At 40.8% G+C, this 144,179-nt stretch overlaps 3 protein-coding genes across 9 annotated transcripts; 1 reads left to right on the top strand and 2 right to left on the bottom strand.

The window, feature by feature from the left end:
- The first annotated feature begins 47,932 nt into the window (after positions 1-47,932).
- FAM241A (family with sequence similarity 241 member A) lies at positions 47,933-64,550 on the top strand. The gene is made up of 2 exons (XM_079307543.1): positions 47,933-48,166; positions 60,763-64,550. The coding sequence occupies exons 1-2, from the start codon at positions 48,065-48,067 to the stop codon at positions 61,006-61,008; spliced, it is 348 nt and encodes a 115-aa protein (XP_079163669.1). The 5' UTR covers positions 47,933-48,064; the 3' UTR covers positions 61,009-64,550.
- A 19,448-nt stretch (positions 64,551-83,998) lies between these two features.
- SLC20A2 (solute carrier family 20 member 2) lies at positions 83,999-140,883 on the bottom strand. Of its 7 annotated transcripts, none has more exons than XM_079305490.1 (12): positions 122,370-122,548; positions 122,203-122,287; positions 115,987-116,536; positions 111,082-111,222; positions 109,769-109,854; positions 107,647-107,743; positions 105,533-105,649; positions 104,680-104,883; positions 102,652-103,240; positions 92,084-92,269; positions 91,270-91,354; positions 83,999-85,668 (listed from the first exon to the last, which is right to left on the bottom strand). In XM_079305490.1, the coding sequence occupies exons 3-12, from the start codon at positions 116,273-116,275 to the stop codon at positions 85,510-85,512; spliced, it is 1,953 nt and encodes a 650-aa protein (XP_079161616.1). In that variant the 5' UTR covers positions 116,276-116,536; positions 122,203-122,287; positions 122,370-122,548; the 3' UTR covers positions 83,999-85,509. The 7 variants fall into 7 exon arrangements, with proteins under 7 accessions (XP_079161616.1, XP_079161618.1, XP_079161617.1 ...); XM_079305492.1 differs by having other exon boundaries at positions 122,203-122,263; XM_079305491.1 differs by lacking the exons at positions 122,203-122,287; positions 122,370-122,548 and adding an exon at positions 140,725-140,883.
- Positions 140,884-141,438: 555 nt separating this feature from the next.
- Positions 141,439-143,959, bottom strand: SMIM19 (small integral membrane protein 19). Its single transcript, XM_079305496.1, has 3 exons — positions 143,748-143,959; positions 143,529-143,653; positions 141,439-142,345 (listed from the first exon to the last, which is right to left on the bottom strand). Exons 1-3 carry the CDS (start codon positions 143,918-143,920, stop codon positions 142,275-142,277), a joined length of 369 nt encoding a protein of 122 aa, XP_079161622.1. The 5' UTR covers positions 143,921-143,959; the 3' UTR covers positions 141,439-142,274.
- Positions 143,960-144,179: the final 220 nt, after the last annotated feature.

The following is a 144,179-nucleotide window of genomic DNA, read 5'->3' as shown; positions in this document are numbered from 1 at the left end:
AGGTTTGCTCTCACTTTTTTTGATTAATATTGAGCCTCTTTAGACTGGGCTAAAAAGGCAAGGTTCTGCCTCTGGAGGACTCTTTTATTGCCTTACAGAAAACAGAGAAATGTTATTCACTTTTCACCTACTTGTTAAAAGAACAAGCATTCTATATTTTTCTTTCCCTATTGTTAGTCAGCATTCTGCATATGATATTTAGAGAAACCTTGACATCTTTTGTTTGGTGTGTTAGATAAATGGTTGGTTGTCAGAAAAATAGGGCAGCTCCAAAACTAGGTTCAGGTCGTTTACATCCTCTTTTTGGTGATGGTTTTAATTGGCTTTCTATTGCATGGTGGTCTGGGAAGACATTCCTACACCAGGGCTAGTACCTTGTTCCTGTTGGTGAGGGATGAGAGACATTTGGGGCAGTTTCGGGATCAGTACTTTCCTTAGATCCATCAGATCTCCTGTGGAAGCCCAAAGGCCATTCCCCTTCCTACTAAGCCTGATCCTGTTCTCACTATCACTGCAAGGGAGGACAGGATGGATCCTTGGCAAAGACAATGGTCTCCTCACTCCTTCCCTTGAGAGCAGTAAAAAGTATTTTAGTGGTTGGATAATCTTTGCTAGTACACATCTAGATGGCAGCTCTTCTCCTGGCAGGTGGTCATTCATCTGTAACCAGTCTTATTGTGTTTAATTCACCTCAGTGTTAGATCCTGACCAAGTTCCTGCTTCAAGACAGCTCTCAGCTCTTTGCAGGGGGGGATGCTGCATCCGTTCATCAAGATGCTGTCCTTCATCTTAGCAAAGTCTCAAAGTGACATCTAGTGGAATACCTAGTCTCTGTGGGGAAATTTAATTAAACCACAGTCCCTTTATACCAGCACAAATATTGTGAAGGAAAACAACTCAACTCCTTTGACATTTTTACAAATAGGTTCAGTGGAAACTGCTGTGTTTACTTTAACCGACATTTGTTTTTTCAGTCAATTATCCCTCAGCCTTTTTTTCTTCCATAATTTATTATATGCCGCTCAGCCATAATAATAAATACAAAGTTGTTCCCCCTTTCTGTTGTTGTCTTGCAGGCTATGCTATGAACAAATGAAATAAAAATGAGTGCCCCTAATCTCCCTTGCTTTTCCATCTCTGTGGTAGCCTCAAACTATTTATTATGGACCTTAGCAGTCTCATATGGAGCAGAGTTTAATCCCAAATGTGAACAGAAGATTAGTCTGAAACTCTGCTGTTTTTTCCCTCATGCTTATGTCCTGCTTCAAAATGCATGAAAGACACTAAGGGTTGTTTGGGTTGGTTTTTTTTTGTTTTGTTTTTTTTCATTTCAGTGGTCTTTTGAGCAAGCCCTTTAACCATGACACTTAAAAACATCTTTTAGCCAGATGACATCTTTCTTGCTTAGTTGCTTGCTCTGAACTAAGAGACAAACACTCCATCTTTATTCAGATCTTTACTTCTCACTTCTGGTTTTTTCCAAGAATTTCAGGAAATCTTCAGAACTCTCCAAATGAAATGTGCCCAAAAATCCAGTTTGTAAAAGAAAGGCCCGGGGGGAATTGGGGGGATATTGGGGGGGGAGGGGGGAGAAGGCACAGGGCGGGTGGTGGTGCTGGAATCACAGGCTGGACTTCTGCAAGTGTTACCATGGGTTTCAATGCTTGGGTAATAGCCAAAGCTGCAATAAAAAATTATTTTTCATGTTCTTCAATGAAAAACTGTCTGAATAGAGAAGAAACAGGACCTTTTTTTATTTTTAACTTGCTGGTTTAGAATGAAAATGATATGATTGCAAGGGCAGAGCATGTTCTTCACAACTCTGGCATGCAGCAGCTGTGCTTTAAGTGATTTAAGACAAAGTGGTGAAACAACAGAGTGCACTATGCACTCATTTAATCCATCAGGTACTGTCATGCTGCTAACTTTCCTTTGTGCAGAGAAATAATCTGATCTTTGGTTAAAAACTTTTATTGAAGCAAACGCAATATTTTACAACCAACATTCTTCAGCTGGTCATTTTATCTGAAAATGTTTCCATTTTCTGAACAGTTATTTTTCATAAAATCTTACCAGTTGAAAGCTATTTTTCTTCTTTTATTCTTCATAAAGAGCAAAAGGAGAACCTCAAGAGCTACATAAAGCTTTATATTCCATCTGGGAAGCTCATCAGCCATCCACAGAAATGAACCTATTTAAAGTAACAGTAAATAGAGATGTGAACATTTGGAAATTGGAAAGCTGAATCCACTGGAAATAAGTTATTTTTCAAAGTCCTTTTCAATATGGCTTTTGCCAGTACTACAGTGAGTCTGGGACATATCTAATGATTCTATAAAAATCCTTTATGTTCAGTCTACCAAATACTTACAATTATCCTTTTGAGCCATGGGTTTACTTTGATTTCTGCAGTAAGTTCCACAGGTGTCAATGAAAGGGGCTTAGGTATGGCTCCTAGAACTGAAATAAGGAAACAAACGCAAAAATGTGGTATGGACTTACTGCACTGACTTTCATGAGTCTGTTTTTCCTGATCTGATACTAAACCTTGGTTTTACCATGTATGAATGAAAAGCTTAAATTCTCTTACTTTTGACTGACTCTGGTGGGGCTTCAAATAAATCCTCTGACTTACATTAATGTAAAAGCAAAACAAAAGACTAACTGGGATGTGTATAATTAAGTTCACCACACAGAATGCATGTGGTCACACCTTTGCTAGTGTAAATTCCCCAAGGAGCTTTTTAACTGGAAAGGGAGACAAATGGTGTGAGTGCAATGCAATACGCTGGTGAAAGCTAAAGTAGGTAATCCTGCTCAGAGGAAGAGTGGAGCAGCCCAAAGGCTGAGGTTGTCATCCCAGGTAGAACATCAAAACAGCAGTTTAAAAGAGAAAGGGATCTCTAGTCTGCATTGCCATGTTTCAATTTAAACACCTCAAATCAGCTTTCTTTCTTTCTTTCTTTCTTTCTTTCTTTCTTTCTTTCTTTCTTTCTTTCTTTCTTTCTTTCTTTCTTTCTTTCTTTCTTTCTTTCTTTCTTTCTTTCTTTCTTTCTTTCTTTCTTTCTTTCTTTCTTTCTTTCTTTCTTTCTTTCTTTCTTTCTTTCTTTCTTTCTTTCTTTCTTTCTTTCTTTCTTTCTTTCTTTCTTTCTTTCTTTCTTTCTTTCTTTCTTTTTCTCTTTCTCTTTTCTTTTTCTTTTCTTTTCTTTTCTTTTCTTTTCTTTTCTTTTCTTTTCTTTTCTTTTCTTTTCTTTTCTCTTTTCTTTTCTTTTCTTTTCTTTTCTTTTCTTTTCTTTTCTTTTCTTTTCTTTTCTTTTCTTTTCTTTTCTTTTCTTTTCTTTTCTTTTCTTTTCTTTTCTTTTCTTTTCTTTTCTTTTCTTTTCTTTTCTTTTCTTTTCTTTTCTTTTCTTTTTCTTTTTCTTTTTCTTTCTTCCTGCCTTAATTAATAAAGATGCTGGCCAGCTTCTTAAGCGTTGGTTTCATTGAAATTAAGCATTTGAACAACTCTATAAAGGCAACCCAGAAAAGTCACCTCCATTGACCTTGCAAGCACAGCAAAATAGCTGAGATATCCTACTGCAACTTTGTGAAAAGATAAATCCAAACGTTGAGACTAAATAGCTAATTCTGTATCAAATTACATAAAATTATTTCAGTGTTTTTATGAGGTACTATTTGATAAGGATATTTTTATTAATTTTAAGTTCAAGGTAATTTGATTGAATGCATTCCTAGAGATAGGATTTTTAAATTGTCATTCTGTGTTTCAGGTTACCTCCTGAAAAAGTAAAGGAATGAATGATGTTTACTTCAAATATGGATGTTTATCCTAGAATAAAGGCCAGATCTTACTAGTTCAACCCAGCTTAGAGACTAATGACAGCCTTCTGAATGTGATTCTGGCTCCGATGACAAACAAAACAAAACAAACAAAAAAAAATAAACTACACCTGTGCTTGTCAATAAGCAGTTTCTTCAGAGAAGTTAGACAAGCATGTGACACAGACACTACTGCATATAATTTCTAATTTCCTGAGAACCAGTTTACTTTTGACCACCAGCAGGGTTTCTTTGTTTTTCATTAGGACATGGATAAAGCTCTCTGTGTAACCATATCCAGATTGCTAATGAAAAAATATTGTCTGAAGTCACATATGTAATCTGCAGACTGTGGGTATAATAAGGGTAGGGAGCAATGTATCAATCTGTGCATGTACTGAGTGGCTTTGTTACCACACCACTGCCTCAACTGAGCTTGTATTATGCTACTTATTTTGACAGATGTGTGGGAAAATCTGACTCTAGGTGGAGCATCCATAGACTAGTTCTTTTGCAGACTTCAGGCCCTTTCATCTTTCCTTCCTTTTCTTGTTTTTATTTTTGAGTCAGTGCCCTATCCTCATTAGTGAAAATTGAATTGAATTCTAATTAACTTCATAGAAATAGCATAGGTTCTTATATTCCAGGACATGCAATGCATTGCAATGAAATGGCTTCCATTTTTCAATTTTCATTTTTCAATTGCAAATTATGCTCATCCTGTACTGTGATATTTTTTGGTGAGGATTGACACATTTCCTGAGACAGTTCTGTGCAGTAAAAGCTGTATGATAAGGCAGGCTGGGCTGTGGATAGTAACAAATCTGTCATTGCTTGTACAGCCACTAAAGCACTAACTCCTTCACAACTACAAAACCAGTGTGGTGCAAACAAAGGACAGATGCTTCTTGAAACCAGAATAAACCTGATTCTGATGATCTGGGGCCCTCTGAACTCACTCTCCATTTTTCTATCCAATGCCAGCAAGGCTGCAATTGTTGTAAGATACACCATGTGCTTCTAGGGCGCTATCCTGTCTTCTTATTTGCCCTCTGCTCTCCCATGCATTTCAGCCAAAGTTTTATCTACAAATGCCTCCTTACAGATCAGACCTCACTTCGTTCTTATGGTGGTGTAAAGTTGATGCCCAGGGCACAGGGGGAGAAGAAGCAGAAGAGGGAAGCAATTATTCTCTCCATACGTAGGCGCTTCCTCCTTCTCTTCCACCCCTTAGAAGCACAGGAAGTTCATCCTCAAACCATATGGTACCTAGAGATATGCTGTCTTGGGGGAATGCCAAGGGCCCAGCAGCACCCTCAGGGGCCAAGGGGGTCCTTTGCCTCCCCTCCTCTCCCCAGCTTTCTATGGCGTGCTTTCTTTCACAAGTTCCCTTATCACACTTCTGCCAGTGCATCTCCTTCTGGCCTGCAACACCTGTGCTGCATTACAGTGCAGAAAACAATACCCACACTGAGACAGGCAAACTGTATTTCATTTGTCAGCCTCGCTCAGCTACAGAAAAGCCACTGGAATTAATCCACTATGCAGCCTTTGATAGCCTGTTACTGAGAGAATGGGTGAAAGTACTGGGGGCACTGCAGGAAGGGTCAAGGCCTTTGGATCAATGTTTGAGCACACCAAGTTGTGCCTGAAGTAACCAGCAGTAATTATTTCATTGCTGTGATGTGCTTGTTTCTCTGACTCTCCACTGGCAGTGATGTAATCAAAGTCACTTGGTGTGGAGTTGGCAGACACACAATGGTTTGGCATTCGTGATCCACTTTGTTAGCAGGACCTGCTTATAATTTGTAATATATTATTTCCTTCAAAGTGGCATGGTTTTGAAAAATAGCATGTGATGCAATAATAAATTATTCAGCCTTCTGAACTGGCTACATGAAAAGCACATTTTTCCATCTGCATCTGGCTAGGCATTTGCAACTGTTTCTCTTGGATCTGTACCGCAGCCCACTTAGCCATGGTTTTGTGACCTCCAGAAAGGATTAATGCAATATGTTGTGCAGGGGCCTGCTAGTGAAGGTCACTTGGAAGTGTGGGCTAGTGCGACATGTGGCTTCCCACCTGCTTGGTGCTGTTGGCCACAGGGACCATATTATCCCATGTCTCCAAACTGTGGTGAGCTCAGGCACGATACACAAAAGGCAGAGGGACCCACTCTTTTCTAACCATATTCTAGTTAAGTGCTACAGGGCTCAGTGCAGCTGGGTTTTCTGGGGCTATTTCTCATGGGACCAGTAGTAAGGGACCACCTGTTCTATCTACGGCTATAGTTAACTCAATGCCACTTTAAAAAGTCGGGACTGGAGACGAGACCCTTAACACCACTTCTTGTGGAGGAAAAGGAGAACCTGCTGTGATTGCTGCCAGTAGGGAGGTCCTTTGTCATTCCTGTTGAATTTACACAAGGGATTGGTACTATTCAGCCATTAACTAAAACTCATCCTTTGTGCTTTGATTCACTTTCAAGAAGCCAATTTGTATTAGACACTATTTTTGTTGAGTTCCGCTGCAGTACCTCAGGACTCCAGTCTAAACCCAAGATGTTCTTAGAAGAGGGACATAAAGATGGTATTAGTCCAGGGCAACTGATACCTCAGCAGCTCAAGACTCCCTTTTACTTTCTCTTCTGTCCTGGAAATAGCATTGTGTAGTCTGCTCTGAGATAGGAAGACTTATGGGGAAGATGCTTTTTTAGGATTTTATTAATTAATTGTTTGCATTATCTTACCTGCTTTCTGTACTTGGAGGTATATTTTATCAATCAACGTGAAGTATTTGTACATGAAATGAGTAGTGGAGCAGTTTGCAAAAGACTGGAGAAAGCCAAAATTATCTCTCTACCTTAAGCATACTGGTTTTCATAGGCAGTGTACTCCGTTGTTAGGCACTGACTAAACAATGATACAGACTGAAAATAGAGCTACACAAACATTTTATTTTTGTGACAAAAGCTGTTCAGTGTGCCAGAAACATAATCATGATCATATTCAGCTAAAAAATACCAGGATTTAAATGCCCTGGGCTTTAATTTTGATGAAAGACTTTTGCATACCACCAAAAAGAGAAATAATCAGTACTGCCTAGGGTCTGGCATCAATCAGGCTCAAAATCATTTCTTTGCCAAGGAAAATACATCTTCCATATCTTGGGCTAGGCTGGATGTCTGATATGTTGGTACTAGAAAAAAACAAAAATTGGGCATGTTTAGACTGAGATGAGAAGTTTGAGTCCTACATGACAAGGAAAAGGTGCACATTCTTGTTAACTCTGATAAATCTGAGAAGTCAGATTTGAATCCTCATTAAATGTAAAATAAAAATAACACTGAGAAAGAAAAATTTGCCAGATTATGCCTTCCTATTATTTTAATGTGTGATTTAGTAGAAGAAGGAATATTAAGACAGGTCATGAATGAATATATATACTGCACTTTGGCTAGACAAATCAGGCACAGAATTAAATGGAGAAAGGTGGGGGAATGAGTTATCACTTTTTCCTTACCATGTGCATCACTACAGTGGGGGAAATGCGGACAGCACAGCCAAGATCGTGCCTTTACCTCCCAGCTCAGACAGCTAGTCCTCACCACTTGCTCTCCCATGGCCCTCCCCTCCTTCTGTCCCAGCACCAGACTGTCTCTGCTTCAGCCCCACATCCACAGTATGGAAAGGCTTTGTCAATCACTGCCATAAGGGCACCCAAGCTTCAAAAACAGCTTCCAGAAAGGCATAATTACCCAGCTGCCATTAGTACTACTGTCTTTCCCTGTTACAAGATTTTCCTGAGCATGGATTGGTGCACAGGATCTCATACACAGGCAGAGAACCCCTCGAGCCACTTGGACATATGTTCTTCTGGACTCTCCTGCTACTCCTCCTGCCTTGCATCCACCCCTGCACAAAACACTCAGCATCATGAAAAGGTCTTAGCCTAGTTCACATGGGCAAAAGGAGCATACATTTCGGATAGAAGTGGCTGAATCTAGTGAGACTCAGGAGTGAAGAAAACTCATGGGATCAAGGCTGAGAAAAGGTCTTACCTCTCAGAAGCTGTTACTGCCCCAATCATTTTGGTGGTTGGGGAACACAACCTTTTGTTGTCTTCTGTTGTCTTCTGAGTGGTGAGGCTTGCATTGCCCATATTGCATAACTCAGCCCTCACGTGTGTGTCAGCAGATAGCCAAAGGATGATATTTCACAGCTCTGCAGTAGCTGGGCTAACCTTCTGCAAAGCTCTTAACCTTGAGCTAATAAGTTTTACTCCTTCAAGGGGTAAAACATTTAAGTGCAGCTGTTTACTATTTACACAAAGAGACTGACATGCAGGCCTTCCCATCATGCTGTTTGGTCCATATGAACTCTGTTCACAAAGAAAGGAGAACAAAAATTCAGATTTTATTACATTTGCAACTTACAGAGGGCAGACTGTCCTCAGCTGTGTTGCTTGTGAGATCTTTCTTGAGCTTTGCTCATTATCAGAGACATTATTAATTTTTTTCAGTCATTTTCCATTTGTTGTTCAACACCAAACCATGAAAAATGAGCACTGACGTAATGATTGATCATGGAGCTGGGGGTTGAAAGTAATCGCTAGAACTGTTGGGCTGTATTTGAAAAGGGTTTGGATTTTTTCCTTTTTTTTTTTTTTAGATTATAATATATTGTTTGTGAATGGGTTATTTATTAGAGCCATGTGTAGCCTAAAAGGTTTGTAAAGATGATTACTAAAGCATATCCATATGTGGAATGTGTGTGCATATTTGTAAACTTGGCGATTCCTCCACAATTTTTTTTTTTTATGTTTGTAGAAAAAAGGTCTCTGAAATTGTGCAGGGTCATTCTTTTTCTTAATAAGCAGCATATTTTCAAAACTATTGTGCTTTGCACAACTTATACTTTAGTTCTGACATCACATGCTTATGTATTATTATATACTTCTAAAATGATGAATTATCAAAATATTTGATAGTCTGTCATCAATCTTGGCACAAAATTTCTTCTTTTCCAGCATATTGTATTCTCTAAATACTGTATTAGATCAGATACAGACTTCTTAAGGCATCTCTGTTGGAAGGTTACAAAAAATTGGACATGACTGAACTACTGTTTAGGTGATCTGGAGTGCCTTATCACAGTGGAAATTGTCAAGGTTTTCATTAAATTTTGGAATCCTGGAGTATCAGATTTTTCTTAAAGAAACATTTGGTCGGATCACCTCCTGTGAGTTTTGTGAATAGAAACTGTGGAGGCTCAGGCAACAAACCAATATTCATGTTTACTGCTCTTAACTAATTGATCTGAAGGCAGAGCTGTACCACTACTGTAAGCAGAGAAGTTCAGCAATAGCCCTGGTGGGGCTGAGAGCAGGATTTTTTCTGTCATATGTTCCAAGACACCCCAAATGGTAACAGGAGTGGGTTCTGCTGGGTCTGACAGCATTAAATCAGGCTTTTACAAGATCTAAGCGTTGTACAAAGGAGACCGTCCTGCCGAGCGCCTCAGAAGCAGGCTGCTATCTATTAATCTCATTTTAAAGGAAATGAGGAAAGCAGCACAGACAGGTGCTCCCTAGCAAGGCATCACAAACATAAAAGGAAATCCATGAGCTGATACTTCAGAGAGGAAATGGGCTTGTAACTCAACATTGACAATACACAACCAGTGGAGAGAAACCCAGGTACTTCTGTATGCAGCTAAATTCAGGCCCAGGGCTTTTCTGAGCCTCCACAGCCTGGGGAGTTTGCCACCATCTCCAACAATTGCCCCTTATGGCTTTTTGGAGCTGTGCAAATGCACTTGGTTTCTCTCTACAAGGTGCCCAGAGCAGCACTATGCTGTCACTCTGCGGATTGCACTGTGAAATCCATGTCTTGAGCACCTTTGTGAATATTTTCCAATACCTGTGTAAATTTCTAAGTAAGAAAAGAAACAGGCAAAAGTAACTTGGGAAAACAGACCCTTTCCATGTAGTTGAGAGTTTATATTTCAGGAAATAGGGATGTGATTGAATTATGCGTTTATTTAAATGTCTTCTTTTAACAAGCCAAAAACATTGATTTACAGTGCTATTATAAATGAAGGAATGGATTATTTAAATTAATGTTCAGGTTGCCAGAAAGCCTTGCTGGTTTGGACTGGAATTAAGAAAGATCAAAAAGTCATGTCACAAATCCAGCAAATATATAGAATACAGGTTTACTAGATAAAAAGATCTAGTAAACAGAGCAGTCTGAAACTAAATGAGAAACTTAAAAGGGATTTGGGAAGTCAAGCACTGGAAGCTATGATTTGCTTCTCATGTTAAAAATAGTATCTCCTTCACATCTCTTTAGGATCAGGCTTATTTCAAACAATTCTAGTTTATGGAGACTATTCTAGGGAAAAATATTTAATATATTAATTTTCCTTTAGGCAGACATTTTAGCTGCAATAATAAACTGTACCTAAATTTCATGATTTAATTAATTTCACATCAAAGCTATGGTTTATGCCCATAAAAAGTTCTGTGTTATAGCCCAATGTGAAAAAACGTATTTAAATATCCTGGAAGCATTTAATTCCTAAAAAATGCAATAAATGTACTTGAAAAAGGTATACAGTGTGTTGTCAGTGATGCTGTAATTTATCTTCAGCTAACTATTATTTTGGGGAGCAATTTAAGTGTATAAATAATTGTAGATTTTATAAATAATTGTAGATTTTTTTAACTGCAAGTTATGAAAACATATAGCTAGCTTCTTATTCTTCAGCTTGGTCATAAATAGTCTAATTTTGAACCAGCAATTTTAGGGAGGAGGCTTGGAGGGGGGCTGCAGTAACTGTGTGTGTGATTGATGCCAGTTTAAAAGTCTTCAGAGCTGGCTTGTTTCATTTTTGTCAAAGATCAGCAATGGTTACACAGGGTTTAAACCATTATTGAGTACTTAAAAATTTCTTACCACATGTCTATATGATTGTGTTTTCTAGTCTAATATTTAGTTGGGCATCAAAGCAGACTCCAGGATTTTTTGTGTTCAGAGAAATGAAAATTAAATCCTTACTAAATTCATCAAATGAAATCCTTGATACATCCCATTGCTTGGTGTATTGCTCTCAAAGAAAATTTATCATTCTGTTTCTGTTTTAGATTCTTTCATTTACTTCCACAGCTTTTTGCTTGGTGATTGTCTAGGACTTCATTAAATTCTTTGGATTCTTTAGGATCATTAGTGTTAAATCACTGCAGGTTGTCTTCTATACACTGTGATGTAAACTTGCACAAGACATATTGGTGGCTACTGTACTGTAATACTTGATCAACTGCTCCTTCCCCTGGGCTTCTGTGCCTTCTGTCTGAACCTTTATTACAGCCTGTTAAATTATGGCAATCCCATAAGTGTGTAACAAATGTCTTTGCTCTCCTGAAATTGTCACTATATGTTGGTCATCTCCCAGCCACTGATTACGTAGTATCCAGTTTTACCAGATCATTATCTCAGATGCAGGTCTGGCTTGACTTTGGTTAAATGCAGCACCAGAAGTTGTGTCAAAGTATTTTCCTATCTCTTCTACACTGTTCATTGAGTGCCTATTTTTCCTCTTGCGTAGATAGTCTTGTACACTAGGGGAGAAGTGTAACATAGATTACTTTAGAAATGTTTTCACAAATCCTGTTAGTCATCCTTTCAGATTTACTGTTGTTACAGTATGAACTCTAATCACTATATCCATTTCTCCCTTACATACCACTCCTTCAGTATACATGTATGATTTATTTTATTAGCTTTTCTGACAGTTAAAGGTTTATGGCATTTGAGAAAGTAAGTGTTGGCATTCCCCGTCCTGTGATCACCAACTACAGATAAGTATTCCCCTGCAGATATTCAGGGAGAGTTGTGTTACTTGCTACCTGAGCTGATAGGGTTGCAAATATGAATGCAATATAAATACAGATTTTGAAAGCACCAGTAAGTGATTCCTTCCCTTTTCCATTTCAAATTATATATGAGAATGTCTGTGCCATTACCAGTAATTCTTGCACAACAAATACCAGATTTGTTTTTAGACAGAAGTGGTATAGAGTAAGAAAAATCACTGGGAAGTGTTCTAATCTAAGAATGCTTCCTAAAGCATCATATTCACACTTCTAAGAAGAATGTGACCTCATTATAAGGTGGTCTTTTGGTATCTACTGTTTTGCTGGTAGGCTGCCTATCTTCTTGCCTTGTCGCTTGGCAATCCTTTTATACAGCAGAGTAACAAACATCAAAAGCAATGAAATCAAAAATGCGCAAGATACGAAGGTTTTTCCAGTGAACTGTTTTACTTTCAGTATCTATGATCTGTACTGCATGTCTAAACCAAATTCATGTGGCCACACTTTTGCCCATATACATGACTGATGAGGACAGATCACTGCAGAAGCTAAAAAGGTTGCAATTTTTAATCCCTGGTTACTACAATGTGTTTATTTTCTCTATCTGGTTTCTAGTCAGTGTAAGTCTTGTTGGCTGAGTATTAGTAGTGTAATTTTAGGGCTACTGGAGAGGTGGGGATAAGAGGGAGTGAGAGGAAAAAGGAATCATTTGCATCATTATGGATTGACTCTTTGGCAGTTGTCATCCAAGTAAATACAGAGTGTAAACTCCTACTCAAGCTGCACCACACCTTTCTAGGCACCTGTACAGGTAACACTCATTTAATTTCATTGAATGATAAGTAAATGAATCTGATTGATAAACTGAAAATGTCACCAGCCTTCCTGAGAAGCTAAAATATTATTGACCGACTTTCATTCACATACTCCAGTGCTAGTCAAAACATCTCTCCACTTTCCTAGCAAAAATTATCAAATCCTAGATAAGAGAAAGACTGTATGAGGCCCAAGCACCGCTCATATACTTTGTGCAAATGCTGGAGGGAAAACTGGAGAATACCTGAATGACTGTTTTATTACTGAACAGAACTTTTTGTCTAGCCTGTCAGCTACATGACTGAGAATCTCTCATTTTGACACAATAACGAGAGAACCAGTTTCACAAATGAATGTTCAGATGCTGAAAAAAGCAAGTCCCAACTCATATGCTCCAAATGTCACCTTTCTGTTTAATAAGGTGTAATTTAGATGCCAGTTCAGTGGAGGTTTCACCCCTTGCTTTTTCACTTCCAGGTAAGCATGTCAGTGGGTTGAGATGTACATGCCCTGCAGCTGTGGCAGTCTTCCCTGATGACAAGCATAAAATGGATTAACAACAAACACTTTTTTTAAACATTCCTCCCCTCGGTGGTTCATTTTCCTTTTAAAATTCTCATTTTATTCATTTGACTCACTCAGAGCAAGTAAGGTTTAACAGTAAGGTTTAACATTGCAGTTAGGGATAAAATTCACTCCTCTGGGAAGTGATACGTAGCTCTCACTTTTGCAAGAACACTGTCCCAAGTTACATTTCCCCAGGCTCTGTCCCTTCATTTTTAGGAAGTCAGACAACAACTAAATTTTTTCTCCAAAGCCTGATGAGCCTTCTGCATGTGTCAGCTGTCTGTCAAGTTGCTCCATTCAAGTCTGTAGGATTTGTGGTCTTCTCCAGAAAAATTATCCCACTTGTTTTGTCTTTTTCACCCACAGTTTGAATAGGTGTGCATGTGCAATCCCTGCAATTTTAAATGTCAAAGAAGAGAGGTGTTGGATGTGGGCCCAGCTTCAGAAAAAACATCTCTTCAGTAATTTGGGATTGCAATGCTTACTAAGGTTTGGCAGCCCTGCAGCCAAAGACCAGGTTGTGGCTACTACACAGAGATGAGTGATGCAAGAACCCTCCATCACCCCTCCTGAGGCATTGAATTATGCCTCCATATAATGGCAGTGCCAAAGTACCTTGAAATCAGGCAGTAGTCCTCCCTCAAGCCTTCAGTTCTCTATCAGCAAAATGAGTGGATGTATAGAGGGACTAAGAAAAATGTGGGGAAAGCTAATGATGCTGAACATAGAGTCAGTTTCTGTGCTACCAGATGAAACAGGTCAAGAAGGAGGAGACAATAATAGCATCCTGAATCAGTGGCTGGAGTCCAAACAACAAAGAGGCACAAGGTGAAAGTGACAAGGAAGAGATAATGGCAGATACTGGGCCAAGAAAGGACCAAAAGGTCAGCATGGACAGAGGGAAGAGACACTAGCCATGTAGGATAGAGAGAAGGGTGGTTTCTTGGAGAGGAGAGGGAATCTGATCCCAGTGAGAACAACAGACTCTTGGTGACAGAAGCATTTTTCCTGAGGGATGAGTTGATCAATTAGGTAGCGTTACTGCAGCTTTTCTAGAGATGGATGGAGCACTAACCCAAGGTAAATCAATTGCTGACAGAATCTGTGCCCTTCCTTAGATGCTGGCAGATGTAGCTGTGCCTCTATAGGGAAGGGAACTTTGTCAGCATTTGAATTAAGCCAGTGGCCACCTATTTCTCTACCTGAGACCTTTTTTTTGTTCCAAATATGGCCCTTATTCAGTTTCATTACCAATTCTCAAACTTCATCAGTTGTTCTTCCATCTTCCTTCTGGTTGATCTTGAGCACTACATATATCAGTTTGTACATCTTTAAAGTAAGCTAAAATAACTTATCTAATGATGTCCTATCCACTAATAAGGAGTTGTGGGAGCTGTGAGTTTAGAAAAGGTAAAACATTTTAATTAGATTATTACCTTTATAAAAATCAAAACATCCTTGTAATACATTTCCTTTACATTTGAAATCCATTTTAATGTGTTGCATATAATTTATTAGATGTGAGCTGTAACTTATCTACCTTATTTTAGTTGTTTTGCTTTATTTGACTGTAGAACAATTTTAATAAAATCAAGAAAATACCAAACATTTGTCTGACTTGCCTCTGATATTGAACTCCTGCATTACAGGGGTTGTGCCAGCCAACCAGGAGATGTCTATAATGATGACAGGTCCTGACTTTTTGAAAAACAAGGTTAGCTTATCAGACACTATAATCTCTGGCTCTTACACCCAAAATGGAGAAGGACACTGAGTGTCTGAAAAGCATATGTTCCAAATCATCTGTCAGTGAATGGCTGAGCAAATGCATGGAACAACTTAGACATTCTTCACCCTTCACAAATGCAGACACTTCCTCTTTTTTTCAAGTTTTTCCTTTACACTTATTTTCAGATGGAAACCTCTCCAAATGCCAAATAATGTGGTGCACAATGGGAAAATAGCACTGGAAGTGATTGATTGCAAAAAATGGGAGATGTATTACATAATCATATGCTGGGAGAGGGAACAGGCAACATGACTTGGTTTCCATTTCAAATAAATAGAGAGTGGAACAATCAAGAAACTGCCAAAGTAAATTAATTCAGCATGATTGGAACACCAGCACATCACTGCCTCAGAGAAGGTTTCTGTCACAAGTTGCAGCATCAGCAGTGAAAGACACAGATCTTCTGTTTTATTTCTCACTTTCTGAGCAACACTCTGCTCTCTGTTATTCTAACTGACAACTGGAGGAATGCCGGTGAATTCACTCAAATTAGTCAGAGTTTAAATGATTTTAAAACTGATCAGATTCTTGATCACTGTGCTTGGACTCCTGAGATATGCAAAATGTATGATGGACTCTCTCATGGGGATTTATGCACTGATTTAACTGTTCCGGACAACTTCTTTACCACATTAAGAGCTTTAGGAGAGAAAGAAAAAGGTCTTTTAACTATGAAATAGTGATAGAAATAAAGAAGAATTCGTAGATCTCCATGGAAATTGCAAGAGGTCCTAAGCCCATATCAAAGCACATTATATAAATTCTTTTGGCCTTCACCCCCAGAGCCGAACTTCTTTTCCAACATGTCCAAATCTACATTTGATCTTGTAATTTGAGATATGCTGAATAAGAGGTTATCATATTCCTTTGCTTTGAAATCTGTCACAGAATTTCTTGTAAAAGACTTTGATTTTGCACAAGCTGAATATAAAATCACAACATGCACAACACTCTTGACTCGCACCAAACACTGTCTTTACAAAGTTCAACAGTGTTGTGCAGGTGTGAGCAAGGATTTACCAACACAGAACGTTATACACAGCTTGTGTCAGAAGAACAGAGCACTCAAACACTATCACAGCCAAATACCTGACACGCTTTATTGTGAAAGCAGAACACTCCTTCATTAGCTGAAGGTCACAGATTATAATAATGCTTGGTACTTACAATCCTGGAGGCGTTGTACTCCATCTAATTAAAACTGGCAGATATGTTGGCTTTTATGCATAGGGAAAAGAAAGTTGAGATTTCCCTAAAGGCAGAGATAGAAGAGGAAAGAATTCATATGCACAGAATCCTAATTCTATTTCACTTCCTTGGTACCCAGTTCTTCCTCAGATTCCTGACCAAGCTTTCTAATAATAAGGGAAACATATGAATTTCATAAAACAAAAAAAAAAAAAAAAAAAAAAAAAAAAAGGAAAAAGTGCCAATTCTATCATTTATGCTAAACCAGGGCACAGTATTTTGAATAGCAAAGAGCTTTCTCAGGAGTATGAATAGAAAAGCAAAGCATAACACCCACTAGTGTTAAAATTCTCAGGCCTATTACAAGCAAAAATTATAGCTTGTTTTTCTTGCTACTACAGATGTTCTTTCCCAGAGCAAAATCTTGGAGTATCAGCAGAAGCATTAAAGAATATTCAGTCTTCTGCATTTGCAAACATCCAACACATTCATCTTATAAAGACTTTGCAAGTTAGGGCATTTATTAAGCTGGTCACCATAGCATTATTCTTTAGCTTATATTAAGCATGGAAGTAGAAGGGAAACCTAAATCTGACCAATTTTTATATTTTCCATTCTTTTTTCTACCAAGTTTTTCTAATAGATGCATACTTCATAATGAAATATCCAGTTCTTCAGAAACCACAGTTGCATGAAGCTGACTTCAGCTGGGAGTGCAGCTGTCATCCTTTGCACTGAACTACGTGATGTGAGGGTCTCCACAAAAGTCAGCCCCCGTGGTGCTCTCTGCTCACTTGAGGTTACTGTTACTGGTCTTTGGAGCAGCAATGGTCATATCCCTGAGCTGCCTGCTGAAGGGACACTTCTCCTTTGCTTAGAAAATTCCGTGACATCTACAAAGCATTTTGGAATTTCTCTGCAAGTACAGACTCAGCTCAATCTGGGAGAGTAACACCACTGATCTTCAGCAGACCCACTTGCAGGAGTAGGACCAATGCCCAACCTTTCTCTCTCTATCTTTGGGATGCAACCTGGAAATGTTTATCCATGAAAAATTTCATGGAACTTGGTTTAAGTAACCTTGTATGTTAAGGCCTATGTATCTTATCAATCAATAAAGTGAAGTGTAGAGTACATGGAGTTGACTGGCTGTAGCTTGCAGCTTATAGAATCTGTTATTCTGTGTGGCAACAGCACTAACTAGAAATATTTAAGTAATCTCATGTATTTTAGTGTGTCGTATCCACTCTTAAAATTGAACACATGAACAAATCTTCTAAAGACTTTCTCCATCTTATTGCACACTGGCTTAGAGAATGTCTCAACACTTAATAAATATTGTGGATTTTTTAAACCATATTTTGCACTCTTAAAACATTGTGCAAGCATTGTCTAGCAACATCTGAAATATCTGGAGAGATCAAAGTTCAGTAAAGTGCATTATATATGCCTCTTACCCTTATTTAGTGGCTATAATTTCAGTTCTTCTGGAGATAAGGAACACACTGAGCAGGTTGCCACTCCCACATAGTTGTTTTGTTGCTACCAACTTGATTATTTTGTTCAAACTGGAACAATCAAGAAGGTTATTCTTAATAAAAGCAACAACTGTGGACAAGATTAATTGCATTAAACGATTAATTTTTCTAGAAAGAAGAATGTTCATTCAGAGTGTCTTGCATCTCCTTAGTTTTAGTTTTTAAAACTAGTAATACTCTGGAATAACTTTTCTTAATAAGCCACATGTGCTTTAGAAAATAGCGAAAATGATAGTGTGGAAAGTTGAAACATTTTCTTCCTCAAAGTAGTAAGTAGAAAAGATTTGATGTAAGACTGTGGGAGATATTTTTTTGAGTTGAATAAGGGCCAGTTATTTATACTTTAAAATTCCAAAGATTAAGCTTCTGCTTTTTAATGTCTCAGCCCTAAAATGTATGTGACATATGTGTTCAGTTTGTTCCTTTTCACATTTGCCCTTTAAGTGCAGCATCCATTGATAGCCATTTAGAAAGCACTTGAGTGCTGTGTTTTAGCAAAGCTAACAAGAGAGAGGTTTTAGATAAAAGGACTAGTGTTTAAAACAACCTGGTGAAATTGCTGGTTTCTATGCACTGCCAGGAACCAACCTGGGGTGGGAGGGGAGCAGGGATGCTTCAGAGGGAGTCTTAAAGAAATGAGCCATAGCCAATGCTGTCATCAATGCCAGTGAGAGTCAGACTGGCAGTTTGGTCAGGGCTTAGCTAGTGTCTGGAATTTGGACACCTCGACCACACATCCTCAATGCCAGGGAGCTTGGTAGCTGACTGGCACTTGAGCCAGACGTCCTGCTGCCAATGACATGTCCAACCTTTGGAGAAAGTAAGGGCTCAAATGGACATAGAAATGGCAACCATGTGCTTCCTTCATCCTGTCACATGGGATGGCCAGTGAATTCACAATTTTTTTTTCTCCATCTTACTCCTGCAAGGAGTTATCCTTGTTGCTGAGCAAGGCAAGAGATGTTGCAAAAGTATTCAGTACTCCAGAGACATGTTTAAAATGTAAGCCACCAGGTCTAATGAGGGGACAGGTCTTTTCCAGCAGCCACTAGGTCACTGACACTTTTTCCTTACCTTGTCTGAAGCAGTATGATTTTGCTTGGTCTTGCAAGACACCTATTATGTAAAAGATTGCATGTAACACAAGAGTTTCTGGAGACGAGTGCAGTGCCACATTTGACCCACTGTAATTGATTTGATTGTGGTGTTCATGGAGGCTGAGTATGCCTGAAATGCCTGAAAGTGTAATTAACTTCTGTGCTATTATCTGAATTGGTCTGCCAAAGTCATGAAATTCAGGTTGGGGCTCAGTGAGACTTGCAGAGCCTTTATGGGCTGCTGAGGAACAGAGTTCCAGAGGTATTGATGGGAATTGGTGAGTCTTGATGTTTTCTCAGCATCAGCTCCACATCCCTTTCAAGATCAGTATTTCACCATTATTGATACAGCTTTCAAAAATTTAGACTATATTGGCACCCTCTCTTTTTATCCTAAACGACAAGAACCTTGGCCTGAAACACTTCAATGGCATGAGAAGCTGCCAAGAAGTGGTGGCCTAGGGCACAAACTTGGACTATTAACCCATAGTTAGTAGTTGCATTAGTTCCCAAGAAATGTCCAGTGATAAGTGTTGCTTAATTAATTTGTAGCAAACTGACAGGAAGTTTCTCCCAAGTGTATTACTTTCCAGATTGTGTCTTTTAAAAACCTTATTTACATTATTCTTTAGAATTTCAACCTCCCATTCATCTTTCTCCTGCCATACAACAGAATAACTTCAATTCAGCATGAATGATTACACGTGTTCATCTAGAAGGAATCCTTATCATCATTGCTCTTAGTTGTTCTGCCTTGAAAATACCATGTTTCAATAGAAATGAGAAAAATGCCTTTATCCTCATTTCTCTGTGAAACAATTTATTTGGAGGATAAGCCTAGACCTGTTATGTTAATCATAAATCAATTAAGTTTATCCCAAACCTGGAAAGCATGAAAATACCTTCTTTCCTCATTGCAAAATCCAGTAGGATATTCACAGTAATTATGGCTGGTTTTGTACAAATCATAAGCTCATATCATAATCATTAGAGCTATAAGAGAGTATTTGTCCATTTTAGAATATTTGAAATGTCTCTTTCAATTGCAGTGGAGGTTTGGGAATTTATTTATTTTTCATAGCTAAAGTAAATCCTTTCATGAACCAGGTTTCCCCTTTTTATTCCTCATGTAGCCTTCTGAATTTAGACAGTTTTTACACGACATGAAGAAAGTGAGAAGATAACTATGAGGTTAAGCCTGTAAAATACTGTCTCTGCCCAGTACCATTGGCTATTGATTTAGCAGATAAGCACCCTGCAATATTGCTCCTTCCACCTTTAGTCTGTAAATAGATTGTGTCAGTCAAGCTGTCCCCACTGTTTGTTATTACTAACACTTGAACCATCCCATGTGTTTATCAGGTTCAGACCTCCTCAGTGTTAAGGAATGTACAAGGACAGTCAAAAAAGCTGGAAATAAAGAAGTAGTCTTAATTCTGCTATATGCATAGGTGGCTGAGAGACAAAGTAAATATACTTAATTGTCTTCATGGTCCTTATTTTTTGCAGTAGGGTTTTTTGAGGGAGTTTTTTGGTATGTTCATTGGGTAGTTTTGGTGTTAGAGGGTTTTTTAGGGAGTGAGGAGGGATTGGGGGATGGTATTTACAGTTCTGATCCCACCTGATAATCAGAGGTTTAATCTTATAGGAAAACAGGAAAAATTGATTGACATAAAATCTGTAGCTTGCCCATACTATTCCCCCATCATGTCTAAAAACTGGCTAGGTTCATCGTGGGCTTCAACACCCTGAAAGCAATTTACCCCATTTGATACTGAGGTACTGGGTTTGGCTCACATTGTGACAAGCAGTGGCAGAGAATGAATTCTCTTCATCTTTCCTCACAATTCAGCTGTCAAGTAATCAAATAATTACACTTCTACTTATGAGGGCATATTTCATTGTCAATGTCTAGAACTCAAGCACCAGAAATAACCCGTTATTCTGTGTTCATTATTAAATAAGTGTCATGGACTCATTTCTCCTGTTCATCTCGGACTCTATGGAATGTAAGCATGATCTTCTGGTCAGGCCCTGCTGCCCTTTTCACTAGGGCCCTGCTGCCCTAAGTACTAGGCTGTCAGAATGAATGGAAACAGGTGTATGCAGAGAAAGAGAGATGGCTACATCTGAAAGAGTGATTTTGATTGTTATGGCTATGGTTGAAATTAAATCTGGCTGGAAGTGCAACCAAAATTTTTCAGGCTCTTTTGTGCACCATCATGACTACTGACTGTGCCAACAAATATGCTATTAAAGGATACTTCTAAAATTCCCTCTTCATGACAATAATAATTTCAGTTGCACGTTATTTCTCTTTGAAGCCTCTGGAATATTCTGTCTTCGTTGTGTCAAAACTTCCTAATGAGTAGGTCAAAAGACTCAAATACTCCTTTTTATTTCTTTCAATTCTCTAAAGATAGCTGACTAAAATCAATCCCAGTGAGTTTATGTGTAACTGCCAGTGCTGGAAAACAGGCACCCGAAGTATCCCATCATTTTTCATGCACTGATCTGCTCTGCCTGGCTCGGGCTCTCTAGGTATAAAGTACACTTTGAGGTTACATGCTCTTCCTACAGGCTGATGCTATTATGGCATCATGCATAAATGTAGCTGCTATTTGAGTCAAAATACAGGTATGACGATTACTTTTACAGGCTATATAGTATAAAGAACAACTGAATCATTACAGATGGGTTTAAAGTGACAGTTCAAATCTTTTGTTATAATTTTGGTGGGGAAAGGGGGACATCTGGTGGGAAGTCTTTGTATAAAATTGGGCAATATAATTTTCTATTTGCAGTAGGATACAAATCCCTAGGCAAGTTTTATGTTCCGCATAACCAATAGACTTTGCATAATTTCTAACCAGAAGAGTTGATTAATTAATTTGTATCAAACCCACACAACAGGATGTTTTGTAGTGGTGCATACTGTAAAGCCCTCATTTCCCTTCATCAAGTTCACAAAGAAGTATAGCTAAGGCTGGATGAATGCCCAGTACCTACTTGTAATGAGATTTTCACAAAAGGTCTGGGAGAAAAGTGGTGGGATGAAGACTCATCCAGAAAAAGCACTTAATACTTTTTGCTCAGAGTTAGAAAATAAATATTAGGAATCCTCCAGCTTGCTGAGTACATAAAAAAGCAAGACACTGTGGCATTACTAAGCCTTGAGTAGACATCTTCTAAAGGATTATAAACTGCTTAATAAACCTTTGGATTCCCAAAGGCAACAAGGCAGGAGGAAAAATATACAGTTATACTTGTGCATGACATTTAAATTAAGTGCAGCAGATTAAAGGAAAACATAAGAATGTGGCACATCCATGTTAAAATGCCCAGTATGCTTGGGCCCATCAAGTAAATAATAACTAAAGATTGCATTTATTGGTAGAGGACAACTACAACTCTGTTGTTTCCATCTGCTCTGGTCCTTTCCCAGCAACAGTCAAGCTGGAATATGCAACTTTGCCCTTCTGCTGTCATTTCAGAGCTTCTGTCCCATTTTGTGAATGATCCCCTTCAGAAAGCATCCTATGAGGAGGTGGCTCCAGGGTCACAGCAGTCCAGGGGTGAGAGCTTCAGTCTTGCTGCAGGAGAAGCAATGCTGAAAAGTCATTCTCTGCACAGGTATTGGGGCTTTGAGGAGAAGACAGCCAGCATGGAGTGAGACCTTGCCAAAGCTGCTCACTCTTCCAGGCTTTCTTGCTTTATAGCTGAGCTATCTCACCCACTGCAAACTGGGTGAATTTAATTTCCTGGGAATTCTGACAGATACATTTCTTTTCACCAAAGTCAGCACAAGAGAGCTGTTGCGAGCTGAGAATTGAAATGAGATTAAAATGAGTATACTTCTTTTTTCCCTACTCCACTGCTGTATTTCATTTATTTGTCTAAATAATTTCATAGTCTGTGTCCCATGGCAGCACTGTTACAAATTCAGATTTTTTTCACTGCTTCTCTGTTCCCACTAAAAGATTCTCTGAGTGCATTCCAGATTTATCTGCAGCCTTTAAAGTGCAGTAAGGGACTATCAGTGCATCTAATTTATGCTTGCATTTGTATTTAAGTTATCATTAGCATAAAGTATTAAATCAGATTATTATTAACTTGCTTTTGCAAAACTAAAGCAGAGCTTTCTGGGATCAAATGTAACTTACTACTCTCCAAAAAGTTATTTCCATATAAAGTATGTTTATTAAATGTGCTGAACTGTTATGTAGTTCCTTTAAATTTATGAAAATACTCAGAAACTGCTTGGCAAGAATACTTGAAATGACAACATATATCATAAATGCTCTTCATACTATATAAAGAAGATCCTGCATAAAGAACAACTAAAAAAGTTTAGCATGTTCACTTGTGTTATGAGTATAATATAAGCCAAGCTAACCTCATTTTATATGAGACCATTTTTTACTCAAATATATCACTAAGCTTTATTTTATCTGTTGTATTTTCATTATTTTTGGCCAAATCTGAAGTGTAAGCATGCAGGCTTCTAAGCCGCCTGATAGAGAGGAATTTAAGAATGGAACAACGTTCAGAATTGATGGATACATAACTTATTTTGAAAGATGGGCTCCTGAGTTAGCACAAAGAAGCAATGCTAACGTTGTGATCCTATCTGGAAAGCACATTGTAATTGTCTGGACTTTTCTGCAAGCAAATTTTCACTTTTCTCTTTCAAAAGAGAGTGATGTCATAGTTTGTTAATTTTTTGGTAAATACTCAGGGCAATTTAGTTTTGCAACATGCTACAACTGGCAAGATAAGCCATTAGGAAAATTATTAGCTGAGTGCCCTTTTACATCAAACAATGAGGAATACAATTTATTACACTAAATCTTCAATTCCCAGTGGTTCCTGTAGGAAACCAGTGTTGCAAAGTAATTTTCAAAGGCAGGGTCTCCCAGCCAATGGTGGACAGCAAAGCAGCTCTGAAACACCATTCCTCAATAGTTACTGCACTGATGATTCTTCATCAGTGTTTTGTGACAACAATGGTTGTGCGACTAACTTGTCCATTTTGAGAGTGCTCAAACCAATATCCTGGATTTAAATGACCATTAATCAAAGAATATAGTTTTAGCACTGAATCTGAACTCACTCCCACATTTGAGAGGTGACAAAGGGTAGGTTACCTGTACCATTTTTGAGAAAACCTCAGTGAGATTGTTCTCCAGGGGAGGATACATAGGCTAAGCTGTAGAATTACATTTTCAATACTCATTCTTAGAAAGGTAGTTGAATTCCATCAGCAGCCTGGTATGTTCTTCTGTTTCTACCCCATATTAGTCTAATGGGATTGTCTACTTTTTTGTGGGACATTGTTTATTTATTATTTGCTAGTGAAAAAAAATCTGCCTTGTTGGAAAAATCATCTAGTATCTTGTGTTAGATCTGCCTTTCCAAGCTTCACATTCAGGGTAACTGCTTGCACTACCAGAGGTCATCTGGAGGGTCAGTTAATGCTTGGTGAGGTGTGCAGATGGCATCAAATGGTGGGAGTTTTCTTACAGAGTCCAAAAATTAAAAGGTTTTCATTACTCTATATTGTGTATGTAAACATACGAATTTTCAAAATACCTTCAGATTATTTTTGTGGAAATTAATCCATCTGTAAACCTGCTTTTGTCTTTGTTGTGCAGTTTTAATTGTCCCAGACTGTTCCATGAAATAACAGATGGCCAAGATGTAGTTGCATTAGGGAAAAAAATAGGTCCCTTGTGGTTGTAGATTGCAGAAATCTCCAGTACAAAAAACAAGTGACAAGTGTTTCCAATAGACAGTTTATGGTTATAAAAGAGATATGGTCAGTGATTTGGGTTAAAATGATACTAGAGTTAATGCTTACCCATTCTTTTCTTAGGAATAGGGCAATAAAGATATGGCTATTTTTAAATTAGAGACTATGTGTCAAATCCTGAAAAAACAAATTCAAATTCTGTTGAACTCTACAAGCAGAATCCATGCCAGATTGATATTTGGTATGGATGTTTATGAACATCACACACAACTGGAACTCTGGAGCAGACTGGCTGCCCAGTGTAAGGCTGTTGACAAACTACATGACCTGTGCATAACATACACAGCTGAAGGTGTGCAGTGCATGCATCCATACTTTTCTTTATAAACTCCGTGTAGGAGTCTTCCATCTTCCTGGAAAGTTAACTCTTTTTCTTTGGCTTCAGAGAGGTAAAAGATACTCTGTGAGAGAATTCCAAAAGGGAAGCATTCATTTAAATTGAAAGCACAGACAGGAAAATACGTGACATCTATAGTACAAGAGTTTATTTCTAAAGGATTAGCTGATGAGATTTTTAGGAATAAATACAATGTACATTAGGTTTAGAAAAGGCTTTTCCCTAGATTACTATAAGAACATTATGCCATTGATTTCTGACACTGGATTTGTAAACTTAAAATGTAGTGTTGAATCAGTAAGCACAGCTTTCATGGAACTTAAAAATCATCTCATACAGTAATTGTTTCAGCCGTAATTCTGACACCAGCAGAAGTGTGAAAAGTGTGATTTTTGTTCTAATTCTATGATGATTTGGCTGAATTTATTAGTTTCAATGTAATTCCACTGAATTAATGAAGGTTCACTAGAAGAAAATTCTTTTATAGTCAAATTTTCAACTGGATATTTCTTTTCATTTTTTTCACCCAAAAGCAAAGGTCAGATGGCTGTACTGGTTGCTTGTGCAATTGCTCATGCTAATTTAACACCTGTATCATATTGTACACTCCTTGTTTTTTGTAAGGACAAGGAGACCTCAAATGCAGTTGAGATAGTCCTATGGTCATTATTTGTCAGAAATTAGGATTGACATGTTAGATTGTTTCTGACAGGGCTGGCAAAAGGGTTTGTGAAAACATCACTGAACCTACTTCTTAAAGCTGGAATAATTTTTTGCAAACAAGTCTGCTTAACACTTTTTAAGCTCTCCCACTTCATAGAACAAGAACCGTCCCTGCTTGGTCTTGGTTCGATTTTTTTTTTTTCATTTTAAAGGAACGGTAATTTCCATATCTTGTGTGGAAGTAGCAATAACAATTCAATATTTTCAGTAATACTACCAGCAAAGGAGATGCAGGAGTAATGCCCAAACACTGAAAACTCTCTTAAGATGTTTCTGTTTAGATAGTACATAGTGAAAAGATAAGGTTCAAAGTATGCACCCAGCTCTTCCTGCATAGGAAAGCTAAACACTGTTCTTACTGGCTTGTTTGTCAGGCTTATCTCTATTGGAAGAATATCTAGGAAAATGTGCTGTTTATAATCTTGGAACTGGTACAATGAAACAAAAGCCTGATGTTTCCTGCTGTTGCCAAGTCTTCATTTTTAAGACAGGGTTGAATTTTGGTAAACCAGAATCTGATCTTTCATCATTTTTTTAAATACTTCTGTTTCTTTCATTATTTCTCCTTCCTATTTCTTCTCCTTTTCCTTTAGTCACTGTAGAAACAGATATCAATCTATATTTCTACATGTGTATATGAGCCAGCCAAGAAGGCCAGTGGTATTCTGGGGTGCATTTGGAAGAGCCTTGACAGCAGGTTGAGGGATGTGATCCCACCCCTCTACTCAGCCCTGGTGAGGCATGTCTGGAGTACTGTGTTCAGTTCTGGGCTTCTCCGCACAAGAGAGACATGGAGCTCCTGGAGCAGGACCAGCAGAGGGCAACAAAAATGATAAGGGGACTAGAACATCTCGTTTGTCCAGAAAGGTTAGGGTTAGGGTTAGGGTTAGGGTTAGGGTTAGGGTTAGGGTTAGGGTTAGGGTTAGGGTTAGGGTTAGGGTTAGGGTTAGGGTTAGGGTTAGGGTTAGGGTTTGGTTTAGGGTTAGGGTTAGGGTTAGGGTTAGGGTTAGGGCTAGGGTTAGGTTTAGGGTTAGGGTTAGGGTTAGGGTTTGGGTTTGGGGTTAGGGTTAGGGCTAGGCCTAGGGTTATGGTTAGGGCTAGGTTTAGGGTAGGGGCCAGGGTTAGGGTTAGGGTTAGGGTTAGGGTTAGGGTTAGGGTTAGGGTTAGGGTTAGGGTTAGGGTTAGGGTTAGGGTTAGGGTTTGGTTTAGGGTTAGGGTTAGGGTTAGGGTTAGGGTTAGGGCTAGGGTTAGGTTTAGGGTTAGGGTTAGGGTTAGGGTTAGGGTTAGGGTTAGGGTTAGGGTTTGGGGTTAGGGTTAGGGCTAGGCCTAGGGTTATGGTTAGGGCTAGGTTTAGGGTAGGGGCCAGGGTTAGGGTTAGGGTTAGGGTTAGGGTTAGGGTTAGGGTTAGGGTTAGGGTTAGGACTAGGGTTATGGTTAGGGCTCAGGTTAGGATTAGGGTTAGGGCTAAGGTTAGGGTTAGGGTTTGTAGTTAGGGTTAGGGCTAGGCCTAGGGCTTAGGGTTAGGGTAAGGGTTAGAATTAGGGTTAGGGTTAGGGTTAGAGGTTAGGGTTAGGGTTAGGGTTAGGTTTAGGGTTTGGGGTTAGGGTTAGGGCTAGGACTAGGTCTAGGGTTAGTCTTAGGTTTAGGGTTAGGTCTAGGGTTAGGGTTAGGGTTAGGGTTAGGATTAGGGTTAGGGTTAGGGTTAGCGTTAGGGTTAGGGTTAGGGTTAGGGTTAGGGTTAGGGTTAGGGTTAGGGTTAGGGTTAGGGTTAGGGTTAGGGTTAGGATTAGGATTAGGGTTAGGGTTAGCGTTAGGGTTAGGGTTAGGGTTAGGGTTAGGATTAGAGGTTAGCATTAGGGTTAGGGTTCGGGTTAGGGTTAGGGTTAGGGTTAGGGTTAGGGTTAGGTTTAGGGCTAGGGTTAGGGCTAGGGTTTGGTTGCCCTGAAGGGTTGTCGTGTCTTTCTCACTGGAGATACTCAAGAACCCTCTGGACCCAAACCTGTGCCATGTGCTCTAATATGACTCTGATTGATCAAGGTGGCTGAACAAGGTAACTACAATTGTAGTCCCTTCCATACTTAACCATTCTGTGATCCCGTGATATGTGTTCAAGTCTATGTATAAATGTGTCTATGTATAAATAATATGGTAAAATCATCTGTAACTGAAATTCACTTCTCTGAATCAACTGTGCCTAGTTAACCCATCAGGAATGCGAGACCGCAAAGCATAAGAGAACTCACAGACTCTTTGAAGGCATATCAGGCAAACTCTCTCTCAGTACTAGCTCTCAGGATGCAGACAAGAGAAGGTGCTGGAGTGCATATCCCTGCCTGAGAATGCCACCAATGCTCTGAATCATTCTGACTTGTCAGTACATAGTTAGGAAATATTTATATTTTAGTGGTGCACAGGATTACAACTCAAGATAAGGCACTATTGAGCAAGGCTCTAAGGCAAACTTAGCCATAGCGCACAGACTGCTTAGGAAAGCTCACATCAATTTAGAGAGCCCTCAGGAAAATCACTCCTGTAACAGAAATTACTCATCCTCTGAACACCAAATGCTCCATTAGGCCCTGACATGTGCAGTAACACACAGTAATCGCATTTTGCCCTGAAGTGTTTGGGAGTTAATAATTTTTGTAGAGAAAATCCACCTCATTCAATTCTTTCAAGAGCTCACTGTCCACACAGCCATCAGATCAGTCCAGTTTTCATCTAGAGATGTTGCTTCAGAGGGGCAGCAAGAATTTAATGTAGTATGCTGGAATGTTATTCTGCATCACTTGCTCACAAGAATACAATAATGAACAGTGACTTAAGTGACAAGGACTTCATTAGCGATGGAGAATATTGGCCAATACAAACTGATAAGTGTGTGTGGGGTACAGTAATGTCACTCAGTAGCTCCAGCTTTGAGGGACATACTGCTTTCCATGTACACCTGCTGGGTCCCATTTCTGACACTCTGTCCTGGTTTGGAAGACAGGTGTCTGTTAAGAAAAGCAGGAGTCTCTCTTTGAAATGGAGAATGTAACCCCCCTCCCTCCAAATTATTATAATTTTGAAATTAAGGGGCTCTCAGGCAAAGATATGGGAATTAGGAATAACAGTTCTTTACTAGGAAAATTAAATAGAAATACAGTATTACAAAGAACAAACCCAAAACACTGACAGAGTCAGAATACAACCTGACACACCGTCACATAGGGTGGGGATAGCAATCCAATTAAATGATGGCTCCAGTCCTCCTGCAGTGGCAGATGTGGTTCAGCTGAAGCAGTGGTTTTGAAGAAGAGTACAGTTTTCCTCCAAAGGTTCAGTGATGACATGGAAAGGTCTGGTTTTCCTCTGGAATCCAGTGGAAAAAGGCTGCCTTGCTGTTCAACATCTCAGTTTTTATTTAGGTAGGAAATGTTTGGCTCCTCGCCCTGGCTGGAGCATCTCACAATGGGATGATGTAATTTTATCAGTCATACAGTGGGACTCAATGGCCCATTAACAGCCAATGTCTTCCTGGAGAAAGGGTTGTGAAAAAGATAAAGATGACTGCCTCACCTGTTTTTTAACAAATGGCCCATTAGCAGATAATATCTCCTACAGAGATAAGGATCACTGCCGTACCTGGTTTCAACAGATGGTGATAGAATACATACTTTTGGTCATATCCTGTATTGCAACCTAAGACACTTCCAGCTGCCCCCCAAGAGAAGCAGAACCAGGCACAAGCTGGGGGCTACTCAAGTCTCCCACTGGTCTTGCTGTAACAGGCAGCACTTTCTCTCACATCCATTACTCTGTAATTGTGCAAGCCTACTAGAAGGGAAATGGAAATAAAGCTTTCACTGTAATTCAGTTCCTTCTCTTTCAAAATATTGTGAAGGTATATTTATTTAGTATTGTTTTAAAGTTAGCGACAGAAGTTTTTGACACAAATATTTGGAAGCTATTTTTATGCAAGCTTTTAAAACTTAACTTCTCTAGAGTACTCCAGGAGTCTAGACAGATTTATTTCCTCCACATATGCTTTCTTTCTCTCTTTCTCTGTTCATCTTCCCTTACCATGTCCTGTAAAACATATTAACTTCTTTATCCTGAAAGGTATTTACCTTCAACTTTTTCAAGAGATGGACTCTAAACTCCAAAGCTACATCATCTAGTCTCTGGAACTGCAAATGTTGGTATGATGCCTTGACTCTATAAGCAGTTACAATAAAAGATTTTTTTCCTCCTTTCCAGTGACTCAGTAAGAATTACTCTGCATTAAATATCGCCACCTACTGACTTGCATGATTTATCAATAGTTATAAATATCCTCAAACAGAACAAATCAATCAAATAAATACAGCTCTTTCCTGGCTCTTAACTGAGACTAAATGACAACCATAATTACCCACTTTAGAGCAAAAGTAAGTTTATGCAACTGACTCTTGAATTTTCTTTCTAGGATGTTTTGTAAAGAGGAGGAAATGCTTTTAACTCACACTGCCCCAGAGTTCTAATTATTGCACCACTTCTTTGGATTTTAGTGATGTTTTATGTCTCCATGTGTCTAGTTCATAAATTCTCAGACATTTTTTTCCTACTTTGGATACCTTTGCCTCCTTTTGGAATGGGAGACCTCAGTACCATGGAAGTAAAAAATAAGCTGTTGCAGAAGAGACTGAAAGATTGATGAAGAACAGGAACTAATAAATTACACAGCATGAGCATATCCTGCACTTACTTCACATAATTCTTTAAAATTATTATGATGTAATGATTTTTTTGTTCCATAAAGAGGGTTTTTGGCAAGAACTTGCCTAGTGAACACATCCTAGCATTAAACCTACACCCACTTTTTTTTTTTTTTTTTTTTTTTTCCTGGCAGGAATTGGCAGGGAAAAAAAAGCCCTAAAGCTGGGAATAGGTCTGCTGGAACTAACCACCACTGCTCCTTTAGTGAGTTCATCATCATTCAGGTCACCTTCACGCTGTCTAAAAACCCAGCTCCTGCAGAGCTGTGTTATTTGAGTTATTTTGCCCAGGTGGCTGTTTCAGAGCATTCTCCTCAATAACTTCATATCTTTCAAGCACAAAGCATCTGAACCAAAGTAAATGAAGCTGTACTTGAAAAAACCCAAAACTAACTATATAGAAATATCAGAGGTGGGTACAAAATTTGATTGTTTTCATACATGGACTAATCCATGAAAACAAGTTAAACTAGCAATTCATAATGCCATAACAGGAACTGACCTGTGCTACAAATGATAAGCAAATGGCAATGGAAATTAAGCCTGAATGGGCTTGTTATGTTCAGCTGTAATTTGTGTAACTCCATGATCATTCTCTCTGATTTTGAGAGCACTGTCAGTCATACAAACATGGGGTTTGCATTGTTTATTGCTAAAGAACCTTCACACATTGTGTCACAAATCTCATCTTTGAAGAATTTATGGGTTTAAAGACAGGCACAAAGAACCTTAGCTCCAGAGCTCCAAACAGGAGGTTTACATTGAATTAAAGGTGGAAATGGTTTGGGCTCTTCCAGAAGCACCATCTGTTTCTACGGCTGGTCATTGTTTAGATTATTTATGACCATAATCTTAAATTTATCTGGTTAACCTTTGGATAGCCTCCTAAAATAACTATTGACTCTTTGAGTTTTCAAGGTAATATATTAAGATGCAAGGGTTTAATGTTATTATTTTATGGAAAGAACCACAAGCATTTTTATGTAATATATCAATACCTACAAATCCAGGAAAATGCCACACTATCACATAGTAAAAAGAACTGCAGCATCACATATTTGTTGTTCATACTATGACCTATTCACACTGAAATTTCTTCATGAAGAAAAACAAAGGACAAACAGCTTTTTTTTGGAGGTTTTTTGTGAAACTCCCCCTCGGTACAGTATATAATCTTGATGCTATAGTTCGACTATAGAGTACATGGGATGAAGCTCCTCCAAAAATAATAGAAAAGAAAAGAAAATGGGTTTTGAGGACTCATGACTTGCATCAGATTAAAATGGATGAAAGGAGATGAAAAAAAGTCACTTATATGTTAGTGTTAATGACCTCTTCCTCAACTGTTAGAGGTGCTGGGAATCTTTCAAATTTCCTTGAGAGATCAGATCACATAATTCAAAAACATTGTGCAAAAATAAGAAATTGTCTCAGTTTGAAAGACAGGTGTTTGTTAGGGAAAGTAGGGCCCTCCTTTGAAAATGGAGAATGCAAACCCCCTCCTTTTGAATTAGTATAATTTTGAAATTAAGGGGGCTCTTAGGCATAGTTCTTTACTAGTATGTATAACAAGGCAAACAAAACAACAACGATGGAATTAATAACAAATTGAGCCAGTGACCAGTTCCGTCCTCTCGGCCGCGGGCCCTTTCCCCTTTGGTGCAGTTCCCGTCACAGCCGGCAGGGAGCGCCGGTGGCTCCCGGCGGGCAGGGCGGGTGCGATGATCCCCCGCCCCTGCAGGGGGCGCTGTGGCGCGAGCAGCGGTACTGGCGGCTGCGTCCAGACGGGAAGGGATGGAACAGAGAGGCCTTGCTGCACGAACCCGGGGCAGTGTCGGTTCCGGTGCTCCAGCAGGACTCTCGGAAACAGCAAGCTGAAACGGCAGAGCGTCCTGGCAGGCAGGTCCAGTAGTAGAAGAAGAGGCAGCTCCCAGCATTAGGACGGCAGAGGCAGCGGCGACCCTCCTCCTCCTAAGCCGAGAGTGAGTGAGAGAGCCGGCAATAGCCCCCACCTTCCTTTTACCTACCTCTAGATCTTGTAGTGTCTTTGTGCCTCCGAGAGAAACTCCCAAAAACCAGAGAGGTCTCCCCTCCCCCATCTCAAGAACTTAGCCGTCAGTGCTTCTTCCACGTCAATGGGAAAAAATTCCACAGGCAAAGAGGGAAAGAAAAAAAAATGAGAACATCTATAGAATTTATTCTTCAAAAAGGGTCAGCCCACAATCTCGTGTAGCTTTTGGCTCCTCTCTGTGTAACAGGCTAAAAACAAACCCTGAGATTAAAACACCTTACTGTTTTACTGTGAACTTCATGGCTTATTTCCAGTCTTGGTCTAAAATTGATTTTACAGTACTATGGATCCAAACAGCCTTGTACAAAATGTACATTAAAAAAGATAATGTCAACCCTTAAAACAATTAAAATTTACTGCAAGGGAAAGTTAGTCTTTTCTTAGCAAATAAGGATAAATTAAGAAAAGCTTTTTAGTCTTCCTAATAGTGCACTTCATCCCTCTTCTCACCAGAGAAAATAGTTTTAAATTATGAAAATCTACAAAAAGGCTTTTTTCCTGATTATCTCCTTGCATTCCCCCATCATTAAAAAACAAAACCAAGAGAGAGATTGCAGTACAGCCCTACAATAAACAATAGCCCCAGGTATTTTAGCAGGACCTATATTTACCTGATAGAACAAAACATTAGATGAGGATCTCAATAAAACATGAATTCATGGCTCCCAGGTGGTATTGCAGAAGATTGGATTGTTTCATTTGTGTGAAAAGCTGTCCAAAATGCTGCATTCTTTTTGTTACCCAAGTTCACTTTGGCACATCCTTTTTAGCAGTCATTGAAGGCATTCAGCCAACCACATTATCACATGAGCTGCTGAAGTCAGACACAACAGATACAGTAAACCAGGATGACTTCTTTTATTACAGCTGGTAGCTTCCCAAAATGCACTCAGTATTGTACCCTGTGGACATGGAGTCTTCCTTTTTATCGTTCTAAACTTAGGAAATTATTTTGTCATGTTAGACCCAGACTGAAATTCTTCTGAAACACTTGCAGAAATGAAATTAAGTTGTTTCAATGTATATTAACACCTAATGAGAGTGAGTAAAGAGGGAGCCAGGCTCTCTTCAGTCTTGCTTACAGAAAAAGAGGCAGCGATAGGCACAGACTTAAAAAAACACAAAATCTAAGCACAAGGAAGTTCCTTTCTACTCCAGGGTTGTCAAAAAATGGGCACACAAAATGGCACAAGTTGCCTAGAGGTGTTGAGAAGTCTCCATCCTTGCATTTTCTCAGAACAAAGTTGGACATGGTCCTGCTTGACCAGGCATGGACTAGATGACCTCCAGAGGTGTCCTTCATACTCAGCCATTCTGTGAGTCTCTGAAAAGAGATTCACAGCACAGTGTGAAAAATTTGATTATATTGTAGTTTTTTATTCTAAATAAGACTCCTCAATGACTAAACTGTATTTGATGAACCTTACTAATCACAAACTGATTAGGTGAGGGAGAAAGATGGGGGAGGTGTGGTGTGTACCCATTTTTGCCCTTGGGGTTCATCAGCTTCAAATAATGCATTTGATCCATAGTTAAGTGAATCTTGTAAGCAGTATTTTTATTCAGTGTCTTGTTTATTTGATAAAGAAACAGAGGAGTGTTTTACAGTATTTCTCATGTTGCTAGCATGTGTTTTGAAGTTTGCTGCAAAATGAAAACAAGATATTGTTGCATGACTTAATCCTATACCACCGCCTAGTGGCCAAGGTCTAAATAAGTCACAGTGAAACTCCACTACATTTTATATATGGAGGGGCACATAGTAGTTTTATGTGTTAATATTATTTTCATCCATTTTTAAAAATTATATTATATTATATTATATTATATTATATTATATTATATTATATTATATTATATTATATTATATTATATTATATTATATTATATTATATTATATTATATTATATTATATTATATATTATAATTTCCACGCAGTAACAGTGTTGCCAAATATAGTGAAGAGCAGGGAAATTCCCATGTCCAAGGGCACTAATATTCATGTCGAGCACAAGCAGGGATTGAGCAGTCTTACTGTGAAAAGGATCTCCATTTTAACATAGTTGTAGTTTGAGAAAGAATGATTTAAAAATGGACTGTAGTGAAGGACTTCAGCCATGATATTTGAGATATCTATCAGTTGTCATCATTGGGAAAAAAACATCCTTTGGGTAGATTGTATTACAGATCTCCCATGAAGAATTTCTTGCATCTTCCTGGAAAGCTCTTTTGCCCCAAACATTCATGGACTTGGCAGTGAATAGTTTATTTTGCTCAGCTGAGCAGATTCACATACATTAAACCTTCAGGCATCTATTTGCCATTCACTGCTGTAATTCCTGTACCTGGCTAAGTTTACAAAATAAAGCCCATTAGCGTATTGAGCTTGAAAAAGCAAATCCAAAAGGAGTCTCAGGTTTTTCCATCTCCTTGATACTCCATGCCACGGTTCTTAGCAGGAATGTACAACTTAGCACAAAATAATGCTCTTGCAGAAGCTTAGAGGAAAACAATAGTAAAAACTACTCTGCAGCTGACAGTGACAACAGCTAGTTGGAGGAAAGGATTCCAGGAAAATGAGTTTCCAGCTGCTTGCACTACCTGGCTTTTAATTCTTGGAATTCTGTGTGCCTGCCACAGAAGCTGCTCCTGCTACAATTGTCAGCTCTCTGCGAGGGCAGGAGTTATTAAGGGCAAGCAATTAAGAAGCAATGGATGTGCACATTGATTATGTCTGGTTTTTTTATAAGCCAACGTATCTACATGTAGTGCTAGATATATAGAGATAAATCTAAATTTAATTGCTTGATTTAGGTCTCTCCCGTAGAGACTTCTGTAACTCGGGTCTTGCTGGAAGAGGAATTTTAGCACACAAGTTTAGATAAGGACAGGAAAAAAGTCATTTTGTCCACGAGGTGGCACCTGGGCATTGGTCTTCTCTGTTTAAAAATCACTTGAAGGCAAAAATAAAGGTAATGATTATATGAGCTGTAAGGCATTATTGAGCAATGATATCTCTGTTTGTGGAAATGTAATCTACCCAGTTCGGTTCTGGGGAGGTCATTTTGATCTTAACTAAGGGAATGGAATCTTTGTCATTGATTTAAAAGGAAAATGCCCTGGCCTAGAATAACTGGAAGTATTAGGGAAACAAAATCTCTTCACAGTGTTGCAGGACAGACTGTTTTTCTTCTCTCTGTTAACAGACAAGCTACATGAGTGATGGTGAGTGATTTATATGTAATTCAACAGAGAAAGGAAATGGAAAAGGTGATAGCCACTGAGTGGCACAAACTCAGAGTTTTGAACAATGAATAAGCCAAACAAGCAGGACAGTTCATCCTGCAAGAGCTTCCTGCACTGATGTCAAACACCCAATTCATAAACGTTTATTTTCACTCTTCTTTAATCCAGGACACACATGTATTGATGTACCTTCTCCACCATACCAAATGAGAGTTAGGCTGAACAATAGAAATAATGTGAAGACATCTGTATGATGTAAATGAGGAAAAATTTATTTGTGGGGCGGGGGGGACAACACAATTGGAGTTTGGAAACTGCTCTTTTGCCAGCCATCTGTGCAACAAGTGTAGTTGAATGCTTTTCAAACATGTTTTGTTCTATTCTGTCCATGATTAATATGAGTATGTCTAGATAAATGTCAGATGTAAGTGACATGCAATATACTGATGAAAGCTGAAACTCTTATCCAGTGAAATCAATCCACCTTCTGTCAGCAGCCAGTGCACAGCAGAGCCCCCAGCCAATAAAGTCTTGGACAGACAACTTCAGATCTTACCGCAAGACTCTCTCAGTTTTCTCTCAGAAACCCTTGCTTTCCATAGCAGCTCTCTGACAGTAATGACTTTCCCAGAAGCAACACAATGAGATCCTAGAGAAGAGCTGCCAAGGCCTTTGTGCTAGGACAGGTCTGTGACACTGTTTTAGTTGCTGGTAATAAAGAAATTTTGTGTTGATGACATGGAACTAGAGAAGAGCTTTTATTTCCTGACCAGCCAATCCACTTTTTGGATTTACATTTCTGTTCATTTTCCATCAAGAGTCATTTAGAAGCATTTGTGCTTTGCTAGTCCATCTACTTTCCAGGCTTCTCAGAGACCTCAGTATACTCATTGCTGTTTGTTAAATAAGGGAACTTTCTGTCTCCTTAGTGCAATACATGTGCAACTATTGAACATTTCCTCAACCCTGTCTAGTTTCGTTCTGCTGAAAAGCTTGTAAGGGAACTGGAAAAAGGACAAATAATGATTGTAAGAGCACTTACAAGAAAACAGTACATGAGATATCTAGCTCTCCTTCTTAGAAAGAACAAAAGGCTTCATCCTGTCAATGTATGAAACTCACTTAAAAGTCACAATTGTTTATGTTAAGGAAAACTCTTTCCACGGAATTTGCCTAAATTGGTTGTTCTAGGAAGTGCAATTGTGTGCTAATCTACATCAGGAATCTGCCTGACCTGTACCATCACTGGAAGCAGACACTGAACTGGAAACAATAGATTCAAGTAGTTTGCAGTCATAGAAACAAGCAGGTCCAGTAATAAGCAATTCCCAGAAATATAACAGCATCCTGGAATCATGCTGTTGTTATTTCTGATCTGAAACATTTTGCTAGAGTTCTCACCATGAGTTGTTAAATACAAATACTGTAATGAAAATGGGCACTTGTCCTGCCCATGGAGATTGGGTACTTCTCTTAAAATCTGCTCTACCTGCAATGCCTTGGAACCTCACAATGTAGTTGTACTATTCTAATTATCCAGCCACACTGAAAGCGTTTGAGGCCTTTGCACACATCTTCATTATACGTCTCAGAGGAACTTCTTATGTCAAATCTTTCTACAAAGGAACAGTTTCTAACCTTCTCTTTGCTGTCATCTCTGCCTCTCTTTATACCTGCCTTTCTGCTAGTTCCACCCTACTTCTACTTCTCCATCAACCCAGATTTAGTATTAGGAAGTTTTACAAAAGGAATTGGGGGGAAAATTTTCTTGCCTCTACCAAATAAATTCCAAAAAGTAGTACAGGAACAGTACTCTAAAATTGAGAATAAGACTATACTTTATCATTGTTGCCATGGTAACCAAAACTAGGCCAGTAATTTCTCTTTTTTTTCCCTCATTTTTCAGCCTGTATTTCTGATACGCTAAAGAATTGGTTCCTGAACAGGGGTCTGATTAAGTGCAAAACACCAATCTATGAAAAAGAAAATAAATTAAGGAGTTGAGAGTTTTATGATTATTTCTCCAAAGAGGAAAGAAAAGGGAAAAAAAACCCCAGGGATAAGAATGTGCTCCTACTGAGAAAGGAGGAGAGGTGACAAGAGAATAAGGATGAGACTAAGACATGGGCATACAGAAACATTTTAAGGATATGAGAAGCAGGCAGTCCTCTTCATGTTTAGAGACTACTCCTAATGCTAGACTCTTGAGTCAGGATCTCAGAGGAACCACAATACTAAAGAATCGTAGGCCAATTTTCTTGACATCTATATATCTATATATATTCCTCTTTCAGACCTCCCTTCAAAGAAAATAGATCACTCAGTTCCAATTCCAGTCCTGCAGCTGCAATGACAATGTATCTGTCCATGACAAGGCACGGACCAAAAGCGGAATTTAAGCTTGCATACGTTTTTTACAAGACTAGAGGTGTATCAATATTGTGCATCTGTAAGCACAATACAACAGTAGGTTTCATAATGTCTATAATTTTGTTTGCCTTGGTCAGCAAAGGGTTTCTTATAGTGATAAGCACTATTTGAGTGGTATTTTAAAGAATTCAGTGGTTTCACAGACTCACACGTATGCTATAGCAATTACTAAACAATTGCATTAAACAATGATTACCATAGTCAAAATGCAGTGCAGCTTCTTAGCACATGAACCTCATAATTTTATACTGTTTGCAGAAGTGCCTATCTATAAAGTTCATTAAGTTAGAAAATCTCTTATATGGCATAAAAAGAAAAATAAAAGCCAAACAGACATAAAGAATAGGGAATTTTAATTGAAAATCTAATGATCATATAACTTGATAACTTGGTGAGAAACTTAAAATGAAGAAAATAAGCAGGAAAGGCATTGAATTGCAGAACTATATTAATTTGAACGGGGTTTAGTTTAATTTCACAGAACTTGCATTTCCAAATGTTAAAGATCAGAAGCTGTAGTAGATAATATACTTGGGAACAGTTCCACATAGCTTAAATTTTCTTAAAATTTCAGACATTTTCTCTCTAAAAAATAAAGGAATTTTTGCTTTACACAATCAGGCTTTGCTGCTATGGAGCAAAACAAGTTCTCACTATTCTTTTGCTTGCTCACACCCTCACTCATATGATAGTGATGAAACTGACTGGGAATTTCTGCAGCCGGTGAGTTCAGACTGAGATTCCAGGTGTGGCATTCCAGGTAAAGTAGCACACTTCAAATGATCAGTGTCAAAGGCAATGTCATGCCAGCCTTGTATGACATATGTCACTTTTAGTGCCGGTTTTCCTCTCTAACAAACACACTCCAAACATTCCCTTCAAGCCTCAAAGTGCTGTTTACTACCACCTCCAACTGCTGTTGCTGCAGCCACATGGAGCACCAGCAGCATATTTCATCCTGAGAGCTGGCTTTTGACTCATACTGAACTGTGCTTAGGCTACTGGATGCTAAATTTGTCCAAGGATGGTCATCATATACTTTAAAAAAACCTTCAGATTCAAAACAGGCATGGGTTCAACAGCTTGCTTCTTTGTTGTTAATGGGCGCCTCTCTCTTAGAATCACTGCTCTGAGTTTGTCTAAATTGAATGTCTGCTTTAGCATCTGTTAGGTGAGCAGAGCTGGTCTGACAGGCTGGTCTCCATGAGATTGGTCTGGATTAACCTGTCCTACTATGAATCTTCCAGGGTAACTGTCCAGAGTGAAAACCCCATTAAAAATAAATAAAATAGCTTTACTCCAGTACTACTATGTTCTGATATTTTTAAAAGTTATAGACTTGCAGTTATAGTAATTAAAAAGGATGGAATGGGGATACAAACAAGAACAAACAAGGACATGAAACAGCTTTTAGAAAAGCTTTTAGTAACTTTCCTTTTCCATTATTTTTCCCTTTGGAATTAGCCTTTCTTTTTTTCTTTTTTTTTAATAGTCATGCACACTGGAACAGATTTGCACTTCTTTGGGAACAATAAATTTGCTCTGTTCTGTTTGGATGCCTCCCTGAACATGAAGTACAAAAATAATCTGATAAGGAAAAAAAAATGCTAGGGTATTTTAAAAGCTAAATACTTCACTTAGGTTTTTATTAAGTACACCAGCTCTCCATAATTAGGCAATAAGTCAACTAGGCATTCACTGAAGCTGAATCACAATCCCTGAGCAGCTTTAAAGACTTAACAGCTGCTGCTTTAATGTAGGTCCATAATAATATTTTACACTCACTCTCCAACTCTGATGTGAAAGAAAAAACGAAGTTGAAAAAAATAGTAGTAATTTCAAAGCAGAACTCATTCAGTATTCTCAGTATCTTAATATATATTTAGACCAATTTGCTCTGGAGATAAGGAACAGAAAGCTTGACAGCCATGAAAAATTCGGTTATTCAGTATTTGTTTGGGGAGGGTTCCTTCATATTTCAGAGCTTCTCCTTTCCTACTTACTACGTTTGTCTTTTGTTGCCCTAAGGAGAAATTGTAATAGCAATAGTAGCTTCTTTGCATTTCTTTAATTAAGTTCTGAGAGGTGCCAGATGCTTCCATTTTGCAATCTCCCTTTCTCTTACTAAAGCACAGAGGAGTTAATCATATAGTAGTCTTTAGTTTACTCTGAACCCAAGCTGGAGCAGTGTAATTAAGTCTTGCTATTTTGTTGATGTTTAGCCTGTCATCACAGCAGGTCTCTGTTGCATTGCTTTGTGTTGTTTTTTAATCCAATAGAGAAATATTGGATTTTATTATTCTCTGTAGTTTCAATTATTAAAGACTTGATCTATAATTATTTCTTCTTGTCCAAGAACTAAGTCTCATAATTTGACCCTTAGGAAGGACCTGGTTCAGTCATAGTGAAATGTAGGTAGTTAGGACTTGGGAAAAAAAAAAAAAAAAAACAGCAGAAAAATTTCAAAGGATGATGGTTCATTTTTAAAATCATATTCAAAGGTTATTTAGGTGCCCAAAGGTACCAATAGGTGTTCCCTGGCACTTTCACTGACATCTCAGGACACCTTTAAAAAGCCTGATGTTGCATTATCTGCAACCCTAGCTGTCTAAACATTCTTTGACTCCTGCATCTTCTCTTCAAGGATATGGCAATATTAAGCAAGGCAAGTATTTTGGCAAATACCCCAGAAACAGCCAATGGGTTCAGTCTTTACCTTTCCTTACAGACATTTTATTCAGTCAGTAAAGCAGTTCATTTCCTAGCTACATCTTCAGGTTGACCAGATATGGTATTTATCACTTTAGCTTTCTCTTCACCTCATCTGGTGGTTGCACAAGTCAGAAGAGACCCCTCAAAGCACTTTGACAGGGTCCTCAGTTGAGGGACTGGATATTCAGTAAAAAGGAACCTTAGCCAGGAAAACGTATCCAGCTCTACCTTCCTGTCTCACAGGATGGCTGTGAGGTATTCACAGAGATCTAGTCATGAATTAACTGCAGATCCAGAACTTTATTTAAATAAAGGACTTTACAAATAAATTTTAATAACAAACACTTTTGAGGAAAACTTGCTCTGCTTGGGGACAATTAGAACAGAAGAGAAGTAAAATTAATCAAATAAATTATTCACTGTGAATTATTCACATAATTTTATGGAAAGCCTTAAATTAGTCCAAGATAAAAATCCTAATTTCTTACTCTCTTCCCTGAAGCACAAGAATACGTGACAGCCTCAAATAATCAGGCTTTGTTTAAAAAAATAAAAATCAAGTTTAAACTAAATCACTTAGGTCTTTCTGAATCTTTAATAACTCTCTTGAATGAACCTTGTCAGATTTGTAGCCACAATAAATTAATTACAGCAAATGAAACTGGGGCCACATAAACTCAAGCCACCACCAAGCATAGCCCTGACTCCTCAGACCCAGTTTGAGTCTTGCCCACATGCACACGCACATGGAACTTTCACACAGGCTGCTATTGTCAGAAAATAAAATACTGTCTCTATTGCCAGGCTAAAAACAAAATATTAATTGTATGGGGATTCTGCCAGTCTTTCTCCTATGTCTGTTCATCTGCCCACTCTGGGGGGCCAGAAAGCCTTCTCAGTGAAGTACTTTGAGTAAGGCCATCCCTCTTCCTTGTTATGCACATTCATTGATATTTCTTTGAGAAAATCATGCTACCACAATCACTTGTGGTTGCTTGGGTGCCTGCGATTTTAACCAGGAATTATTGTGATCTTTCCCAGTTTTAACCAAAGGGTCTCTTCTGCTGGCACATACCCCCTTGTTTCTTCCTGTAGTTAAATTTTATATGCTCAGAATTGGTCAAAACCCTAATTCATCTGTCCTCATGAGATTTAACACACGTGTACACGTGAACTCCCCCAAACAGCAGACTACTATCTGGCCTGTCCTTACTTGCCCTTGGACAAATGACAGCACATTAAGAAAAGATAAGAGTTCATTTTAGCCTAATAATTTTGCATTATGAGTCCGTACTTTTTAAAGTACCCATTGGCTGAATATCCTTGTCCTCAAACAAAAACAAAACAAAAAGAGGCACTTTTTTGTGTAAACACAAAGATATTCTCAGTGGAGGAGAGCAAGCATAATTAAATATTGGGGATGAGGTCATAGATCCAGAGTGTGGAGTGTTCAGCACCAGTGCCTTATTAAGAATTTTCCTCTCCTTTCTTCTTCTTATGCCTTGAGCTATTTGTTTCTGTTCCTATGACTCAAAGCTCTATCCTGGCTTAGAGGCAACAAAACTGTTTGTGGGACTGGGCTAGGAATGATCACAAGCTCTTTGTCATACTTTGCCAATATATTTCTCTCCCACAGCAGGGTCCTCCACACACCTGCAGCTGTGGGAGGGCAATGGGCCACAGGAAGGAGGAGGAAGGGAGAGGCAGGGGAGGGACTTGTGAAACTGGTGTAGTGGCACTGTAAAGATAAAGCATTGTATTAGTACCCTGTCAGATTTGTTCCAACTTACAGATGAACTGAGAGAAAAGGCTTATTGATATGGAACACAGCAAAAAAAAGGACTGCAAAAAGAAAAGGGCTCTATTCCTGTGGTAAACTGCTGGAAGCACACAAGCTTTGTGAGTAGCAGCAAGAAGCAAATTGGACCCATACTTCCCATGTCCTAAAGTAATAAATAAATAAATAAATACTCTGCTTGGAATTTGGACTGTCTATACATTTTCAAAATATTTTTTGCCTGCTCTAGACTTATACAGCACTGGAGTAAGTGCGTATAAAAGGCTCATGGTAAGATAAAAAAATCAAAACTCACTTCTGAGGTAGTCAAGAAAGGTAATAAATTACAAAAGATCAGAGCAATTGAAGTAAGCAAATTTGAAAATGTGTTTTGAAAGCCTACTAATTCTAATAGGGTGGAGGTAAATATTAATCATTCAATCAGGCTGTGCAGAAAATCAGGGATGATAAATTGACCTAACCTAAAAATAGAATGAAATAAAAAGGAAACTTTTAGACTTTATGTCCAGGAAAGAGCCTTTTGTCAATTTTTTATAATGTGAAATAATATCCAAGGGAAATGGCGGAATTTACTTGAAACATTTTTTAAAAATTACACTGGCAAATGCATTAGAAAAGGTACTAGAGAAAACCACCCTGCAATGCCTAAAATTGCTCCAGGTGACCTTTTGTAATAGAACTTCTCCATTACTGTTTTGCTTCTGCCTTTCTGAGCCCAGGTATATGAACCCATGTACATTTTGCTTTGACCCTTAAATGAGATTGCATGATACATATCATTGTTGAAGAAAGATATTGCTAATGTGAGGTGATCTTCAGTATCCTTTTGTCATTACACATGGGAAAAAAAAAGAACCCAATTAATAGTTTCATTTCATTTTTATTCAGTATTCTTTAATATATTTTCATGTTTTGAATTCCAATTTCTTCTAGTTCATTTTGTATCCAGGGCTGGAAAAACCCTTTCTTGTATTTCTTAATATACTTGAAAGATCTAAGGAAATTACAGAATTTAGCAGCTTTACTTCAAAAATCCATATAAAAACTGCAATGACTGTCATAAGCTGCATGGTCATACTGGACAAATTGTCTGAGAGTTTAGAGAATTTACTTATATTAACATCTGGAATATAAAGTAGATAAAACCCATCAGAGAGTTCGACAATGTTCCATTCATCAGTAAATCCATTATACTGTATAAAACCACATTGACCTTTTACCAGTTATGACAAAAGTTTCCATTAACTGAGGTTTAAAGAACTTCTGTTTTTTCCAAGCCTTTTAATATTTAGATGAACTCTAGAGATTGAAAAGATTTGGATTAAACTGTGCAGTCAGCAATCTGAGTGAATCTGAAGTCAGTTACATCTGTTGGATGCGTATAAAGAGAGGAAAAAAGTTTTGGGTTTTATGTTTTTTGGGTTTTTTTCTCAAGTTCTTAACCATATACTTATTAAAGGAAGTTAGCTGAGTTGCAGCTGATAGGAATTGGCAGGTAGCAAGCAGGTGAGAACTCTGGACATTCACTGTATCTAATTCCTGTCACTTCTCAGTCTCCTCAAGGATTAGTTTTGGGAATAACTCCAAAGGCTTGGCCTGGAGCAGATGCAGGCACACAGATGTGTGTCTGTTGAATTGGCTAGTTTATGGTGTCTGATTTTAGGCTGAGTGTGGTTGTTCATGCCAGCTTTCTACCAGGTGGGAGAGGACACACAGTGCCTGCTCTGGTATAAAACCTCTGTACACAGTGTTAGTCCATCAAAAATGTTTGACCTGTTTGAACCAGGAAGGAGCTTGTGTGCTGCATGGTAATGTCCTTTTCAATCTAGAATTAAATGGCCAAAACCTGACAGGCACTCTGACAGGCTTCAGCTTTGCCTTCATGCCCTTAGGCAGGTAGCTGGGATGAGCAAGTCCTGAGAGCAGGAGCGGCTGATGTCCCTGGAGAGGGGGCTCACTGCCCAATCTAACAAGATGACTGAATGCCAGGGGCAGGAAAATAAAAGTGCAGAGTGAATGGGATACATTTCCCTGGGCAACAAGACCAATGGAAGCACTCTGTGTGACTCAGCTGCATGCGATCCCTGTGGTAGCACGCCTTCCTCTGCTGCCTTTAAAATACTGTCCTCATTACCCAACCCTGAACCCGGGATCAGGAAGTCTCTGAACCTCAGACTACCAGAAGCTACAAGAATACTCTTCAGAAGTGTCACTGCAGCATCTGTTACTCTCTCCCCACTATCTCCTATTGGCTTTAGTCAGAGCCAAATAGAGGGAGTTTAGTCCCACTCATTCCAGCTATGTCTGTGTTTTGCATCCTAGAGCAGTGTCTCAGCAAGGCAAGAGGGCTCAGGTTGTCCTGCCTCTCAGCAAACCTGCAGCATTCAATCTTCCTCCAGCTGCAAGCACCAGTTTTTCACAAAACCCCTTTAATTACAGATTTTTAGCATGACGTTCTGACTCTCCTTAGTGATCCCCAAATAACAAAGTTGTGCAAGGTGCACTCTCTTTATTCCTTGGGGGATATTTTGTCTGTACATGTATTTATAAATCAGCTAGAAGTTGCCCCAAGCAAAACAGTTATTTTGCAGAATCTGCCCTTTAGATTGTATCTCTGCATTTTTTAATTTTTTGGCACATTGCTTTTTCACCTATCACTTAAATTACACTGAGATTTATCCTCACCTATTCTGAAAGTATTGCTATTGGAAGAAGGCACCATCAGAAGAAGGTCAGACATGTCCAGAGGGCTTTGGGAGGCAGGGAATTTCCCTCAGACAGAGATCTTGAAAGGAAAGTTGTTAAGTTGTGAGGAATCTCTTTTGGTGACAGATTCTTCAGCTTGTTCTTGTGATTACATCCTTATGAAGCTACTGGACACTTCCAGATGTCAGGGAAGAAATCCAAATTTCAGTAAGATAAAGGAGAGACAGAGCAGTTTGCAGCAGCTCAGCTTACATGGACAGATCCAGGCACCAGTGCACAGAGCACACGAATCCTCAGAAAGTTCACCATAGAAAGAGCTAAAAGGTTGCCATACGAGCATTTGCTATGAAGGGGAACGGGTTTCTTTAATGTCAGTGGAGTTGCACAGGTTGCAATGGTGAATGGATCCTAAGAGATCTCAGTGAGGGCTTCTGAGTTCTTTCCCTGAGCACTGGATCTGTTACCCAGAGGTGCTTTCACACATGGAGAGTGCCAGGGAGCCTGAGGCAGTTCTATTGCACTGAGTTGCTCAATGGGAAGAAGCAGTCAAAGGCTGCCAGCTGCAATAGGAAGGAGTGTGGCTTTCTAAGAAATACAACAAACTTTGCTTCACTGCAGAATTAATGGAAGAATCTTTGTCTACAGGGAGATAACATCAAACCAGTGGGACTGCAGATAAGTGAAGAAGAAAAAGTTGCAGCAAGCCAGCCAACACATACTTTACTACTCCTGGCAGGATGGTCATTGATCCCCAGAAGGCAATTGGTCAGAGGCTGTGTTGTGAAGAATAGTAGTGGCCTTAGCATAAACTTTTTTGTAAAAAATTCCTAATGCGGATTTTTGTGATCCACAACCCAGGAAAAAGTTTATGGATGTAAGTGTGCTAAAAAGCTCACTGAAATAGTCACCTAATCTATGCTTAAATTAAGACTTTTTTTCCAGAGGGCTTTTACAGAATGTCAGTACTTTGTGTGACACTTCATTTTTCACAAATTCACACAAATTGTGTGACACTTAATGATTCAGAAATCACCCACAGAGCGGAGAACCTCAGAGATGTTTTACTACACTGCTGCTGAGCAGTCATACTGTGCATAGAAATGTATTACCACAGCGCTTGGTGGTGAAGTCCATAGGATTTTTTCTTGTGTCCAATAATTTTGCATGCTGGCAGGACTACAATAGTTTATGGTCACTGTCTAAACAGTAATATTTCTTCAAACCTCTCCTTGTTCCTAAGAAAAAATACTAACAAGCAAATGGGTTATGGATGAGAACTCTGGTCAAGCAGTTAGTCAGGTCTTCAGGGCAAAATGCTTTTGGCCACCTCGCACCTTGGGGAGCAGATTGGGCTGCTGTTCCATCAGGATGAGCAGCCACAGCTGAGCAGAGCAGGGCGGGTGAAGCAGTGGCCCTTTACCCCAGTGCCAAATCCCAGCTGGCCCTGTGCTGGCCCTCAGCCCCTGCAGCCAAACTGAGGGGCCTGGCAAGTGCAGTGGCTTGTGTGTTGCCCACCACTTACAAAGAACACTTGCTTGTAGCCTGAAGGTGTGACTATGCCACAGTACTCTGAGTGGTTCTTTGGGATCATTTTAGGTGTGCTACAGCTACTGCTGTTTGTTGCCCAACAATGACAGGAAAAGCAAAGACCTGGTAGAATTTGATACAAATGACAGTGGTATCCACATCCAGCCTCGTAGTATCAGTAGGGATGTCTGATTTCCAATGAGTCCTACGCAACCTGTTAGCACCTACACTAATTGCTTATGGAAAGAAAACTGAGCCAAGCAGACCTGCCACCAATTGTGCATGAACTGGATGAGGAGAAAAGATGCATAAGAATGACAACAGTGGTCCCACCACAATTTGGGAATGCCACACACTGAAATCCCACTTCATTTTCAGACTCTGTCCTTCCTGTACTGGGCTAGACAGCATGGATAAGGTATGCAGGGCTGACAGGAGTAAGGTCTCTCTGCAGAGGGACAGTGGCGTGCAAAGTGAGAGCCAGGCACACCCTGTGCTGAAACATTTCATTAACACAGAATCAGAGAATCCCTTGGAAAAAACCTTTAAGACCATTGATTCTGTTAACCCAGCACTGCCAAGTTCACCACTGAACTGTGTTCCCAAGTGCCACATCTACACATCTCTTAATAGCTCCAGGGACGGTGCTTCCACCTGGGCAGCCTGTTCCAATGCTTGATCACCCTTTCACTGAAGAACTGTTTTCCTAAAATCCAGTCTATACCTTCCCCAGCGCCGTCCATACACTAAGTCTTATCTCTGGGGTCTGCTGTTGCGTTTCCTTCTTCCTGGTGTGTATTAGTTCCTTTTAAAGAACAGAAGACACGATGTAAACAGCTTCGGAAGAGCGAGGCCAATGTTTCCCCTTTCCCGAGGGAGGAATAGCAAATGCCACATCTCACACTGACCGGAGGCAGCCGTTCACTCCCCAGGGACACCCCAACGAGGAGTGGTGCTAAAATTAACGCTTTCTTAACACCTGGCACTTCCTGCATTTAACAAGAGCTGTAGAAATCGGGTGGTTTATTTTCCGCTCTAAGGAGCAGCAAGCACCCGCCGGGCCCGGGGCGGGAGAGGCAGCGGGAGGCTCCCCGCCCCGGGGCTGCTGCCAGGGGCCGCCCCCCGCTCCCGCGGCACCGCCCTCCCTCTGTTCCTCCCTCGCTCCCTCCCTCGCTCCGTGCCGCCGCTCCCCCGGACCCCGTGACGGCCCCGTCCCGCCCCGGCAGGCGGGAGCGCGGGGAGCGCTCGGTCCCGCTCGGCGCGGAGCAGCAGCCATGGGCTCGGCGGTGCAGCTCCCGCCGCCCCCGCCGCCTGGGGAATGTGAGCGGGAAGCGGGGGCGGCGGCCGCCCGGCACCGGCGGCGCCTGGAGGAGCAGGTGGGTGCCCGCCCGTGAGGGGTCTGGGAGGGCGGGCCGGGGCTGCCCCGCCGCCGGGCAGCGGCAGAAAAGAGGAGACGCCGTTTGATTCCTCTCGTGTGGCATTCCCCGTCCAGCCGCCCGTGCGAGCCGCTCCCGGGTAACGCTCCATTGCGGCGGGGCTTATGCAACCTGCGTGGGGCTGCCCACGCGTGGGGCTGGGGTGTCCCGCCAGTGGGCCCGCCCGACCCTCGCTCTTTCCGGGACGCGTAGTCTGCATGGACGAAAATGGGAGCAGATGTGCAAGGGTAGTCCCGGCACGGCATGCACATGTATCCCGCTGGAAATAACCGGGGTGCTCTTGCCATCCCCGGAATCCCCCCCAGTAGTTCAGCTCTCGTGTTCGTGCATTTGAGTATTTTATGCTTGTAGTGTCCGTATTAGTTAGGAAACGTAAGATATTGTAACTGGAGGAAAGCACCATTTTTTTTTCTTTTGTCTGTTTCAGGATTTATATTTTTATGGCATGGAAGTGGAATTTTGCTTGGGAGCCGTTTCCTTGTTGTTAGCTGTAAACTGCTTGTCCAGGCACCCTTTTGTTTTGCAGACAGCATCCTCCCGGTGTTTAGACAAAGGCCGTACTTTTAATGCACCTTTATTGATGGTTTATTGATTTATTCATTTAAAGGAAAAGAGAACACAGCCTTTTTCATGCACAGTAGTAGAATGCAATGATCTATTTTGAAATGTATTCATGATTGCAAAGCTGCGGGAGTGCATCTCTAAGTAATTTCCAGATGGTTTTGATTTCGTTAATCATTTTTGTTGAAAATTCTTACAAGATTCTCTACACTTTAACATAAATGAGCCATGTTACAGTTGAAATAATTTAATATTGGAAAGTGTCTGGTAATACTTGCCTGACATTACATCTAGAAGCGGGCCACTCTGAAAGATTCTGCTACTTGAGGATTCACTTAGCCACATTTACATAAGTCAGCGCATCTTCTTTCCCCTTTCTCTAGAAAAATGGGGCAGAGCAAAGCCTGTAGGTAAGGACAGGTGCACCAAGGGAGACTCAGAGTTCTCTCTCTGTATCCATAAGGCCTCCTGCAGGATGTCACAGGGGGCAGGTAAGGAATATAAAGAATACCTGCTGGTTCTGGTTACTGTCCTCCCTGGAAAGAGAGGCTAAAAAGTTGCATCACATCTTCTCATGTATTACAGTGCTTAAACTGGTTGTAATTCCTCACGAAGGAGCTTTTCCCTGCAGTTTACAGCTGCTTCTAAGCGATGAGTGTGTTGTGGTTTCAGGGGATGGAGAGGCTGAAGAGCTGCCTTCCAGTAGAGCCTAAACACATTTTCAAATGAAACTGGTAATAAAGATACTGCTTGGGTGGGCACAGCCACATTTGCCACACAAATTCTCTTTCCTCTCTTTTCAGGCACAGGTCCTGGCACTTTCTGACAAGTTGGGGTGTAACAATAGAATAGCATAAATTTTAAATAGGCCACAAGGAAGAAGGAGAAAATACTTCCTTTTTATTGGATCTGTTTCAGTGTCATAGCACAGAGTAGTTTTTCTGCATACTGAGGTGGAGTCAGCAGAGAAAATAGTAAACTAGGTTTGGAAATAAGGGTTATCACTTATCTTTATATAATATATAGAAAGAATTTAAGTATTGGATAAAGTAACAGTAAAAATAATAATAATTGGATAAATAAGCAGTATTACTTTGTTTTTATCTGTAGGGAAGACACAAGGAGTTGGTGATACCTAAACTTGCTGCAAACTTTGACAGAAAATCCAAGATTCTCTTGTTCAAGAGAAGAACAAACTTGTAGCTTGACTTGCAGGGGCTCCTGTGTTGCCAAGCCTTGTCAGGCTCTGCACCTTTTGTGCTTTCCTGAGTGTGTTCAGTTTTCTCTCACAATAATCAGTTTCTCCTGCTCTTTTTCCTCTCCTGGAGGAATTGTTGCTGATCTTTGCTGTTCCAACAGGCAGGGATCCTGTTTCCAGGCTAGGTCCTTATTGGAGTCTCTGGTGGAGGCCCAAGGCTGTCGCTGTGTTTGCTGAGGGTGTTTGCTCTGCTAACACAGACTCTGTTTTCCTGTTCCATGTTCTCTCCTGAACTATAAATGTGTGCGTCACTTTAGTCAGATGTGCAGTGCAAAAGAAGGCAAAATCTGCTTTGATGTTGGTATAAATTCTTATTTCTCTCATCTGGTGGGAAGGAATGCCTTCATGAGAGAAAATCCTTTGGCCTTTTTTGAGAGGGACTATTAGGTGAGGATCTGGGGCTTCAAACCTGGGTGTGATTTGGTTCTTCCCATTTCCTGCAAAATAAACGCAGTTTGTGTAAGATCATACTTGTAACATAAAACTAAAAGAATAACCTTCCTGACAAGCAGAACCTAAATAATGAGTACGCCCTTTAATTTTTAATTTTTTTTTTTTTTTTTAAGAAAGAGTATTCTGTAGGAAACGAATCTATTTAATGCCAAACCCTCTGGCTTTAATTTTTTATTGAAGCTTATTATTGTGTCAGCAGAGGCATGCTTAATGAAATTACTGACAGGTACTTTTTGAAAGAATGGAAGGATATGTAGCTAAATGTTATACATAGCCTTTGAAATTCATTATTGCAGTAAACTGTAGAATTACCTACTTCTGTGATTAGATTTGGAAGTGGAACTGGATGATAATTTGATATGTATCCTTTGTAGGTTTGCATACAAAGGTAATTACACCTGTTCTAGTCTTCAAAGCACTGCCCAGCCTGGGTAGTTTCTTCCACCTCTCCTATATTGCAGGGGTTCAGAAGTAGTAACTGAAGGCATCCAAAGATTCAGCTGCTCCTGAAACCATGGGAGTAGGTTGCTTCTTTACCCATCCAGGTCACATTTTTTTCCCTAACTGTTGACAGTTATTAGTCAGACACATAAATTGTCCTGTATTTTCAGCATCACTAGAGATAAGGACCTCAGACCTCCTTCTCTAACCCACTTGCTGAAATAGGTTAGCTACTGTCACATTACTGCATTCTAATCTCATCAACACCTATAAATTAAACTATTAAATAAGGATAGAAAAGCATGAGTGTGTAAAAAAAGTTGATGCAGAAGTCCTGCATGCACATCAGCTGCATCCTGCACATGCCCTACAGCAGGACATGAGGTGGTATTAGCAAGATGCCCAGCACCCTGCCTGTCTGTAGGGACTTTGCAGCCAAACTGTGTGTCACAGTGGAGCTCCTGACAGCCGTGGCACTGTGGCTGCCTTCTGTACTGAGAATTGTGGGTAGTTCCCTGTCTGGGCAAAGATGGGCTTTAGTTCCTTGTAATCGAAGTTGAGGGCTATAACAAAATTCCCAGTTGCTTCAGTGAGGAAGGATTTCCACACTGGTTTAGATACACAGAATCTACAGTGCTGTTCAACTGTAAAGCAAAGGCTTCTAGAAAATGTTGAAGTGCAAAGTTAATATGTGATACATGTATTTGCAAGTAGTTAGCATAGACTATCATCTTTTCATTAACCTGAGGTTTTAAGCCTTTAGAATGTTTTATTGTTATTTTGAAGAGTGTTTTATGGCTGTAAGTGGAGTATTTTATCTTCTAATAGATGGCTTCAGATTTAGAGGTGCTGTTACAAAAGGGCTTTGAGAATTGAGAATTTTGTTGAGGAGATATGGGTGTCTTAACTAATTTCAAGCCTTAAACTTTTTTAATAACTTTACAGTATCCATAGTTTCTCCAGAATGGAGAGGATAAGCAGAAGCAGAACTAGAGAATAACATCAACAGACATGTGGTAAGCCTTGTGTAAAATCTTCATTAGGCTGTTGGGTGGTTGTGAGCTGTGTTGCTCAGAGTGGTATAATTTCAGTCATAAGTCAGTAATAACTAAGAATGTTTTAAAGCACCCTTGTGTATTTGTAACTTGTAATGCCTAAGGCTGGAAACCTTTTCTAATTTATCCCATGCTGAGATAATCTGAAAATTGTAGGTTTCTCCTGCTCACAGTTGTTGAGCAGTAGTCGTACTTGACAAGGAGGACTTAATCCCAAATTTGTTCTGGCTCTACATATAAATTAACTCTATTGCAGAGGTTTTCATATCTGTAAGATAATAGATGATAATAACTTTCTTAAAACCATTATTAAGTTTTCTGGGGCTTAACAGCATTAGAAAAAAAAACCCCAACCCTTCAAAATACCCGTAGCACCTACAATAGATAGAATACTATGCTTTGTTTGAATGATGGGAAGATCACATTTTCTTAAAGAAAAAAGTATTCTGGAGATAGAAGCAAATAGAAATACCCTCTTTAAAAGGCAAAATTAACAGCTGTTGCTTTTCAGCAAGCCAGTGCATTTGATACCACGCTGAATGTACGGGGACTGCAAACCTTTTTGCAGAGTCAAGCTGACCAGTTTTAGTGGGGGACCCTGATAAATGAAATCCAGTAGAAATTAAATGTTGCAGGTGTAATGAAAAGATGGATTAGATATTGCATTAGATCTAGTGTCTGTGTAAAATTGTGTTATGGATGGAAGTTACAGGGACAGTAGCAGGAGCATAAGAAAAAGTGTGAACAGCATCTTTAAAGTGGGGGAGAGAGGTAGAGGATCTTGACATGGTGGTAGCTGTGTTTCTTCTCCCATGGACCCTCCTGTGCCAGGTTCCTTCTTTCACACTTTCCCATCTGGTGCTGCATTAGTGGGGAATTCACTCCTGAAATTATGGGACTTTTCTTGTGTTTTTCAAGGTAAGCCTCTGTTCTTTTTGAAGCTCTGTACATAACTTGAAGTATCTAGAAAAGGCTTTTCATCTCTTCAGCACTAAACTTCTCCTGGTATTTCAGAGCTTGTTCCAGCATCTGTTGATTCTAAACTTGAGTTGCTGCAAAAGCTGACTAAAGGGAATCCTGCACTGTTGCTTTTCTTATGTTGTTGCTTGTTTCTGTAGAAACATCTTGTCTCAATTTTATAAATGATTTCTAGATCCTTGCTGTAAAAGGAATGTTAACCCAATCTTTGGTTTGCAGTCTTTTGTTTAAACTTCCCCTAAGTATGTCACTTTTATTGATAGCTGCTGTAAAGTACTTTTGGTATTAAGAACTTTTCTAGTTTTCTTGAATTTGCTTCTTTTTCCCAGAGGAAGAAGTTAAACTTAGTTTTTTCTGTCATTTCTCATCTGTAATTGAGTTTGGTTTTTTTCCTCATTTCTAAATCTACTGATCTTTTCATAGTTAAATATCAGATTAAAATTAGCCTAGAGAAATGAACCTGGTTGGTCATTGTTGGGTTTTTTCCTCTCCAGACAGCTGAAATTAATTTTCTTATCTTTATAGTCTGTTGGCTGAATATCAAGATCATTTTACTGCTTGTGTTTACAAGGTTAAATACTATTTGTTAGTTTTACACAAGCAAAGGATGCAAAGTCTCTTCCTGTAGTAAAGAGGAAGAAAATCAGAAACATTTTCAATAAAATCACTTGCAAATTTCACTTTCTTTTAATTAAGCCTAAGATGTCTTTTAAGTACAAGAAAGCAGGGTGACATACTGATCAGATGTTACTAGTAACAAAATTGTTTTGCATATGTGGAGAAGTAGGGGGCAGAAAGGTGGCAGCCAGCAGGCCAGTGCATCAGCAGGGTTTGTGCTGGTGACCTGCAGTGGGGTGAGGCTGTGGTTTGCACAGAGAGGAGCCCACCAGCTGGGAACCCACTGCTGGCTGCAAATCTCCAGAGCCTGTCCATGGCCATACACTTGGTGGTCATATGGCTGAGCACCAGCAAAATTGGATCATTTATTCCCTCAGGAGTTCCATGGCTGGCTACCCAACTATTAAATATTTGTAGCTGTGTGTTGGCTGGTGTGTCCCTGTCTGTACCCAGCAGAAGTCAGTGTCTTATTCGGGAGGGGAGGGAACTTGTGGTTTCTTCATCCTGGTCTCTGTCATCTGCTCACTTCCTTCTCTTTTTTTTTTTTTTTTCTTAAGAGTTGTCCTGAAGTGTTTTCAGTTTTAGTTTGCATCTTCTAAAAAAGATAGCTCTGAGGCATTCTTTTCTGAACATTAACATCCCAACTTACTGAAAAATACTCTTGTATTTGAAAGTAAGCGTGTTCTTCAAGTCATATCTCACTGGCTTTTTGACATTTAGGTGTCTGTGGGCTTCAGATAACAGACACACCACCTGTTCCCTGGAGTAAAAATAACCACAACTAGTGTCAAATAGATCGTGAGAAGTTAAATACTGCAGGGAAAACTTCTTACTTGAAAAAAAAATGGTTTGGGCAGGTGGGAATGTAAATATGACAGGGTTGGGTCTTTTTAACATCTCATTCAGAAGTCATCCCTGCGTTCTTTCTTACAGGAATTTTTTAACATCTCATTTAGATGTCATTAGGCATGTGCTTGCTATGGAATTCAAAAGGGATTTCTTTTCTACATAGTCTGGAAATAATTTTATTAAATATGCCATTTTTTTTCTTCATAATTGTTCATATGATGGATTGTGATCTGAGGCATGTCAAACCATTTGGAGACATTGCTGCTTTTCTGTGGTGGAGGTGAATGTTGTGTATACTTCGGTGTCCTCTCTCATTACCTTCTTTGCCCAGCATCATTTTTTTGACTGTAAAATCATAAGCTTTGACATGGAGAGTAGTTGTTTTACCAATTTATTGGCCTTGTCTCCTTCATTGTTGGAATTCAATGTTTGTCTAACACTCTTTCAGGTATTTGATGCAAGAAAAGAGGCAGTTATAGACTTGTACTCAGTCTGGTGCTGTTGTTAAGTCTGTGATGAAAATTTTTCAGGTTGTCTGAGCAAGAGAAGATTTTGAGATTTCTTCTGTTAAATAGTCATGACCAAATAGAAGAATGCTACTTGGTTTGCTTTAATGGATCTTGTTCCTTCATAGTAGTTAAATGGATTTTTTTTTTTTAACAAAACATCCTTAATCTTCATGTGGAGCCAGTTCCTTATGGTCATCTATTCCCTCCTCCCACAAAGGCTCCTGAACTTTATCCAACTATTTCACTCAAGTCAGTTACTTGAGTTCTTTTTCCACACACACAAAAGTTCCAAACGAAACACACCACCTCAAGATTCTTAGGCTAAGTGTGGAAAGCTGTGGATCAAGCTGCTGCTTCAGCAAATAAAATGTCTGGAAAAACATAACTATACCTCTCCACACAGCCACATCAGGGGTGAGGTAACAGAACTGAAACTTGTGGTTACTTTAGAGCTGTTCAGTCCTCCCAGCAGAAAAAATAAGTGTTAAATCTGTGCTCACTTGCAATTTTGTATTAGCCATAGGAAAATAACTTCCTAAGTGTGTCGAATAGTTTTGTGTCCCTCTAGGATCCATTTGTGTTCTGCATCCTCCAAGGGCTTGGCAGACTTTGTGGTGTGATCTGAAAATAGGTGCAGGAACTGCTCTCAGCAATTTGAGGGGAAAAGACCATTAACTGGCTACATTGCACATGGGAGCTGCAGACAGGGATCAGTTGTAGGGCACTATGAAAAGTACAGTGCTAACTTTATCCTTCTCCTAGGGAATAGCATATGACTCACTGCAAAGATGGCTCCATTCTGGAGGGAGGATGTTGTGGTGGGATCTCATGTTTCACTGCCTGATCAAAGCACCCTTTGATAGGAAGGGGGTAAGCAAGAAGAAAATTGTCCTGTTAGACTGGTGTGGAGCAGCCTGTTTGTGACATACCATGTGTTTTCCTGAGTTTAGGAAGCAGTGTGTTTCAGTGAATGTGTGGAAGTTTGCCATAAGCAGGGGTGGTTAGTGGTCAGAACACGGGGTATCTTGTGTGCTGTGTTGATAACAAACGTAACTGGAAAAGCCACAACTGGATGTTAGTTGGGTTCAGTAGGATGACTGGGAACTTCACCTTCTTTGTTATTTTAAAGCTAGTCAAGGAAAAGATTCAATTACGTGAGGGATTTTCTTTCAGAAGCACTTCAGGGATATAGGAGCATCAGCTGTTCTGGAAGCAGATGGAACTTGTCAGTAGCTCCTCTATGACCTCCTCGTAGGGTTTCATTCTGAAAGAATACAATTTTATGGCATACTGGATCACATCTGCAAGGTCCTGTCATGCTTCTCCTTGAAGCATCAAAGCTCCTAAGCTATTTGGCCCTAACAGAGGGGGAAATTTAGTTCCAGGTTTCAGTATAAAAGTTTTTCAGAGTTTGGATGTTCAAGTTCTGACTTTCTGCCAGTGAGCAGTGAGAGACAGCAGACCATGGCTTTGCTGGTGTAAATGTGATCTTTTGAATAGGGAGGGAAATTTAGCAAACATCTGAAAAGACCAGAGGAAATTAAGTGGTTGGTAGGAACCTGCAGGTACCAATGGATTTGTGAAGGACATTGTTTGTGCATGCTGGGCAGTGGAATGGATCAAATGCTTCCCTTTCTGTTCTGTATAACTGTTTTTAACTTTGAATCATTTAAAATAAAAAATTAGAAACCAAATACAAAATTGAGTGTGGAGTACTTCAAACTCTGGAGCCCCCAGCACAGGAGAGACATGGACCTGCTGGAATGAGTGCAGAAGATGGCCATGAAGATGCTCAGAGATGCATGAAGATACACCTCTCCTGTTAAAACAGGCTGGAGAGAGTTGGGGCTGTTCAGGCTGGAGAAGAGAAGGCTCCAGGGAACCATTATAGCACTTTCCAGTGCCTAAAAGAAGAGAATTCAAGAGGGGCTTTTTACAGGGGCATGTAGGGATAGTACAAGGGGAATGGTTTCAAACTGACAGAGGATAGATTCAGACTGGGTCATCCCAGTGAGTCTAAAATAAAATTATATTGATGTAAAATTAATTTAAATTACAGTAAGAAGTAATTCATTACAGTAATTTGATAAGAAACATTAGGTTAGGAAAGAAATGCAGTCAGCATTTCTAATACATTCTGGTTTAGACTTGCGTAGGAAAGCCTTGTTCTCCTTTCTCCTTCAGGAATAATACCATATGTCTATTTGGTGAGTGTCTTTTCAGCCAGCTGGAGGAAGGGGGTAAGACAATCCTTGTCTGGGAGACAGTGCTGCTGTTCCTCTCATTTCAGGAGAGATTTTGGGCAATCTGTATCCATCTAGATCTCTGGCTGCACTGCTGTTCCCCAGTCCTTCTGAATTTCTTCATCACCCCTATGTTTCAAAGAGTGAGAAGATGCAAACAAATGAGTGCAGATTAAGTGGTTGTCTCTTACATTCTCTGCTGAACTGTAGCAGATGAGGTCTGGGAGTGCCCCCTGCCTGGCACCTCTGAGCTGTGAGGAGAAGAGCAGCTGGGCAAGGCCTGAAAGCAAGTTTTCTCTGAGGCTAGTGCAGATCACGAAATTCCCTCTGCTCCCTCCTGATATATACTTGATTCTTAAAAGTTATAAAGTGTAGGCTGAGTTGTTGATTTTTTTAAACTAGCAACTTTGAAACAGAAACTTCTGCTTTTACATGGGGAAGCTCTGGTTTTGCAGAGGCAAGGGGTGCAGCTGCTCGAAATGGGTACATTTCTCTCTGCACATTTTGTCTTATGGTAGTGTCTGTATAGTTTTAAGCTGATACAGTAAGATTAGTATGAAAATGGATCAATAAAAATTAAAGAGTCAGCTGGGAACTCTGTGTTCGCTGAAGATGGCGAATTTCTAAAATGGTTTAGAAAAGTATTTTTCAGTGGAAAAAAAAAATAAGAAATTGGTTCTGAGATTCTGATTTGAGAGCTATGGCACATATAGGCGACTGTATGCTGTTTTACTCGTGCCCTGAAAGCTAGAGAAATTCTAGCTGCATTGTTAAAGCTTTATTTATTATTCCTTAGCAGTTTGGAGTATTGTAACATTACTGGCATTTGCCCTAAAGGTTCTGTTTTAGCTACACCTCTGAAGACACGTATTTGTCCAGCATGTGAAATATCATGCAATAGTAAAGAAAAATATGCCATCAGTGTTTTCATGACTGATCATCTGTTCTCTTCACTTTCTTTTTGCTGAGTTGCCTGAAGCAAGATATGTTTAGCCTGAATTAACAGAAGCAGACTTTGAAGTCTTGAGAATTTCCATGATAATTTTGAAAGGTTTTATAATAAATTGAAAAATATTTGGAAAATTAACTTGACACCTATTATGTAATTAAACATACACTTGTCAGTCTCTGTGCCTGGCAGCTCCCTGTGTGTCTTTTAGAGTCCATAAATCTACCCTTGTTTGAGAAGGTGAGGGAAGGGTAATGAAAAAATCAAAAATACCTGGACAGCCTATGTGAGGTGGAATTTACTATGTTTACCTTGTTTAAGAGACAGTGTGCAGCTTCTTGCCGTTAACTTATCAAAGCAAGCAGGGCTGCAAGCACAGTCATGTGTCCTACAGCTGCCTCATACCAGGACAGATGATGTTGGCATGGATGTGTGTGGTAAATCCTCCTTTGCCCAGTGGGAGCTGTGGAGGAGTTTGCAGACCTGTGTCTGCTGCAGCGTCCTGGCCAGTGCTGCATTTGCTTTGTGCAGAGGCTGCCAGGGCCTTGCTGAGTACCACTGACAAGCCAGGGGCAAAGTGATGTGTATGTTTCCCCTCCTGGTTGCCCTGGCCATGGCTATAAATGCAGTGATTTCTCAGCTGTTCTCTCAGAGGTGGTCTCTGCACTACTTGAGCTGTGCTCTGAGCCCCTCCACCATCATCTGCCACGTGGTCCCTCTGGTCTCTACATGCAGGAAGCAAATAAATGTATTTTCCCTTCTCAGCAGCACATCCCTTCTCTTTTCCCCTAGTTGTGATCAGTGTACACTTCGACTAAGAGTCTGTCTCTCTGTGCTCTTTGGGAATAGAGGGATAAGAGTTCCATTGTGTTTGCAGCCCTGCCTGGTTTACAGGAGCTCACAAGAGGCTCTGCTTTTCCAGAAGACACTGATCTTGAAACATTTGGATTATTGATGAGTCAATGTTTAATTGAATTAAATAAAGCACAGTTAAAGCCAAAATGCTGAAGGAAATCCAGTAAGGGGGATAAAACAACCTGGGCCTGTGAAGTGGGCTGAAGAGAGGCAAGAGAGTGTCTGCCTGTACATAAACCTGCAGGACTGCAGTTCTCCCCTCTCAGGCTCTTCTGTAGAACCATAGAAAGAGTGAACAGAGTATTAGTTACGAGTTACTTGTGAGCACATTACTATTTAGGCTTCCTGTACCTGTCCCTTTATGGAATTCAGTAACGAAGCTTAAGCCAGACTCTTTATAAATAAGTAAATTTGGAAAAAAAAAAAATCTTGGTACTTTCAGCTGAGGGACTGTTGATGTTTGTTGGGGTTTTTTTCAGCAGCAGCTGTAGAGCTTTACCCAGAGCATTCAACCAGCAGGTTCTGCATGGTGGCCTTAAGTCTGGCCTAGAAAAACAACATTGGCTTCCTTTGGTCTTTGCTGGATGTTTTTATGTAAGAATGGTAATTCACTTCATTATTTATTAATGGAGGGCCTGGCACTGGTGTGAAAGGAGATTCCTGTTTTTCTACCAAGACCATGCCATGGAACAAGGGATGCAGAATAGCATTCATCCTTGAAGGTGGAACATGTTTGCTTTGAATCTGGAAGTAGACTAATTGCACATAGAGCTTGTGGGCAATTTGTAGGATCTATTGATTAATTGACTGAATTATTTATGAGTACCTGCTGCATGTGTTTTCATTGCTGCTAATGGAAGCATTAGAAGACTCACATTCATCATCTTGAAAGCATGTTTGTCCTGTCATACCCAAACACAAGGCAATAAGGTTTTGTGCAAAGAATCTCTGGACACTGGGAAAGAGAGATGGGATCTCAAGCTCTAATCTAGTTACAATTTACATGTTGAAACATTGATGTTTTCTGCAGTGATGTTTATATATTTACCTGTGGCATCCGCACTTGAAGACAGACCTCTGCCTCCCTGTGCATTTGCTCTGCCATTTTTTATTTCAAAAGTCTAGAACTTGTTTTTCCTTCCCTTTCCATTTTTTACACCACCACTTTGCATCTGTGCAGTCCTTGGTCTGTCTCCCTTTGCCTGACTTGCATGGCTTCCTACACCAACATCAGGATAGATGTTTGTCACTTTCCTGGTCAGATCTAGTGCCCTTATTTCAGCAGTGATTAGTAGCCCTTCAGTTCCTGAGCTTTGGTGCAAAATATTTCATAGTTCATGTTTAATAGTTTGCTATAATTCTTGTAGTTCTAGAGATGTTCTGGAAATAATTCAGCCAAATCCCCTCCCTGAGAGGCATCTCATTCCATTGTGGTTGCCTTGACAACCACGGGAGGTTGCACAGACAGGTAAGCTGTGTGACCTGCAGGAGAGCTTTACACCTCCTCTAGAGTGGCATCTGGAGGGGAGGGAGGCTGTCACATTTGCAGCACCACTTCAGATGTCCCAGGCTTGGACATATGATGCCCATAGCATTGTACCAAGGTCATAAGCTATGTAGCATTTTCAGTCTCTTGATTTTAGGTGTAGATTTATTGCATGTGTATCTTAGTTTTATGTATTCAGATAGAAACAGATGAGAGACTTGCTCAGAATCACTGTAATAAAACTGTACAACGTATTTCCTCTTTTTGTCTTCCATCTGCAGGTCCACCAAGAACAAAGGACCCACACCACGGAACCTGTGATAGATGACTATAAAAAGATGGGGACTCTCTTTGGAGAGCTAAACAAAAGCCTTATCAGAATAGGCTTCACAAGGATGTACTTTGGAGAACGGATAGTAGAACCTGTAATAATTATATTCTTCTGGGTTATGCTCTGGTTTCTTGGCCTACAGGCTCTTGGACTGGTGGCTGTTCTGTGCCTTGTCATTATTTATGTACAACAGTAAAATTTTATAGATATTATTTGTATTATGTATTTCAGCACTGTCACTGTGTCAGTGGATTTATGCATTTAAGTAAATGGATGGTATGTCAAAAGCTGCGATGCTTCAAATTGCTAAACTTCTGATGAAGGGGACTAAAATTACCTTTTAAGCCAAATCAGCAGTGGCCTACTACATCTTTTAGGGAGAAGAAAGGAGATGTTTATAATATAATTGTGTGAAGGGTACTGTTTTCTGGGCTCTTGGGGCCTTTGCGGAAGGACTGGCTTTTCATTTTCCCCTCCCTTCTCCCCATGTTCATGCTTTCTATAGCGAAAATTTCATGTCTGGTTTTAAGAGGACACTTGATGTGAGTGCTCTGTTTCACTGCTGGGGGAGGGGCTTGTGTGCTGTTTGTTCCCTGAATCTGCATAATTTATTAGTGTTTTGCTGGAAAGCTAAGTCTGTACAAGGGAGACCTGCAATGACAAACATTTTTAAGATGAATACAATTTCCAGACACAAAAGCAACTTTGGTTAGTGTAGTTTATAGTAAGCTCTCCCCCAGGAAACAAGCTATACCAGCAAAATGCCCTTATAATGATGTTAGTGACTTCAAGACTTCAGCTGTTGTTTAGGAGGAATTGCAGTCCTGCATTGCCCAGGTGGTCTAATGCTGCACTGCCTTGTTTTTTGGAAATGTACGCAGCTCCTGCTGCTATTTTTCTTTCTTTATTCTTTGTACTTGCTCTTTCCCCCAGCCCTCCTTCTTAAGATAAATATTTGGATAATTCATGGAGTTTGTAGGTAGTTCCAGCTGCAGTGTTGGACACTTGCCATTCCAGACAGCAGTGCTCGAATGTTGTCTTCTTCTTCTGGGTGATGTGAGAAGTGGCTGAACAACCAGATATCAGAGCAGATTTATCAATGCTTCCCAAATTTGCTGCAGTGTGGGTCCACACAGACTAAAGCATTGTGCACCTAAGCAAACTGCACCTGTTTCCTTCATGCAAGACAAGAATGGAGTTGAAACCAGGTGGTCATTTTACTTCATAGTTTTAACTGGCTCCTTGCCACACTAGGCAGCAAAAATGCCTACCTATAAGTGTAGGTCATGGCCACACAACCTAGAGAATAGGTTATATAGATTCAGGAGTGGATGCAAAATTCACTCAGCTCCCAGTAGCCACCTCAGGGGTATGCTGGGTATTTCAAAGTTCTCTTCTCATGAACAGAAACAGAAAAATGGGCCAGAATCTTTACTACTTCTACTTTATTACTACTGCTAAATAGGCTACCAATTTAATATTTGTTTTACATTACTTTTAGCAAGAAACTTAATTGCAGAATTAGCTTCATCTGTGGTAGAGTGAAATTGTCTATTTGCTTAGAGGTGTGTAATAGGAGATGTGAAATTTACAGAAATTTACTTAACCTCTTGCAGTGACTTTTTACCTAAATGTTTTTACAACAATAAATTAGTTGAAGATGCTGTCTTATTCAAAGACTTTTAAAGTTAAAGATTCTCTATATAGTCCCAGTCCTGCTACTGGATTCTCAAGTCCAGCTTTATGCATGAGTCATTTTGTCTGTTAGGCTCTGTTTCCAGGACTCCTGGCTCCAGTTCTTACAGACTTTCCTGTTAGGTAAATAATTGTTATTTATGGCAGTGAACATGAAAGCCCAGCTCCTCTAGAGTCTTCTGTACTGAAATGCCATCTCTGGACATGTCTCTGTGTTTTTCTAATGACCAAGTAGTATCCTTCTGGGGAGACAGGTCACCTCTCTGGATCTTCAGATGACCCTGCATGTGGATTCAAGAGGCTCTGCTGAACCAGCAGGACTACAGGGCACTGGAACTGAGGCCCAGCTGTGTAGTTAGATGGCAACGTGTGTTGATTGGCACCTGGTTAAATAGTTATGCTGGTGGGGGGAAACATTGGTGTTTATGGGTACAGGGGGTTTTGTTGTTCAAAACTTGGAGTCTCAAAGCAAACAGCAAGTACAGGCTGAACTCAGAGCCAGGATCTCTGTGCTCAGAAGTGCCTAGGGGTAAGCTTTGGGATTTTTTTCAAGTCCCCTAGAAGGAGCACATCTGTTTACATCTTTGTGTATTTGTATAGATAAAATGATGGGGTTATGTGTATTCTCCTCTTGTATAAGGGCTGTGTTACAAAAGCACCTTGTTGTTAAAAGTTAAAATAAAAAAGAAATCCTTTCTTTCTTCCCACAATCCAGTTACTGTACAAAGGATTTAATCTAATTCCTTTCATCCCAAAGGAAAAAGTGTGTCTGTGATACCCTTGTTGCAGTAGTTCTCTTGAGTAAAGATGCTGTGCTGTGAGATGGCATGTGGTATTTCCTTGAAGTGTCATTTTGCTCCTTTTGTACATAAGGAAGGGGGAACAGTGAGCCATGGGTGTGACCAGCATCTTAAGTGAGGGTGTTGTTTATATGTTCATATGCATGTGACCTTTCAATATGAGCAGAACTGTGACTGTTGCACTCATTAATTCAGTTCAATTGTTTGTTTGATGTTCATGTTTGTTCACATGTACTCTGGGGAAAGGTAGGGTAGTTTTGGGACTGAGATTGTGTTTAGTAAATGTCCTAGGTGGTTTCTCTTAAGGGTAACTGTATCTTGTCCTTTATAGAAGTTTTGTATTTTTAAAAAACTGAAAGAATAGTGCTAGTGGTAAAAGGTTGGCTGAAAATGGAAAAAGAAGAATGCATTGCATGGACAATCCCACTCTCCTGTTTGGTTTCATACATTCCCTTGTATGTAACAATTTGTACTGAAGTGTCTGTCCTAATTTTGTGCAATTACTATACTATCTGCCTCTCATTTGCAGGGAAAGCAGGAGGAGGAAAAAGGGGAATGGGTAGAATCAGACATAAAGAGTGGAAAGTGGAACGCGGTGAAACGATGCATAGGTATCCAGAGAAATCTGATCATAAATGTGTGCCAAAAGTAGGAGGAAGTGTGTGAATAGTCCTTGCTTGTGTTCTTTATTCCATCCAGACATAGTAGGAAAGCAAAGAAATCACCAAATGTTCAAAGGATGTCCCTGGCTAAAAAAGCAGGAGGTTAATTTTTAAAATAATAAAAAAAAGACAATTTCACTGTTGTCTATATATAGTAAAAACTGATAATGTTGTTTATGCTGTTATATATCCTTATTGATAGAACTGAAAGCACTTTTATGCATCTGTGTGTAGAACTGTATGAAAGAGTTATGTCCCTTAAATCTGTGTTAAACAACAACAAACAATATAATTCCTGTTGGTCAGAGTGACATTGCAAGTGTTTTACATAATCTCCATTTTTAAAGGGATGGACTCTTCAGTACTGTTTCACACCTGCCAAATGCCTAAACGGTTGAAATAGTGTGTACAGAGAAACTCTGCAGGAGAACCTTGGAGAACCCTGTTTGCACTGAAACATCATCACATCAAAACAGTCCATATAAAAAGGAAAAAACACATTTCTTAAAAACTCTGTATTGAATTAATCCTATGGGAAGCACTTTGTTACTCTTTCTAATAAAAAATATTGCCATCAATTACATCTGTGAATTCTTTGTGGTGCTTTGTTCAAAGTTACTTAGATACTTTCAAAATGTCGTGGTAGGCCCAGATGAAATGGGGCAGTGTTCAGATATCCACTGAAATAGTTTACTTGCAGCTGGTGGAGAAAAAACTGCAGTACAAGAGCTAAATAAACTGCATCATATCTCTATGGTTGTATGCAGCTAAACTACAAGAGAATAAATAGTAGAGCTAGATGTTAACAAATAATGGCAATGTTATGGTTGTAAAGTAGCTTTTGTTTCACAGCATATTTGTTTTGCATCAAGAGCAGCCTCTGAAGGGAACCAGATGTAGTCAGGGGTGTGAAAAATTCTTTGAAGTGACAATTGCTGTACCACAGAAAGGTTTGGGTGTTTTCAGGGCTTTTTTTTTAGATATGCATAGAACATTATGTGGTTTAAAACAAACCTACTTCAAACTGCTGTTTTGATTTGCTTCTGCAGGTCAGAAAGGTGTTCATTCTGCCCATCCAGCAGACTCTTAAATGTATCCATGTTGCTCAGGATGCCCAGTAAGTTCAGCAGTTTGCGTTTTTATAAAGTAGCAAAGCTGAATTTTGGTCCTTTAAACTCTTGTTGGTGAATGTGCACAAAAAAATAAGGCTCATTCCTGAATAAATTCAAGTATTCAGGTTTTATTTCAGTTGAAGTATCTTTGTCAGGCCTTTTGTAGGATGCATGCAAATTCAGAACAGGCTGACTAATTCTTCCCATCCTCAGCTTTACTCTAGGGTTTGGGAACTTGTTAGCCTCTCCCCTCTGCCAGAACTGACAGTTTTATCTGTTTTGTTCATTCCTCCTTTCATTCTGGTGTTTCCTTCTCTAGGGGTGTTCATTTTGAACAGTCTTTCTCTGTGCCAAGGGTTCAGGCTTTTTCATCATTCGGTCTTTAAACCCACCTAGACAGATAATCTATTTGCAGATTGGTGTTTTGTTTGATTTACTGTGTGCCTCCTTAACACCAGAGGGGAAAAAAACAGAGGATTTTTAAAAAAGATGTGTATGCTGGTCAGTCACTTCTTTTTTACTGTGCTTATTTGCTGTTTTAGATAATGGTTGCCAAACTGATTTGCAATCACTAAAGAGAGTATTTCAAATGTAGAGGGTAAGGGGCTGTTGGGAGGTTGGCACAAGGATTTTGAGAAGAGATGGGTCAAGCAGCATGTGGCTTAAGAGTTGTTTCTAGCTTAAAACAGGCAGGTGGACTTGTAACTTCCCAGCTTGTAACTTCTGACAATGACTTGGTTGCTTCCAGGAATATCTCTGAATGCATAGAAAATCATCAATATTCCTTCAACACTCAATCTGAAGAAAACTGAGCTCTGTTTTATGCAGAGGAACCAATGGGGATGAGAATGGGAAAGGGGAATTGGACTAATAACAGTGAGTTTCATCTTGCATGGAAGCTTCTGGTCATTTCAAACTCTGGTCTTGTACTATCCAGGTAATATTTTTTTATTTTCTTGTGTGCAATTGTCACGAGTCTTTATCCCCCCCAGCCTATATATATATTTTCTAATCAGTATGAAAGTGAACCTGCTGTGATAATATTCCCAATTCATTGAGAATATGCACCTTCTTTTTCCCCTCAAGTGGCAGAAGGGCTGTGACTGGATTAAAGCCCTTCTGGTGACTGGAGCAGCCTCAGGTACAGGCTGTCCTTCCCAGGGTACAGCAGCCTACCAGTGCTGTTGAAATACCTGGAGTCAAAGTGGCATGGAAGGAGGATTGTTGAACCACAGGCAGTGTTTCAGACAGAGCTGTTACCGAGTGTAGTGTATAGATTTTATGTTCATTTAATGACATTTGATCAGGCCCCATTCTTTCTTAGCTTGTTCTGGTGCCATTACCTTGTGTTCAGAATGAACGTTTTTTGTGGCAAATTGTTCTGCTTCTGGAACCCACCTGTGTGTGTCTGTCTAGGCATCTTTCAGTTGTACCATTTGCTCTTAATTGAATTTTAAAACATCACAGGGGGAAAGGGCTCATCTTCCAGTCCTCATTTGGTTGAGGGTTTAATTAATAAATGTGAGAAGGGAGCCAAATTAGTCTCTGGCACACTGCTGAGGGCTTCCTTTCAGAGGAAGAAGATGCTAACTGAATTGTGGGTGATGAATGTACAACGTACATGGATTTGCATACTGTCCAGAATGGGTGGTGGAAAGTGAGCATTCTTCTGTCCTAGTTCATAAATTACTTGTCTGTTTTTTATTGTAGCAATCTTTCATCAAGCCAGCTAGAACATCTGTCCTAGGTCTGAGAAGTCCATAGCAAGGAAATGAACTATTAATTAAGGAAAACTATTTGTCAGCCAAAATCCTGGTCTGTAGCAGGAAGTGTCTTTCTGACTTGAATAAAATTTGAGTCAGTGCTTTGGCTTATTAAGTCTTCATGTTAAATATTTTGCCTGTTCATTGTTTTAAACCATTCTTTCATCATGTCCTTTCTAAAAGATGGTTATATCAGTTCAAAAGTCTTTAAAGCTGTTTCTCTGTCAGTAGCTGTTACCAGTGGGGCTGAAGGTAGTCTGTGAATATGGAACGGCAGGTCACAGGGTGAGATTGATGTGTTTTTAATGCTACCTGGCTGATGTTGCAAAGCCTTCAAGCAGGTTTTTGGCATTTCTTTTGCTGTCACTTTCTGTATTTATGCATCTTGTTAGGTGCTGAATGAAAGCTCACATTAGCCAAGTACCTGATTTCCTCAGGCAATTCTCTGAGCTTGTTCTGCTGAACAGACTCCAGAGAGCTGGAGTCCTTTGCTTTCTGCTAAGAGTGGAAATACCGTCTGGCATCCCACAGTCATGTCCTCATCCTAATAAATTTAGGAAAAGCGTGATGATGCAGTTTTACTGAGGGAACAAACATTTCTGTGCCTCTCTGAATCTTCCTGTTGTAGAAAGAGGAAAAAAAAATTAAGAGTTTTGAGTCTACTTTTGATGCTTTGTAGATAAGAGAACTAAAGGTATGCAAGCGTTTGAGTAATTCTTTTTCATTTTACTTCCTAGTGTCTTCATTCTGTCTGTGATTAGAGAGATAAGACAGTATTTGGCTGAGCTCTGTTAGCAAATAGAGTTTAACTTAGCTCTTAGTTAACAGGGTATTCAGCCTGTACATACAAATTGCTGTATTTTTTGTCTTCAGAATATCTATCTATTTTCTTGTTCTAATGAATTAGCTTAATTTTTTTTTACTTTTTTTTTTTTCTTTTAAGAAAGAAAGAAAACCAAACATGCTCTTTTCTTTCTAAAAAGAAAGAAAAACAAGCAAGTCTCTATTGCTTGCTTTGGATATACCTCAGTGTGGTGAGACTGTTGGACATTTTAGTGTTTTGAGCCTCGTTGTTAAGACCTGCCTGTCTTGTCAGCTGGGCTTTACCAGCTGCAGGGAAGAGGGGTTAAAGTATAGTTAAAACTTGAGATTAATAGAATTTACTTGTGCACTGGTGGCTTTGCTGTAGTTTCCCAGGGGACTAAGCCATGTGTTGTAATGACAGTGTTTTGCAAAGAAATTTAGAAATTGAGCTAAAGAACCTATAAAAAGAATTGAGGTCTTCATAAGTAACTATTCTGCCTGTAATGCTCTGTTCTTCCTTTATTACTAAAAAAAAACCCCAAAATCAGTGCATTCTAATGTCTTCCACTTAAGTTCTGAGACTGGTAGCACAGATCCTTTTGATGTTACCCTTCTTCCTCCTTTTCTGAAAGCTGCTTTCTTGATTGCCACCTTTGTACAGAGATTTTTGCTCCCTAAGTGCTTCAGAGTTCTCCTGGGGAAGCTCATATTTAATTCAGAGTAATTTCTGACCCTGTATCATATGTGTTGTTTGTTTTTTTTACTTGCTTTGTTGAGTGGCATTTAAAAGCTGGTTTGTGGCTGAGCTTACTGGGGCCTGCTGCTAAAAACTCACATTCAATCTTCCCAATGATTTTGCAGAGGGGGAGTTCTGGATGAATTCTTAAAGAAGAATAAGAGGAGAAGAGCAGCTAGAGCAGGGTAAAGAGTTGTGCTGGCATGTGGGAGATGGACTTTCCATTGCAACTTGAATTTAGCCCTGGGGACTTTTTTAGAAAGCTGAAAGCTACAAAATAATTTTGAAGATTCAAAGGGAGTTTTCATCCTTCAGTAACCTTCCCTGTAACACAAAGTCATGAAGAAGTGTGTCAGAAATGTGATGTTTAACTGTCATGGGTTCTGATGCAAAGGGTTTTTTGGAGTTTCCCGTAAAAACAGTGAAGTAGTCAAATCTTTAATTACCTTAACTTTCAGCACTGTTAATGATTTATATCCTACATTCCTGGTGTTTGGGTTTTTCTGTGTTTGTAGTCAATGAATATTAGAGTTAATTTTTATCTTCTGAGCTCTAACATCCTCCATCTTGACACTTTTGCTTTGTTTTTATTCAATCCACTGTCATTCATAATAAGCTGAAAGCTTGCTAGATGCTGCTGTTGACAGAGGATTTCTAGCCCTGCCCAGAAAAATATCCCTGTGTTGCCTGGTATCAGCCTGGGGCCCAAGGTGTGTTTCCAGCAAGGCTCCTTCCATGGCAGGTTTGAAGCAAACCTGCATCCCAGCTTTTTGGCATCCTAGGAAGAAATCCATCAGGACTGTTTCATGGCAGCACTGTTCTGAAGGATAATGTGTTTTGTGACACAAGTCACCTGCATCTCCAGGGACTTTCAACAAGGCAGGTATGTGGCTGCCCCTCCTTGCATGGGCAAGGATAATTCTGCCTCTCTGGGATTGTAAAGCAGTGCCTGGATTTCTGACTGATGGTTTAGGTGGAATCCTTTGCCAAGTGCATATTTGCATGGACTAAAATAGAACAGGCTCCGAACTTTAAAAACAAACTAAGGGTAAGTTTCTGATTTTCTCCTTCAGGGCTTTTTATAAGGAATATATAGAATATTTTGCTTCTCAAATAAAGAAATGACATTTCAACTATTATTTTTGTAAAACAAAAACACAGGGAGTCTTAAAATAATGCATCCCATTTCACCTCCTAGGACATCCTGGGGTTTCCATATGTCCTAGCAGTTGCCTGAAGAGTTGTGCCAGAGCCTGTTTCCTTGTGGTGACTGTGTTTCAGCAGATACCATGTGATGCCAGCTGAATGTGTGGGTGTCCTCTGTGTGTTGCTGAATCAACATGGCTTACTTGCTGAACTCAAAAGCACTTTATTGTGAGGGAAAGAAATTGAGTTTACTGCATGAAAAATGTATACAGGCACAAGAGTCTGCGCCATCATTGCTGTAAAAGCACTGAAGCATTCCATGGAAAAATTTCACAGTTAATAGTGCCTTACATTGGGATTATTATCTTTGTTATCTCTTCCTGCTTCAATGACTTTACTAACAGCAGAAATGTGTAAAACCATTCTAGCGTTGCAGTTCAGAGATACATAATATCTGTTACCTTCCCAGCTGGACAATGAGCAATCACAGTAAAAAAATTATTAAATGTTCAATTTGTTTCTTCCAGGAGTGTCCTCTTCATATTCTGCTGCTAATAATACACACAAATAGAAACTACTGTGTTATTTAGAAAGTTGATGCTACAAACCCCATTTTAAAACATCTTCACATACTGCACACAGTACCTTAATTTACATGGAATCCCCTGTCCTGAAGCACAGGTCTTTCATCTTAAGCATCAGTGCAGGGCCTCCTTCCTTGAGACGTGCCTGGCAGTTCCATGGCTCCCATTCTGGTCCCACAGCAGGACGGGGGTTCTGCACTTTTCTCTTCAACACTCACATAATATGCTGATCTGGAAAAGTGTCTCTCAGACACAAAACTGAAGCTTGCACGAAGATGGGAAGGAACTGTCAAATTCCCTTAAGGGTCACAAAGAGGGGTGTTCAGCACTCAAAGGCATCGACATCAGAAAGCCAGGAGGTACCAGCTTACAACAAAGTCAGCAGCAGACAGCTGTACTGACTTCAGTGTTTGACAGCCTGAAGAGCTATTGGTTGTTTAATTAAACTTTGGTTTGTATTTGGTCACTCAAGAGATCTCCAGCTCTTCCCAGCAATCTACAGCTTGGACATGTGTGAGCCAAACTGCAGATATGTCCTGGTGCTGAGTGACTCTTTTGTAGCTGTTCCTTTATAGTGCCTTCTCTGGATCAGTTCAATCATCATTGTCTCCAAAAATTAACTAATGCAAAGCTTTTTTTGAATACTTCTGGACTCTAAACATACTAACGCATGTTTCTGCATTTTCTGTTCTTCAGTGGGGCTTCTTACTTCTTTGTGGGTAAGGGCAAAGCAGGAACCAAGATCTGCAGTAGCACTAACTTGTGCAGAGAGGGGAAAAAAAGAATATAAATTATTTATGTGCCTCATAGCTTACTTTTGAGCTGATCTTCAGCATGTTCAACTTCTTTTAAGCCTTTGATACTTTCATAGGTGAACCTTCTCCTTTAAAAACTTAAATAACAACAGTTTTAAGGCTTTTACTGTGTTTGGTTTTTCCAGGAAGTTTAGCACATTTGTAGCTTTTGCTTGTGCTTCCTATTTTGCCTTTTGAACAGTGTTGTTGTTGAATGGAGCACCTGAAGCCCAGACTCCTTAGAGTTAGCAGGAAACTGCTGCACTTTTCTAAAATTGCTTACTTGAGGCTGCCTATTTCCACACCAGAAAATTTACCCTTCTGTGCAAAACTACATTAAAAAAAAACAACCTGTTTCTTAGAACCACACACTTTTGATAGCTGATTTCAGAGCCAGGACCAAAGCAACAGACACAGTCAATCTCTAAAACAGTGAGGTATTTATACAATACAGGAAAAATGTCAAAGTTCAACTGAGATAAGGGAAATGAAGAAAAGCTGTCAGACTGGAAAAAGTTTTACAGGAGAACTCTTCACAGTGAGGTCTTGTACACCTACCTTGTTCATATTTGTAATAGTGACTGCAGCACAAGAATTAGGCATGTAATAAACTTACAAAAGCAGTAGGAAGCATTATGCAAAATACCTCAACATTAAGGCCTGGAGTTATAAGAAAAGGAAGAAGAAAATTTCATAGTGTAATATGCAAGATCATATAGCTCTGACTTCATGAAAAGGCTCATCTAAGAGCTCATCTCTTAAAAGTGACAGAGGATAGCTGGAGCTTCAGTTGCACACTAGATGAATAGGAGCCAAGAATAAGATGTGGCTGTCAGTAAAAAAAAAAAAAAAAAAAAAAAAAAAAAGCCTAGGATGTTTTGGACGTATTTTTACTAGACATGTAATGAGTCCTAGCATTGCACTGATATTTTTAAATCTTGTTTTAATATACTGTGGTACAAAATTTTCAGACATTTTTGTAAAAATCTCACTGGAATGTGGCTTGTTTGTAAATGTAAAATGAAATCATGGGGCAAAGCATAAGTGAAAGGGTGATGCTGGCTGCACAGTAGCTGTTTTAGCTGTTACTAAAAACTGTTAGTAACTTTAGTCCAGATACTAGGCAAAACCATCATTGAGTAAGAGTCTGAAAAATTTACATCAGTGACAACAAGAACTGGAAAGAGCTTTTAGGATCAAGCTTGGTTGTTTCCAAAAGAGACGCTATGGGATGGTTGTCTGCAAGAGTATAAGACCAGACTGGCTCTGAAGCAAATTTCTTCCAGTTCTCTGGTACAGCTACAAATAAAAGCTGAGCTATTTCACTCACCCTCTTCCAGAAGCATCAGTGCAAGGGACTGCTTTTAAATCCTCTGCAGACATTGCCTTTTTGCTCATTTCCTGTTTTGATTGTAAGCACGTTGCAGTGCTGTGTAGGACTCACAGAGATGATCTAACCTTGTCTTTGCTCCAGCTGTGTCTGGTTTAACTGAAAGATGCACGTCTGAGATAACACAGTTTATATTTGCTTCATACTATTCTGTTTCCAAGTATCTGATTTCTCCAGGTTGGATGCAGAAGTGATATTCTTTCCTATTGAACAACCCAGCTGATGTGGTCTGTGTTAGACCATTGCATGCAAGAAAGGAGTTAACTGATCAGGTTCTTCAGTTATTGCCAAATTCTGCTCGCTTGCATTTGGTTTGCTCAATGAACCATACATTGGAGCAATGTGCCCCCAAGCATCCTGGGTTGGATATTTAATGACTTGTGACCACATAAATTGGTAATCTCGTGGCCAGTGATGTGAGCAACATTTCCCTTTCCAGTTGAACAGAAATTGCTCAGCAGTTACAGCGCTTCCTGCCCTTCCACGTGCAGTTCAGCAGCACACAGATGCCTGGGCAGGCACAGCCTCCCACAGCAGCCATGGCATGAGGGAAGCCTTGTCAGCTCTGGCTCATGACTCTAAGCTAGCCAAGCCAGCAGGAAAAACACAATTGCCATCACCTCAGGGATTACTGCAGGGCTTCTGCAGCTGGACAAGGTGACTCAAACACAGCCAGTAAAGCCCTAGTCCACAAAGCAAATGCCAGAGTGGCATTGCTTGTTGTACTTCTTCATCCAGTGAGCCAAAAAATGCAGACTTACAGAAACATGGAGCTGAATTCAGCTTTTAAAAAAAGGGGTAGCCCAAAGATTACAATTTTGGTTAAATTTTTCATATAACTTGTATTAATTTCGTCTTTCCTCAGCTGAAGGTGAATATCTCCCATTTTGTAAAGTGAAAGGAAGAAGTCATAAAGAAAACAGGTCATTTAAGGGAGTATCAAAGCTAAGTGGGATGACATTGCAAGACCAGCAAGTTTATGCTGCCTCAACCTGCATATAATATCTTTCCATTACTACAATGTGCTCTTCAAAGTGCAAAGTTTGCTGGAAAACACACCACAGTAGTGCAGACCTTGTACTCCATGCCTGTTGATAGATGTGGTTAAAACACATTTGATCTCTTTAAAAGCATGTACATACCTTCTTTTGTGCCTGAAGAAAACACCGTGAAAAGATGTCATTCAAGAAATTTACATCCCAGTAACTTATCTGATACATTATCAGACACCAACATAGGATCAGCCACCGCCCATGGACAGAGCTTGCTACCACAAAGACAGCATATGGTATTATTTGTTTTCCATTAACACCTGCAAACTTCTATGCAACTGATGCTGCAAAATCCTGTTGTAAGACACAAAAAAAAGGCAGAGGGTTGAAAACAGTAATTTTCCTGGGGAGGTATGGAGTGGTTGTATTTGGAAGCCAAGACATGTCTGAGATCAGGGCAGTCTGTGGGAGAGCTCAGAACCAAGCATGGCCCTGCAGAAGTTCAGTCTCACACCTCCCCATGTTTTTTTCCCACTTCCACTTTTACCAAAGGCCTACACTCCAGGCAGCCATTTCAGAACGTGGGAAAACATCAGTGGCCAGCCTGAACTCAGCTCAGTAACGAATTATTGGTTCAGTTCCAGTAAGAAAAACATATTTTTTGACTGGTGCATATTTTCCCCAGCAATCCCACTAGAAAATTCCCACTCAGCTTGCAGAGCCTGAACTCTGCCTGCCTGGGCAGTGGCCAGCAGGATGCCAGGAGCTCTGCAGAAAGTGCTCCTAAGCATCCAACAGCAGTTACTTGCCATGATGTTAGCAGTTTCAGGTTGTCCAGTAGCAGCACCTAGAAATTATATCTAAGTGTTTTAGTGCACTAATGGATAAGTCATTATCTTTTCACGTGGGAGCCTCATTCAAAGACGTAGTTCTTGCTCAAAAAAAAAAACAAGCTTGAATTTCAAGATGCACTGTTAGGTAAAGCTACACACCCTCGAATATCAGCCTGCAGGGTGTGACTGAGATAAATTAAGAAATGGTGTCAGCAGGTATGACACTAAGTAAAACAAAGTCTGCCACAACCGACTGAAGAAACGAGTGACACTTAGAACCTGTCGAAATACAGCAGGTATAACCTTAGTGCAATGTTAAAAAGTCATCACAAATGCGGCTGCAGCACTGTGCCCTGTGCTGTTTCACCATCTCAGAGTCCAGATGCTGTGATGGAAATAGCACAGAGAGCTTTCCAGGAGCTTGAGGGCTTAACCTAAGTGGACCATTTGTTTATATAAAGGTGAAACTAATTGACAGCATCTTCGTTAATCACATCTGCCATCACTGCTGCCCCCCAGCGAATGCTACAAAAAACAACTGAGTATGGCTGGCAGGATTTCTTTTAGTATTCAAAGTGAATCAGGCACGACAAAAAACACAACAAACTCAAACTCAAATCCTCAAATTTGCATTTCTATGATTCTTTTGAAACGAGATGTTGCAAAGCCATTTCTAAGAGAATACTGATTTCTTAGTGTTTGCTGTATAGTAACTGAAAAAGATGTTGACACAAATAATGCTTGTTCCATTGAAAAATCTTTTCCTCATTTAAAATTGTTTGTAAAAGTCCTAGCCATAAAGAACAAGATATTTGTCTCGGCCCAAATTCCATAAGGGTGGGGGGGGAGGGGGGGGTTTAATTAAATACACTTTCTGGCAGGGCTCCATTGCCCAGTGACCTGCCTGTGTGGTACCCTGGTGCTGCAGGGAAGGATAACGCACAAGAATTCGCCACTACCACCACCACTGCCTCATGAACACCAGCAGGGAATCAGAGCAGTACATGGGAGACCCTGAAGCACCACATTCCAGGAAATTGTCCAGCTGATCTCCCCATCTAACTGCTCTTGCTAACAGTTTGATAACCTTCTGGGATACTTCTGGCTGATTATCCCTGCTACCACCAGGCTTCCTCCTCCTACATGGTTTGTTCTCCCTGATGCATCACCACATGGTCCAGGGTGGGGGGACAGCGATTATGACAAGAGACTTGGGGAAGATGGCAGCTGCCAGGATTCAGATCTGCTCAGGCCTGCCCCGAGCCCCCCACTCCTCCAGCCATCAGAACAGCACTGGCACTGGGCTGTGTGGAAACTTGGGAACAGCCTTTTGCCCCCAAACCCTCCCCAGGCTCAGCCAGGTAGCCTCCGGGCTGAGCTCAAACATGCGGGGTTAGGACTCTGCTGCCAGCCCGGGAACAGCAGCACAGTCCCAGTTCCAGACCCCAAAGCCGAATCACAGAACATTCTGAGTTGGGAGGGACCCACAGGGATCACGGAGTCTGACTCTTAAGCAAGTGTCCCATAAGAGGGACCAAACCCACAACCTTGGCATGGCCAGCACAGGCTCTAACCAGCTCTATGCTTCTGAGCACAGCTACACAGGACTTAGTCTCCTGTGTTCCAAGCCCCAGATTTGGCCTAATGAACCTCCTTTCAATCCCCAAAGCTGCACCAGTTAATTCACATTTCTACTGCCTCAAACCACAGGAATTAGCCTCAATTTTTTGGATTCTAAGTTGGCCAAATGAGCCTGGTTCCTAGAGCTGCCCAGGCAGCACTGCAAACTCAGGCATGAGGTGTTTATCAGCAGCAACTTTATGGGAGTAAACATAGTGGACGTATCTCATCAGGTGAGCATAAGATCCTGCAGTTTGTAAGATGCTTCAGTGCTGCAGATGTGGATACATGTCTCCCCTAGATTTTCACAACCCAGCAGAACCACAATGCTTTCAAGGGCCAGCTATCCCACTCTATTATAACACCCAACCTCATTGGGCAGGCAAGGCTGTCTCCACTCCTTGGTAATCAGTACAGCTGTAATTCATTGCGAAAGATTGCCTCCTGCACTATGCTTTCAAGCTATCTTCCCACAAATCCCCCCCTTTTTTTTTAATTTAATGTAAATTGACATTATAACACATTCACATATTTCACCTCAGACTAACAGTTACACAATTGTTTGGGCAACACATCACAATAAGGACATATACTTCAAATCTTGTTCTCAAATATTCCAAGTAGTTTGCCTAGCTTTACTTTATAATTGTTTCTTTCAGCAAGTTCTTATATAAGAGATAATTGACTACATGCTGTAGATTATTTAGATATTTACCTTTTCTCAGAGCCAATAATCTTATTTTATTAGTTTAGTTTCTCCTTACATATAACCATATTTCTGATTTCATTACTCAAAGTAAAAGTTTACAGTAGCATAACAACCACATCCAATTTATTCCAATTAATTATTCTTCACTCTTTTCTCATTGGTTGTTAACTTTCTCTTTTTGCCTGCTTTGGTTTAGTTTGGCTTTTATCAGTATAGAACATCAACCTAAGGAGTCTCTTAGCTCTGAAACACATTTGTGAATTAAGCCTGATACATTGCCCAGACTTACACAGCACATACTATTAAAGTTCAAGAACCAGAAAACTGCAATTCATAAATACAATATATATATATATTTCAACATCAAATAGACACATTGCATTGAACAATATAACTACTTTCTCTTCAGTTTCACCTGTATCTTGTTGCTTTAATTACTCCACTTGTTCCTTCTTTAGCTTAGTTGCTTTTGTAAAGTTATTTTAACTAACTGCTGTGTAGAAGTAACATATTTTGACTTGGCACTTAATTCAGCTTTTTGGGGACACAGAAGCAGCTCTAGCAGGCTCTACTTCAGGGATGAGCACATCTCAAGCTGAACTTCATTTTTCTGTTGTTCTGCATTAACTTTAATTCCTTGCTTTGGTTCTTCCACCTCCTGCTCTCTTTTCCATTCCTTTAGAGCTTCATAGACCAATCTTCAGGTGGTAGCTAGATCTGTAGCTGTCTTGACCCTTTAAATACCATGTGTCCCATAGTCTTTCCTCAACTTCTTTCCATACTCTAACACTAAATGCAGAACTTTCATCAGTCTTAATACCTTTTTTTTTTTTTAAGAGTTTTTTATATGGATAAAATAGTCTGTTCCCGGTGGCTCGCCAGGATAACCATCCCTCTAGGTGTCAAAAATCAATCTGGTCTGAACCTGGCAACATCCTCACTGCTCTCAAGCTTCACCAGGTTCCATCTCTCAAGACGGTTCCTTGCCCTACAGCCCAAGTCTCAATCTTCACATCAGTATCACCATAATGTCATAATTACGTCAAGATAGACACAACTGGCACCATCAGCAGTCCTTTATTAAAAACTTTGAATGCCTCCTTTCAGGGGACTTCTTCCCTGGGGGCAAAGGGTATTTATCACTTTTTTCTTTATCTGTTTAAATTTCTTATGCAATCACAACTACTTCAGAATCATGTTACTTTATCATTGGTGCTTCTGCTCATGACTGTGATTAGAACACTTCACCTCCCCAAAATTCATTTTATGAGTTATAGGAACAGTTTGATACATCAGTTATATTTCCTTCATAGTTTACAAGAGAATTTCAGCTTAAATCTTCTCCTCATCCCCTCCCATCTGGGACTTTTCTTTCTTGTCTGACTGTCTTTATGTTGTTTTTGTGCATGTCTTTATTTCTGTCCTTTTCTTTTACTCGAGAGAGAGAATCGATGTTTGCAGGTTTTATTTGTAATAAACAATCCCTATCTATCTTGCCTGGGCAGCAGCTGGAGTAGTTGGGGTGCGCTATTTTAGGCCGCGCTGGGGGCTGGGCAGGATAGCAGGGGCTCAGCGAGAAATCACGGTGTCTGCTCTGTCTGCACGGCTGTTTTCTGGCATTCAATTTCAGTTCTGTTTGCTGCATTCGGTTTTAGGGGTGCCGGGCCCGAGCCGGCCGCCGTGGAGCTGTTCAGAGCGGAGGGTTCCTCGGCAGCGCACCAGGCTCTGGCAGCCAGGCTGGAGCACGGCGGCAGCGTGGCGCAGGTCGGCGGCTCCTCCTGCCGCTGCCCGCTGGGTTCTGGTGAAACTCGGCAGTGTAGCAGCATTCCAGCCGAGACACTCGGGGCTGCCTGGCCGGGCTCTGGGGAGGGGACCCGGCTCGGCCAGCGCGGCATCGGAGCGGGGCCTGGGGCCCGGCCCTGCGGCAGGGCCCGCCCCGCTGGCCGGTTACTTGTCCTTAGGAGGAAGAGAGCTTTCTGGCGTTTGTTCTTGTTAAAATACATGTTCACAGAGGCGTGTTCAACTTTCTCAGTGGTTTAACAGGTTGTTAGTTCTCAAAACTAGTCACTAATTGGTTTGTGTCACGTCTAAAGGAAGCTACTAAGGTCTTTACAGGGAATTATTTCTATGACTGGTTCCTTTCTTTCCTTGCAAAAAAGAAAAAAAAAAAAGAAAAATTTATTAAATTAGCTCTTCATATGAAGAATCTTAATGGAAGAGGTAACAAGCTATATCTGAACTTCAACATCTTCAAGTGGGAGACTCTCAAGTAAATGTTGTGGGCAGCACCTGAGAGGTTTTGAGGCATTTCCTGTCCTGACTTCCTCCATTACCCACTGAATTGGCAGTGAGAATTGCAGCTTCAGGAAAAATAATGTTAAATGATAAACAATTATATCAGAAAAACCCTACAGCTATTGTCTCAATTAAATTAAGTGGGAATTTCGTCCTTGAGTACTGCTTCTGAAACTAGATGAGCAGAATAAGACCAGGCACCCTGGCAACTTGGAGAATAAGGAGAGCAGGAGAAAGACTGCTCACTTTGCTCCGTGACCATCTCTCTATGTCCCCCATTTGAAAAGCCAGTGGCCACCTTTGTCCTAGAGCTAATGCTGGCATGAGAATAAAAAAAAAAAAAAAAAAAAAAAAAAAAAAAAAAGGCAACAAACAGGTTGCCAGTTAAATCTACTCTAACAGAGGCCCTTTGAAGCTGGTGAATTCTGAGGAAGGCCATTAGAATCTCTGTAGCAATGTTTCTCTTCTGGATTTGTATCAGCAGCTTGTGTTTCTGCCATTATTTGTTTGTCTCATCCACAACCTCTTGATTTCTGAAGGCTATTTTGGTTTTGCTAGTATGTCCTTTCCACCTCATTTATTTCTATCCTTTCTGTTTATCCTGATACTTGTGTTTTTTTATCAACACCATCTGCAAACTTCTCATATCTGTTACTAGTTCTTACAAATTAGAAATTTTTGTCCCTGTGCATTCCTGTGCGAAGGGGATCTGGAGTAATTTTTAGTAGCAAAGGAAATATCCTTACACTCATTTGATGCAGACTACCCAAAATAAAAGATGAAGCAAACAAGTAAGAAATCTTTGTCATAATACATATGACAAATAATGTGAATCCAGGAGATTTTCTTCAAATGATAGCTAAAAGCATTTACTCCAGCCTTCATAAAGGAAGGGAAACTGCTTAATGAACATTATTCAGGATAGGAACAGGAAGGACACTGTTCTATGGAAGAGAACAGCCTGCAAGTTGATAAAGCCTTTTGACCTGTTTCTGCAGTGCTTAGAAACCTTAACCCAAATATATAAAAGGGTTTTTAGCAGATCTTTACATAATGTAGCCCTTGAACTGTTGTCTCAAGGATTCGGGGCACAGATTTCTGTATCCAAATTGTTCTAAGTGCTTAGAAAAAAAATACCTAAACCTTCAGAAAGCAACAAAAGCATCACATGGCTAAAAAAATCCAGGTGCATTCACCTTTGTCTACCATCAAAGCTTGTCCATAGAATTGAATTTGTGACATTCCTCCCATAAAGTGACCAAGCTCTTCATGGTGCTTAGGTCTAGCCTCAAGTTCGTTTTTCTCCCTTTCGTAATTTCTTGTGCCAGTTCCATATTGGTTTGGTGTATTTTGAGCAGCACTTGACCCCAGCACTGACAGGCACTTTATCAGTGTAACAATGCATCACTGTTCTCACAGGAAACAGAAGCAGTCATCTGTCAGAAAACAGCAAAGACTTACTGCAGGTTGTCATGCAAAGTCAGAGACTGAGAAAAGAGAAATTGTCAGCTTTACCTTGATAAGCCCATGAGTGTGAAAGACATGTCACATGCAATTTCTGTTACAGAGATCACCAAGATTCCACAAGAAGCAAGGAGTGGAAAAACCAGGCATACAGAAAATTATTCAGTCCAGAAACCCTGGGCAGTTCCAGGTGTGCCTGTTTTCTACAGGATTAAGAGGATTCTCAACACTGTCTGGAAAGATCATCCATTACAAAGTACTTCAAGAGCAAGGTTATTTTCAGAATAACCTTCCTGTATTTTTTCCAATCCAGTAAAAAGGATGATAAATCCTCTCACAGTAGGAAAACAGTTTTAGTATCATACAAAAATGCTTTAATGCTTTTCCACTTAGAACCATCTTCCTGTTTCACATAAGAGCAGTGTCCTACACCCTCCTCACCTTTCCCTGACACTGGCAACTTGATCTACATGCACAACATCTTCTCCGTTTTTGCAAAGGGAAGATATGGACTGGTGGAGTATCCCTAGTTAGTGAATGAAGTCAGCTTTCAGAGGCAGAGAATCCCAGCTGTCCTTACAAAATGAGAGACCAGAAAGAAGTTCTTTAGCAGCAACTTGAATTCTGTAAGCTGCACGAGGCTGCTCACAGCAAAGGAATTGGCATGCACCATGCCATCACATGGGAAGATCCAGCCAGGGGCTGACTGCAACTGGGCAGTTTTTCTCTTTGTGAAGCATAGTAATGAATAATGATCTACAGTAAATACTTGCAGTGCAGTAGCACATCATATCCTTGAATTTAGGGTTTATCAGATGGGAAGTCATATTCCTGAAGTTGGATGTTTAATGTAAGTTGGGACAGGTGCAAGGAGCCATGAAACGCAGACATTGTTTGTGCTTGGTTTCCAGGCACCAACTTTGTTTTGAAGATGGTTGCAGTTAAGGAAGGAAATAAGCTTTTGTTATTTGCCTTCACCTTTTCACACAAAAAATAATCGCTCTGCACCTAAAAGCTGGTAACAGTACAGAGTATTTGTACAAGTTTAAAATACTATTTCACTTTGGAAAAATAAAACCCTTCTGAAAACTGCAGTTAGTTGAATCAGTGGTGTAATATGCTTATATAATCTTTCAGACCAATGTTACCCCTGGACAAAATGTTTTCTATCAATACAGTGCTAAAATAGCATCACTGCAGAAGTTCAGCAGCTTAGTTTTAAGAACTCAAGTGACATACTGGTTACTTTTGTAAGACAAGTAGAAGAAAAGTCTTCTTGTATCAACCAATGTGAAAATGTAATTTAATTCAGTGCAACAGTAATACTTTCTTCTCCTAGAACCTAAGATATTAGAAATTAAACTGCGTGTGCAATATTTAGTTATTTGTACAATTTCACCTGGAAAGAGCACAGTTCACCTTTTCTGTTACATATAATTCCTTTCTGTTCTGCATTACTGCTTAGAAAAAGGAGACTCACAAAGCTTCGTGTTGGCAATAAAAATCTTACTCTAGTTCAGACTTCTTTTTGGTAACCAGTAGGTGGAGTCAATGCTCCATCAAACCAATCATTAACGGCACTAAAGCACGCTCCATAAAAGGAGTAACACAAAAACAAAGGTCCTTAAACTTTAAAAAAAGAAACCCAAAACCAAAATAAACTACCTGTCATCTACCTTCTCTAGAGAAGTAAAAGCTCAGGACACTATTTCAAACAGTCTTCTGCCCCGCAAAAATATGGATCTCTCCATCAACACCATCTTGCAGTCCCAGGAGCACCTGGATCCCCAGGTCTGGGACAGGGTATCTCACAAAGCAACCCCGACCATTCTATCACAAACAAGGGCCCTTGTGCCTTTGCTTTGTCCTGCCCCATGCACCTCTCCACTGCATTTCCCCTCTCACCACACATGTCACCAAAAGGAGCATTTAGTGACCAGCTCCACAACAAATCTCAGTGGCATGGGCAAGAGGTCGTGCTCATGCTCCAAGGGCTGTTCAGCCAGTCAGAGCACACAGGGCACTCACCTTGGAGTGGGAGACCAGCAGCAGGGAGCTGGCAGAACAGGGCTGCTCTGCTGGGAAGGACAGAACAGGATGCACAGGTCACCATGCCACAACAACTTCACCACCACAGGGCACCCTGCCAAGCAGCACAATCAGAGCTAGTGGCAAAAACATGTCCCAGCATCATCACAGTCACCATCAGACACACCAAGGCAAATCAACTCTCAGGGCAAACCATGAAATCTGCTAGTAGGGTGAAAGGTGGAGGCAGGAGGAGAGGTTGATGAGGGTAATTAGTCTATTTGCATTCTCAAGGTCTGCCAGCTGGCTCTCCTCAGGCTGGTTTGAGTCAAAGATTTAACACCGATCTATATGAAGCACAGTAGACACTTAGATTTCTGAAATTCAGGCTGCATTTCCTCGGCTAAAGATTTCTATTTGTAATAAATATTTCCATCAAGCTTCTGTCTCTCTTGCCTCCTGACCTGTTTCTTGTGTTCACTTTTCCTGCAGCCCCAGCAGCCTGTGCGCATCTCTCCCCAGCACATAGCAAAGTCTGCCCAGTGACAACCATGCTGTCCTGTGTCCTGCCTGGGAGGGCTGCAGCCCTGATGGCTGTGAACCACAGTGGGAAAAGCTCTGCCAGGGGATGGGGCAGCCCTGCAGGGTACAAACATCCAGTGTCTCTGTCAAGGTCTATCAGCACGTGCTTGTTAAATAAGCCTTGGCTAAACAAGCTCAGCTCTCCAGCCCCATTGAGCTCCAATGCTGCTGAAAAAAATGCAAACCCCCCACCATTTTTTTTACCTGAAAATAGACCTATTTTGATTGCTGTCTGAGCAAAGGGAGTTTTAACTGTGCCCATATTTGCACCATGTTTCACCAGTTGTGCTTCCTCTGCAGTTTCTGCTTCTCTGGGGTGTGAAGAAAATCACTTTGGATTTTCCATCTCTCTCCACATTGAAGGTTATTGTAGCTGGGGCAGGAATATCTTGGAGATGCTTCCTTGCAAGCCATTTCCCTCACAGCAGTTTTATTTATATATGTGTGTGTTGACAGACACCCAGCTATGTGTGCTGGGGGATTATCACATACCCCCAGAGCTGGCATAGCCCTCTGCATGCTGCCTGTGTCTGGCAGGGCTACAGCTGCGTCCCTGCTGCTAGAGTGAGAGAAGTCTGGTTTGTCTCTGTAGATAAAACAAGGTGGGAAGCTGCTGGGCCACTGGGCAGGCATTTGTTTCTGCAAGTGCTAAGATAAGGTGAGTTCTTGCACCCTTTTCCACAGGTCTCAAATTGTCTCTGTGCATTTACTGGCTACTCTGGTCACTCAGCTGCTGCCCACCAGTCCCACCCCTTTGCCAGCACTATTTATACCACAGCTCTAGGGTTTCAGAGGGGTTGGAAATGGAGCACCAGGGTGCCATGGCATAGAGATGCTTCCAGAGCCCCAGAAATAGAGCCAGAGTGTGTGAGGCAGTTGGAGGCAGCAAGTGCCCAGGGAATGTGTCTGAAGCAGCCCACGAGCTCCCAAACCTCAACAGAGAGATGTCTGTGAGCCAAGCTCGGGGAGAGTGAGGGCTGGGCACTGGGGCTGTCAGGATAGCAGGAAGAAAAGGGAGGTTTTGTCAGTGTCACACAGAGCATGGTTTGATCCCACTGACCACAGCAGACAAAGGACAAAAGGCATCTGATGCCAAAGAGTAGGCTTTAACTGCCTGGGGAGCCTTCCCATTACAGCTGAGTAATACTCCAAAAACGCAAGAGACAATTACAGGGGCTTTTTATCTTTTAATTATAAATTTGGTATGAATGACCAATGGAAAAATCACAATGGAGTACCAAGAACATTTTATCAAAATTTTAGCAGCATTTAAACAGTAACAGATTCCCAACCTCCTCTGGGCACCCCTTGCCCTTTGCCTCCCACCCACAAATCAGTAACCTTCACTCAAATGTGCTTTCCAAAGGCATGCAGGGGATGGAGCTGGCCATTTTCCCCTGAGCCGCTGTGAACAAAAATCTCATCCCAAACGCTGGTTACCATTCAACCTCCATCCATACAGGGCCAGGGTCCTGTCCCCTCCTGGCTGTAGGCAGCACAGCAGGAGGCTGGCTGGCTGTGGCTGGGATGGGACTTGCCGGGGGTGGGGGAGGCAGCACCTGCTCACATCCTCCCCTGCATGGATCAGCACTCCCATGGGTGCCCATTACCTCCAAACACAAATCCAGGGCTGAGCCCTTTCCTGCCCACTGCTGCCCTTTGCTTCTGTACGCGGGGGAGCCGTGTGCTCCACGGCCCCGCTCCTGTACCTGAGAGTGCTTGTGTCTGCATGGAGAGAAGCAGGGGAGGCCGATGGTCTGTCCTCCCACAGGAATCGAGAGCAGGGCAACCAGGAGCTGAGACTTGAAGGGGAAAGGTAGAAGGTGAGCAGTGACATACTCAAGTATCAACTCACAAAATGAAGTCAGTTTACTATCAGCTAACATGGAGAGCCATGGGCTGCCTACTAAGTCACGAGAACTAATTTTTGTGCGCGCTTTTTTTTTTTTTTTTAAAGTTACATTAAGACATGAACAGTACTATCCCAGCCTCAGTAGCTGGATCTTGGTGAAAACAACGTTGAATCAGAGGTGGGGAAACACAACACACGTGGAGACAACAACATAATATCGGCAAGCTATTCCCCTGCTTCTTTGGTACTTCCAAAACTTTCTTATCCAAAATATATAAGGGAAATGCACCATTTAAAAGTTACTGTTCATAAGTATTTACACAGCCATAACCATCACGCTATGATACATGAAAATCAATACGATATGAACAAAGTTATTTTATGAAAAGCACTTCTGCACATTTTCTTTTGTTCCAGTATCTTAATAGCTTTAAAAAATTCATGTATTATGCAGTCCTGACCTCGCTTCTTCTTATATCAAATGTACAAGAAACATTTCCTAATCCATACTCTTCTTCAAAAGATTAAAAAATAGCCACCAAAATGATACACTATGTACAAATTTTACTAAATATTAAGTTCTAGGCAATTATTTTCACCCCACTGATGATATAACTTAGGTATTGTTACCTACTATATGCATATATATTTCTTTAATATATAAGAAATGGCACCACATCACCATGTCACCAATATGACACATTGTTATGTACAGTAGATAAGAAGTTAGGTATGGAAGATGGATCCTCTCTGACTGCTTCTTTCATGGGAGCTCTTCTCCCATTGGTAGTAGCTCGGCCATTTCCGCTTTTCCTGGCAGAGGAAGCTCCTCAAATTTAAGGCAGGATCCCGTACATCAGCAGTGCCATCACACCAGCGCTGAACAAACCGGCCACCGGCACAGTCACAAACCACGCCAGGAAGATGTTGCGGAAGAGGCGCCAGTCGACGGCTTTCTTGGAGCGGATCCAGCCGACAGCCACCACGGAGCCAACCTTGGAGCACGGGCGAGAGGGAGACAGGTGTGAGGGGTAGCTCTGAGCGCCTGTAACATGCCCACGGCCACACCAATGCCAGTCAGCTGATACCAAGCTCTGCTCTCAGATACAGAAGCCCCTGAGAATGACAATGGTGTTGTTCTGGTGTGGTGGCAGGAGGTGACACTTCTAGCCTACTTAAACATTTGTTTTTCAATGCTCTCCTATTTTTCATGGGTCTTGGGGTCAGCCAAAGGCAATAAAATATGTTGGTGAGTTTTATTCTGCCCTGCTAACTCCTACATGAGCCTTCAGTGCAACTGAGGCAGCCCTCCTGACTCAGTCCACAGAGCAACTGTCCATTGACTCTGGCCTGACTGCAGTTTAAATCAGGAAAACACCAGGAAAGTTGTTTTTAAGGCTTTGCTGGACAGCACTGCATAGGGCAGGCCAGGATAGCTAGTATGGTTCCTGTCCCACCTGCCTGTCCTCTTGTTGGTTTGGGATGTCCTGCCTGTTCACCCAGCAGCTGCTGAGCCTCTCTGTGCAGCTCACAGCCCAGCATACAGTGCTGACCCAAAACACCACATCCATATGCCAATACTGCCAGCTACAAACAGGATGGCAGTGGCAAGGTAAAAGCAGCTGAGCCCACCCTGTGGAAGTGATGGTGGCTTTGCAGAGGGCAGACAGACATTGCAGGCTTAGACCCAGTACATCAAACCCATCAATCTGAGCCCTGTGAGGGAAACAAGCCCTTCTGGACCAGCTAGTCAAGCAAAGCATCCAGAGCTGAAATCCTGTCTTAAACAAAGACACCAGATTGACACTATGGGGCACACAAACTGTTCAGACACCAAGAGAATAGTGGGGAATGGATAAAACACCAAGATATACTTCAAAGACACTGCTACCAGGGCAGCTGGATAGGTCAGTGGTTTTGTAGACAAAACACACAGTGTTATGGGCAGAGCTGCAACCTTCTCTTTATTCAAAGGTATCTTGAGTTCATAAGCTCAGGTATAAACCCAGCGTATCAGTTTTTTAAGAAAAAAAACTGGACTGATAAAAACATTTTCAATGAAAAATTATACAAAAAACTTCAGAAAGACTACATTTTCTTTCTGCCCTGGAAGTGGTTTCCATGCTGTTAGCAAAAACAGTGTAAGTCTATTCAAAGTGCACGGTAAAGCAGCAAGAAATGTGGAAGAAATGTCCTGTTTTGAAGGTAAGGAAACTCCAAGACACAGCTGGGCATGTGCTTCCTGAAGTGCCATCCCTGCCTCTCTGTTTATTTTCTTAATGGGAGTATCAGTCCCTGCCTATAGATCAAAAGATGGGCTGCTCCCTTTGTACAGAGCCAAGAAAATGATACATGCCAGGATTATAGGGAATCAGGGAAAGATAACATGGGGATATCAAATCTGCATATTTTGCTAACACCTGTTTAGCTTCTAACTACTGCTTAATGTTTCTTTATGGAGAAGAGTTACTTGTGGAAGACCCTGTAACTCTAGGGTGCGATTGATAGAACAAGAGAAAACTAAACTTGATATTCTGTGACCAATAAGGCCTCTGTCAAAAGTTTGACCCAATAAGGAAATCTTTATTAGATTATTAAAAAATAGATAATATTTCATCTGAATACTCATGGAGTGCACAATATGCTGTTCTGTAATTAGGAGGTGTAAGTGTATTTAGGAGGTGGAGGTGTATCTAGGTGAAGGGGAACCTCACACATGTGACTACATCAAAGCATTAACTCGAGGAAACACCATTTGGGTTTCTAGCTGTCAGGCTCAGCTTTATTTTTTGTGTGTATTAGCATCTGTCTGCAGAAAGCATACTTATTGAGCAAGCCTGCAGTCTACATACACTAATGTCCGAGTCCTTCCTGAAATTTAAATGGTATCAGCAATGATGGCATTGGCAATCTGTTTTAAACATTATTAAAGTTTAGTTTATTAATAGTGATTTTTGATGGACTAGAGGTTAGGAGAGTAGCTAATCCTTGGGTGTAGGCACACTACACCTTCTATAGAATTTCAGATGATATCTACTTTGAGATTGGTTGGAAACCAGTGCAGTTTGCCTTCAGTATGCTCTGCTTAAAACATTACAGAAATGCTTTTGGCTCTCTTGTTCCTGTGCAATGGTGCATAATAAAAATCACATGTAACATGATAATTCAACCATAGCAACAGAGAATATTTTTCAAAACCGCAAAATCATAATGGTAAAACGGGGCTGACAAAATGACCTCAGCAAAGTCACTTTTGCAGAGGAAAAGCATTTAACTGCTGCTCCTATCTGTACCTGAACATACTCTGTTACAGCTAAGAAATGGTTATTTCTAAATCTCCAATCTGAGAACAAATAACAGACACGCTATGACTCAATACAATCATTTGCCCACCTGGGCAGCAGAAAGGGAAGATATGCATTCACACCACACTGGCTTTTCAGTGCTAAATCCCAGGAGAGGTGGAAACAGTGCAGCCAGACCAATGTGGCTACTGCATTCAGACCCAGAAATTCCTTTGGAGGCTCAAAAGATTAGGTCTTTCCTCAAAGCCCTCTTGAGCTGGAGGCTTTTAAGGGCTTTTCCTCTCCCCTTGGACCTGTGGCAATGATGAAGGTGACGTTCAGGCTCTCAGCAGGCACTGAGAGTGAAAAAACTGCTCGGCCATAGATGTGGGACAGGCACATCGGGCAGTGACTACCTCATGTAGACCAAAGGCTCTGATTTAGGACCAAAGGCAGGTCCTGATCTGAGAGGGCTTCACAAACCTCCCCCAGAAGCTAAATGCTTTTATTCCTGTTACCAACCTCCAGTTTGCCACCACATCTGCTACAAGATCCAAAAAGTGCTGCTCAGAGCTTTCCTTCATACTTGGTCTCCATTTTTCATTACAGTCTACTGTTTCACCTGAAAAAAGTTTCCCTCCAACTCAGCTGTTTCATGCTGCTCCTTATTTGACATCAGTTTATTCAGCTGCTGTACATTCAGTTGACTGACATGCCTTCTTAGGGCTCCCACTCAAGCAAGTGCTATTTCACAGTGGAACAAATATTGAGGAAAAGAATAATACCCAATCCCTCATGCTAGAGGCTCAAGATTCAGCTCACCTCAAACCTGTTTTCTTTTGGATTTCTAAGCCAAAATAATTTTTCTGCTGATTTTTAAGAAAGCATTTTTGACTGAATGGCTGATGGCACTTTCAGCATGGCATTTTCACATGGAGCAAATGATATTTAACAATTCTTTTATTTCTTCCCTGGGTCTCGAAGAAAACAAGGAATACAAGAATACATTTGTTACAAGTGTTTGCTTTATCTTGTGTTGCTCACTTAGGATCTCTCAACTCAGGATCTCATTTTGCTGAAACACAGAGTCCGTTATAATAATGTGACATCCCTGAAACAGTCTAATTCTATTGCAAAGTGGATCTTCCCATTAAGAATGATCCATCTAATGAGATAGAGCAAGCTACAGGGAGCAGACACAGACTAACCACATTAGCTGCTTTTATGGAAGTATTTTTAAAAAGATCTATTTTGCACTGCAGTTAGAAAAGACCAAGCTTTTAGCTGTATTGAGTGAATGAATACCGCTCTCATTAGCTTATGGCTTCCAAGACATTTTCTTTCTAAATTCAGTCTATTTGTTTGGACCAAAATGTGTTTTCTCTTTTACAATAGTTGGCTGGAAGTGTTTCAGGCATGCAAGTGGGATAATCAAAGCTGTATTATTCTCCCTGGCAAACTCTTCATCATGCGTTTTATATATCAGTCAGCTTAAAGGGAGGTGGTTTCAGGCTAGCATTTTTAGAAGTGGATAACATGGTTATTATTTTTCCCCTCCCTGCTTGTTTCAGAGGAACCAGAGTTCTGTCAATGCCAGGAAATCTGAACAGCCTTTCAGAGCAGTTCAGTCTTGGCTGCTTCTCAAAGAGCACCAGGGTAGAAGAAATAAATGATTTTGCAATAGAGGAAGGCCTTCTGAAGAAATGGTTTTCACTAGAAAAAGGCCAATTGAACCAACTTTGGGCATTTTGCAGGATGTGTGGATTTCATTGAGTCTTTTACTGGAAAGCAGGTCAATGTCACAGGCAAGGCTGACAGGCTGCCATGCCATGGAGCAGTTATCCCCAGAAACCTGCCTGCCCCAGCCCCAGCCAGGGGCTCCTAGCTCTCCAGAGTGCAGAAGTGAATCCTACAAGGACTGTCTATTTTTAAGGCTTGGTCTTGGTGGTGTGCAACGAACAGATGGACTGCCATTCTGGGGTCTCAGATTTTGGAGGCACTTCCCCACATCCTGCCAGAGGGTGAAAGAAACAAATAGCTCTGCATGTCCAAGAGCTTGACAGTCCATGGAGAAACAAAGGAAAAAAGAAGGGATATTTGACCTGAGAATTTCCCAGGGAATGGAATTCCAAATTCCCATTATGTTCTTCCAGTAGTGTAAATGTCCACATGCTCCCTTTTCTCTATAAGCTATATAAATCTTCATGACACAATTGAATTATGCCCACTAGCTAGCCTGTATCTATACTAGAAAGTGTTCTTTTTAAAATAATAAAAACAAGAAACCAAAGTACCTTGTTCGAAGGACTAATTACAAGGGCCGGATTCTGTATTACAATGCACAAAAGTGAGGACAAGTTGGTTTAAAAGAAGAGAGGCATTAAAATATTAGCTTAATGGTGTAGCAGTGTTTTTCATACAGGTGGTTTTAAAATACACGTAACTGGGTTCACACAGACTACGAATCTACGTTATTTTAATATGTCTATATTAGTTCAATACAACCATGTAGGGGTGAAAGACAGTCCAGACTTTTGTGCAATTAGTTATAATGCTGACTTTATTTGGCTGTACTGCCTTTAAAAGTGGGCCCCGTTATTTTGCGGTCACGGTCTGGAGGGCACAGCACAGTGAAGGCAATCTGCAACAGTCAGTATCTCCCAGATTTTGTTATAGTTTGTCCTAGTGATGTGATTTACTGATAGTATCACTGCAAACTCCAATACCTTGCAATGGGTGGAGCTTATTGGAATACCCACATTTGAGGCTACAAGTACCGTTAGCGCACACATTACTTCAATGCAAAATCCACTGTGAAGAAATAAAAAAAAAAAAAGACAGATGGAAAACCTGTAGTAAAAGAGTTATATGCAGGAAATCCCATGCCATGCACTTATCAAGAAAGTCAAGTATAAATGATGAATGGTGCGCAGCCTCTGAACAAGGGAGAAATGTTACCCGACCAGGTTCAAATGGCACCATCAGAGGAAACCAGGCTCTTCCCTGCAATCATTTGCTTTAAAATTGAGGTCACACTTTTGTAAGTGCTATTTTTCTCCATCAGCAACTATGGAGTTTATGCTGTGGCCAATTCCAGTGACTTTACTGTGACAACTCCAACACATTTTTCGGAAGCCTGATTACTTTCCCACTTTGCTGGCATGACCGAGATGTGCTGATGTACCCCTCCCTAACCATCCTCTGTCAGCGGCTGTTTTCCCCTCACCGTGCCATTATCCCTGGCTCGAGCAGCACAATTTTAAGATGAACAGTCCAGACTGCCTTGACTGCAGTCGCTGGGCAAAGGCATACCTTGCAGTGTGTAGTACTGACAGGAAGTCCAACATTGGAAGCTACCACAACTGTGAACGCCGAAGCCAACTCAATAGTGAATCCACTGCAGGAAGCATAAGAAAACACTTCACAATCACTCTTTGCATCAGCTCGGACTGATACCATGCAGCGTGCCAAAGTCTTACCAGTTTCTTCTTTCGACTGTTTTATCTCCAACTGATTTTTGTCATGTGAGTAAGTTAAGAGAACAAGAAAGGGCTGAATAATGAGAATGGCACAGGCTAGTTACCTGCAGTACCCCGTCTGCATGGCTCATTGTGTCAGAGACCTTCACTACTCTATGCTGTGGTGAATTGTGCCTAAGTAGCAATTTGGTTCAGCACCAGCAGAGGTCGAGTATGCATTAAAGATGAAAATTACTGTAATAAATACACATGGGTTTAGTAGTCTGAAGCACAATGGGAAAGCCACTGTAGTCTTGCCATTTCCAAATGCACCTTCTACCATGATGATTAGGTCATCAGCAGAAGACTCTGCTGTCTGTTCATGCAGACCTCTTTGCCTTAAACACATTCATTATTACAGGGTTATGTTTTTTCCTTTCTCTCTTTCTTTTCCTTTCTTTCTTTTTCTCATACTTTCTTTTTCTCCTTTTTCGCTTATTTCTTTCATTCTTTTTAGAAAGATGGAGAAGTCAAAGCCAGGTTATCATTAAAATCAAAGCACAGCAAATCCGCCAAACTGCATTACAAACAAAATAATGGAATGGCAATTTCTCAAGATTGGGTCACACACAAAGTTCGCACAACTGGAATGACACCTGTGGACCTACCTTGATGGTGTGATTGGAGTGAGGTCTTTACCCATAGTCTGGATAACTCTTCTTCCCCAGACCCAGAGACCCACACAGATCCCAACACCTCCATAGAACAGCAGCCAGATGGGAGTTGATGCTTCCTGCATTACTGCACCTTGCTCGTAGATAAGCCAGAGCGCAACAAGGGGACCTATGGCATTGCTGGAGAAATAGAAATGTGCCTGAGTTATAAAAATGCAGAGTTGCCTTGAAAGAAGTCTCTTATTTTCTGCATGACTTTTCTTCATCATAGATGCAGCACTACTTTGACTTGACACTACAGACTCACTTGGAAAGGATGCAGAAGGCAACTCTTATCATCATCTTTAAAATTCAAGTAGCAAATTAGCTCTTTTTGTCAAAGAGGGGAAAATAATGAACAAAATTACCATTACAGACAAGAATACAGATATATAATCTAGTTTTGACAGCCCATTAACATTCGGGATATGATCTGAGTGCAGCTATAAAGGTGACTCAGTCATCTTCAAATGTGTTGTAGAGTGAGTTGGACTGGATCAGAGAGGAGCCTTTGGTGACACAGAGCTGGCATAAGCCCTTTTTGCTACCCTGCTGCTGCTATCTGGAAAAACATTGGAAATCAGCAACACCAAAGTCCCCACTCTTAATGCAGGTCATCTGATACTGGTGGCCAGAGTCAGACTTCTGACTGTTTATTCTAAAACAGCATCCCATTTCTAAACAGAAACTTCTAGCTAAAAGAAAAACTTGAAAGCTGGTATCCAGTTACTTTGGACACTTAAATAGTGAAAAACAGATAAGAATTTCAACATCCCTTTTGTTTTTAGCTGTTTTATTAAACTAAGTAGCTGCTTTTCTTGCTGAACAGCATTTATTTGCCATCCAAAAAGCATAATTAGTGAAGCAGTGCTATATTTATGTCTCAATAATCATGAGAAGAGCAGAACAAACCTGACCAATGTCATTCAAAAAATCTGGAAACCATCAGGGAAGCCCCCTTCTTTGTAAACCAATAGGAAAAGAAGTCACAGTAAGCACCACAGGCAGGACTGACAGCCATGCTTGCCCTGAAGCCATGACCTGCTAAATTTAGTTCCTGGTTCCACTCCAAAGCACACAGATGGAGTAAGGGCCAGTTTTAATGTCAAATGTTGTGCAAACCAGGACACTGTATATGCCAGTTAATAATTTCCTTGAATCCCATCTTTACCAGATATGAGGTGCCAGGGGCTGAGTAGTGATTGCCAAGAGGCAAGGGTCGCCAGCAGTGCAAAGCTCTGCAAAATCTCAGCAACACAAGACCCTCCTGCTTTCATCTTGCCCTTGAGAAATTGAGCTCTGAACCCTGAGAAGTGATCCTGAAGCAAAGTAATAAGGAAAAACTTTTCCCTCGTAAACACACACAGCAACAGTCAAGCTGCAAGGGAAATGAAAATACTTTCAAATGCTCTTTGATATAAGAAAGAATGAATAATTCTTAAGGATTTCGAGAAAGATCCTGGAAATAAATTAGTAAGATAACATGAATAATAAAATCCAGTGGGTTTGAAGATGCTGGGTAGTACAATGAAGAACTAAAGACCCTTTAAAGAAAGAGTGATTTCCACTGGCTAAAACACTTTAAAATTCTCATCTGATACTGTGCCCAAGTAAGCATTCAATTTGTTCAGTTTATTAAGGATGTATGTGGAGAGTCCTTAGGACTTAAATGCAAGAAACATTGTACTTCCATGGAAGAAGAGATTCTTGATTGAAGCATTTCTAATATTTTGAAATCAACCTGAAACTGCTTTTCCAGTGTTTTCAGGTGTGGATTAAATTACTTAAATTACTTGCACGTGTATTTAAATGCTTTCTCAGGCACAGAAAAAGAAAGGTAATTCAATGTACAAAGGCACACGAATAAACTGATGGATGCTGAAGGATGGATAAAGGCAAATACTACATTGATCACATGAATAAAGGCAAAACTGATCATCCCTTTTTGTAGTGCTGTATGACACGGAAAAAAAACTTCCCTGTTAAAGTAACAGCCACATTCAGAGTGAGTTCAGGCACTGATTCCTGACTGTTCTAAAGAGATTATGCATACATATTTGTCAGTCTCAACATAAATGGAAACACAGAAAAGGCTTCAAAAACTGCAGCAGCAAACTATGTTTTTCCATATCAAAATCCAGTTTTAATTATGTGCATATACTACACCTCTGCCAATCAGCACAGTTTAATCCTTGAGGAAAAGGTTCTTATTAGTGGCAGGGGAAGACAAGGCAAAACTCTGCTGGCTCATGCTCAGCCTCAGAGAATCTGAGTGGCTGATTCTGTCCAACAGATCAGAAGAAATAACACTGCTGCCCACAGAGGCAGCATTTGTGATACCTCCCCTGTAAGGAAAGAAAGCCAAACAGCACCGGATGCATATAGGCTTGGAAAGGCAAAAAGGTAACTAACCAAATTTTCCTTTGTGGGTGTCTGCATCACTGGTTATCTATAACAGAGGGATATTTCTCTCCCAGTAAATCATATTCAATGTGACTTAAATGTTCAGCTCTTAGGGATAGTGGCATCTCCCAGCCTGAATATCTGCAAGTGACTATAAACAGTAATAACAGTAGCTTGAATCTAGCAACATCACAGCTCTCCAAGCTCTTCAGCTTCTGGATTTGTTCAGGAGGTGAGGTCCAAGGGGCTGTGGTATCAATGCTCCCTATGCCAATGGAAAACAGCTCTAGAAGAAGCTGTTAAGCCTGTCCCACCATGAAACTGCCAAAAGCTCACAGCAAGTGGGTCTGACTCAGGCACTGAAAAGACTATGATCATGGTTCTGCACAGAGGTGGAAGACAACCACTCCCATCAGCACAGTAAGAGAGGGTAAGAGAGAAACAACATGTTAAAAAAAAACCAGCAACAAAAAAGGCATTGCTAGATAAAAGAGTTTGCCTAACAGATGTCTCCTAGAGCTGAGTGACTAACCAGATCAACCACAAGGATGCTGGCTAGACTGGGATGTGGCTTTCACAGTACTTCCCACTGGTTCTAGCTCATTTGATTCAAGATGTGACTAGCAGGAAAACTAATCCTCGAATCTTCCATGCATTTTGGCTAAGACTTATTTTGCAAGTCTGTTTTCAAGAAGTTATTTTCTCTTACTCTCACAGACTCTCTACTTACCTTAACTAACTCTTGTCTGTGCTGGAGCTCCACATCTTATCCATGGTAGTTTAGAGAAGAAAAAGGCCTGAGATAGTCACACAGGGACTCTGAACCCCCATCCACATCCATATGTAAAATTGCCCTCAGATTTCTATGAAACTGAAGTGCTCTGGAGTATTTGCTGTATTATCTAGCTATTGAGTTTAAAACAGAAAATAAGCTGCTCCTGTCATGGTATTATTTTGATTTTGCACACTTAATATACACTTTCCCATTGAGCACAGGTGGGTGACCAATTTTAAGGGGTGGCTAATTTTAGGGTGAGTTTATAAAATGCAAGTGTAAGATGCCCATCTCCTGAGTCTGCCTGCTGCAAAGTGAGTTCTATACATCCAGTACTTTCCCTCACCTCTGCCAGGCTGTGCCAGCCCTATTACTCACAGGGCTCAGGGCTTTGCAGCTGGGTTGCTGCACAGGGGCTGTTTGCCTTCCCTGGAGGTGCAGTGCAGGATTTAATGCCACCCACAGCAACACTTGCACTGGCAGATGTGTTCCATGGTGGCTGACTGAAGGGCTGCTCCGTGTTGCTGAAGCCTGACCCCCGTGATGATTTTGCTGGCACTCTTGACTGATGTGAACTGGCACAACTTTGCTCTCTCTGCTTGCCTGTGCCAGTTGAGAATCTGTCACGCAGCATTTATAGAACTGTTGTGAAAGATAGCATTTGACAGTGAATCTGAACTATAAATAGAGCTGGCTTCTCCTCTCCCCTGTGAGACAGATAGTATTACCAACAAAAATAACCACCCCACATTCAGCTATCACGAGGCAGGCTTAGAAATGACAGTTTCCCATGCATACACACACACACACACACACAAGCAGAAATTTTTAGGTACCTTTGGGTCAGATGTCCAAGACCTTTTCTGGAGGAATAAGGACTAATGCTTTTTAAATTAATTTTTTTTTTAGTAAAAAATAAGGGTCTTTTTCCCAGTAATTCAGCTGCCATCAGGTGAATGCTCTATGGCCTAACCCCATCAAACTTGTCATAACATGTTATGAAACAGCAACATAGCTATTTCCTTGCTGTTGTTTGAGGGTAGTAGTGAGTTGCTCAGAAAGAAAATCTAACTCATTTTTTGAAAACTGCACTCTGAATATGCATTGTGAATAATGTATAGACTCCTTGATGACCATGCTTAGATTCTCTGCTGACTGAAAAAGGAGATTGCTTTTTAGCCACTTTTTCTAGTTGAGTGAAAGAACCTTGAAACATACATCATCACCAATTAAAGTTGAATTATGAGCAAAACAGCCATCTGAGAAATCTGTATTAGGTGTCCAGTATTACAAGTATAATTATAAAATGTCCAGTCAGTTGGCTATTTCCCAAACCAGGATTGCATAAATAAACCTACTGGGAAAATCAGTGGGATGATCTTTCTGAATAGGCTGCAGTTATGCCTTGACACATCACCCAGCTGAGCAAGAGTGAAGGAATGATACTCCTGTATGTAATAACAGGAAAAAACCATGCCCTAATCTCCAGGGATATCAGATTATCAAGAGAGTTTTATCCTAGTTCAAATAACTGGACAGCCTTGAAATAGTGCATCTATCACAGCACAATAGAAGTGTGTCAGAGCTGTGTCCTGTGAAGTGCAAGCTTTGGTGTGTTAATGAGTCAGGGTGGACATGCTTTTATTACTGCAGCTCATCTCTGTGTCCTGCAATACTGAAACCCCACCTCCCTGGATCCTGGAGGGTTGGGTCCACCCTTCCCCCTGCCCATCAGCATCAGCTTTTCCCCTGGCAAGCCCAGACAAGGGTCCTGCTCACAGAGGGATGGGGAGGGATTCCCATGCCCACTGGAGACACCGTTTTTTGCTGCTCTTCTCTGACTTGCTTGCAAGGCACAACAAAAATGTCGTGTACCTGCACAATCAAGGGCAGAAATGAACACTCACATCTACTTGGGGCACAGGTTGGACTTACAAGATGGACTATTATTAAAAAGGGAAGAAATCAGAAATCAGGCTTTCCTCACTAAATATAACAGACAGATTCGCTTCCTAAATATTCTCAGTGATCTTGACTGCAGCTCTCAGGGACAAAATAAGAAATACCTGTTTTTAATCCAGCCTTACTATAGCTCCTTTAGACTCCTTATTTAGCCAAGAGGCTGAATCCCACTAAGCTCTCCATGTGCACTGAGATACTGGCAATGTTCTGGCCCTTCCCTCCTTTAATCCCATTGCATTTACTTTAGGAAGAGGGGGGAAAGGTGAATCCTACTGCTGTTTGTGTGCTCTGACCTAAAAGTCCAGTAAAATCTGTATGAAGGTGAGAGGAGAAAGCACTTCTCTACGTATTTTGGGCAAGCACACATTTCCTAATTTCTCAAACTACTTTGCTTAAAAATGGATTCCCTATCTAGTAGCAGTCAGCTTCCCTAAAACCACAAAAAGAATTTGTAGAAACATAAAACAAGCATATATTTTTACTGCAGTTCTGAAAGAGTTTTAAATCCTGTTGTCAGTAATGTAGATTATATTGTTTGGATAATGACAGGCATCCTTTCTCAAACTTGTGCCATAAATCTATATGGCATTACCTGCAGACTCTAACTCCAATGACCCTTTATCCTAACATCTAAGCAAGAATACACAAGGGGAGACCTGAAGTCCTCCACAGGAAATGTAATTAGAGCAGACACATTCAAACAATTTATGTAGCAGGAACTCAGGAAAACTGAGATCCTGTGAAATGACCGCAGGCAGGTTTCTCCTCCCTACAGCATGTACCAGCCAACCCTCAGCACTGCCTGTGCCTTGGCATGCACAGATATGGGTGGTGGCACGGTCTGCGGTCACCCTGCTCAGCTCCTGCCACCCTCATGGCACTAAACCAACCTTCCTCCATGGCCCAAATCCATGGGCCCAGGTAGCTGCCTGTCACACAAGCCAAGGCACACAGGTCACACCTCCAGGATTTTTCCTGTAACAGCAGGAGGGATGGCCTGAGGCAGAGAAGGAGGGTAGTAAGGGACAGAAGAGGCTGCCCATTTATGGGAGAAGGAATCTGTGTGAGAAGTGACTAAACATATGCATGGACAGGTGTGTAGGAGTAAAAGGCTCAGGCTTTCCTCACAGCACAAACAGCATATTTTAATCAGCAAAACTCACACTGACCTGCAGCATCTGTCTGTGGGTCACCAGGCTTTGATTGCAAGAATTCAAGAAATAACAAGCTCCAGAGATTGCTAGTGTCAACAAAAGCATCTTCCTGTTTGCTAGGATATGGAGCAAACACACTGTTTGCTCACAGCTTTCTCATTCCCAGCCCAGTAGCAAAGCAGCCACAGCTACAGCCACCCTGCTGGGCAACATGACTCCCTATTCTTTTTAACACACAGCTGCCCCAGTCAGCATCCTTGCTGATGTCAGCCTGAGCATGAGCCCTGATGGCTACACACATCAGCTCCTACAGCAAAGATGGCTCATTTTGTTATGAAGCTAAAAACCATCATCTCAGAAGAAACTGTGGTCTAACTACCCCAAGAGTTAGTTAGGAATTAATTTTGCAGTCGAGGGCAAAATATTTATTTAACTCTTCTGGTCCACGGCTAAATCCTGGACAAAGAAGCAAGAGAGATCTCCATATGATCTTCTGTCCACTAAAGTTCAGTCCAAACTATATGGGGCATTTCTGATCCATTAAGTTTTTCTGAGCTGCATCACAGTGCAGTCTATATTGTATACCTCATGTCAATCATTTACCCTGCAATCATCTGCAGTTTTTAAGTTTCACATTAGCCTCTTAGGGTTAGCAGACCTTTCTATCCACATCCAAAACAGCCTGCCCAACTGCCTTTGTTTTTGAGAATTAGTTAATTCAGACATGCTTTCAGACTTTCAAATACAGCATAAACCCAACAGCTTCAGCAACTGTTCTGCTATTTGTTGTTACACAGGTAGGCTGCTGTGGCTACAGCACAGAAACTCTAGATCACAATCCTGATGCATCAGCCTATATCTACAGAAAAATAAGCTCAGTCCAACTCAACCATAGGTGCATTTAATCCCTGCTGGCCAACAAAGCCCAGCCCTCCTAGCCTCTCTGGAAAGCTGGCTCTGAACAAGCATTTAGAAGCTGGCAGTTCTCCTTGTGTCACGCTCCTGGCCCAGGTCTTTTTTCCATCCTGCTCTTTTTATTCTCCCACTGCCCTTGCAATGACCTGACGCGTTCTCTTTGTGCTGGGGTGCTGAGCCAGTGGGACCTGCTCACTTGGCGCCGCTAATTAAGTTCAACAACAACATTTTTTTCAGCGGTTCTGTCCCAACACATTTAGTTGGGATTTTAAATTCTTTAGATTTCATTCAGCCCATGTGCATGGTGGTGTCACAAGGCTCTTGGCCTGGCTCAGCTGGTCCCAGCCCTGGAAGGGCTCCAGCACCCTTGACACAGTGCACATAAGCTTGGTGGCAGGGGCAGGAGAGGATGGTCCGAACAAAACAGTCACCCAAATAAGGTGCTACCATCACTCCCTCTTTCTTTTAACACACAGCTGCCCCAGTCAGCATCCTTGCTGATGTCAGCCTGAACAAGAGCCCTGATGGCTACACACATCAGTTCCTAAGCAAAGATGGCTGATTTTGTTATGAAGCTAAAAACCATCATCTCAGAAGTAACTGGGATCTAACTACCCCATGAGTTAGTAAAGAATTATTTTTGCAGTTGAGGGCAAAATACTGATTTAACTCTTCCAGGTCCGTGGATAAATCCTGGACAAAGAAGCAGGAGAGATCTCCATATGATCTTTTTTTCACCAAAATGCTGTTTAGACAAACTATATGGGGCACTTCTGATCCATGAAGGTTTTCTGAGCTGATTAGCAGTTCAGTCTGTACTGTATGCCCCATGCTTAAATATGCTCTAAAACAGGTCAATCATATACCTTGCAATCACGTGCAGTTTTTAAGTTTCATATTGTTTTTTTATTTTTCTCTCTTTGCTCCTCTTATCTGCTCCTGTCCCTTCAAGGAATACCAACAAACAGCCTGATGGAAAATAAACAGAAAACATGGCACAAGAGTAAGTTCTGGGATATGGAAAGAAAATGTTGCAGTCAAGTGCAAAGAAAAAGATGTGGACAACAGAGGTGCTGTCCTAAATATATGAGTGAGGAGTGTAAAACCAAATGCAGGGGAAAGCAGGATTTTAACAATAGGATTCAAGGCTGAGGAAAAACATTAGAGAAACAACTTGATAGCAGCACCTAAAATGAGCAGAAGGAAAGTGTAAGAAGGAGGGAGATGAAAAGATAGCAGTCATCAGTGGAAAATGGACAGCCAGGGCTTACTTTCTTACATAAATGTTAACAGAAAGCTGTGCTACTCATTAGGTTCTACTACATCATTTTTTAAACAATGCACTGCCTTTCGAGCTCGGCAGATCTTCATGCAACATGGTGGAGCCAAGACATCTTTTGCTCCACTAGACGAAGACTGGCAAAACACCTCTGCTATATGATCCACAGGATAGATATCTGCATTCCCAGAGAATTTTATCTACTAAATCTTTTAGGCATATGAAGGCGTCTTTAATTTTATTGTTTAGCTGGAACTCAGTTCAATTGCAAGGATGGGTTCCTACCCAATCATAGACATATGACCATCTCACTGCTTTTCTACCAGCTTTGAGAAAATAAAGCCAACTTGCTCTCTAGTTTTGCAGTTACATGAATTCAGCCTAAGAAGAAGTTTTGGAATAAACAGCATTTAATGAAGAAGTTTCCTGGCAAATTTGATAGGATCACCAACAGAAGTGGGGATCTGAAAAACACTAAAAACATATGAATTTTTAGGAAAGGATATTGCCATGGTAACAAGCTAGTCCAAATGCAAAATTCTAAGGTAATCAGGGTGTAAGAGGCAACAACACATACAGCACAGAGTCTGAACTTTGTATTTCATCCTGACCAGCTCCTGTCAGTACCAAATCTGATTTCTGAACTAACTGCATCCTTACAGATCACTTCTAACAAAATCAACTACCTTTTCCTCCTACACAATGCTTGCATAAACATGTGAGTCCCTGAGGAGTATGCATAAGTATCACCTGCAGGGAAAAAAGGAACTGTGGCACCTGCTGAGGTAGGCTGTGAACTTTCTGCAGTGGTATTTCCCAGGGTGCATTACAAGAAATATCAGCAGTCTTTGTTCTTATCCCTGTGTTCTCTTCAGCACTTGCTGCTGATCACTTGCAGGGCTTGGTTATTGACCCCCATGTGTCCTTGCTCTTGGCCAGTATGCTTAGAGCAAAGATCTTTTACAACAGAGACCATCTGAGAGGAAAGAAAGCTACACCACTGCCCTCTGATCTAGAGGATAAGGGGACTCTGGACTCCTTCCCAGGGCCAGATCCCTGTGGATACCAAGGAAGTACAAAAGGCTCTTCAGAAAGCCCTGTTCTGAATTCCCAGGATGCTGGATGGATGGGGAGCAAAGACACATGTTTGTAAGTGTTTTCACAATGAGTTACGAGTTAAATTAGGAGGCTGACAAGAACAAGGAGCACTAAGTGTTCTCCTTGTAGAGTGGGACAGGGTTTGCCCATAAGGCTAAGGAGGACAGTGAAAATTATGAACACTGTAAAGTCCTGCTGAAAACACTGAAACAGACACCCTCAGGGCATGGCTAACAAGGAAAGGGTCAAGTAGGAAGGGGACTTGGTAAAGCCCTAGCCACAACCCAAATAAGGACAGCTGCTTCAACAAGCCACTTGAGAGAATTTCTCAGGGGACCTTATCATGATACTGGAAAAAGCATCTATTAAATATCAAATGGGTTGCTCCAGGTCTAGGGAAGAGGCAGTCCAGCCAAATCCTAAAGGAAAAATACACAGTGTTCCCAGAGGCACAGCAAACCCACCTGAACTGCTCTTCAGCCACATGCCACCGAGATGGTGAAGGGCTGTGACAAGAGATGACATTCATCTAACGGCAAAAATAGTCTAAAACCTCTTGTGTGCTGAAAGTTTCTACTTTTGCAGTTAAAATAGGCTGCAAATTCTGCAGAGCTGGGACTGTCCTGTTTGCTTTTACAGCTCCACCATGTTGGGTGGAGTCTCAATGCCTCCAAGATTGCCAAAATTAAATGCAAATTAAACTAATTAATTCACAGTTATTTAGCAGCAAATGAAAAAGATTTTGCCCTTGATAAGAAAAGAAACCATAGACTAAGCAGTGCAATTCCTGGAAAGCACAGAGGACATTGATGATAGACATCCCTGATGATCATCTACCTGCAGAAATGATTGTGCTTTTCAACCAGACAGGCTGGCAAACCTCACTCCACATACTTGAACTGTAAAATTGCTGGTTTGTGAGATTTCATCCTCTTACCTGACATCATTGCCTCCATGTGCAAAGGATCCAAAGCAGGCTGTTAAGATCTGGAGGAAGTGGAAAAGCAGATGGACCTGAGAGGTGTCTTTCTCTTCCTTATCCTCTTCCACAGGATCAGCGGGGGGCCGGTTAGGATCTGCGAGTTCAGAGGCCAACTTCATTTCCACCCCACCTTCCTCCGCCTCAATCTCTGCCTCAGCCACTGCATTGCAATAGCTGGAGTAGCTGTCATAGCGCACTCGCTTCTTGGAGTAGGAAACAGTGTCTCCCACCAACTTCTCACTGTCTTCTGGAGTAGATGTATCCGCTGCCTTAAAGGAGGAATGCACGGGCATGCCACAGATAGCAGCAGTGTAACAAGTGTAGCTGTTGTTGCGCCTTAAGAGTTTGTAGTTGTTTTCTGCAGTGGGCCTTTCATCACTGGCCCTGTCCAGGTGAATTTTGTGGAGCAAGTCTTTGTATAAACCTGAGTCCTTGTGCACAGTGTGATAAACGTGGCCATCGCTCCTCACGTGGCCATCGAAGCTGAAGGTGCCATTGGAAACAGGTGATTTCACCGAGGTGTGCGTCACTGAAAATGCCCTTCCTAAAAAGGCAGAGATTTAGAGGTTTTCTTTACACAAAATGCAATACAAAGCCCCCTTCCTCCAACACAAGACAACAACGTGGCCAGCATCTGAGAACACAGGACAAAGAAGATCAATTTGCACTACATGCAGTGAATAAGCCATTCAATTCACTGCAAAATAAAGTCTCTCATCTTCTGTCCAAAAAGAGCTTTGTTCCAGTGCTGAATCTCCTCAGATATGCTGTATGACCTGCAGCAAGTCACTTGGGATAAGCTATTCAAATGTGATACTTGATGGTTATATCCCCAGGTTCTTTGAAAACACAAATTTCCATAAAATTCCTTTCTTGAATTTTATTCCTATTGAATTCCTTGCTTATAAAGCAAGCGCTACTTTTTCTGAGGTTTTGTCTACATTGAATAGGAATAATTAGGATTTCAGAAATGTGGTTTACTGCAATTTCATACTGGGACTTGTTTAAGAGACATTTCATTCATACTCATTTATTTAGAAGACATTTACATAGCTTTTAAAAATAATTTTTAAAAAGCAATGAAAATATTGATGTTCGGCAGAAGTGTTTCCTTAGCTATTGCAACATTTTCTATATAGTAGTTCTCTGAACATGATGATCTGTATACATTTAATGTTAGCATACACTATAGGACACACATCAAAATGTATCACAGGTAATATTTCTGAAGAAACTGTCTTTTTCATTTCCTGACTTCCTGTATTTTCACTGTGCAACATTCAGAATTGGGTTTGGCTATTTTTAAACTGGAAGCACGCACTCTAAGGGCTCCATATCATGACTTATTTGATTTTGTAAGAATTGGTTGAATATATTAGGCATTCATTAACCAAATTACAGGGCTTTGTAGATGTTAGCAAAATGATATCAAAGTCAGCAGACCGCTAAGTGCAGGGGGTTTTCCCACCACGTGGCAGAGCAGAAAGAGCTTATGCACACAAGTCTACCTCTTACAAATATATGTTCAGAAAACAATGTGTAAGATTTTTCTAGTGGACACGCTCCAAATGGTCATACATTTGTCAACTAAAGTTCAAATCTTTTCATCTCCTATTGTAGTATGCTAATCATCTTTATGCTGAATTTAACCTTCATACATCAGCAATCTTTGTGGTCTGTATTTTTCCACTGCTTGATAAGATGGAAACACTGTTAAGAATACAAAGAAAACCAATGCAAAAAGGCAAATAATTTTTTTCAGCTGTTTCTAAAACTGAAATACAGCTAAAAAAAATGCAATTGATTTTACGTCCTCTCCAGAAAATGTCACTTGTAAATGAGCATCTTTCCAAAAAAGTACTGAAAAGGGATTATGGAAATTCCAACACAAATTTGCTATTTATGGCAGAGACCTCCTTGCAGTTAAGGAACCTCGCTGAAACAGGAAGAGAACAAACTCTCCAAGTTGTTTTAGTTCCTTACCATACGGTACACGTGGATGGTTTCCATTTGCAATATTATCTGATGCCCCTGCAGCTTCTGTTACTGAGCCAGTAAGGGGAATCGTGCTCTCATCAGATACTTTGGCACCAGGAAGCTCTTTAAAGACTGGTGTTTCTTCATCCTGAATTTTATCAAGACTTTCATCTGATATCCTTGACAGTGTAGCATCTTTCTTTAACCGGCCTAAGGAAAGAATAGTACTGTAATTTTAAACCAAACCTATACCTCTTGTTACTTAAATTTCCACTGTTTACATCAACAGCATGGTTTAACTTGGCTACAATAATCAAGCTTCATTTCATACACACACCATTCATTTCTAACACTTTACTATGCGTATTTGTGAAAATTCTACATCTTTGTTTCTTCTGATCAAATTCACCAAAGTAGGTAACTGAAGTAAAGCACAGAGCAGTTCATCTATTAATGAAATCTGAAACTTTTCTCTGCATTTGTTGAGAGCAGTAAAGCAACTAAAAGCTGTGATCAGCCCAACTTACTGTAAAGATAAAACAGTCACTTAAAGGTGATCATTCTGACAGGTTTTTTCTCTTTTTCTTAATAAAACAGATACCAGATTATATTCCAGGTTTTATTTTCCTGTTTCTGCTAGACTCCAGAACTGAGCACTTAAATGGTTTGCTTAACAAGGTTTGAATTTCTACCACTGCAGCTTTTTCAGAGTAAATTGCACAAACACTTGAGGAATAATTTAGGCACATCCTGCCTGTGGGTGGGGACTGGACTAGGTGACCCTCAAGGACACTCCCATCTCTGAAATGTAATATTCTGTGATTTTATATCACTCACATTTCATAAAATAACTACTTACTTTCTATTTTTCTCTTCATCCAGGGGCACACAAAAATCCAGACTAAGACAGCAAATACTAAGGACACACCAACTGATATAAGAGCAATGGCCCACATAGGCAGGATCAGTCCCAGTACTGTAAAGACAAAGAAAACCAAAGCAAGCCATAAATTAACATGACTTAATTATCCCAAGCAGTGGAAGAGCAGTCTGTTGCAGAAAAGCCAGTTCACAATTCAGAAAACCAACATGAAGGAGCTGATGACTTGTAATGTATTACCAGCTATTGCAGTATTTAAAGGTATAGTTGACATGGAAACATTTGCAGGTTTAGTCTTCCAGTTTCCTGTTGCCCCACTGGGATGTTATTTCCAAAAGAGACAAGGTTAAAACCCCCACATTAAGGTTGCTAAAGCAAGTTTGCAGTGTTTTCATAAATGAAGGCATGTTAAACTGTGTTGCCCATTAGGTTTAAGTGTTTACCTGACCTTTGCTCTGGTCCATAAAGCCTGATGCTTAGCTTGCTCTAAGCCCTGATTTGCTTATGATATAAGCTTAATGCAGCAATCCAAGGCTGAGGCTTTGTCCTGCAATGCACAGCAACACCAACAACTCTTGTTTCTGTAATTATTCCCCCAACAGAGATCCTTGCACTTGTTCAATGAAACAATCTGTCTCCCAGTAAAGAAAGAGCTTGGAATCTGATCTTTCAAACCCATATATACATTGCCTATCTTGAAATCTACATGATTAATTCATCCTTGTAAGTAAATGTTGCCAGAACAGAAGCCTTGGAGAGTAAATATGTATTTCCCCAATATCAAAAATAGAGTCCCACCTTTGTATTCACACGCTTTAGAGACTGTTAAGCTGAAACAGAGGGAACATTAAGATTCTTATTTATTTTGCTTAATGAGTCACTGCAGAGTGCCTGACCTACTTCTGCAGTACAACTAATGAGGAAAGAAATGTGAGTTATACAGCTGATTTACTGTTAAACATCTTGGATACACAGCCAATTAGACTTAAGAGGAATAGAAATGTTACCTTCAAATTGGAAATGTGTCAAGTTTTTTATTAATTCCAGTAATGCTATGCGATGGAGTAGGGTCCACCAACTGCATTTATTTACTACATCTAGTGTGTTGGATTTTAGAGAAATATTTCCATTCAAAAAAGTGTCACTTTCTAAGCCTGCTTTCTTAATTCAGGGCCATGTTCAGAAGTCTATCTTCAATTGCCCCTTCATTCATAGCTCTTGGACAATAATCTAATCTAAAGATAACATTTAATTGCCAGAGTCTTCAAAAAGGTAGTTGAGATCACTGAACATCTTTGTTCTGAACCCTTCTGCTAGAAGTGTGTGCTTAAATTTACCACTTCAGTAAACCATAAAAATATAAATGCAAATACATAAAATAAAATGTGAGAATATAGATATACAAACATAAATACAAGAATATGAAAATCCAACTAATACAAAAATAAAAATTCAGATATAAATAGATATAAATATATGTATGAATAAATACAAGCATGTCAGTGCACATATAATATAATACAGAAATATAAAAAAACTCCTTTGACTTCATTTTCTTCTACTGACTTGCAATCAAAACACAACACCAAAGAAACAAGATGCATTCAATGAAGAAACATGCTTGGGGAAACATGCTTGCTTCTAATCATTAAAGGGAAATAAAGAAGTAATTTAAATAACAGTCTTGGAGCCAGATGTGCCAGAACACTGACTCTGCTGATATCAGTGGAGTGAGAGCAGTGCACTGAGTGCAGACAGCACTTGCTCTCCCAGCCTGCTCTGAACCCTCACTCCTTGATGCACAAACCTAGAATACTTTTGAGAGCTTAACATGGGCCCAAATTTACGTGCCAAAGCTGCATCTCAGTAACTTCCTTTCCTCTAAAGGGGGATTTTTTTTTTGTAGCTGTGCTCTTCCCCAGAGCGATCAGGAGGGTGTCACAAAAACACACACACACAACTAGAAGCATGTGGGGAGGTGAATTATTTACTCTTGTCCTTGTTGGAGGGCAGGAGGAGATAACCCTGTGGTGTCTGGTGATTCTGGCAGAGCATCCTCACACGCTCCCTCCCATGCCTCCCAGCTCACTCACCTGGTGCCCCAGTGTACATGATGGAAAACACATTAATAGCTATGGTAGCAGCATAAAACACCGGGAGTGCGTGGAGACCATTGGGAACAGGGTCTTCCTGCACAGAAACCATGGAGAAAAGGAAATGTTAGTTGGATTTCACACCAGATTCACGTCAGCATGAACCTCCAAGTGGAAAACTCGTGCTCCCAAGTCAGTGCCAGGCAAGTGGTGCTTTTACACATTGAGGAAAGGATGGCAACCTGCTTGGTTACACCCAAATCCACAATGCTAGTCCTGGCGAGTACCAGCACTCTGGGGAAGCTTGACACTGTTAATGGGAACCAGGGATATTTGTTATACTTTTCAGTCAGCTGCAGACCTGCTGAATGACCTGGGGGCAGGTTTCTTTCTGCAAGCATCTTCTTATTTATTTTGTGTCCAAGATGAGGAGTCTCTTTCCTTTAACACAACTTAAGGGTGCCAAGCATGAGAGGGGTTTGATGTTTTGGACCAGTGCTACAAGCAGAAGTGCAAAGCATCCATCTCAAAACCATATCCCTAAACTCTCTGTTTTGACCAAGACAGCCTGGCACTTCCTACCAGCTAGCAGAAATCTCTGAAATCCCAAGTGTCTGGCTGTATTAAACAGGTAACACACACTAGGTGAGCTGGCAGTGTTTAGCACAGCAACATTCAGTGTATGCTGCCCACTGCATTCTCGTGCTCTCAGCACTCTCAAGGAGACGCAGCTGACAGCGCAGTGGAAATGCACCGTGTAAGCCATGGACAAAGCCTTTGTGAGGGACTGCTTTGGCCTTCTGAGGGGCTCCACGTGCTTGCAAAGAGCCTGGCAAAGCTGAGGGCTGCCTAATGTGGTTTTACTTCTTGCTGCCATGAGCTGTAAAAGGGAGCTGAGAATAGGCTGTGGCCACACTGTGCTATGCCCCGATCCCCAGCATGATGCATATGGGCTGTATTTGCAGGGCTGGCTGATATTCACAGGCACTCCCAACAAGGGCATGGGGCCCTATACAGGCCACAGACTCACAAACCAGAAAGCTGCTTTTTTTAATGCATGCACACAAGTCACTATCTGCTTAGGTCAGAAGTTCTACAGATCTTACTGCTTTGTGAATGGCACAGACAGCAGCTGGGAGACAATTTCCTTAATTTGAACTTTTTCTGCTTCTTGAATGCTTAAATAAGTGGCAAAGTTCACATTATTTTGATGGCTAATTTCTTAAGTTGCTAGGATCTAAATACAATTGTGGAACCTTTCCTTATCTTTTATGCAACTTGAGTTATTTTTTATTTAAAGCTGAATCTAATCAAATCTATCACCTGTTTTTATCACTGACACTTATTTAGAGCAGAAATAAAGAACTATGAAGCTGAGGTTACAGGTGGTGCTATTTATAGCAAAAGAATTAATCCCTCATCTATTTAAGTTCCCTGCTAATATAACTGCTATATAGTTAACTGCTAATATAGTGTCCCTTATTTTAGGTCACTGTCATGCACTGCACTTCCCCATTTTAGCAAGTTGAATGGTGTAAGAGAAATGGAAAAGGCAGATAAAAGTGTTCAGGTTTCCAGTTCATGCTGGGTGGCTGGCAAGTCATCTTTTGCATTGGAGATAGATGGACTGATGTTACCTCAAGTCACTAAAACCAATTGATTCAGGTTTCTTGAGATATAGGCAGATGCCCATCTTCTAATGTCTGATGTGCTGGAAAACCACATCTTAAAATCTCACAACTTTAAAATACTTATTAGAGTATCTCCAAGGGAGGACTGTTCTGTTTAAATTACAGTCAGAACAGCTACTGTGAGGCTAAGTCGATGTCAGCAAGTGCTAATATAGAAGCAGACTCAATGCACCATCCTCTGACCAAACAGAATATACAATATTAATTATCACATAGCACCTTCTAAGTCTCAAACACTTTGTCAAATTACTTTCTGTGAGCTTTCAGAACTGCTAAGAGCAGGCATAACTCAAATGGCTATTAAAAAATTACTAGTTACCTGTCCAAAAAGAAGGCACAAACTCTCAACTCTGGAAATGCCAGCACTCAAACTGGAGGCTAAAACACAACATTCATACTAACCACTCATTATAATAGTGAGATTTCTTTACCTTGTTTAAAATGAAGAATCTGATCAGCACAAAGAGGATTCCAGACATCAAGCCAGATAACAGTGGGGAAATAAACCAAGAGGCAACTGTGTTGAAGAAATAATTAAATTTGAAACAAACAATATTCTTGCATAATAATTAAGTACATTGTTAATGAGAAATTAATTTAAAACCATTCCTGTACAACTGGAATGAATGTTTTATATGTTTACTTACAACTGGTGTAACTCAATGTCCACCAACACTCATGAAAGTCAAAGTAATGCTAAGCACCATTAGAAACAACAGCCAAAGCATTTCCTGCTAATTTTGCAAGTTTAGCAATCAAACTCATCAGGAAAGTTTCTTCTAGTTTGAATCAGAGTAGAAAAAAGAAAGCACTGTAATTTCCTAATCACCATGACCACAAATGTTGCAAGCAAGTGGAAAGCAACTGCATCTAGCAGGATGCCATGCTGCTCCCAGGTAAACAGTCTCAAGTTCCAGAACACCACAGAAGGATGCACTGTAATATATGATGCATGTACACTTTTTGCAGGCAAGCACTCCAAGTATCCAGGACTGATTTAACTGAAGTAGGTGGCAAAGCTCCCACTGATTTCAATAAAACCGGATTAGAGCAGCACTCTGGAAATCTCATCCACAGTGATTTATTGTTTGCAGCATGGCTAACAGATTGATTCTGCTGTCACTGAAAACTCTTTTACTATTGAAAGAATTTTTAAAAATACATGCATTGCTAAAATTCTAATATATTACCATTACTTCAGCATAAAATCCTTTTAATAGAGACTTTAGGCTGCATCTTGAGTTCCAAAGGCTTCCAAAACAGTAACAAAACACTCCACCACATCTCTGCTTGGATGTGCCACTGATCTTGGCAATGGGAGGCTGTGAGTTAAATGTGCTGTATGCCCTGAAGGTGGTGGGTGGAGAAACATGACTGTGGGCATTCACATGATAGCATTCACATTGTTGAGTGCAAGTACAGGGTAGTATTAGCTGCCACAAAAAGAATTAGAAGAGGAAGAATGTCACCTTGAAGCATGTTTCTTGAGGGACAATGTGTCCCCAGCTTACCACTGGGGAAGTATAACTTTCATCTTACCCCCTTCTCCACTGGAGACACACTGCAGCCCTCAATGAACATGGCACTAGTGCATTTTCTGAATGACACAACTGGGGTGGAAAATAATGAGGGAGTGCTATCAGCACAAAGCAGATTTCTGGGAATGTTTTTCACAGGCAACACACACTATTTCACATACCCTCACACATAAAAGGAGACTTCTACACATAAAAGGAGCACTTACCAATCTTGACAAGCTGCATCCACTGGACACCCTGTGTGCCAATTGCCACCAGAGAAAATCCAATCGTAGCACCTACAATGCAATGGGTCCCTGATATTGGGAGTTTCAAGAACGATGCAATTAGCTGCCAAACAGCAGAACCTAGAAACAAATTAATCATATGGTATAAACAACAACAACAATAATGTAACACAGAAAATTCTTTGCCATGTGCCCACATTCTTTTACAAGTGCTGCCTACACTCCTCATGAATAAGAGAAATTTTCTAAAGAGAGTTTTGTTCCTATTTTGTCTCTAAAAGCAGATACTGAGACAGTTTAATAGCAGCTTTGAATGCTACATCTTACTTATGACTGCTAACGGCTAACAGCTCCTTATAACTCACAACAGTTCTGTTTTCAGTACTTACAGCCTGTCTGATGAAGTACACAAACTGCTCCCAGTGCACATCAAGCTTAGAAATCCTCATTCTTGAGAGCTGACCCTGGAAGCATCCAGGTGATCAGCGTGAGGAGGCATTCACCATTTCACTAGTGAACTATCTATACTCTTAAACTTGGATATTCCCAGAGAATGGCTCAAATTGTGAGACAGAGAGATTTTATGCTTCATCTCAGTGATACACAGCCATCCAGTCCTCTACAGGAAAAATGGACTGAGAAAGAATGACTCTCTCACTGCCTTCATCTGCAGCTCATTGCTGCACTGAAGAAATTCCAGATTGCTGGAAAGGCTTACGTTAGTCATGGAGAAGCCAAAAACACCCCTGGCATAAGGAAATAAATTCCCCTAGCTAACTAAGGGACAGTGGTTAATGGTCTGTACAGTAAATGTAACATCTGGTGTTCCTGCAAGGCATCTGGGAAGGATGCTGGCCAAGAGTGCAGGAGAAAAAAAGTATCTCAAGCACCACTTTCAGGAGTTAGATCAGACAGAGCTGGCCACCAAGCTCTTGAGCCTTCTGCTCCTTGCTCTGACTCCTTTTCACTTTGCAAAGACACATGATCCCTGCTCCTCTTGCAGTGGCACTAACCTCAGGACACCAAAATATTTTTGAGAGAGACACAAGCTTTCTGTGGACCTCCCCTAATATTAGAGAATTCTTACAAAGATCTCTTCTTTATTTTAATACTTCATGGTCATAAGACTAAATCTTCATGTATTGAATCACCAATGGCAGCAATCAGACTGCCATAAGAGATCTTGAATTTTCTGGCTCATGCCACCTATCTTAACAGATCTGCAGCAGATACGGGTAATAAAGCAAGGTCACTAAACACATGCTGGCAGATTACCCAAAGTTTCAACCTCCAACCTCAATTCCAACATGAGATGATGGTTTGAAGGTCTTGAAACAGAGCCATCTGCAAATGGTGATTTGCTGGTATCATATGTGGCTACATTTGGAAGTCAACCAGTTTGTAAAACTGATCTCTCATGGCATACTATCCCAAAACAACTGTTACTTCTCTTGCTAGTGGAAATTCTAGATCAATCAAGGAACACCTGCTCCTTAATTTTTGGCTTATTTTTCCCTGTACAAAAATAAAAATAAAAATAAAAATAAAAATAAAAATAAAAATAAAAATAAAAATAAAAATAAAAATAAAAATAAAAATAAAAATAAAAATAAAAATAAAAATAAATAATGTGAAACCTTTGGCATGAACTTAGAGACCAGCAAATGGAAGTGAGGAAAAGGAGAAATCAGATGGTTACATCTGAAAGAAGCCAAATAAAAAGATAAGCTACCATAGATATATAATTACAAAATACTCAGTATGAGAGCAGGGGAAATGCAACCAAGCCACAGCTGCACTGCAAATGTCTAGTGAGAACTAGGGATTTATTGTCAGGAGAAATAGAGGGAGTATGGAACTATTTCCTGTTTATTTAACTTCATAGAATCACAGAACAGTTTGTGTTGGAAGGGACCTTAAAACATCATCTAATTCCAAACCCTATGCCATGGGCAGGGACACCTTCCACTACACAAGACTGCTCAACTGAAAACAAATGGGAGGGAAAGAAAAAGGTGGGGGAGGACCAACAGATGGTCTGAGAAGGACAATGCATAATCCAAAGAAGTTTAGGGAAGTACATTAAGAAACAAAAAAAAAACCACAAAGGAAGCCAGAGCAGGATTTTACTCTGGGACTTGCAGTGCTTTAACTACCTACATCAAAGATTTAACTCTCCTTTAGCATAAAATGTATGCTCTCAATTTTTTCCTTTGCAAAACTAACTTAGGAATCAGGATGCTCACTAGGCTGATCCAGACCCTTCATTCCTGCTCACACCATGGCCCACACTTTTTCCTCTTGGTTAATATACCCTAAGACAGAGGGCTGGCTGCAGACTGCCCTGACCAGGAGTTGCCTGCACCAGCATTTGGCCAGGGTGCATTTGATGCTCCCCTGCTGCTGAGGGCACCATCCATTCTCCTGAGGCTCCAGTGCCCCACGCCATCTGTAAGCCCCCATCAAATACCATGTCACCTGCAGGACTAGGTAAGTACTTGGCACTGCTAATCCTGGCTGGGATGTCCTCTCTGTTAGCAGCACCTCCTCAGTGGCATCAGCTGCTGATTTCAGCTTGCACCAGACCCACTAGAAGAACACACAGGCAAGTCCTGACAATAACCTGACAATTAGTTAATGCTGGGCAAGTACTACAATTTACCCCCAAGATCAACAGTCCTTAACCTTTCATAATAAACAATGTGCTACAAATTACTACAAAATGCTGCATTTTAATCCCATTACTTCCTGCTTCTGTTCTCTTAGGAGAGAAGGTTGACCTGAAAATTACATCTACTGTTTGCTGCAAGCATCAAAAGATCTTCCACCAACATCTGGAAAGAGGATACAGTGGTCTCTCCCAGACTGTTTACTCATTTAAGCCTCATTAAAATCCAGAAGCTAAATCCATTTGCAAAAACATAATCACAGGCATGAGAGAACAGGGTGGGGGAAAATGCAGAACAAAAACAGAAAGAGGAAAAGAAAACATCCAAGAAGGCTCAGAGAAAACACATAAAAAATACCATATATCCAGAAAAAAGCTGAAAATGGATTTGAGGGGAAAAAAAATGAAATCTGCATTTTGTAACTTCTGATTAATTCAGACTTATAATGTGGAATTTCTTCTTAATGCTCCTCCTGGAAGAAGGGAATGCAACTGGTCATGAAGTTCACACAGGCTTATGTAAATACGCATGCAAATAAGTTGTTTTCTTTGAGCTTCTGGCCAGTTGCCTCTGCAGGGGGTATCTGAGACTTAAAACTTTGCCCTGCCAGGATCAGGATACCAGAAATAGATACAGAAAAGTAAACAGACCCTTCCTCAATGGGAATCAAGAGCACACAGGTCACTTATGTTTCAGACGGTGTGCAGTGCTCCCGGCTCACATCCATGGGAAAAGACAGACCCATCTCAGCAAGCACAAGGGTAAAAGATGAAAGTGGAATGGTGCTAAAAAGCCACCCTACACCTTGAGGGAAAGACCAGACACCTACAGCTGACTCTGCAAGGTATCAGGAAAGAGGAACTGATGGCGGGGGAGAGGGTGAAGGGCAAGAGCACTTGAGGTGGCTTTCAGGTGGGACCATCTGTGGACGTGGCTGCTGTCCCAGAGATTTCTTGGTAACCAAACCCTGCTTGCCCCTTGGGCAAGGAAAGGTGGCCAGTCTTCAGAAGGCTCAGAAGCAGCCAAAGAACCAAGGGAACTACCTCCATACTCTCAGGCACACAAAGTCACCTCTGACAGCTCCAGAAACTGTCACTCAATATCCATTTTGATCCATATAAATAAAAAAAAATTTTTTAAAGGCACTTCATTTTCCCTTTTCCCAAAGGAAGCAGGAAAATAACCCTGTGTAGTAAATCTCTGCACAGACTCACCTACCTCCTGTGTAGGTCTTGCATAAAAAGTGTGAGGAGGTTAGAAGGGATAGGTGGAAATAATATTTAGGTCAGGTTTAAGTAGATTTAAGGAAGCAAATCTTTAAGTGGACCATGCCTCTCAAGCAGAGGATGCTGTGATGCTTGTGTAAATCACACCACCCCGTCAGGGGATAGCACCAACCTGCCAGACTGAGGTGGGAGGGCTGGCCCCTTGCTGGGGCTGCCTCTCCCACAGATAAAGGGTTTCCTCCCTGCTGCCTCCTGCCCTTTAAAAGCAGGTTTGCTCCTTGAGGAAGCTCTCTAAACGCTCACAAAGCATTGCACATAAACAAAGAGTAAATACCGTGGCTTAATGTTACTTACCTCAGAATATGCTGTTTGCTCTGAACAGAGATTTAGTTAACTACAAACAAAGCAAGGGGCAGACTCTAAGGTACGCTGACGTGCTGTAGTTTGGGTCAGAAAACCTAAAGGTACCTTAAGTGTGGGATTATCTTTACTGCTCCCTTAGTTTTGCTGTAGGCAAGGGTAAGTGTAGGACTAATTGCAATCACTCAGCCAGGCAATCAGTTTACACAAATGTGTCTGGATTTTCTGTAACTTCTTAAAAAAAGATTCCTTCTCATACATACTTATTGCAAACTGCTGATTCTGTAGGATCTTGTGTACAGACACAAATGCTAGGCTTTTATATTTTCCATTTACCATCACAAAAATCTCCAAAATATTTTTTTTCAGTATTTTATATGTATATAGGATACATGGTGTTAAACATGTCTTTTCATCTACTAATTAAATGGCTGAACCATTCAAAAATGTAAATTATTAGAAGCATTTAAAAAAACATAGGAGACTTGAAAAGGAATACAGGCCCCTGCATTCACACAGAAACAAATGTGCAGGTCCAGAAGCTGGGAAGACTTAATTAACAGTGCTCACAATTGACACGGTGACAAATACTGAACAAACATTACTTGGAATAGGAAAGTATTACTTACCAACCATTGCACTCACTTCTCCTGCCATCAGCAGTGGGACAGTGTTGTTGTACAGGTTGACATCAATGATACCTTTCCGAATCGTTTCTCCTACTTTTGCTCCCAGTAATACTGAGCCAGTGGTTTCAAAAACTGAAGCCAAAATGCAAGCTTGGCGTAAAGTAACAACACCAGAGCCCACAGCCGTTCCAAAAGAATTTGCAACATCATTCGCACCAACCGAAAAAGCTAAAATAAAAGCAATGATAAAACCCACAATGACCATCCACAGGTACTCATCCATTGCCATCTTTCCCAAACTGTAGATTAGCTTCCCCTTTGCAAATAGTTAATAGTCAAGGCTGGAGGGCACCGCAACGGATTTGGAAAGCAGATTTCTTGTAAACAATGAGTTCTCTCTGGAAAGTGCTGGGTAGTGTTAGAATGTGAAGAAACTGCTAACTGCTGATTTTCGAACTACTATAAATACTGTTCATTTGGCTGCCTTCGGTCAGCAGTGAAACACATTCCATATTTTTCTTCCAAACTGGTAGGACTGCGATGTTCTGTCCTGCAACAGAGAAACAAAAGAAAAAGGAAAAAAAAAAAAAAAAAAAAAGAAAAAAAAAAAAAAAAATAAAATTAAGGGGGAAAAAAGGGGGAATATTCAGCAGAGCTCATAACAATGCACGTTTTCAGAAGCAAACAGATGATTTAAACCCACTAATGGGGTCCTACCTCAGCATGTGACTGCTCTAATCATAAAGCAATTCAGAAAAGATTCAAATTAGGTCACCTCCAAAGCAATATTTTTCTTGCAATATCACTGACCAAGAAAATCTTTTGAGCAATTTAAAAGGATTAGAAAGTTTGAGAATTTTGTTTGTGTTGAATTTAGAAGCAGAGCAATAAGCCCTCTTTCTAGGAGGAGGATTTCTCTTGGCATTTTGCACCCAGTGAATATAAGACATATAGAGTACAATATAGAGTACATAGACCACACTATAAAGCCTGACTCCCAGCTGATATATAACACCTAGCTCCACTGATCTCAGCAGAGCTTTCAACATTTTATCAGCTGCAGCCATGGATAGGCTCCTTTGAAAAATTATTTTATATGTATGCCTAGGAAACACCACTGAAAATACTCTGAAGAACATTAATATTCATCTGTTGTTATTATCACAGAACATGCAGAAAGAATACAATTTCCTGACAGCTTTTAAGTCACTGAAACAGCACAATAATTTCAATATTTCCATGTATCCCTTCTGGTTTAGAGAGTCTATGAAAAAGATGCAATGAAAACATTCAATTCTCTGTTTTTTCCTATAGATAGTTAACAATTACTAACAGTTACTATATTCAAACTACTGTCACAGATATCTTTGAGTATTAATTTTGAAAGCTTCAGTTTTATGACTGCCTTTTGAATTACATCTTAGTCCAATAAAGGAGTAAGCTCTTTCAAAGCAACACAGAGAAAGGGAGTTTAAAATATAAAACCTTCATCATCCAAAAGACTCTTATATAGAGCAATAAGGCCCACAGTGATGTGAAGATGGTCAAAAGCTAGAAGCAAATTTTCCCAAACCACCAGCCTCCTCCAAGGGCTAATTCTCTTCTGTTACTGGCCACCACAAAGACGTCCTGTGGTCCTGTGGCAAGGAGTTAAATGAACATTTAGCAGCAAATAATGCATTAGCCAACTTCATCTCTTTTAAGAAGCTCTTCTAGAGAGCAGGGGATGTCAGATTAAAGCTCTGAGCCCACCTCCTGCTCACCATTTCCCCACAGTCACTTCAATTCTATACAATATTCCCACATGCACAGTTTCAAGATCATGCTTAATTTCTTTCAATGACCCAAATGCAATTTGGGTTCCTGTGGTAGCAAGGAGGAAGGGTCTCTCAAACCCGTGAAATAACAGCAAAATTGAAAAATTAAAAGAGATTTTGCATACTCCTGAGGTCCTGGATTCTTGAGAACAACCAAGAGGAAAATAAAACATCTATCCATAAGTGTTAACTCTTAAACTGACGTCAAGGATTGATGCTTTCGTTGCATATACATGTTCAGCAAAAAAGATGTCCCTCTTTTTTACTGCAGGCTCCTGGCTGAACAACTGTTGCTCCAGTCTTTTCCAGATATGGAGCAGACATGAATCCTTGAATGCCTTACACTCTAAAATAACATTTCAGAAGGTCTTAATGGCTAAAAACATTTGTATAAGGATTTTTATACTATGAGATAACATGAGAAAATGAAGCATGTTTTCTGATTGAAGACTTGTTGCTTTTTTATCATTCATGAGCCCTTTATAATTCACTCAGCCCATTGACTGGAAAAGTACTTGACAGAAACAGAAAAGGTTAATGATATTTAGAAGAAACAATTATAGTTAGCACTTGTTTGCCTGTAAATGATGACAAAACCCCACTAAAAGAATTTGTTTTAAAATTTCTATTATGCATGTCAGATTTTTGCTAGGAGATGAAATACAGGACTAAGATCTTTCCTTGATCCTGGAGATTAATGATTAAGTTCTTCATCCTGCATGCATTTCCACAGTACTTTTGCCAAGTTAGCCTCAGTGCCCCAGTTTCTTCTCCTGAAAATGGGCAAAGCTGACTGAGGTCCATGCATGCATCCACAGACTGTGATTATACAAGACCCATTTCTTTGGACCAGCTAGATAAAAGCACACCCTTATTCCCAATAGAGATCTGTCTTTTCTCCACTTATCAACCAACCTACCAATTTATTGTAGTGACCCAATTCCTGGAACTGAGATAAAGAGCAGGGCAATTGTGACATACCCCCACCACAACAGAATTCATGGGACAATGTTTGCCAAATCTGGCTCCTCCAGCCACAGCAAGTTCCTGCAGTTTCCAAAATAAACCACTAAGTCACAAGGTTGCCTTTATTAGCTTCCCTGGGAGAGGGTGGGGTGAACTCCTCCAGATGGTCCCAAAGAAATTAAGACTTCAAGTGTGTGTATGTATGCTCCTAAATCGTCTGACGAAGGCCAAAGAGTCTCCAAGAGACTGTCAGCAGGGCTTTTGGCAAAGGGCTCTGAGAGGCAGCTACATAAACTCCCTCCCTGTGAAATAGGATATATGGCCTCAGGAGAAAAGGATGTCTTAAGAAGTCACCTCTCCTGTCATTTTATGCAAGGTGATGGTTCAAAATAGAGCTTCCTCCAAAACTTGAGTGGCTCAACTTGATGTCCACTGTGTTGGCACAAGCAACAGCACAGCAGCAGCCAAGCTGTGTCTTTAACAAAACAGAAATCAAATGTAAAAAAAGAGTAAACACATGTTAAAAAATTAACATGTAAAATGTCTTTGAATGGCTAGGTGTTACTACTTCTAACCTTAAAAAATGGTAAGAGATTTTAAATGCTTATAAAAAAAAGACAGAAAAAAAGGCACACCTCTGCTGAGCAAGTTTTCAGAAATGAAAAATATCCTGCAAAGCAGGCCAGTGACTAAATACAGACTAAATCTTGTAGCACACTTCTTTCTAGAGCCCAAAATACATTTGGCATGCTCAGACATGCTGAGCTATGCCCCTCATCACCTAATGTAACCCAAGAGCCTGTGGTATTTCATGTTGTTACTGGGATGAAAAAGAAACTGGAAAAAACACCATGCAATAGGGAATGGCAGGTGATCTGCTCCATGTGTGACACCTGGAAGTCACCAGCCTGTGTCCCTCCTGTTCTCACTTATATTTCATCAATGTGCCTCTATGAAACCCAAATGCAATTCAACCTGACCTGCTGGATCCTGGGAGATCCTCCCATTTACCTCTGGGAATGGTACCACCTCTGCAATCAGATGTGCTTTGCTACCACAGCAGACTCTGAAGGGAAAAAGTACATCTTCCTACTTAGGCTTTGGACATCTCTTCCTGAACCAGCCCACCCTGTTCTTCCCTGCTGCAAACTCACCCTTGGGCATTAGCAGGGCAGAGGAATTGTGTTAGGACCAGGGAGCTGTAGGACCTGAAGCTTGAGAATGCATCTCTGATTGCTGTTAGAGAAATGTGTAGAGATGACATTTCAAGCTGTAAGAAGCTAATTCTGCATTAAAGCAAGTTTTTTAGCTACAAGAGTTTTCTTATGGTCCATAGTCAGTGTACTATACCTACAAGGTTTGAGGTGAAGCCTTTTAAGTGGACTTAGAAACTTGAACCTCAATGAGAAAAATTTGATTTTTGGAAATTCTAAGCATGTTCCTCTGCTTCACTAGGAGATGATCCAGACATTCCCCTCAGACTGTATTTTGTTGTTAACTAAATGGCTTGTTATAGCTCTGTCAACACAGAGTGCTATTTCTTCCCTAAGGGAGAGATGAGAACAAAACCTAGGTAAAAAAGCACCTCTATTCATGCACAATGATAAGTGAATCCTAAGGAAAAAGTTAGGATTTCGTGGTAATCACAGGATTATTTTAGGACATATTTATATATGAACATTTACTAAGACAGGTCTCCAGGAAGCTATTCACAGTACACTACTAAGCCTAGACAAGTTTTAATGAAAAAAAATAATACTAAATTTGAAAATCAAAGAAGTCAGGGTTTGGGGATTTTTGTTTTTGCTGAACAAATTGCTGCTAAAGAGAACAGAAAAGTATCTAACAGCAGGAATGAATGGATAAATAAAAGCTCAGGACTACGTTCAAATTCTAGAGAGGCAATCAGTGCATTACCCACCAGCAATCCAACTGTGTGGCATAAAGGAACAAACAGAGCTCCCATAAATGTCCTTTAATCTTCTCTTCACTGAAAATCGGGGAAGAACCTATAGCACCTGTGAAACACTGAAAGGTATGCAGCTCATACCATATATAAATCAGGCTGTATGTAGCTCTCCTACTCTCAGAAGTTGCCCCATGCTGCAGCTGAAAATTTTCTTCTATTCTGTATGGGACAGAAATTCTGTAATGTCCCAGTTTTAACCAATTTGTTGTTGCCCAAGTGTGAACAAAATTCAAAGGACAGCAGTTAGTGTAGCATTTCCCAAAATAATTTTTATGACTACTCTGCTTTGCATTACGGCAAGGCAGACAAGGGAGGACAATTTCTTTTCCTCTGCCGTGTTGAAAACAGTAGACGTTTTGTGATTGACAGAGGCACTGAATTTGTACTGACAGGCAGGTTCACTTCTAGTTACCAGTGGTTGAAAAGTCTGTCTAAAAAGCTCACCAGACAGCAGCTTCTGGGAGGTTAGCCCATATCCTCTCTATTTCTGTATGTTGCTTTTTATATAAAACCGATCTGTCAGATTCCCACCTATGTGTATAAGCTCAGGCCAGATCTGGCATTCCAGTCTATGGGTACTAAACACAGCACTGCATAGAAACCAAGCCTGATTTATAACCAGAGCTACTCATATCATTCATATCAATAGTCCTTATCATTTCCAGTTCATGCCCAGGCCACAAGGCTCAGAAATTATTTACTTTAAATTATTAATGCTACATTCATTATATGAAAGGTAGTATTGAATAAAGTGGTTAAGGCTGAGAACATCCCTATATGGCTCTAAATTACATGCACAGGACTTGTCACAAGGCCAAACATTATGCAAGTTTAATGTTCCAGTACACTAAAAGCACTCCCGACTTATTATAAAAAAAATCAATTACCACATCAGCAGAAGCAGGTTTTGTATCAATCAGTTCCTATTTTAACACATTCACAATGTGTTTAAGCATAATTCATGCTACTACTTGATATGGAAACAAGACTGAAGTTGATAGCTTTCCAAGGATTCCCATCCAGTTTAACATTGCAGAGAGGGACTGTCACTGTTAGCTTCCAAAATTTCCAGAGGATGCTTCCTTTTCTTAGTCCCTATCAACCTTTTGTTCCCATCACTGAAAGGTCAAAAGTGGATATAAAATATCTAGCATGATATTCTGTTGCGGAAAACATTCACTAAAAACACAGACAGAAGTCAGCCACTTTAAGCAATTCTACAGACAAGTAAGAAAGGTGAAGTATCAACAAGTTCTCATGCATTTGCTGATAATATATTTTTCTCTAACTAAAGGACAATTTTATCCTTCAGTGACTGAACAAAGTCTTTTTAACACACAAGTAGTTTTTATGACTCAACACTAAAGATTTTCAAGATCCATTCAGAGAAAACAAGTGTTCATGGTTACAGAAAACAAAAAGAAAAAAAAAAGAAAACCATGCAGAGAAGTCTTTAAAACTCACCCAGTATTTAAAAGTTGTTTCAAGAGAAAAAAGAGCTAAGTTCTTCTACCAACCTTCCCTCCTGATTGGAAATACAGGTTGAAGTCTAAAATAGACATCCTATCATTCAGCACAGTCACATCTGAACATGCAAACTTTCAGAGGGTAGAAAGAGGGCTATAACTTACACCAGGCAGTCCGGGGATAAAATTCACTCCGGCACAGGAGAGCACACAAGACAACACTGAGAAGCATCAATTCGAGTCCTGATTCTTATTCAGTAGGTGAAAATCTGCCTCCTCTTAAGCAAAGAATTCTGCTGGGGGTGGGCACTGATAAAACACAACACTGCGTCACAACTGCACCAGAGACACAAACCAATCCAATGAAGCTCGCATTAAAAGCAACAAAATGTTCCCTCCCCCTCACCCCCCAGGCACAGGCATAGACAAGAAAGGAAATCTCATTTTTGACTGTCAGCTGGGTGTTTTGGTGAGATCAGGTAATCCCTGAGGAACCCCAGATCTATTTGCAAGCACACTTAAATGCACTTTTAATTCAAGTGCTCGTGACAGTAGGGTACGTACATCCAATTTGGGAATGAAGTTGAATGCTTGCTACTTTATCCATGTCAGTAGAGGTCCCACAGGCTACACAGACTGCAGAAAGTTAAAGATGTGCACAAGTTTTGACTGGATCAATGCCTAAGCAAATAACTTTACTTTCAACAGTTCAGCCTAAATTACCCAATCCAGATTCCTTCAACTGCTTTCCTTTAAGTGGGAAACATTTTTGCACAAAAGTCAAGGCAAAACTAATGTTTGCCTAAAAGTACCCAGTTCAGCTTTATATAAAATATTTGCTTTAAGACTATATAATGCAATTAAGCCATCATATTCAGCAAAAATAAATTAAAATCAAAACTGCATTGTCACAGTTAAAAAGCTGACAGACAAAAATTTATTTGGACACATTTATAAATTTATCTGCTAGGTTTTACTCCATTCTGAGTCACTAAAACACGTGTAATGACATTCCAACTTAATAAAATTAAATCTGTAAATTTCCTGCATCCTGAACATTTGAAAAAAACCAAATCAATTCAGATTTGTAAACACAGTCTTGGCGCATAACAATTTACTCATCTATTTTTTCAAGTTTGAATAAAGGATATTTCTTAACGAGAAGTCAAAATTTTCTGAATTGGTTAAATTCAGCTGCACATCTGCAGGGGTTATTTCGTAAAACTGAAAAGTGATTTGCATTTCTTAAGAAAACTTACATGGATTAGCAAGCTTATATCACCTCCTAAAAAGAAGTAGGGCAAAACTCCAACTAGAAATCTGCAATGAAGAAATTATATTAAAATTTTCACCTCCCCCAAAAAAATGTATCTATTGGGCCATTATTATTTTTAAGAAATGCTGATTCTTTATTTAAGGTTGACACCCAACTATAAGTCTGTAATATAGCTGCTACCTTTATGAAAAGCTACATCTCTTAAGTCTGGTTGTGATGCCTTTCATTTGCTTCTGTAATAGCTGGCAAACAGGCTTCTAGTTTTTAGAAAACTGAGAGGCTAAAACTTTCAAAGTGGCTTTCCCTTATGGACAAAAGCAACATATTTTAACAACAAGTACATTAATCTCTTCCTGCAGATTATATATCTTAATACTTTTTTTGGCTTTATTTTTTTAACAAGTAGGATCAATCAATTCAAGTGAGAGTAACCATAATTTTGTAAACATTAAGTCAGCCTGTATTTATAGATCTGGATTCCAAAGTTTTAAGAGAATGAATAAACAAGCCCAGAAACTTCTTCTAGCACTTATTTAACTTTATAAATTTAAAAACCCCCTGTATATATATATAATTTCATGTTCTCTTTATAGCTGATGTCTGCCTCCAACCCGAAGGGCCTCAGTAAGCATCCCAATTACTGCATCCCAGTAAATCCATCCTAATTCTCCTTAAAGGACCATTCTCCCAGCCTAGAGTAACCACCACGAGTGTGCAGGTAAAAACACTGCTGAGGGGAGGTGTTATTTGAGAGGTATCTATTTCAATTTCAAACCCCAGAAGTTGCCAGCCTGACCTGTGGGAAGCATTTCAGACCCAGGAGAGCTACAAACTGGAACCATTCTAGTGCTGCTTCCCACGGGCCAGCCTGGCCACAACGGTGGTTTCTTGTTGACCTAAGCTTCAGAGCTTGGTCTACACGCAAAGCAAAGGATATAATAAACAGCACAGAGAAAAGGAAATATCTTCAAAGTTTTTGTTCTGCTAAATCAGCATTGTGGACTTCAGGCATGGGAAAATTCGAGCCAAGATAGGTTGACCATTAAAAAGAGTTATAATTTGGGACACCACTAAAGAAGCAAGCAAAGGAAAATTTATAAGACCACAGAATAAATTACGAGGATTGGTTTTTGGAAATGGAAGAACCAGTTTGGTTCCCATCAAATCAAATATTTGTAGAAATGATAAACTACAAACTGGATCAGATATCATAATTTGGTTTTAATTGTAATTTATTTTGCTAAATCCACAATTGATAGATATTTGTTTGATTCAACAAACTCATGCTAGGCAGGTTTATATTCAGGCTTAAATAATGTAATAGGAAAAGCCAATTTAAATATTTAATTTTAAACCCCCTATGTTTTATATTTCTGCATGAGCTATTTTCTGAAAGACACCCAGGTTCTCATTTCCCAGTGACCACTAAAAACAAAATTAATTTTGCAACTTAGTGTAACTTTTATATCAAATGTAACTGGCTTTTTTTGTCATACAGGTTGGAAGGCTACGTATGTAAATGATTATTCATATTTTAAAACACATACATTTTGAATAGAAAATAATGGGGAATGAGTATAATTTTCTAACAATAAAACCCCATAAGAATTGGAACCTGGGTGCCTATAAAATGCATTTAGTCAGGAACAGAAATACAATAAAAACATCCAAAAGTTGCAAGATGTTGTTCCAGTTATATTGTACCAGCTTAAACAAGGTTACTGACCAACCTCAGGAGCTTCTGGGCTTCCACATACCTGTTGGTACTCTAAAACTGAGAGCCATAAGCACCTGGAACTGGGGACCTCGACCCTGCCTAGGAACCCTTATTCCCCCCAATCTATAAACAAAGCAAATAAAATTAATGAGGAGGAATAGAAATGGGTGGCATATGGCAGCCCATCGTACCTCAAGAAATTCAACTCTTGTAATACCCTCTTCTTTCTGGTACTGAAGACCCCCATGACCATCTCCACCATGGGTGCCTTGAAGCAGGACACCACAGGCTAATCATTACCTGAGATCCTTGAGGCTAACAGAGATCTAACACTCCTCTACCAAACACAGCACTGCTTCTTGGTGCTCTGGTGGTTCTATTACGCTCAATGAATACCAACCAAACTCTGAGCATCTGCTCTGCAGAGCCTGCAAACACAGTTTAAGTTAAAAAGAGCCAATAAAAGCACATCTGCTTTTGCATGTTGGATAGTGAGCTCCAAAACATTTTGCTATCAGGATAATCTCCAAAAGAGATGCATCTGTGTTTCACTGCAAGGAAAACCATCTCAGGGACTCTCTGGAAAGTTTAACACAGTAGACATAAAAATTACGAAGTCATTTAGCATTCAGGGATGGAGCAATTGCTCTGCTCTAAGGACTCAAACCCCTTAGATGGGCTTTCCTGATGGTTCTGAACTCTTGTCACCCAACTTTTTTTTTCCAGCAAGCTTGCGGGCTCTCAAAGAGGACATCTCACCCCAGCTAGGGGACTTCCAGTGGTTGAGGTGAATTAGCTGTGCTTGCACAGGCATACATGGAGAGCTGCCATGTTACAGCATGTGACTCTGCTTGAGATCACACTTGTCTACTGAGTGAGCCAGCCCTGGGAAATGAAAGGGAGGAACCCACAAGTGGAATTGCTGGAGGCCAAGGCTGGCGCAGAGGATGACACAGGCTCCGGGTGCTGTGTGGCCTGGGAGAGCCATGCTGACTCCAACCCCTACCACAGCATAAGTCCATGTCAAGCCAGGAGGAGTTCAAAGGCAGCAAAGCAATTCTGAAGAGCAAGGCTTTGGCCAGCACTGATTCGAGCACTGCCTCAGTTAATGCAGAGAACGGGACTTGGATTGCCTGTGATTCCTGCTGCTTGACCAGAGACTAGAGTGTACATGTCCATACTAAGACCAAGGAAAAGGATGAGCTGCTGTTCTGAGCCACCCTGAGCTTAATCTTCCCCTCCCCAGACCCATATCCAAGTAAATCAGCATGGGCACAGTACTGTAAAAGCCCTGGCTACTGCTGACAACTCAAGGAGCATTAACCTGAAATACCAATGGACCTGTACTGACTTTACACAGAACATAAAAACTGCCCATGAAACACTCCTGTGGCAACCCAAAAATATGCATTTTGCAAATTCAGAGGCTTATGCAAAGATGCCCTTGGTGAAAAGCCAGAGTGTGGTTGCCAAAAGACAACAGTGCACATTTTTCAGATAAAGGAAACCTGACACGTTCAGCCCCACATTGTCTGCCATTTCCATTTCAGTTTGGGTTTCAGAGAACAATCACCGTGGAGCCTTCTGTTTGAGCCAGAAGAGATGGCTGGAGCACCCTGGAGTCCAGAAACCCCTTCTCTTCAAACAGAGCTGGAGTGAGTGAGTAGTTTTCAACATGCCAAACCACACCGGTTCGCTCTCACTGCCAACCTCAAAAATCGGTGTGGCCCACAGGACAGATGACCAAGCACTGCTGAAATGAGCCAGCTGAATGTTCAAAGCAGGAAAGGACCAAGGGTATAACCAAACAGAGGAGGGACAACGACTCTCACAGAGGTGCCAGAGGTTATGGGGGTAAATGGAAGTAGATGAGGCCAGTACACTCTGGCAATGTAAATTCTGCTGGATTTTTTTGCCCTATGAGCATTGCAGTAATAGAGATATAAAGGGGGAAAGAGCAATGCAAGCTGTGACCTTGGCTTCATTTCACAGGAATAGGAGCCAAGTATTACACCAGGAGGCTGGTGATCATGCTTATGCTGCCTGGTAACCATGCAAAGCATGGCATCTGCCAAATAATAGGCCTGTTTCCCCCTCAAAGTCAAATAGCTGCTGATCTCTCTTCTTGAGTCCATGCAATAATCTACATCTGTCTCCTGCAGCCTTTGCTGCTAGAGGCATGAGGAGCATGGCAGTGAAGCAAATACCTTAAGTTCCACCTACCAGGCAGCATTAACATCCTGGTAGCTTCACTATAGGTTGACAATACTACTGAAGCAAAGAAGTGGCCAATGGACTAGTCACATGGGCTATACTGCCAATGCAATGTGCCAGAGAGTGTCCCACAGCTGGGTTCTTGGATTAGCAAACACCTCCAAGAGGACTTCGAGTGTGCGGTCATATTAAGCAAGTTGAGAAAAGTTAGGCTTTATCTCTCATGGAAGGCTGGGGAACAAACCCAGTGGATCCAGTGCCAATGTCCAGGTGGAGTACAAAAAGTCCTGCTAAAGGTTTGGGCAAGGTAACAGGACACATGGACTGATGAGCACACTCATCTTCCAAAAGAGCTCAAACAAATAAAATTTCTCTGCTTGACACACAGGCTGCAAGGAAGAGGAAGCTATTAGGCAGCAGAATGTATTTGAGTACTTGGCACCAGCAAACAGTAATGGCTACTGGCTCATCCTCAGGAAAAGGTGCTCCTAACTAAGTCACAATGATGACAGTGACACATTTCAGCAGCCCAATGGCTGCCCAGAGGAGAAAAGATAGAATGGATGCTGCTGAGAGGTCAGGAATAGCAAAGGGGAGTCCGTGAAGAACGCTCCCCTCTTCCCTGCTTTGTGGTGTGAGAATCAGAGCTTGTCATGCAGGATCCTACTATGCCACCACGGCTCAAGCTGGGACTGCTCTGCGCTATGCACCTCCCTCGCAGAAAATGACCAACAATGGGAGTGGCACAGCACTGACACACACCTCTCCACTCCACACAAGCACTGTGAGAAGAGCCACACTACTTCAAGGAAGGATGCAAATTCCAGAATTAGCTGAAAAAATCAAGCAGAAAAGGACAAAATAACCCCCAAAATAAATACAATTGAATCCATGGCAGCCACGCATGACAATCACATTGTGTCAAGAGTCCTCTGAAATATGGAAGAACATATGCAGAGCACATTTCTTCCAAGACCTGGAAGGGACCAAGGATTTACCTCTGTCATACTGATAAGGAAAATTTACCCACTGTTATCCAAAAAAACAAATGAGCAAATAGATAATCATATAAATAAAGAATACTGATTGCACAGGCAAAAAGAATATAAAGTACTTTTTTCCTTCATGGAAGGAATCAAGGAATCTATAATTAATTTTAAAATGGTTTCTAGTCACCAAGACCTTCAGAAATAATTTAATTTCCTTTTCCATCTCTTCTACACATAAATTAAAAAGGGGGAAATTAATTATGCCATTTCTTCAACTATCAATCAGTTTCTCCAATTTGAGTTAAGTAGATATTTAATTCAACCAAATTAATAAAATTATGTGAGGAAAAGAGTGGAACACATTACTCCCAAAATGGGCTTAATATTTCAATCAACATTGCCTTGAAGCTTTTAACCAGATATCTTTCACAATTCAATTTTTCCTTTAAATCTTCAGCAGACACAAAGATATCTTAATAATTTAATTTAATACTGATAACTAAATATATGACAAAAAAAATTGGCTATATTAAAAGTTTATTTCTTTCAAATCCAATTTATTATGGTTTTACAAGAAAAATAAACCTTTAAAGTTTTAAAAAATTTCTCAATTAAGCAAAAAGTATTTTCCATTCTCTAAAGTAATCCAGAACCTGGACTGTATTGTTCACTATTCCATCTGGGATACACTGATGCACTAATCAAATATGAAATTTAGGAGTGCAGAAGATCATTCTCTATCTACTTTAAAACACTATTATCAATTACTGAAAAATCAATTTAAAATTTGTAAAAAATTACAAACTGATCCACTGACTACTCTAATCCTGGGATTCTATTTTGACTTGAGATGCTCTAAGGTATATTCAGAAAACAGAGTAATTGCACAAACTTGAATGCACAGCTCTCCATCAAGAAAGTCTTCCACAAGAACATGCAGGAGCCCAAGCTGAGTGTGCCTCATGGGCAAACACCATGAAAGGAGTAATGCTGGGAGAAACACTAGATGAACACAGAGGTACAGGTAACACGAAGAAAACAAATGTGCAGATTTACTTGTTCCAGTCAACAACAGCAGCTAAAGTTTATTGATTTCAGTTTCAGCAGCTAAAAATCCATGAAAACATTCTTATACGATACAGAAAATACTATCCCATATTCAAATTTCTATCAAAGTGATAAAATAGGCTAGGATTTCCTCACAGTCATTGCAATTTACTTATCAATTAGTACAATAAAACCTATTTTTAAATGTAAATATTATAAAGTGCAAATAGTTTTTGTATCCCATGTAGCAGTTCAATTATATGGAAATATCTAAGTAAAGAGACTGACAAAATGTAACTGTTAGCTACAATAATAGCTGGACACATTCTCAGCCACTGTTTCTCAACTGTTCCCTTTATATCCACTGTAGAACTATTTCCAACACACTAATCACATCTATTTGGAAGAAACTAAAATTATATGATTTCAAACTATTTTCATTAAAAAAACCAGTCCTTTAACAACTGCTTTTACTCTTCCATCTAATTATATACTCTTAAAGGCCAAATAGTCAGTATACAAAAATAACCATAGCCTTTTATTAAGGATAAGACACCAGACAGGAGTTCATAAGAAAAATAAAGATGCTATTTGCCTGCCTCTACCAGCAATACTTTTCAATAGAAGAAAATACATTTACTTTTAAAATTTTAAATACATATATGTCAAAGTCTTAATAACTTTGTATCAGAGACTTACTACAATCAAGTCTGTTCACAGCATCGTTAAGTTGTTGGACTGCATGGCTAGCATTTCTTTCAATATACTTCACAGAACAGCCAAGATGTTCATAAAACTCTCTCTCCAAAAAGCTCTCTTCTAACTCAATACTAAGTAATCTGCACTTATAACCCCACAACCCTGGAAAGAAATCTTATCTAGAATATTTTTCTGACCAACAGTCAGATAAAAAAGATAAAATTGATTAATATTTGATTCTGACATCTGTCTAAGGTCACCATGAGAGCAATACATTATAAAGTTACTCAAATTAGAGGTCTAGTGCTATTATTTTTTTTTTACCTATGCCCCAGTCATCATACTTTCTCATGCAAAGGCTATTTATTAAATGTAAGCAAAATCTCTAACTTCCTATTTGTAATGGTCTGGGCTTTTCCATATTCAATGTATGTTTTACCAAAAAAGATCCCAAATTGATTTCAAGTACAAAGCAACAGCTGTCTCATCCACAAACAAAAACTACAGTGATGTTCTGCTCTTCCTAAAACAAGCTTGAAGCCATGATTATATTAAAGACACAGACGTGAGGGTTTTTCTCAGCTTCCAAACAGACATGCAAACAAAGTGTTACAGTTCAGGGGTGCAGGTAAATGAATAAGCAAGAAAACTACGTGACATTTGTGCAGCGTCCTCTCAAATCCTGCAATCCCTTCTAGAAAGTCTGGGTCTACATCTCCCTCTTCTTTACTCATGTTCTTCTTGCATGGCTTGGTCTCAGAAACTTTCCATGCCTGTAACGGAAACTTGAGCCAACTTCTTAAATGTATGATTTCTTCATCTCCACTCATCATCCACTTCTGTTTCTGAGAAGCTCCTCATCATGACACCTGTATCTCAAGAAGCAAAACAGGAAACATCACAGGGATGAAGCAATGAAAGATGAATAATAATATGCCTCTGTGTCTTTAATAAAATCCCAACTTTCATTCAAGTTCCTTTTAGGAAATCAGAGTTCCTTTCACGAGTGCAAAGCTTACAAATCTAGTCTGGCAAAACATGGCGTGCCTTAGATGAGGTAACTAATGCAATCTCCCAATCTGCACCTCTGATCCTGACATGAGAAGCAGGAGAAATCCTGTATGAGCTAGCTGTACATACTGTGGAAAATATTATTGGGTGCCAAGCCTGCAGAACTGGTCTGTGGCAGCCAGCTCAACTAAAAGAAACTGCTGACCCATCTGCTGACTTACCCGCTACTGAAAACAATGCCAGTTATCTTTACCCAGGACTCATTTGTCCCAGTAGAGCTCCAGCCCACAAGTTAGATGAAAAACAAAAATGCAAGTAAGCCTCTCCTTTACTTCTCCCATTGCTCCCTAATCTACACAACTCCCACAGCATACAGTTTGTGTTTTTATACACTTATCAGGTACAAGAGAAGACAAAGCTTTCTCTGCAGTACAGCAGCTTAACTACAAGGTGACAAAGGCCTAAGGTATTTTCAACCTGTCACAAGATTTGGCATTGGGGTGGAGGTCACTGGCCTATCTGTTTCTGCCATCCACAATGGGATCAAGGAGGCCCAAAGCCAAGAGCAGAACTGTTTAAAAACAGCAAAGGGATGACTCATCTGCAAAATGGAGACACAGCCGTCTTGGGTCCAAAGCTGAAGTTTAAAGCATCTGCCTGCCTTACTGTTTTGCCTGAAAGCTGAATGAGGCGGGTACAGGAGAATTATTTCTGCAGCCTCCCCAGCCATGAAGCCTTCAGGACAGATAAGCAGGCACCAAAACCATTCTGCCAGCCAGCTTTTAGTGAAATAGAAGCATGAAAGCAATTTTATCTCTCCCTTTTCGGGTTAAGGCCACCTTTAAATAAACATTGGCATCAAAACCTCTTTGTACCAGATGCAGAGCAGATCCTACATCTTATCAGATACCACCTAAACTTCTTAGAATTCCACATCCCATCTAAAATCCTTCTTTATCCTGCAAAAACATTTGACAGCACCATGCTCCATATGCATGAATCAGAAAGACAGCGCAGTCCTTCCCCAACTCCTCCCTGTGAAACAGGGCTCATTTTGGCTTTCATTTTGGCAGGAATGAGGGACAGCTGTAAGGATAGAGTCCCAGTAGAGCACAAAGTTCTGGCTTTGCTCCTTGCTCATCACAATCAAGAAGATAACTGAGCCTCAGACAGTCAAAGCAAGAAGGCCTCTGAGAGTGCTCTGGCTATTACAGAAAAACCTGCTTTTGAGCAACTGGACACAAATACATTTGCTGTGCTGGGATTACATGTCAAAGAAAAAGACATATTCTCCCAATTTTGAACTCTTGATTAAGTCCTTAACCTCAAAAGGGCTTAGGAGGCAGCAAACAGCCCTGAAAACTCATGCCTCAGTGATCATGCCTGCTACTGAGACATGCTACTGCCTACTCAAGAAAGGTAACGATCACAGATTTTAAGAACTTAAAAGCCTTCAAAAGCACTAAAGTTGAGGAAGCCACAGATGTCCAGCTGTCAGGACATCCAGAATTATTTTATAATATATATACCATCCAATTATTTTACACCACAGTGATTCTTAATCTTTTATCATGATGGTCACTGTATACAAGAAACAGAAACCGTAATTTTACTGTTCCATAGTCACCATAACTTCACATTCTCTCCAAGCAGCAGAAATTAACTGAGGACAAGTAATTCAACTTATTATTGACATCCTCACTTCTAAAACAAATGTCTACAGTCAGTATATACACTAGACTACAAGACATCCAGGCTGCTCACTGCTCTCAAGAGAACTGCAGAAAAAGGTTAATAATTGTCAAAAAGATCTGATGCTGGCTGCCACCTGAAACAACCAAGGAATTTTCAGTTTTCTTTTGAAGAGACAATTTACTGGCAGGCTGGTACTTCTAACTTTGATCTTCCTTCCTTCCAACACCAGCAGAAGCTCAATAACATAAGTTCTGAAGCTTTGTAGCTCAGTAACAAAACACAGAAACTTCCCAGAATGTTAACTCAATTACAGTATTTTGGCAAGGAAGCCTTCCCTTTATACCTTGGGGAACATCTTAAAATATTAAACAGTGCATGTTTTAAAAGTACACATGCCTCAATTATTTGGTGTAACTCTTCATGCACCTAGCTGCTTTGAGAGAAAAAAAAATTCTACAGTGACTTGCTTGCAAGACTGAAAGTGTTTCCTTGTTTCCCAAAGAAACAAGTTATACAATCACACTGAATCTCCCATGCACAGAAATGTAAACTACAAGGCAAATTTCAACCTAATCTCATGCAAAAGCACAGAGATTTCAGAGGTGATCAACTCCTACAGCAGACTTGCAAAGTAAGCAACTAAAGCAGTCCTCTGAGCAACAAGTTTGGTTCTCAAACATCAGGGAGACAACATGTTTTAATTAAATATACCCAAGAACTAACTACAAGGCAGTGAGAAGCACAGAAGTCCTATCTTCACCAATTCAGCTGCTCACAGAGCTACCTTTGCATCTATGGAGCAACACAGAGCCTTATGAGTCTATCACATCTTCCATCTCTATGTGGGCTGCTGCTAATGTCAATAGGCAACTCTCAGGATTCCTTAAAGACACCTGGACAACAGCTATCCTGTTTCACCAATGAGAATCTGGAAAAGTAGACATACAGGTGCCCTCTAAAAACTCTAAAAACCTTAAAAGAATATATGTTTCTCAAACCCTGTCAACAAGATCATACCCAGGTAGGGTAAGCTAAACACTGGCATGACAGGTCAGATTACTGGTCCATTTGTTTGAGAATCCTGCCTCCTGTGATCAGGACCAGATGTTTCAGAAGGTGGAATAGCTCAGGTAGTGAACAATGATGTAATTCCCCCAAAAGGGAAATTCCTTCCTGACCTCATCAATTAGCATGAAGGTTTATGCGCTTAATTTATTTTTAATCCTATTTACAGCAGCTCTGGACATTGTCATTATATATATAAATGCCCAAGTCTGCTTGGAATCCGTCTAAACTTTTGCCCTTGGTAATATTGTGTGGTGTATTTATGCCTAATGTCATTTAAATATCCCTTTGTTCTTGCACTATGGGAACTAGCATAGCCATTCACCACCTCTGTTCCCCTTCCAAGAGCTTCAGCCTGCCTTGCACCATAAATTTGCATGCCACACTATGCCATGTGACAGGACAGGAGCACAATCTGAGGATCTTCAAGGCAACAACTGCGCAACTTCTATCACATATCTAGCAATATTTCTTTAAGCTCCATTTGAGATCTGGGATATGTAGGAAAGTTGGCAGTTCCACCAAGATTTCAGCAGGCTCTACCCTCTTCTAGATCTTGCAAACTCACTTTTATGATGTTTTCCACTCCAGAGTTGCCACTTTTATAAGCAAGATGTTTTGCTCTATGTTGTGCACTTTGAACCACAGCTTCAAGATTCTGATAAATTGACTCAGAACAGACAACAAGCATACTATGCTCAGCTTTTTAAGGGCTGTACAGGAACCTCTCAGCAAAGAACTGCCCTCTCATCTCCATGCCTGAATAAAGAGCAACAGGGCCCAACCGTGCAACACCAATCCCATCTTCCTCTTGGCTGATGCTCTTGTGGGCTGCAGGTTACCCTCTGCAATAACTTAAGCCTATGTTGCTTACTTTTGTTCATTATGGATGAGCTCATGGCACATTAATCATGATTACTATGTCAAGTACTTATTAAAGCTCCAGTGCTCTCTGCTGTTTCTGCTCATACAACGTGTGCAACATGCATCAAGGTATAAAGCCACACCTTCATCAACAAAAGCTTGGTGGGCAAAAAAAATATACATATGCAAGCAGCAGACAAGAAAGGGAGGCTCTTAAAGCACACTTGATGTTCTAGATCGTCCTGTCTCCCCAAAACACAGTCCTGCTTTCAGTCATTACTTGGGCTGCATCTTCTTCTCCAAGCCTTTGAACATGAAACTCTGGAACTCCAGGCTACAGGTTCTCAGTCCAAAAGTCTTCAGGAAACGAAGAGAGAAAGGCTGGTATCTCATGGGAAGATGGCCTCCCAAGGAGATGACAGAGTTTTTACAGCGTTTGTGAGAAATACCACACAGTCATCACTGTTTTACCACAAATGTTGTGATTATAGGCTTGGAACTGGTGAGTTATGGTAAGAGAATACTTCTTTGCCTCAACCAAAATAAAAATTACACCATTTCATCTCTCTTTGGAACAACCTTCAGGCAAGCAAGAGGGTGAGAGAAAAAGCCTGTTAAAGCTTATGGTCCAGAAAAAAATGGAGATCTTTAATAATCAAAATAGCACTAACAGAACTGGTAACAGGCACCACTTTGACAATAGTTACCTCATTAAATAATCCAAACACATGCAACTTTTTTCTCTATTTGAGTATTAGACACTGATTAGTCAAAAAAGTGACAGGTCTCATAATGGCAGCAAAATTGTCCTTTTGCATACTTCGCAAGGACCCCTCCATGCTTTTTAATAGTTACAGTGCAAGGATCTTGACACTTTCTTTCCAAGAGGCCATAAACGCCTTCCTGTTCTTTGATCTCACTTGTCTAAAGAGAATATACTGAGCTGGGTACTTGTACAATGCTCTTAGGCAATGTTCAAGGAGTGGTCCAAGCCACAAGGTTCAGAGCACTGCCATACCAGCATTGACAGAACCTCTGATCAGCCAGCAAGTGGTTTGCCTTTGGCATCCAGAATGTGCTGAGGTTGAAAGGAAAGACAATAATGATACAGAACAATTCTCCCATCAGCAGTGGCAAAAGTAAACTCAAGAGGCACAGAGTGCAATGCTTTCACCACTTTGGGGTCATTACTAGCTATGAAGTCAAAAAGAAGTGGTATTTTCTGTTTGTCACACACAGAAACAGATTATGAGTAAGGAGACTTTTAATGGATTCAACTAAGGTATTTTTGGTAGATAGAATTCTCAATCCGTCGGGATAAAATTAGCTTTAAATAAATGTACAATACAAGCAGCACATACTTTGCCTAAGAAAAAACCCGCTGGCCACTTACAGATCATGTGAACTCAGTTATTTAGTTGAGCTAAAAACATCAATTATTCCGAGCCTTATCTGACTGTAGATTTGGATCTGTTTAACAACAGCACTGCCACATATCAAAACGCGTGACAACCCACAGCTCTTTACTAAAGCAAAGAAAAGTTCCTGCAAACAATGATTGCTGCCACTTAATAACACAGTCATGAAGAAAAGAGGTAAGAGTGAAAAACTTGCACTTCTGCAGGTTCTGACCTTTCCCTGAAAAGAAAAAGCAACTCTTCTGTCAGTCCACCCTTCCTTCCATATTACAGCAGAAACTGCCACTCCCTGATGTCCACCAGCCAAAGCTATGGTTTTTTTTTCTCCCTGAAAGGTTTCCATCAATCAGAAAAAGTCCTGATCTGTTCTTTCAACCAGTGTCCCAAAACCTGGCTCTGTACTGCTTATCACCATGATCCAAGCAACAGCAAAATAGTCATTTAAACATACCCAGAGCTCGGTGCTGGGTAAAGTTCACAGCAGCTGTTGGAGTCCCAGAAAGACATCTGAGAGAAGCGCCATAAATAACGACATCACATGGAGTCTCCCATTGCACAACCCACATACATCTTTCCTGCTCAGGAATTTACACCTCACACCCTATCCTGTCAGTCAAGAGCATATTACAAACCATGTTTCCAAGATGATCCACAGGATATTTTGGAAAGTAATACAGCCCTCCTGTTGGCTGATTCTTTTCAAAATACCTGTTCTACTCCATTACAAAAATGACAAATGTTGCTTTTAGTTTATCAAAACTATGGTCTTTCTCAGGAGCAAGCTGTAGATCCACATGTGCATTTTATACATCATGGATGTCCAAAACCAGTTCCAGCCAAGTCTGACAGCCTGGCAGAAATGGGAGTACTCCTTCTCAGACTCAGGATCTAAGTTCTTCTTCAGCCATGCAAATGTAAAGTATTTTCTCAGAGTACCGTTTCAGTAAATCCCAAATTTGAACAACCTCTTTTCAAGATTAATTCATTTTACTGCTAGATTAAAATTAAACCAAATTCTCTTAAAATACTTAATTCCTAGGCATCTGGAAGGAGAGAATCACTTTTCAAAGCAGTGCCTAGATATAATTGAGAAACAAGATGTACAGCTATTTTATAAAAATGAGGGTTTTTTTCCTGGAGTTTTGCCACAAATTGCCTTTGAGGGCTTGGTTCAGAAATTCCAAAGTTAGTTTATTGTTTTTCATATTGAGAACTAATTCCTTTTAGCAATTCTGTTAATCTTGGAGTTTGAAGTTATTTTTATTAAAGTAACGCCCAGCGTTCAGATATTCCATAAAAAGATCAGGAATTATTTTTATTAAAGTAACACCCAAAGCTTAGACATTCCTTGCAAAAATAAGGCAAAGCACCTTCATTCAAAAAGGTTCTTAGTCTTTTCAATGCAAACAAAAACTTCAGAGACAGCTGAGCACTGTGAAGTTTTATCAGCCATTTTTTATCAGAGACTTGGGGAAAAAGTAATCAAGGCAAGATTTTCCTGCCTAAGAAAATCATGAGCATTTTGCTCCTAACAGTACGTGTGTCTTTCTTTTTTCCTCTCTTCTTGCCTTCTGTTACAGAAAGTAGCACCAATTTCCACTCCCTGATGTCACATTCATCATGAGACATTTGTGCTGGTTCTGGGCTGTTCTGCCAGCAGTCAGTACCTCTGGTCATCCTCCATATCTCTCCCTCAGCCAGCAGGGAGTCCCCTCAACAATTCCTGGTGCAGCTTGTTAGACTACAAACAACTGGATCACAGCCCTTAACTCTTATGCCACAACAGATGTGGGGCTGCAAAGTGAAGGATCTTACCTCCATTCTTGAGGGTCTGAGGCACTGAAACCTTCTGCTCTTCAGCAGCAGCTCCATCGAGTGCTGCCTTTTGTTTGAGTGACTTCATTAATAAACAACCCCCAGGTTCCTTACCATGACTAAAACACAGTTTAAGTGTTTAGAGGGGAAAGGGAATGCCTATTGATCACTACTTCTGATCTAGAGCATAAGCAACCACGACTGAAGACTCCACTGTGTCAGCAAGCCACCGCCAACTGCTGTTGCTCTTTAGGCATAACAGGCCAAAGACATCATGGATTTAATAACACGTTTTTTAACAACGTGCTGCTTCCCTATTGAAGAAGGGACACAATGACAATTTTCAATCTCTTTAATGCAGAAATTGGGGATGGGGCAAAATCTTCTCAATTCCTCTGAAACAGATGTTAAATTGCAACATCCCCACCTTTCTCCCTGCAGCGTGTATAATTTTAGCTTGCTCAATAGCAGTGGCACTCCTGAGTTCAGGAGGACTTTAAAAGGAGCGATTAAGCTCACGGAAGTAAGCTAGCATGAATAAACTGCCCAGGCAACAGGGAAACATTCCAGAGCCCTGTGCTGTCACCAGGCTTTTGGCCAATGCTGTTTAATCATATATGCAAAACACAAATTACAGAAAGATTCATCACTGGTTAGAATATTCTCAATTAATAATATTGCATTGCACTGAAGAAGCTTCCCTGCAAACTGTCCTCACACAAAAGCACTGGGATCTTCTCCCCATTTTCAGAGCTTCTACTGGCATCATGCACCTAGTAGTACAGCAAAGGCTTCTTCTTGGGTCTTTTCACTGGATCAGGCAAACTTGGAAGAGAAGTTTGAGAGCAAGTTTAGGACCACTTGAGCATCACTCTGCTGAAATTCCTAAATCCTATGGCTGGCTATAAGGCATCATGGCAGCTGCTGCAGGACAGATTCTCATCTGGGCTCAGCCTGCACATACCAGTTCATACTATCCAGGCATGTAACACTGGACTGAAACTTCAAATGCTCATGGCACAAGGAGGATATTTTCACTACAAGGCCCTCAGAGTTTACGACATCTTCTTTAAACACAGACATATTCATAACTTAAATATTTAAGACCCTCTTAAGCCTTGTCACAGAATTTATACAGCTCTGTCCAAAAACCTTTGATCTTCTGTGCAGTGCTGAGTAAAAAACCTAGCCAGACACATTTTGGACTATGAGGAGAGAGATTACTTTTCCTCCACTTCACAGAAGATTATAGTTTTCACATAAGATTATAGAGTCATGGTTGTAATGCCATCTGAAGACTGCGTTTACCAAAATCTGACATTCAGCAGTTCACACGGAGATAAAATAATGGTCAGATTCTGAAAAACTTTGGAGTTATAATTGAGAGCAACTTGCTAATAATTCTGTATCTTCCAGAATTAAAGTTTTAACTGCTTAGAAAGCCTTCACTCACATGCTTCATGTGAGACACCACTATTATCTACACATCATAATAGATTTTTAAACAGTATTGGGTAAGCTAGAAATAGTTCCCCCTGTACAGCATTCTCAAAAATAAATGTAACTGAAGATAACTTTGGCCCAATTTTTGTTAGGTCATAAACTTTCCCCATGTGAGACATCCAAAATTCTTCATGAAAAATGTTCCATGAGAGTTGAGAATCTGCTCCATGCCTGCCTATAAGCCTGACTACTAAAAATGGATGCAAAAAAATCCTACAAAAAACTACTGTCTCTCGACCCTACTGCCTTTGCTTTTAGAATCATGAATCAACAGATAAAAATCAGTGCAGACATTTGAAGTAAAATTTCAAAAACTGACTACAACTTCTGTCCTAATATATACTTGTACTTATACTTGTAGAGCTGAAAACATGGACTCCCATGCAGAACGGTATAGTTTCACTGGGACAGAACTTCCATAGCTGCACTTGCCAGAAAAACAAACCACGACCTGCCCTTCACTCATGGCTCAAGCAGCATACTTTGAACAACCTAGCACATGCAAGAAGCACGGATCCTGGAAAAGTTTTTGCTTTTGGTATTTCTTCTTACAAGCCTTTTGCTGTGGACAAGTTTGAGATGCTCGTGCCACTGCCCCATGTCCATGAATACAAACGAAGCCACACGCTGCTCCAGATTTCTAAGCCCTTCACGGTGCTTTCAGCTCAGCTGAGAGGCAAATCGTGACATTATCTGCAGCCCGAAAGACGGCTGTGCTGGGCAAGCGGCAAGGCGCGGGTTCATTCTGCCACGCTGCTCCACTGAAGCGAGCGGAGCCGCGCCGGGCGGCTGCGGCGGGCAGCGGCGCCGGCGGAGATGCGCCATTGGAAAGGCTCCGCTGCCTGCCTGCCCGCCCGGGTGGGCAGGGCCGGTGGGAAGGAGGGAGGGCTCAGCTATCCGGACAGCCACGAGCCCCCGTGCCGGGACATCGCTGCGGCGCCCGCGGCGCGAACCCGGCCACGGGACACGCGGAAAGCGCTCCCGCGGAGGACGGAGCGGAGAGCCCGCCCGGCCCGACGGCGGCACGCAGCCCTCCCGCGGGAATGCAGCCGGACCCGGACACCCCTTCCCCGCCCCCGACCGTGCTTTCTCCTCGGGCCACCCCTTTCCGCCTCGCCTCGGCGCCCGGCGAGGCGCCCCCTCCCTTCCCCTTGGCGCGGACGGGGTGCGGGGGGCGGCGGGGCTCGGGCGGCGCGGCCCCACTCACCGCCCGGCGGGCGCCTCCGGCCTCCGAGCAGCAGCGGCGGCAGAAGGCGGCGGCAGCAGCGGGAGCCGGCGCGTCCCGGAGACGGAAGCGCGGGAGGAAGTGAGGTCGCGCGAAGGGGAAACGGAGCCGTTTCCGGGGGATGGAGGGGAATGCGGTCCGCGGGTTTTCCCCGCGCCCGGGGAGCTCTGCCGGGAGTAGATTTCTTTGCCTCGTAAACCCCGCCGAGGGACGGGGACGCGTTGCGGAGCGGGGTCGTCACACGGTCAGAGTAACGTGGGAAGGACACGGCACCGGCAGCCCCGGGGCTCAGCGCCCTCCCCGCTCCCTGTGGCGGCCAGCCCTCGGCCCCGCGGAGCGACCCCGCTGTTTTCCGTGGTTGCAGGCGAAGAAGTTACAGAAGATGTCTTTCATTCAAAGGAGCTTTCTCGTGGGCAAACCCACTGAGCCTTATGCCACTGTCAGTTTGGCCCAGTGTCCGTCCCTACAGACACTGAAGCACAGATCATTTCAGTGAAGTCTGGTGCTCAAAGCCAAGTTTCATAGTATCCAAATGTAACCGTGAGTAGTGCTCACCACTCTCCAAGACTTAATATATTTCAGCACAGAATAGGAACAAACCTCTGGACATGTAGTCCCAGCAATGTGATGTTTGTTCATCACTGGGCCAAATCAAGTTGTGTAACCTTAGAAATTACAGCATGATACATCTCCAAATAGTTTTCATGATTAGATGCTTTTATTAAAAAGTAATTTCTGCAGAATCCTTTCAATTAACTGATTTCGAGATTTGCCTAGAAAGAAAAAGTAACTGCAGTGTGAAGTCTCTTTTGGATAATCTGTGACATGCTTATACAGATTTTACAGACAGATACATTCTTTACAGCAATTTAACTAAATTAAGCTAACCACCTTTGCTATTAACATTAGAGTGGTGGCTTTAAGTGTCTTCTAGACTTGCAGTTCACTGTGTACTTCTCAAGTTTCTCCAGGAAAGGTTCATAGTATTGTATACACAACTCCCAAATAAACAGAGAGCAGAACTTTTCTGCACTACCATCAGTGACACTCAGCTCTCAAAGCTGTACACCTTCACCAGGCAGTATGGCCACAGTGCCTTAATTTACATTTACTGACTGTATTCAACAAATTCAACAACTCATCATCAAGGAACACAAGGGTTTCCAGGCAGATAGGTACTGCCTTGCTTTCTCTCGGGTGCTGTTGCCAGAGAAGGTAGGAGCTGATTTCCAAGGTGCCAGAAGAGAGAAATAATTTCAGACATTGGAAAGACTGTACTTCCCTCCCCTCAGGTTCCTCTGAACAGGTCTGTCTGTGCTGGGTGCTTTCATGCTGAATGTTCCAGTGGGCATTCACTTTGCCTCACAAGGATTCAGAGAAAAGCTACTAAGAACAAAGTTTTAGGGACAGTCCCCTGCCTTTCCCTCTAGCTTTCAGCTATGTATCAATTAAAAAGCATTGAAAATAGCTCCACATTGACTTTTAACATCAGCACTGGATATATGTCCTAAGTTCCTACAGAACTGTGGGCTTCATTCCACTGAGAGCTGTACGCTTTCAGTCTGTTTTGGTGGCTGCTGCTGCTGCTGTTCATACTTCCTTGCTGAAAAAAAGAAACACCAATCAACACCGATTACACAATTTATTTTATACCATTATTACTATTATTATATTATTTATTACATACATGTATATATATATGTACACATATATGTTTTTATATATTGACATAACTATGACAACAATCAAGAAAATGACGCAATATCAGAGAATCTAATTTCAGCCACGTAAGAGGCAGTTTCAGTCACCATGTGGAACTTCACCTTTAGCATACAGCCTTATAAATGTTGAACAATAGAGTCATAGCAAACGTCAGTAAATCAATGGCAGAGAACTATGATTCCATTCAGGTCCTTTTATTAAAATAAAAATAAATAAAATTAAAGGCTATGGTTTCAGAAGTTCTATTACAGATGACCTAAACAACTCAATAGTCACAAGGTTGATGTGCGCATTTATCATCTCCTTCACAACATACAAGCCACAAGCTAACAATTACAGTGACTTCAAAATTAACCTGTTGGCAAGGCAAAGCGAGATCAAAGAGTTGTGTGCGGTGGTACAAACACCATCAGCAAGTGCCAGCAGGCATTCCACTGTATGAAGAACATCAAATTTTGTTCCTACAGAATGCAATGGCTTGCTGTAAGAATCTTTATGTCAAGTCTTTGCATTTAAAAGGTGGTTTGAGATCACAAAGGGGTTTTTTTGCCGTATTTCCTCCAAGCATGCACATAGCACAGATTTGATGAAAGGTCATGTGTTTCTCTGAACTGGACCACTGGAATATCATGAGCATCAGGCTCTTTCCTACCTCCATCCTGACCGTCAGCAACACTTGTAGATACAGTAAAATTCTCATTTATTTTCAATTTATGTGGTTGTCTTACTCATGATTCCACAGTCCTCTTAACTTTTACAAATCTGCCCACGTTTTGACTACGTCCAGACCTTCCCAACTGTTTCAAAGTGTAACATGGGATGCGTTTTGACATTTGCTTCAGGATAACTGCACAGCCGCTCCCTCGCTTCGTACTTCTCACGCACCAGTCCCGCGGCCCTGGCTGCTGCAGAGCCCCTGCTCACATGGTGCCAGAGGGCCGGGGGCGTTCCCACGGCACAAGGCTCGAGGCAGCCCCTCGGAAGGGGCTCGAAGGCCCCTTCAGGACCCTTTAGGCCCCAGCAGCCCGCAGGCCCGGGGGAGCCCCCTCTTCCCTCTGACTTACCGATGGAGTACATCTCCAGCTGCTGCCGCAGGCGGATCTTCTTCATGCTGTCGTAGAAGTTGGGCTCGGGTGGCGTCTCGGCGGCCGGGGGCAGGGTGAAGATGCGCATGATCCTCCTCTTGTTCCTGCGAGGAGGGGGCACGGCGGTGAGAGGTGTCGCCCCTCCACGCGGGGACCCCGCGGGAGCCCCCGCCCGGCCCCGCCCGGGCCTCCTCTCACCTCCGCGCGTAGACGAGGAGGGCGAGGCTGGCCAGCACCACCAGCAGGTACACGTTGGTGGCCTCGTTCCACGCCTCGTGCACCGAGTAGTCGATGGCGCCGCCGTCGCCCAGCGCCGCCGAGGCGCCGCCGCCGCCGCCCGCCCCGCCAGCCGCCGCAGCCGCCGCCGCCATGGGGAGCGCGACCGGGAGGGGCGGCCCCGTGGCCCCGGAAGTGACGTGTGGCAGTGCCGGGCGCCATGGCGGGGGGGCCCCTAGGGCGCCGCGAATCGTGATCCGTGCTGACGATAAACTGTGCTAGGGGCATTAATGCTGCTGATTGCTAAAATGTATATACGGTACAAAATTTTGACAGTCGGCGGGCCGGATTTGTGCATTTGTACAGCACCCAGCACCTGGGCTTGTGCAACTCTGAAATAAATCATAGAATCAC

This window comes from Erithacus rubecula, assembly GCF_903797595.1.
Source record: "Erithacus rubecula genome assembly, chromosome: 5".
In the NCBI taxonomy this organism is placed as follows: Eukaryota; Metazoa; Chordata; class Aves; order Passeriformes; family Muscicapidae; genus Erithacus; species Erithacus rubecula.
The sequence above is the reverse complement of the archived record's forward strand: the minus strand, read 5'-3'. Positions and strand labels throughout refer to the sequence as shown.

Bases quoted from the DNA above. Each gene is read 5' to 3' on its own strand.
- FAM241A (XM_079307543.1), top strand. From the start codon at position 48,065: ATGGGCTCGGCGGTGCAGCTCCCGCCGCCCCCGCCGCCTGGGGAATGT. The intron at 48,167-60,762 runs GTGGGTGCCCGC...TTCCATCTGCAG, and splicing joins GGCGGCGCCTGGAGGAGCAG to GTCCACCAAGAACAAAGGAC.
- SLC20A2 (XM_079305491.1), bottom strand. From the start codon at position 116,275: ATGGCAATGGATGAGTACCTGTGGATGGTCATTGTGGGTTTTATCATT. The intron at 109,855-111,081 runs GTAAGTGCTCCT...TCTTCAACACAG, and splicing joins GATGCAGCTTGTCAAGATTG to TTGCCTCTTGGTTTATTTCC. The intron at 105,650-107,646 runs GTGAGTGAGCTG...TTGTCTTTACAG, and splicing joins CATGTACACTGGGGCACCAG to TACTGGGACTGATCCTGCCT.
- SMIM19 (XM_079305496.1), bottom strand. From the start codon at position 143,920: ATGGCGGCGGCGGCTGCGGCGGCTGGCGGGGCGGGCGGCGGCGGCGGC. The intron at 143,654-143,747 runs GTGAGAGGAGGC...CCCTCCTCGCAG, and splicing joins CTCCTCGTCTACGCGCGGAG to GAACAAGAGGAGGATCATGC. The intron at 142,346-143,528 runs GTAAGTCAGAGG...TCTTTTTTTCAG, and splicing joins GCTGGAGATGTACTCCATCG to CAAGGAAGTATGAACAGCAG.